This window comes from Panthera pardus, unplaced genomic scaffold (assembly GCF_024362965.1).
Source record: "Panthera pardus isolate Hobbes unplaced genomic scaffold, ASM2436296v1 HiC_scaffold_1, whole genome shotgun sequence".
Lineage (NCBI taxonomy): Eukaryota > Metazoa > Chordata > Mammalia > Carnivora > Felidae > Panthera > Panthera pardus.
Genome location: NW_026526654.1, coordinates 29,379,222 through 29,523,400, shown reverse-complemented (window position 1 = coordinate 29,523,400; position 144,179 = coordinate 29,379,222). Strand labels below are relative to the sequence as shown.

General features: G+C 34.7%; 1 long non-coding RNA gene and 1 other non-coding gene across 3 annotated transcripts; one reads left to right on the top strand and one right to left on the bottom strand.

The window, feature by feature from the left end:
• Positions 1-40,448: 40,448 nt before the first annotated feature.
• LOC109264176 (uncharacterized) lies at positions 40,449-137,924 on the bottom strand. 2 transcript variants are annotated; one of them, XR_002078629.2, is made up of 3 exons: positions 137,690-137,924; positions 97,692-97,886; positions 40,449-40,695 (listed from the first exon to the last, which is right to left on the bottom strand). It is a non-coding gene; the product is annotated as an uncharacterized LOC109264176 (long non-coding RNA). The 2 variants fall into 2 exon arrangements; XR_002078628.2 differs by lacking the exon at positions 40,449-40,695 and adding an exon at positions 90,684-93,803.
• On the top strand, positions 108,665-108,856 carry LOC128776623 (U2 spliceosomal RNA). The gene has a single exon (XR_008421792.1). It is a non-coding gene; the product is annotated as a U2 spliceosomal RNA (small nuclear RNA).
• Positions 137,925-144,179: the final 6,255 nt, after the last annotated feature.

Here is a 144,179-nt window from a genome sequence, read left to right as displayed (position 1 = left end):
GTATATTAGACCAAGAATTACAGTAAATTGGAGTTGTTCAGGATATCTTCTGGAAAAAAAAAGAACAAAACAGTCATCTTGTAAATACTTCTAAAAAAACAGAAAATAAAAAGTTTGTAAATACTGAAGTCCATGCCTTGGGAAACAGAAGCAAGAATTATGAGTTGAATTTTACAGAATAACATATTCTACCAAATTGAGATTTGTAAGTCATTATCTAAGAAGAGATAGAAGAAGTCTTTAGCAGAATGTATATCTACATTCAAAAAGTGAGTTAGAATTGGAATTAAATTGCTAGAAGAGTTAATGATGAAACAAAACAAAACAAAAAAAGAGACAAGAGAATTGCTGTTTAAGAAATTAGCTAATATTCACTTAAATTGCTGAATCTACTATTGGTCATGCTAACTTTACAATAATATAATTTAAAAAGTTTCTTCATAGACTGTCGAAAATCAGTGCCAAATCCCTTATTCATTCTTAAGGAATAATGAAATAAATTTAGCCAAATGGACAGCGGATTGGAGGGAAGGAGGCAGCATATTTCACTTTTTAAGATCATGGGAAACATTATTTATTTCACTGAAAATAGACTGTTCTTATTCGCTTTATTCATCATGGCTGCAGTACTTTGTCTTTTGTATGTGCTGTGCCATATTGAAGTAGTTACAGATGTCAGACAAAATGGGCACTAGGAAATATGTAGCAATGAATGGCTTCTGGACTGCATTGTGCCCTTACTTATCAACAGATGTGGTTAGAAAGCAAATGCTAATTTCTCATTTCAGCTCAGATTAAATAGCCATTAAATATTCTGTAAAACTCTTGGTAAATGGCAGTAAGAAAAACATTCTTTGAACAGTTTTGATTTGTATTCCCTATTGGTCCTGAGAGCTTCACAGACCACTGGCATTCAGCCCTAACAGATGTCCTAGCCCCCAGGGAATTTCATGAGCCTAGTAAACTATTATGCACCTTGTGAAGGTTGAAATACTTTGTATTGCTAACTACTTTCCTTCTGTTTTGATACCTGTCTCAGATCCTTTATGGAACAGAGGACCAAGTAGATGGACTATAAAAAGATAATAATAGATAATAGATAGATAGATGATAGATACATAGATACATAGATACATACCCACCCCCTCCACACAATAAAAACACACACATAAACACATATATTTTACACATAAGTTTGTTCAAAACTACTAAAAATGAATTACATTTGAAACCAATAAGCTTCAAGTTAAAATAAACTTCTTGATTTAAAATAGTATCTTAATTATTCTTGAATCACTTATATCTAGTGTAACACTGGAAAGTAAATGATCAAAAAGCAAAACTAAAACAACAACAAAAATGAAAGTAACTAATTAAGAAAAGAGTTGTAAGTTTCAAGTGATAAGGCAATAGACAAAGAATATTTGATTAGTAAATAAATTAGCTGTAGATATCCTCCAATTTCCATTGAATATCAGGAAGCCTATTCCACTTGAATAATCACAAGAACTCCCTTTACTGTAAAATCCTCAATGGAGAAAGACTGCCATTTGAGGGTGAGGAATAGGAAAGAAGTGTGAGAATTTTGATGAAAAATGAGACAGTTACCTTTGCAAACAGGAGAGACTGACCTAGGAGATATCAGCAATCCTGCTTGGGAGTAGCGAAGAGCAGGATTGTTGTAGGCATCAACTCAGTGAAAATTGGACTTAGGTAAGATGGTAGTAAAGTTTATGTGTGTACAATAGAATGATCCAATGATTTATCATGGAATTTAAGCTAAGAGAACTCATGAAGAGTTGATGTGAAGTGAAAAGTAGCAGGATCAGTGCATTGAAGACGCCACCGAAGTCAAAGGATTGTTAAAGTTGAGGTTAAAAGGAGGGTGTGGTGAATGGGGAGTGAGAAGCTCAAAATTTAAAGTTGTGGAGGAAATGAAGTATTGCTTATGAAGAGGTTGTGACTATGGGAGCCAAAAACTGAGGAGGGACAGATATAAGATTATTCAGAAGAAGTTGAAGAAAATGAGAGACTTAGACATTACATGTTTCACCCTTATGGATCTTGATATCAATAATAAAAAAAAGATTACTGACCTACAGCGAACTACAATCACTCTTGTACTGATGATATATGATTATGTCTTTCATTGAACAAAATTAAAACTGAAAATCAGCTAGGGTTTGTAATTCATCAGAGGTCATGTAATATGTAAACTTAAAGCACATGATTTTGTAAGGAACAGGAATGCAGTTTCTCCAATATTTAAATAATAGTCTCTGTAACATAACACAACCTATGTTTTTAATGGGAAGAATGGTTTTACTTTGAAAAAAAATAACAAAAAATAAAATCTTTGAAACATTAACCTCTGTATTAATAATGCAATAAGCTAATTTTGAAAAATATTGGTAATTGATATTTGAGGTGTATTCTTAAATAATCCCATAGAAACAAATATACTGTTATTTAGAATTCTTTAAACTTATGAATATCTAACCAAATAAACACAGTGAATATATTCAAATCAAAATAACTTACAGAACATAATAGATTTTATATGTGTATACTTTTATAACAATTCAAGGAAATTTAATTTTAAAATTAATATCTTATTCTAATTTTGTTTGTATTTACCCTAACACAAGTGAGTCTTTTAGTGGGGGCCTGAATAGATCCATTAAGCACTTGTGACTCTTGGGGTACCTGCATGGCTCAGTTGGTTAAGCATCCGACTTTGGCTCAGGTCATGATTTCACTGTTCATGAGTTTGAGCCCCATGACAGGCTCTGTGCTGACAGTTCAGAGCATGGAGCCTGCTACAGATTCTGTGTCTCCCTCTCTCTCTGCCCCTCCCCTACTCACACTCTGTCTCTCTCTCTCAAAAATAAACACACACACACACACACACACACACACACACACACACACAACTTGTGACTCTTGATCATGGGGTCATGCGTTCAAGCCCCATGTTGGACCTAGAGCTTAGTTTAAAAAAAATGAGTCATTTAGTAAATATATTGGGCAAAATGAGTCATTATTAGAATATTCATCAGCTGTGTTCACTATAAGCATTTGGAGGAATAAAATATATAGTGATTCGATCAATATGCAATATCAATTTTATTTTCAAAATAAATTTCCACAACTTAAAAAAATCCATAAATCATACAAAGGAAGTAATATATCCATTTAAAATAGATTGCAAGTAGTGCATTAGTGTTGTTTTCTTTGTTTCTTTGTTTTTTAAGTTTTAATAAAGTAAATGGAATGGAAGATTGTGAAGTTATATGGTTGTTATGTAGCTGCCTACAAACTTAATTCTTAATTATGTATATTAAAAGTTTTAGTAATGCTTTATTATATTTAAGCAATTATAACCACATTAAACTAAAATAGCTTGCTAAACAGTCTACGAGACATACATTCTATTTAATAGATAAAATATGCCAGGGTTCAATTTCTGCTTTTGATATTGATGCATTTTTGATCTCATTCTCTCTGAGCTGAAAGTTATTCATTAATAAGATGGTAGATTGACCAAAACCATTTAATATCATTAACACCTTTCAAATTCAACATTGTATGAACAATTTAGATGTAATTGGATTTCTGCTGTGCTTGCAATGTGGTTAAAAAGAGCTTCAAAGAAACATTAATTTTGATCTTTGTTAACAATATCAGCAAATCAGGTTTAAGTAATTGGTCTCTAAACTATAAATTATAAGAGATTAGAAATTAGTGAAGCTTAAAAATGTGAAAAGTTTGAAAAAGTGATTTTTCAGAGAGTCACAGTGGTGAAATGGACAAAGTTATATTCAGGTAAAGAAAACAGTGAACTTGAGGAGTCAACATGGAGAAGTAGGGAGACCTAAAATCCCCTCGTCCCTCAAACACAGCAGTATTTGGGACAGAAGACTTGGAATTCCAGGAATTTGGGCTACAAAGTGACAGAAACATCTCCAGAGGACCACCGGAACAACTTGGAGGGCCATAGGTGCATGATTGTGAATTGGGAGAGATACAATGGGCAGTGAGGCATAAAGGGGAGGGATCCCCTTCTGTTGAGAGGCAGAAGAAAGAGACAGAGAGGCTGTGGAAGTGTAGGAGTGTATTTAGACAAGAGAAAAACCTCCCCAGACCACGGACTGGGGAACAGAAAACACAAAGAAGGAACCAACTTCTAACTTGCAAGCAGCCTTAGGAGTAGCAATCCAGAGACTTGCCCTGGACTGGGGCCTGCCACCTTGTACACAAGCCTGGGGGGGGGGGGGGGGTAGCCAGCCCAGAGCTCAGTAGCATGCTCAGAGGCAGTCAGAGAAATCATCAGTCCCTTCCTTTGAGTGCTATGGCAAGCATGTATAGAGCTGCTCCAAGGATAAAAGACCATGCAGGCACCTGCCAGCCAGAGGCCCTTTGTCGGCTGGGTGAAGTGACACTACCCCTGAACTGGGTCGCACAGAGCAGATTCTTTAAGACATCGGGGTTTGAATTCTATCACTTGGCTGTGCAGGAGACTATGGAGCAGGACAAACAGGCCTACCAGTGCCAGCACTGCACTGGGAGGATGGCCTGAGCAGAGTGGTCTGGGACACCCAGTCCGGAGAGGAGAGACTGGGGTGTAGCCATTTTTCTCCCAATCACCAAAAAGGTGGGGCTTCAGGGAACTGGACAGCAGGCTCAAAGTGGAGGAGGGACCTGACTACACCCAACCACTCCCTTCTGTGCCTGGTAACTGTGTATCTGCCAGAGAGAGGTTGGCACTGACTGAAACAGATGGCCCCTCCTCCAGACCAACACAACCCCTAGTTCCAAGGCACCATCAGATATCGGTGCAGTGTTTTTACATTTTCTGATTTGATTCTTGGTGAATTCTTACCATACACACACACACACACACACACACACACACACACATATATATATATATATATATTTTTTTTTTTCTTTCCTTCCTCTTGTTTCTTCCTTTCTCTATTCTGGTTGTTGGTTTGTTTAAGGAGACATTTTTAATATATTCTTTTTACACCTCTTCTATATCTCCATCTTCTTTATTTTCCTCTCTCTCTCTGAATTAAGCCATATAGTTTCTTGGATTCTCTGCCTGGTCAGTTTTTTTTTCTTTTCTTTTTCCCTGCCCCTGTCATTTCTCTCTTACTATGGTATAAGGCCTCTTCCACAACCACCACCCCCTTTTTGATTTTTTTCTAGGGTTACTTCAATGAACAAATCAAAGCACACCTGGTGGAAGGCCCAAACCACCACTAAGAATAGGGAGATGAAGTAACCAGAGTCACAACAACGGAGAGCACAGCACACACTACAAAAGCACCTCCTGAAGGGCCAGGCCCTGGACAGTGTATGTCCCCTTTTTAGTATAGTAGTGCTTGCAAGTGCAGGATATAAAACATGCTTTTAAAACACATAAAGAACAGGGGTCCCCTGGGTGGCTCAGTTGGCTAAGTGTCCAACTTTGGGTCAGGTCATTATCTCGTAGTCTGTGAGTTCAAGCCCCATATTGGGCATTGGCCTGACAGCTGAGAGCCTGAAGCTGGCTTTGGATTGTGTTCCTCCCTCTATTTTTGCTTCTTCTCTCATGCTCCATCTCTGTCTCTGTCTCTCTCTCAAAAGTAAATAAGCATTAAAAAATAAAAAAATAAATAAATAAAAAACACCTAAAGGACAGAAAACTAGCCAAAATGATGAAATGGAATTCTCCTGAAAAGAAATTCCAGGAAGAAATGACAGCTATAAAATTGCTCCAAATAAATATAAACAATACATCTGATCAAGAATTTAGAATAAAAGTCATAAGATTAATAGACAGACTTGAGAAAAGCAAAGAAGACAGCAGAGAATCTACTGTTGCAGAGATCAAGGACCTGAGAAATAGTTATGACAAATTAAGAAATGCTGTTAATGAGGTGCAAAATATACTGATGCAGTGACAGCAAGGGTGGAGGAAGCAGAGGGGAGAATAAGTGAAATAGAAGATAAAATTATGGAAAATGATGAAGCTGAGAAAAAGAGAGGTAAGAATATATTAGACCATGAGGGGAGAATTAGAGAACTAAGTGATTCAATGAAACATAATAAAATCCACATCACAGGAATACAAGAAAAAGAAGAGAGAGAAAAAGGGTCAGAAGGTTTACTTGAACAAATTATAGCTGAGAATTTCCTAAACTGGGAGAGGAATCAGACATCCAAATCCAGGAAGCACACAGAAATCCCTTCAAATTCAATAAGAATTGGTCTTCATCTTGGCATATCATGGTGAAACTGCCAAAATACAAAGATAATGAGAGAATTCTGAAAGCAGCTAGGGGCAAATGGGACTTAACCTATAAGGGTAGACACATAAAAATAGTAGCAGACCTGTCCACTGAAACTTGGAAGGCCAGAAGGGAGTGGCAGGAAATATTCAATGTGCTAAAAAGGAAAAATATAAAACCAAGAATCTTTTCCAGCAAGGCTGTCATTCAGAATAGAAGGAGAGGTAAAGACTTTCCCAGACAAACAAAAACTGAAGGAGTTTATGACCACTAAACCAGTCCTGCAAGAGATTCTAAGGGGGACTCTGTGCATGGAACGCTACAAAGACTACAAAGGACCAGAGACATCACCAAAAGCATGAAACCTACAATAACACAGTGACACTAAATCCATATATTTTAATAATAACTCTATGTAAATGGACTATGTGCCCCAATCAAAAGACATAGGGTATCAGAATGGATAAAAAACCATGATCCATCTATATGCTGTCTATAAGAGACTTATTTTAGACCTGAGGATACATTCAGATTGAAAGTGAGGGGATGGAGAACCATCTATCATGCTAATGAAAATCAAAAGAAAGCTGAAGTAGCCATACCTATATCAGAAAACTAGATTTTAAATTAAATACTGTAACAAGAGACAAAGAAGGGTATTATATCATATTTATGGGGTCTATCCATCAAGAAGAGCTAAAAATTGTAAATGCCTCCAACTTGAAAGAATCCAAATGTATAAATGACTTAATCACAAACATAAGCAAGTAGGCAGCAAATCAATAAAGAAACAATGGCCTTGAATGATACACTGGACCAGATAGACTTGACAGACATATTCAGAAATTTTCATTCCAAAGCAGCAGAATACACATTCTTCTTCAGTGCACATTCTCCAAGATAGATCACAAGCTGGGTCACAAATGAGCCCTCAATCAATATAAAATAATTGAGTTCATAACATTTATGTTTTCAGATCACAATGCTTTGAAACTTGAAATCAACCACAAGAAAAAATTTGGAAAGCCTTCAAATACATGGAGGTTAAAGAACATCCTACTAAAGAACAAATGGATCGGGGTGCCTGGGTGGCTCAGTCAGTAAAGCATCTGACTTCGGCTCAGGTCATGATCTCACGGTCCGTGAGTTTGAGCCCCACGTCGGGCTCTGTGCTCACAGCTCAGAGCCTGGAGCCTGCTTCAGATTCTGTGTCTCCCTCTCTCTCTGGCCCTCCCCCGTTCATGCTCTGTCTCTCTCTGTCTCAAAAATAAATAAACATTAAAAAAATTAAAAAAAAAAGAACAAATGGATCAATCAGGCAACTAAAGAATAAATTAAAAAAATATATGGAAGCAAGTGAAAATGAAAATGCTATAGTCCAAATCCTTTAGGATGCAGCAAAGGCAGTCATAAGAGGAAAATATATTACAATCCAGGCTTATCCCAGAAATAAGAAAAATCTCAAATACAAAACTTAACCTCACACCTAAAGGAACTAGAAGCAGAATGGCAAAGAAACCCCAAAGCCAGCAGAAAAAGAGAAATAATAAAGGATAAAGCAGCAATAAATAAAATATACAATCCAAAAACACAGGTGGAGCAGATCAATGAATCTAAGAGCTGGTTTTTTGAAAGAATAAATAAAATTGATAAACCCCTAGCCAGACTTCTCAAAAAGGAAAGAGAGAGATGGGGCGCCTGAGTGGCTCTGTCGGTTGAGCGTCCGACTTTGTCTCAGGTCATGATCTCACGATCTGTGAGTTCGAGCCCCGCGTTGGGCTCTGTGCTGACTGCTCAGAGCCTGGAGCCTGCTTCCGATTCTGTGTCTCCCCCTCTCTCTCTGCCCCTCCCCTGCTCATGCTCTGTCTCTCTCTGTCTCAAAAATAAATAAAACATTAAAAAAAAAAAGAAAAGAGAGAAACTAAACAGATCAAATCATGGATGAAAAAATAGAGATCACAACCAACACCACAGAAATACAATTATTAGAGAATAGTATGAATAATTATATGCCAACAAACTGGACAACCTGAAATAAATGGAAAAATTCCTAGACACCCACAAACTTCCAAAACTCAAATGGGAAGAAATAAAAAACTTGAACAGACTCATAACCAGCCAAGAAGTTGAATCATATATCAAAAATATCCCAACAAATAAGAGTCCTGGGCTAGAAGGCTTCACAGGGGAACTCTACAAGACATTGAAAGCAGAGTTAATACCTATTACATTGAAAGCAGAGTTAATACCTATTCTTCCCAAGGTGTTCCAAAAAATAGAAATGGAAGAAATCTCCCAAACTCATTTTATGAAGCTAGCATTACATTGATTCCCAAACAAGACAGGGACCCCACTAAAAAGGAGAATTTTAGACCAATATCCCTTGTGAACACAGATGCAGAAATTCTCAACCTGATCCTAGCAAATCAAATTGAACAGTATATTAAGAGAATTATTCACCATGATCATGTCAGATTCATTCCTGGGATGCAGGGCTGTTTCAATATTTGCAAATCAATCAATGTAATACATCACATTAATAAAGAAAGGAAATGATCCTATCAATAGATGCAGAAAAAGCTTTTAACAAAATGCAGCATCTTTTCTTAATAAAAACCCTGAAGAAAGTCGAGATAGAAGGAATATACTTAAACATTATAAAAGCCATATATGAAAAGCCTACAGCTAATATCATCCTTGATGGGGAAAAACTGAGAGTCTTCCCCCTGAGATCAGGAACACGACAAGGATGTCCACTCTCACTGCTGTTGTTTAACATAGTGTTGGAAGTTCTAGCATCACAAATCAAACAAAAGGAAATCAAAGGCATCAATATTGGCAAAGATGAAGTCAAGCTTTCAATTTTTGTAGATGACATGATGTTATACATGGAAAACCCAATAGACTCCACCAAAATCTGCTAGAACTGATACATGAATTCATCAAAGTCACAGGACACAAAATTAATGTACAGAAATCAGTTGCATTCTTATACACTAATAATGAGGCAACAGAAAGTCAAATAAAGAAACTGATCCCATTCACAATTGCACCAAGAATCGTAAAATACCTGGGAATAAATCTAACCCAAGATGTAAAAGATCTGTATGCTTAAAACCGTAGAAAACTTATGAGAGAAATTGAAGAAGACACAAAGAAATGGAAAAACATCCCATGGTCATGGATTGGAAGAACAAACACTGTTAAAATGTCAATACTACCCAAAGCAATCTACACATTCAATGCATTCCCAATCAAAATTGCACCAGCATTCTTCTCAGAGCCAGAACAAACAATCCTAAAATTTGTGTGGGACCACAGAAGACCTCAAATTGCCAAAGTAGTGTTGAAAAAGAAAACCAAAGCAGAAGGAAAAAGAAAACCAAAGCATCAACCAATAGAATAGAGAACCCAGAATTGGACCCACAAATGTATGGCCAACTAATTTTTGACAAATCTGGGAAGAGTAGCCAGTGGAAAAAGGACGGTCTTTTTAGTAAATGATGCTCAGAGAACTGGACAGCAACATGCAGAAGAATGAAACTGGACAACTTTCTTACATCATACACAAAAATAAACTCAAAATGGATGAAAGACCTAAATGTGAGAGAGGAACACACCAAAACCCTACAGGAGAAAATAGAAAACAACCTCTTGACCTTGCCACAGCAAATTCTTACTTGACAGGTCTCTGAAGGCAAGAGAAATAAAAGCAAAAATGACCTCAACAAGATAAAAAGCTTCTGCACTTCAAAGGAAACAATCAACAAAACTAAAAGGCAACTGACAGAATGGGAGAAGATATTTGTAAATGACAAATCAGATAAAGGGTTAGTATCCAAAATCTATAAAGAACTTACCAAACTCAACACCCAAAAAACAAATAATCCAGTGAAGTAATGGGCAGAAGATATGAATAGACACATTTCCAAAGAAGACATCCAGATGGCCAATAGACACATGAAAAGGTGCTCAAAATCACTCATCATCAGGGAAATACAAATCAAAACCACATTGAGAAACCACCTCATTCATACCAGTCAGAGTGACTAAAATTAACAACTTAGGAAACAACAGATGTTGGTGGGGATGTGGAGAAACGGAAACCCTCTTGCACTGTTGGTGGGAATGCAAACTGTTGCAGCTCTCTGGCAAACAGTGTAGAGGTTTGTCAAAAAAATTAAAAATAGTATCACCTTGCTACTCAGCAATAGCACTACTAGGAATTTATCCAAAGGACACAGGAGTGCTGATTCATAGGGACACATGCACCCCGATGTATATAACAGTGCTTTCAACAGTAGCCAAATTATGGAAAGAGCCAAAATGTCCATCAGCTGATGAATGGATAAAGAACACGTGGTTTATATGTACAATGGAATACTACTTGCCAATGGGAAAGGATGAAATCCTGCCATTTGCAACAACATGGATGAAACTCGAGGGTATTATGCTAAGTGAAATAACTCAGTCAGAGAAAGACAGATATCATTTCTTTTCACTCATATGTGGACCAAGGGGGAAGGGAAGTGGAAAAATAGTTTCAAACAGAGAGGGAGGCAAACCATAAGAGACTGTTAAATACGGAGAACAAACTGAGGGTTGATGGGGGGAATGGGGGAGAGGGGTAAATGGGTGATAGGTATTGAGGAGGGCATTTGTTGGGATGAGCACTGGGTGTTGCATGTAAGTGATGAATAATGAGAATCTACTCCCAAAGCCAAGAGCACACTCTATACACTCTATGGTAGCTAACTTGACAATAAATTATATTTATAAATAAATAAATAAATAGCATCATTTTAACTGAAAAATAAAAAGAAAATAGTGAACTTGATTCATATGGGCTAACTATACAGATTATATAATTAAGGTTACCATATATAAGCTTGATTTTTTTCAACAACAGGATATTTCTAGATATGTAATCTGAACATTAGTGAGACTGAATTTTTTTTATTTCTCTTTTTTTTTAATCAAAGAACACAAAGATACCAGGGAGCACCTACTATATATTTGGGTGTACTATGTATTAACTTATCAAATCACATGTTTGTGACCTTCCCTCCTATTCTAAATATTTCTGTTAATTGTCTTAAAAAGAAAAAAAATTCTTTGTTTCCTTAAATATTTAAAAGGAAAAAAAACATGTTAATGTAATTATTTTTACAGTTTTTATTTAAATTGTACTTAGTTAACACATAGTGTAATATTAGTTTCACATGTAAGGTATAGTGATTCCAGTGTTCATCACAAATGCACTCCTTAATCCCTGTCCCTATATCCTCTGGTAACCATCAGTTTGTTCTGTCTATTAAAGAGTCCATTTGTTGAGTTGCCTCCTTCTCTCTCTTTTTTTTATCCTATGCTCATTTGTTTTGTTTCTCAAATTCCACATATGAGTGAAATCATATGATATTCGTTGTTCTCTGACTGACTTATTTTGCTTAGCATAATACTCTCTAGCTCCATCCATCTTGTTGCAATGGCAAGATTTCATTCTTTTTTATGGCTGAGAAATATTCCTCTGTGTGTGTGTGTGTGTGTGTGTGTGTGTGTGTGTGTGTGTGTGAATGTGTGTTAAACATCTTCACATCATCTTGGAATGCCTGTGTAGCTCATTTAGTTAAGCATTCAACTCTTGACTTCAGCTCAGGTCATGATCCCATAGTTCATGGGATACAGCCTTGCTTGGGATATTCTCTCTCCCTCTCTTTGCCCTTTCCTTGCTTACACGTGCCCTCTCTCTCTCTCTTTCAAAAATAAATAAATAAACATTTAAAAAATCTTCTTTATTCATTCAAGAATCCATGGATACTTAGGCTGTTTCCATAATTTGGCTATGATAGACAATACTGCTATAAACATCAGGGTGTATGTATCCTGTTGAATTAGTATTTTTGTGAATGTAATTACTTTTTAAGAAGAAGCAAATATGACGTTCCAAGAAGCCCAATTAAATAACACCTACAAACACACAGGTTACACACGTACACTCATTTAACTCTGTTTATTTTACTGGTAATCATAACCTAAACTTTAGGTTTATGTTACATTTTAAACAAATTTTAACTTAATGACAATAGTTAAGCAACCATTTTTATTATAGCCAGACTTTTCACAACTAATAAAAATGGTTGCTAGGATAATTTAATAGAATATTAAAAAATTTTTTTTTAATTTATCCCAATAATCATTAAGCCTTGTTAATATTTTTCAGAATATACTGTACAATCAGGATCTATGATATGTCTTAGATCAGATAATGTCACGGCAAGACATTAAAAAGACAATAAAAACCAAAACTTTGAAAGATAATGGCATGAGATAGGAATGAGGAATTCTGCTCCATTATTTATATAATTTAGATCCAACATCGCATTAAGAACATCCATTAGGCACTAAACTTCCACTTTTATTGAATTTTGACAAATTAAATTAAAGGCACATTTCTGAAAGTAATGATAAATTAGAACCTTTATATATTTAAAAAAAATTATGATGCAAATTGACGAATTGCTTAGCCTGATAATTCTTTTACTTCACCCTTCAGGTATTCATAGATTTAGCCATCATGGACCATATTTTAAACAAGTATTATGATAATTTTGTATGGCGCTTTGTCTCTTATCTCCCTTTATCCTTTAGTTTATTTTAGATAAATGATTAAATTATCCATATCTACTTCCTATTTCAAATTGATTATGCTATTACTCAAAATAATATGGTGCTCTCTAAATATAAACTGCAGAAAGAATATTGACAACTGGGCACAGTCTTTTTGAGAATGGTCTTTTTTGAGACTATCTATGGTTTTCATTCTGATAGCGCTCACTGAATGGCGAAGGAATTTATCCTGGTAGGATGTGTGTAAATCAAGAACGGTTTTCCTTTGACACTATCATTTGAGACAAGTAGAATCCTCACAGTGTAAAATGTGTTCTGATTTAAAATGTAGAAGCTTAGTTTAATTAAAATGCATACTATTTATCAAGATTTGAATAAAAATCTAAAAAACAAAACTAAATACACTAACCTAACATCAATTAATGGGATGTCCTATCGTTGCTTGGGACATTAACACTTAAGAATATGCCAAGTGAAGAATAACATGACAAAAACAAAATAAAACAAAGGAACAGCAATAATTTCTGTGTGTATTCATGTTTGCATGATCATATAGAAAAGTAAAGGGAAGAAACACACAAGGAGATTAATCAGTCATGTCAGTGGAAACAGAATGGAAAGTGTATAAATTTTTTCCTTAAGACATCTTTGCTTGTTTCAATAGAACGAAATTTATCTAAAAAGTAACTTTAAAATAAAATAACATTTGTGTCTGTTTTTATAAGTCAAATGTTCAGGTATTATAGTATAAACCATTATTTTAGCTACAGTTTCAACTTTGCAATTTTTATATAATAGAAAATTCATGTCAAAATGACATCAGTGGAATTTTAGGTCATTACTCTCCCTGTTCCTCTTTTTATTATAAAAATATACCTTGCTACTCTATGTATATCATTGTTTTTAGATTGATCTCACTCTTTGTTAAGGATAATATTTATATTCCATTACACGAATATTGTATGCTTTGTATAAACAGTATTCTGTTGTTGAATACTTAGTTTGCTTCCAGATTTTTTGATGTTACCCAAAGTGCTGCAATGGACATCTTCCCACTTACAAATGAACTTTCTTTAGTAATAATATCAGATGGCCCTCCAAAATATTGCTCTAATTATACTCCTATATCTCTTATTTTTACCATACTGCTATAAAACTTTAAAAAGGGTTTGCTTTTGGATGTCATTAATTACTAATAAATGAAGTATGTTTTCTGATGTTTATTTCTAATTTATTTTGCACTGTTTATGAAACTTGTTAATAGTTTGTACTATATTTTTTTAATTTAATTTTTTTTAACGTTTATTTATTTTTGGCACAGAGAGAGACAGAGCATGAATGGGGGAGGGCCACAGAGAGAGGGAGACACAGAATCTAGAACAGGCTCCAGGCTCTGAGCTGTCAGCACAGAGCCCGACGCGGGGCTGGAACCCACATACCACGAGATTGTGACCTGAGCCGAAGTCGGACGTTTAACCGACCGAGCCACCCAGGCGCCCCAAGTTTGTACTATATTTTTAAAAAACTGAGTTGTCAATCTTTCTTATTGATTATTGGTATATTGTAAATTATTCTTTTGTCCGAATTGGTGGCACTTTTTGTTTTAAAATAATTTTCCATTACTATATGTACTAATGTTAATTAAGCATTTCCCTTAAGACTTCTGCATTTTGGTCACATTTTGAAATCATCATTGGCAACTTCTGTTTTCCAGATTTTTGAAGGGACCAAATAACTTCTATAGAACATAGCAAGAGTGAAAATTGTTCTGTTCTCCTTTTCAACAAGTGTCATTTAGACATCAATGTATTCCCATTATAGTCTTAAAACCTGGTTATAAAATGCTTAGGTCATCATTCCAAAGTCCTTCCTACTAACTTAAAGGTGACATTTTAAAAATTTTTTATAGTTTTATTTATTTATTTTGAGAGACAGAGAGAACGAGTGGGGTAGGGGGAGACAGAGAGAGAGAGAGAATTTTCCAAGCAGGCTCAGAACCTGACACAGGGCTCAAACTCACAAACTGTGAGATCATGACCTGAGCCCAGATCAAGAGTCAGACTCTTAAATGACTGAGCCACGCAGGCTCCCCAAAGTGATATATTATTTTTAGATACAGCTGAGTAAACAAAGTAACTTCATCTTTAGTGTCTCTCCATATGGTGTGTGTAACCATATATATATATATAATGTATATATGTATATGTGTATATATATAATATAGATGTATGTATATATAATATATATGTATATATGTGTATATATATAAGGTATACTATTTTTTACACATTATATGTATTTACATGCATACTTCAACTCTAGAGATAATAGACAGCATCCTTTTTTGTTACTGACTGTTTTTCCTTGGAAGCCGAAGTGTTGAATAGATTTCCTATTAGTGAAGTTTGGTCCTTGCATGTTACCCCATCAATTTTGCAAAGACTAGAAACACAACTCTCATAGTTTTTACCCATTTCATCAGAAATACATCTCGCATTTTAGTTTAAAATATCTTACAGACTTTAAATAATATATACGATTCTGACTATATTTGTCTTCTATTAAAATTAACATAGGAAGCATCGGGTATTTACTGAGTTTATTGTAAGTATTTCTGAATAATTATTTGTCTTCCTTCCATAATAATAGAGAAAAAGTGATCTTTGAAAATTTTTATACTAAGTTTGCTTCATATAGATTGAAGTATTAAAATCAACCCAACACACTTTATTTTTAAACCTAATGTTTCCACTTAAATTATGTAAACTATCTTGCTGTGACCTTAAGCAAATCTGTTTTATTTGCTATATATTGGAATAATGAGTTATGCAAACAATGACCTTACATTTAGTTTTTTTTTACTTTCTAATTTACAAGATTCATGATTTCACACCTCCATATCATTGATCATTTTCTCAACTGCATTTTTATGTTCTTTGTGTGTGTGTGTGATTTTAAAAATATGATAAAAGTCACTTTTGTCTGAGCAAGCGAATGATTAAGAATATTATATTTTTTTCATTTAAAAAATCTCATTTGTAATTGTGGCTCATTTATGTATTTTTCTCTAACTTTTCTCTCCCATTTTCTCCAACAGATATTATGTTATATTATGCAATACAATCTGAGTTCAGCAGTATGGTAGCAATCTTTATATTGGGTTGAAATTATTTACTTATGGAGCTCCCTCTTTCATCAGTTAAGACACCAAGTTATTCAAGACTAAAGAACCATAATATATTTCATGAAATGTAATGAATTCTTTAATGGATATAAGATTAGCTCTATTCATTAATTTCTTTTGATTTTAAATAAGAGGAAAGAGTTCTATATTGCTTTAAGAAATAAAATAAGTAAATAAGTAAACTGAAACAGCAATAGCAAAGGCATCAATAAATATAATGGAATAATCTAGGATTAGGTGAGCAATTCTAAGGCCTCACTGATTAATCAAACCTGAGAAGACCCAGAAGTAGGCCTGTTCTGAGGATATCAGATAAATTCACCAAGATTCCTTTCTAAAGCCCAATCATTAAGTGATATAAATCCAAGCTTTGAGTGTCTTGGATTAATATTCTACTTTAATGGAGACGAATAAAAGAACAATGATAAGCATGGTGCAGTATAAATTTCTACTTTTAAATTGTCTATACCTGTGTTTTATCCATATAGTTGAGAAAAAGCTGCTGGAAGCACTTTCTGGTATATTAAGGGTGATTCCCAGAGAAGATGAATTTGGAATTAAATAAGCAGCCAAACCAAGATGTGTTTAACACGTTTAGATTCCAGGGGATTCCAGTGTTTGTTTTGAGGATTACTAAATGTAATACTAATCAGAATATATTGAGACCAGAATCTGTGCCAGATGATGGATTGGATACAATATCCTGTTAAATCCTCAAAGCCACCTTGCAAGGTAAGTAAGATTACAATAATCTCCATTTTATAGGTAATGAATCTAAGGATTAGATTATTTCCTTAACATTGTTCTAATATTTTTCCATGTGCATATTTTCCCCTTGGTTGTCACATTCATATTAAAGAGTTGCACGTTTATTATGATGGATTGGGTTTGGTAATCTTTCAATAATATCATTGTATGGTAAATGATTAACTGACTAAATTTATTAAAAGTAAATACATGAAAGAAATTTTAAAGGCTATGCTTATTCTTTATAATGGAAAAATGTACAACGTTGCTTTGACTTGCTTTGATAATTTTAATGATTAAGTAAGAGAATATGATCTTACATTCAGTATGAATCAGTGTATCATTATTTGTATCTATACCTTTGTAGGGGAGGCAGATTTTTCTCTCTACCCTCCTAGGGTTTTTCATGTGTGCCTGAGAATTAAATGGACATAACACAGATTAACAGGAGAAAAACATACAAATTATGTAAGTTTTACATGACATGGGAGCCCTTATAAGAAATGAAGTTTCAAAAAAATGGTGGAGCCTATAATGCTTCTATAGTAGGTTAAACATAGAGAGGCAATTGGTCTCTTAGAATGGAATTCTCTCTGTCTTTACTTTTTGTCCTTTACAGTGAAAACGTTACTGGGGCACCTGGGTGGTTCAGTGGGTTGAGTGTCTAACTTCAGCTCAGGTCATGATCTTGCGGTTCATGAGTCTGAGCCCCACCTCAGGCTCACTGCTGCTAGTGGGAAGCCTGCTTTGGATCCTCTGTTCCCCTCTCTCTCTGCCCCATCTTCACTTGCACCTCTTTCTCTCTCAAAAAAAGTAAAAACAAAAAACAACGAAACAACCTTTTAAAAATATTACTCTCTTCTGGTACAAGGAGGACATCTTTCACATGGGAATCTCATCTATGGCCTCTAAGGGAAAAAAAAAATAAAAGGGAAGGTCAGAGTTTTGTTTTGTTTTGTTTTGTTTTGTTTTGTTTTGTTTTGTTTTTATGCAACTGCTATTTTTCAAGTGTCTTTAATTCAAAAATAATCTTTATGCCAAAGTGGCATATTTTGGCGTGGGCTATCCTGTCACCCTTCACTTACACCTATGCTTATATCTATATCTATGCTCATGCTTATCCATATATCTGATTTTACATCTGCGTCACTATCCATATATATATTAACCTCTGTAATTGTATCTGTTTATAATTTACTACAAAAAATAAAACTAACTTCTTACTTTTTTCTTGCATCAAAATTTTTTTTAAAAATGGAAGAACTTGAAGAACTCTAAGCTAAGATTATCAGAAAGCAAAAATTCTATAGAAATCTCTGTTGCTTTCATATGTGATAATGTTAGGCATATGTCAGCAATAAGTCTGAGTCCAAAATTGAATATTACCAAAAATATTTTAAATTTTATTTCTTAGTTAGAAAAAAGACTGTGTATGTGTGCATGTGTTCATTTTTGTTTTTTAAACTATGAAATGCAGAATGACATTTTTTTCGAATTTTAAGATTAAGATTAGCTTAAGCTAACCCTTACTAGAATAATAAACGAGTATGAAGTAAAGGATGAACAGCTCACTCTCCAGAAAGTTCTCTTTGCATGTACTATTTGTTTTCTGTATTATTATTTATTTTTTTACTCCTTAAAGTAATAGCATGACTTGAATAGAAAAAAGCCTTTAGGGATATGGTATAAAAAAAAATCCTCGTAAAGACCTATGTTTTAAAGGGCAAATGTATGCCCTGGTCAAAAATTGTGTAGGTTGGCCTCATTGTGAATCTGAGTTAATCAAGGATTCTTCACTGCTGCTAAACTATCCTTTTGTTGATGTTTTGCTGGCACTCCTTATTCCATAAATTCTTATGACCTAAGCTCTAATTTACGTTTAGGCAGTATGTTAACATTGCTGTTATCTGGAGTTGGGTCATACTAGTTCTTTTAGTTTGTGTGCCTATTACTTCTTGCCTATCATATCCTATAGTCCAGATTATGAGCCCTTGTTCACAGTGGTTTTTTTTTTTAAGCAGAAATACTGAAAGCCCTGCATTGTGGGCGTGTCCCTACAGGACAGGCCCATGTACACTAAGAGTCTTACTGCTCTGGAACCAATTTGGCAGGGGGTCGGGGAAGGGTGGATTTATTGCTTGGGGGATTTCTGGAACATAGTATAAATTCCAACCTCAGACCCCTATGATACTCAGTTTAGTAGTTATGAAATCTAAGAATGAATTAACTTTGTACCCATGCATCTGATGAAAGCAGTGAATATTCTTTGTGCCACTGGGCAGATTTTTTTCTCAAATCTAACTTTTCTTTTACGGTGCACCTTTATTTATATAGTGGTCATAGCCCCAAATCCCCACTAATATTTTACCTCCTATTTTTTGTAAGAGAGTATATAAGTATGTACCATATATGTTTCCATATATACACTCCATTTTCTGTAAGAGTCTATATAAGGAGTATACATATTTAAGGTATATAAAGTATATAAATTATAATTGTTTGTTTTAGTAAATACTGGGGTTTAATAAAATTTTACAAGGCACATATAATTATAGCCTTTTTCTATGAATATTGGAATTTTCATCAAAAGAAATGACATAATATCAATACTGTGAATGTATGTAACAATGCATGCATGTATGTATATAGTAAGACTCACTTTAGTCCCGTACCCCAAGGTTTGTGATAGCTCAGAGTTCTTCCAATGATTTCTAGGAGTTCCACGACTTCCTTCATCCTGTGTTTTCTGCTTCCATACTCAGCAACAAAGTCTCGAGTCCAGTGCAAAATCCACTCCTGCATCACTTCCCATAGGCGATCCATTCAAACTAAGCACTTCTTTAAATTAACTTCACTGAATATTTTGTCTTTCCCGGCAAAGCTTCAGATCTCTAAGTGGGCAGGCTACCAGCCATCTTGCAAATCTTACTATCCTACTTCCTCCTTCTTTCTCTCCAAGTTAGAACACAGTCTCATCACCCACCACACTCTTGTCTCCATCCAAGAATTATTTTCATATCTAGGCCTCATACAGGATAAGTTTATGTGTCCAAATGTTTTTCAGGATATTTGACAAACAAACACAGATTTGTAAGACGAATTCTAGTGACAAATATTGATGGGAAACAATTTCTCACTTCTGGCAAGTGTACGTACAGGTATTTTTTTCTGTTGTCTCTTTTTCTTCTTCCTAGGAGCAAAGAAAGGAAAACCCAGTAATATGAAGGTCATTGTGGTTGTTAGGTTTCAATTTAAATCAATAATATATTTCAGTAAGTGGTGTTGTTCTAAGACTAATGCAATCCCCTGCTTCCTCTGATGCCTGATCCATCTCAACCGATGATACTAGCAATGTTTTTTGATAGTGAATATATCTTTGTTGGGAGAATATTATTCTCAGGCACAGTGGTAGACAAATGGAGGAGGCTTTTCCCCATTAGCACATGGACCACAACTCTGAAAACTGTTGCAAATATGCAAATAATCAGGATAGTAACTCCCTCAATCCAAATTTGTGCTGATTCAGTAAAGATTAGCATTTCCTCCGACCGTATTTCTAGATATAAAAGAACAGATGGGAATGTGAGTCACCCTAAACCTTCTAGGGTAATTTTGTGTATGAAGGAGATGTATAACCCATTTCTGGCTTCCCAGTTTTTGATTCTGTTTCAATTTGGGGTGGCACACATTTGTTCCTAAATTTACCATGTTTATTTACAGAGTTATATTCTGCTTTAAAATATATATAATCTTCATTTACCTTGGAGTGATTGCTTAAAAGAGTAATGTTAACAAAATTAATAGAAGCTGCTTCGACCATTGTTTCATAGACATGGCTTTCTTAGGATTGTATTCCTTTTCTAGAGATTAATGTAACTAAACGTTTTTAATCTGAAACAGTAAGAAAATAGGGAAATGGAAATTGTAGTTTATATCACATATATTAATAAATCCAATAGAAAAATATTTCCTAACATGATCCTGCAATTTTTTTAAACAAGCGATTCTGTTATATTTGCATTTTACGTTCTGAGCAAAATGTTACCGCTTGTGTCCAAAGAGTGTCCTTTGAAAGGTGTCATTGTCAAAGAAAATTAATTCATGGCTCACACTATGCACTGTCAGCATCTATTGTTATCTTTTTTCTTCCTCCCTGTCATTCAGATTAATAACATAAGTGGTGCTATATGCTTACAGCTTTCTTCCCCTTGTCATTTGACTCAGAATCTCCTTTGCACAAGTAATTTTTCTTCAGCGAATTTAAATGTACTGCAATATATCTATGTTTGGTTAAAAGTGCTATACAATCATTTCTCTTCCGACTACTCTTATTAAAAATAATTTAATAGACCTCTTCATGTTGTAGGTTTTTATTTCCTAAACACTTCATTGCAAAATAACTTTGGGGTCTTACAACCATTTTTGGTTATAGTTTGGGACTAAAAGTATTTTAACATTGTTTATGACACCTTTTAAAATGAGCTTTTTATTAAAAATATTAAATCACTAACAACATACACAATAGAGCCACTTTTCTTAGTCTCATGGTTATGAAATTCTTGCCAGCTATTTATGGAAATCATCCACACAATGTGAATTCATGCATAAATAGAGTGAAAGTGGTAAATTGTTCTATATTGAAACATAAATGTAATCTAAGATGTTCAATGTTTAAATGTGTAGGTTTTATGCTCAAAAGAAATTAAGTGCTTGTTCCAATGAACAAAGAAAAGACCATAAACCTTGGAATCATCCTTGCTTATAAACCTGGAAGCTAACAAAGCAAGGCAGATAAGTTCTAGAAGATTTATAGGTTAGACTTGCATTTTGAAGATGCTTATACAAATTTTAATGCAAAAAATAAAAACGTCAATAGGCATTTCAAACGCATTATAATTGCTGGAAGATCTGGGTTTGAAGTCAGGTCGCTGCCACTAGGTTTCAGGCTCATGCCATCGGAGCCATTGCTGCAATTGGAAATCATCAAGCAGCTCCTGCAACCACTTAGGGTTCAGGATGCTGCTGGAAACCATTGCTAATTTCATAGCTGCCCTACACCCATAAGGCTTTTCTTACACATTGAAACATAGAGGCTTCCGTTCTACGAATTCGTATCACTCTCCACTGCAGCTTGGGGATGAATAGATTCTGCCTTCGCAATCTGGCACCCGCTTGATTCCTTGGAACAACCTGAATCACATCTCCAAGTTAAATGGAAAGAGAGTCTGGGATTGTAGTTGTTTGCGTCAGTACTTGCAGTATGGCGAGAGTAGGAGGAAGGGGTGGTGACAAATGCTGTGTGTCTGTGACAATAACTAGTATACTAGCCAGTGTTTCACTGACACACAAGATACTGTTAGTTGAGGTGTTGAAAGTGTCCACTTTACAGCCTTATAGGTTGGGTATAGTTGGAGTCATAGGATGTGTTCTTCAGCATTATATTGTCTTATCCTTCCAATTACCCTCCTCACCTTCATGTGAATATTCTTCCCTAGAGAGGGAAATGAAAATTTGGACATCTAAGCTATTTCATCAGGGTCCTAGAGAGAGGGAGCTGAGGTGTTTGATCTTTACAGTTCTGTATTGTGTCCCAGAGCCTGAAGAGCCCTGGTTTCCCAGAGCAGGGAAGAATGCCAGAGTACTTGTTGGTCCCTCATAAATCCTCCTTGGTGACACCTGGGTTAGACAGAGACACATATTGGTACTCACCTTTACTCCTTTGTAAAATCTTCACCTTTGTGTAGGCAGAATCTGTGACTTTCTTTTAACCAATAGAATATGGTAGAAGCGATTAGATGTCATTCCAGTGATTACATAACATTACATATCAAAGGTGATAGGCTATCACTCCCACAATTATGTTATGTTACACACAATTCCATCTTGTTTACTGACTTGCTCAATAATCTTTCTCTCTCCTTCTATTGCTGACTTCGAAACCTCAAGTTTCCATGAATTTTTGAGTTGCAGAAAATGAATCCTACCAATAATCTGTATGAGTTGGAATTGTACCGTTCTCCAGTCAGGCTTTCAGATAAGAACTGAGTTCTGAGTGACACCCTGTGGAAAACCCAGATTGGTGGCCCACAGGTACTGTGGGGTACTATAGGATGTTTTAAGATGCTAAAATTGTGGTGGTTTGTCATATAGCAATGTAAAACTAATTCAGGGGATATGGAGAATTGTAAATATACTAGAAAAAGAGCAATTTCAGAAGAGGAAAGCTTCAGAAAAGCACATCATCTTAACACAGTAAATAAAATACAGTGAGTGGTGTGCCTGGTGGCTCAGTTGGTTGGGCGTCCGACTTCAGCTCAGGTCGTGATCTCACAGTTCGTGAGTTTGAGCCCCACATGAGGCTCTGGGCTGACTGCTCAGAGCCTGGAGCCTGTTTCGGATTCTGTGTCTCCCTCTCTCTCTGACCCTCCCCCATTCATGCTCTGTCTCTCTCTGTCTCAAAAATAAACCTTAAAAATTTTTTAATAAAAAAATAAAAAAATAAATAAAATAAAATACAATGAGTAAAAAAAGTATTATATAATAATTATATAATAATATCTAAGTTATGACATTGTGAATAGCAAACTCTTCACCTTTTCCCCACAATCTCTTCTTAGGGCAAGATAAGGGCCAGAGATTTTGACATTAGTGAAAGGGATGATATCATGGTCTTTGCCCTTAAGGAATGAACATAGAATCATTTGGAAGAGCACAGAGCTAAGTGTGAATATTACCACAAAATGTTAGGCCATTAGCATTGACCCTATAATTGTTTGCTTGTTGTAATTTAAGTTACCTTAATGCTTAGTCGAATGAAGGATTTAATCTGTGCTGATTGAAATTAAGTAAAAAATAATAACAAAATTTTGAAAAATCTATACCATTAAAAGTTACAAGTGCGTCAGAAAACATTTTGGGGGTATTAAAAATAATAGGTATCATGTAATAAAACTATGCTTATTTTAATAGTTCAAATAGTAACAATAAAAATGCTAAAATTATTCCCATTTAAAGGTGAAGAAAGTGAATTTAAGTAAACTGATTTTTCATTTTCTACAATGTATAATTTAATATTTTAAATCTCACTTAGTCTCCAAATTGTGCTTTATAAAATAAATTTTATAACGTAAAGAAATTCCTTAATCACATACACTTGGTCAACACAAGGTTAAACTGTTTCTGTCTGTGTGTTTGGTTGTGATGTTGTCGATAAAGTTGTTGCTGAATTATATATTTGATTGTTTTACCCCCAGCAAGGCTCGGTGAGCCTTGACTATGCTTCAAGAAGGGTGAGCTATGTGAAGATTAAATTTCTCAAACTTATTTGACTAGGCCAGGTTTTGATCACAGAACACCTACTATTACATTAGAGCGAGAGTTCACCAAAAACATTTCTGGCAAATCCTTTGTCTACATAAATGTACAATTAATTCTTTCCAAAATTCCTAGAAAAACTTAAAGATTAAAAAAAAATGTATTAGGAGCACCTGGATGGCTCAGTTAATTGAACATCCAACTCTTGATTTCAGCTCAGGTCATGATCCAAGGGTTGTGGGACTCTGCTTGGAATTCTCTCTTGCTCCCTCTGCCCTCTTCCTCTCTACGCAGCTCAGGCTCTCACTCTCTTTCTCTCTCTCTCTCTAATATATATGTGTATATATGTGTGTGTATATATATATATATATACATATATACATATATATATATATATATATATATATATATATATATCCTATTTGCCTAATTAAATATAGAAACAAGCAAGGCAGTTTTACTACCATGTGCATCAAAGCTATATAAAAACTATACATATTTATTTGGTTACATGTAGTGAAAGCCATTTATTCAACGAAGACAGATATATGTTGCACATGTATGCATGAAGAGTTCGGAATATTGATGATAAGAATATAATGCAAGTTATTTTTCACATTTTCTATACACATATGTGGAAAATTAATATAATATTCCTACAATAATATTCCTCTAGTACAATGGTAAATTTATTTTGAAAAATTTGAGATTAAAAATAGAATAATACAATAAAATATACTATTTCAGTTATTGTGTAAAATATGCCTTGAATGGCATGACTCGGCTCACAGTCTATACAAAAATCTAACATAAAACAAAATAAGTTGCATTACATCTTCACTTGCTTAATAATTTTAAAGCTTTCTGAGTTTTGATATATTTAAGATTTTCCACCCACCTTAAATAAATTAGAATTCATATTGATCTGTGTTACAAATGGCTAACTGAAACTGAATATTATACCATGGTGTTTTTTGGAAAAAAAGGCTAAATATAAAGGAAAAATACACATAATACAAAGGGTATAAAAGAAGCAGAAGAGGAATGGGTAGCCATTATTAATAGTTATGGAAAAATCAGATCAATTTTATAACTGTAATGATGCCCACTCAACCCTAAAATTGAAGTACATATAAAAGCTTTTCAGTTCTATGTATTATTTTTATCTTAGGTTTTATTATATATTGGTCAGTCTGAGTTATTCTGAACAAAAACAACAACAGAAGTTAATCTCTATACAAGCCATTGATAATTTTCATTTAAGTATGTTTATATTGAAGACATTTATCAATGAGAGAAGTTTCCTTTCAGTGGAGCTAAGGGACCATCAGGAAGCTTTGTTTTTTGTTTTTTGGTCTTTTTACTAATCAAATATGTAGTTTTGCATATAATCCAAAGCTCTAGATTAGCATTTCAAGGAGGGAAGGCTATACAGAGTGCATTATGACATTTTATTGCAAAATTATGTCTTAGATATTGACACTGACCATCCCTTAGAAGAGTAAATGTATGGGCTTTTAAAACACAAAGATATTACTGAGAATTTTTGGATTCTGAAAAGTAAAAGATATTTTTTGAGTAAAAAGACCCACCACTGAGTTCCCTTCAGGTTGTCTCTTCCATTTTTTATAAAATATTGGTTCCACTGAGAATATTTCTACAGTTTTCAGAGACTGGTTGTCATTTTATTCAAATTAGATGCAACTCTAATTGCTTGGAGTTAAAACTCAGTTAACAACATAGTGAGCACATTAATGATTCTCTCTTCAGGGAGTTATAAAAATTAACATAATACCAATAACATTAATAATAATAATAATAATAATAATAATTTTAACACATTAATATATATTCCACCATATATAAGAATATCTTTAATAGTGCTGAATTAGTGAATGAATGATTTTCTTATATGAGTTTTCTTTTGAACCATTATTTTAAATTAAGACTATTTTGCATCTAAAGGATATACTGGAGGGCAATTTGAATTCCTAAAACTGATTATTCCTACTGTATCTCTCAGTTACAATCTCTGTGTCTTCTTCTATCCTTTCATTTTTATGGGTTAGGCCCACAGCTAGTAGATTGGCTTGTGGTTTATGAAAGATTGTGATAAAAATATCTGTGTAAACACAATAAACTCTGTATTGGGAATTTGATTAAAACACAATGAAGGAATCTGTTAAATAGTACTGGGATATTACACAAGAGTAGCTGAGCCACATTAATAACAATGTAACAAAATTATAATTAATAAGTAACTTCTAGAAGTTTCCTCTAAAGTGCCCTGAATTCAATTACAGTCTGTATGAATCCCATGTATAACCACAACCACTGCCCTCAAGCTCTAGTGAGAGACTTGTCTTTTTTTTTTTTTTAAGTTTATTTATTTATTTTGACATAAAGAGAGAGAGGCAGAGCACACAAGCAGGGGAGGGGAGAAAAAGGAGAGAGAGGGAGAATCCCAATCAGGTTCCATGCTGTCAGTGCAGAGTCCAAAGTGTGGCTCAAACTCACAAACCGTGAGATCATGACCTGAGCTGAAACCAAGAGCTGGAGGCTTAACTGATTGAGCCCCCCAGGTGCTCTGAGAAACTTATCTATCTTTGGTAATAAACACCTCTTTTCTGTAACTAGTCTGATGCTTACAAAAAAATAAAAATAAAAAATAAAGAAGCAAAACCCATAGTAAAACATTTTTAAATCTCACCATAGCCAATTACTGTGTGAATCTTGTCAGCGATACGTGCTATGTTGTCCTACCCGACTACCAAATTGGGTGATACTAATTTTTAAAGTTCTTGTCTAGTATCTGCTTGAAAAAATAAAATACTTTGAGAATTCATTGAGGAAAGATTTAAGAACTGAACATTGAACATGGAGTTCCATAAGACACATTTATAAGATCAAATTAGTGGAAGTCTAGTGCAGTTTACTTTGAAATGAGTGCTTTGTCAGGCATGTTTATCTGTTATCTTGGAGCACAGCAATTGTGAAACAGTAGGTATTTTGGTCACCGTATTACTGCAAAAGGGAAAACATCCAATTAACATTCCACGGAAATGTGTTTTACTGCTGCCAAGAGCTAACACAAATGTATAATACTGAAAATAATTTTTCAAGATTTTTCTAAGGCATTCTGTCTCTAAAGAGGACAGAAATCACTTTGCCATATATTAATTTGCTAATTTCAGTTTCTCCTGCTACTCGTAGTCATTATGATTTGCTATTCTAGTGAAGCTGATTAGGTTAGGTGGCTCAGAGCCAGCAAGCTCTATGAGCTCTAATTTCTCCTTGTCTCAGTTAGATTCCTTGGAAGTTAAGTAGGGAGACCTGATGTGTGTTCTCGCTAATGGTACTTTCAGAAAATCAACCAATATGTTGCACTGAATTTTTAAATTTAATTCTGCCATTCCTTCTGTCTAATAGTTAAGAATTAGTCTTGTAAAAAATGAAATCCTTGTCTGACAATCAATACAGTGGTGTTTCGGAAAACTGTGAACCAAATCTCATGATACTGCTCATCATGATCCACATATATTATAATTTAGGGAATTTAACAGGCTGTGAACAAACATAAGATGTCCAGCAAAATATATTAATTTTTCATAATGTATTGGGAGAATTATATCAGGTAGCATTTAGAAAAGTACTTATTTAGTACATGTAAAATAAATGTTTATTCTCATTTCATATTAATCAACATGCATCTAGGTTATTACTTATTTTAGCTGAACTCAGTGAAGAAAGATGTTTTATTGGAACAAAAAGGTCATTTTTATCACTGTATAGATATTTACTACTATTCCATGGAAGAAGAGCTTTCCATATAAGCCATCTATTTTTATCTCCTCACTAAATATTGTATAGATAAAAACCGTGATCTCACATGAGATTTGAATTCAGGCAAATTAACATTGCACCCTTCTTTGCTACATAGAAACAGTGACTTTGAACCAGCCTCACATCCAAATTGCACTGAGCCCTGCATCCATATGCAAAGAAAAATTAGTAAATGTTAAGATGATTATTATAAAAATTGCACAAAATGATATGACGCAAACAAGGTACTGTGTACATTGTGTCTCATGGTAAAGGTTCCCAAAGAATTTTCTTTCCCCATATGTACACTTGACTTGTTCTCTTAATTCCTTCAGCATACTTCATCTCCTTTCCTTACTTTACTTTTCTCCATAGCTCTTACCACGTTCTGACATACTAGATAGGCTCATTGTAACTGACTTTATTGTCTGATTCCTCCCAGTAGTACATGAGATCTGTAGGCATATTGTTGTATACCGTGATGCATGCTGTGTCTCTACCACCTAGGGCAGTGCCTAAACATAACGGATATTGAATGGTCATTGAATCAGTGGGTAATATTTCTGAACATCTTTTTTATTTATTTATTTAAAAAAAATTTTTTTTAATGTTTATTTTTGAGACAGAGAGAGACAGAGCATGAACGGGGGAGGGTCAGAGAAAGGGAGACACAGAATCTGAAACAGGCTCCAGGCTCTGAGCTGTCAGCACAGAGCCCGACGCAGGGCTCGAACTCATGGACCGCGAGATCATGACCTGAGCCGAAGTCGGCCACTTAACCAACTGAGCCACCCAGGCGCCCCTGAACATCTTTTTTATTGTTATTAAACAAAAAATTGTTAGATGAATTTCATTTATGTGTTTCCCATTCTCAGTAATCCAAATTGTCTAAATGTATAACCCAAAATGCCAATCCTGTTTTTAGACATAAAACTGTTTTAGACATAAAACTCATATGAGTTATGATTTTTAAAACTCTGTATCTAAATAATAATTACCTAAATCTTATTTGCCTTTATTTGAAATTTGGATAGACTAAAATATACTAACTGCAGTATGCTACAGCAAATATCCATGCATCCTAAATTCATACAAGCCTTTCTTGCAGGCGCTGGAAATATAGTAGGTGCAAAAAAATTTCCTCTCCTTGCATAATTCACATTTTACATGGGAGATGCACAATAGACAAATTAAAATACAAAAAAATTACATAAATACAAAAGAAGATTTCAGGGGGTTAGTAGTGATGGTAAATAAAACAATTAAGGAGATAAACACTGATGAGCCACTTTTTCATGTGGATTGTTCAGGATTGATCTCTCTGAAGAGGTGACAATTGAACTGAAACCAGAGGAAAATGGGAATGTTATCTCTGTGAATAATTAGTGGGAATGCTTCCTGAACAGAGGGATCAGCATTTGTAGAGATTCTAAGGTAAAAACAAAATAGAGCAGTTGAGAACATTAATAAAATTATTTTGATTATAACCAATTGAAGAAAATGAAGTTCAAAAATTGCTAAAGAGATTTTTTGGCATTGTGAACAATTTCAATTTCATTTTGAGTATAGTAGGGAATCAATGAACATTTTAGTTCAAGAAATAAAATCATGTTTATTTGTTAGGAGTGTAGATTTTAGGAGACAAGGATAAAAACAGAAAGATTAGCAGGAAAGTACTGCAGTAGTTTAGGTGACAGATGACTGTATCTTGATTTGAATTTTACGATTGATTTGAGATGGACTTAAAGATAAAGTTGAAAGGAGTTACAAATGAATTGGATGGAAGCATGAGAAAAGAAAGGACATAGTGAGAATCCTCAAGGTTTTTAAGCCAAGCCATTCTGTAAATAGTGTCACAACTGTGGTGGTCAGGGTGGTGGTAGTTGAAATCCAAGAGTTCTTTTTGGACATATTAAATGTGATAAGCTTTTAAAATTTCCAAAGGAGATGTCAAGTATTCAGGTGGCTATCTTATTCTGTGTCCAGGACAGAAATCGGGGCTAAAGGTTAACGTTTTGCGAGTCACCAGTAGAGAGACATTATTAAAGCTGTGGAAGTGGATGATATCACCTAGAAAGTGAGTGTAAATAGAAAAGGCAGAAGATCTAAAGACTGTGCCTTAGGCTATGGCAACATTTATACTTTAGGAAGAAAAGGAGAGACCAGCAAAGGAGACTGAAAAATAAAGGCTAGAGTAATAGCGGCAAAACCAGGGGTGTGTGTTCTATAAACTCAGTGCTGGAAGTGTTTCATGATGTAGGAACTGATCAGATCCACTTTATGAGACTGTTGAGGGATTAAGTTGTATAATGACTAAAAATTAATGTTTGAAATTTTAAAATTTAGGTCAGATTATCAAAGGCAGAAACATTTAATTGGAGTAAGTTAAGGAAGTATTGTGTGTGATTAAGTATATATATTTTAGGCAATGATTATAGACTTTTTTTTTCTGGAAAGACATATAGACATTGGGCAGAAGGCAGATGATGACACACTTTAAGTGAGTTCTTTATTTTATTTCCTTTTAACATAGTATATAATCCAGTATGTTTGTGTGCTAATTGGAGTTGTTGAGCAAATAAAAAATACTGTAATATATAAAAGAGAGAAATAAGGACATGGTCTTTGTCCTTACTGTCTGGAATGGAATAAAAGCCAGTGTACCTTAGAAAGGTTGGTTTTGACTCGAAACACAGGTCATTGTTTTTATAGTTTATATATATATATGTATATATATATATACATATACACACATATGAAAGATCCACATAACATGGATTGAAGTTCAAGTAGCCTTGGGACACCTGGATGGATCAGTCAGTTGACTGTCCAACTTCAGCTCAGGTCATGATCTCACAGCTTGTGAGTTTTAACCCTGCTTCAGGGTCTGTGCAGACAGCTCAGAGTCAGCAGTCTGCTTCAGATTCTGGGTCTCCCTCTCTCTTGTGCTCTGTCTCTCTCACTCTCTCAAAAATAAATAAACATTTGAAGTTCAAGTAGGCTTGCAGATTAGGAAAAAATGGTGATGATGATGGTTATGATGATGATAAGCACTACTGCACTTTTCTTTTCTAAGTGATGTAAAAAGAAAGATAATTCCCTGGGAGTCAAGAAGGGAGAGTTTGATGGTGGTATAAGGGGTCAAAGATACTTTAAATAGTTGAGTAATTGAGTAGTGAGTAGGAGAGTATGATCATTTGGAAAAATAAAACAAAACAATATTACATAGGTAACTTTTCCTAGATTTTTTAGCTATTTGTAGGTGGAAACTGACGTATAATCATGGCTGGAGTCTTAACTAGATAAGCATATGAAAGGTAATGACAAGTGAGTTTTGAATATGTGCTGGAGTGATTATATGATAATGGGCTTTGTAATCTAATGTGGATAAGAAGAATAGAGATAGAAGTAAAGCCATGGAGAATGGAGAGTCAATTGACAGGATATCCATGTAGGGTCAGAGAATGTTTAGGAAGAGCTAATAGTGGCAGAAAGCTGGGGTTGAGAGAAAAAAGTTATTACAATTAATGCAGTAGTTGAAGTTGACAAGGTCTAATCTGTTGCCTGAAGTTCATAGAAGAAATAGATTGTTAAGAGTGAGGAGGTCAAAGGGCGCCTGGGTGGTGCAGTCAGATGCTGGGCATGCTCAGCTCAGGTCATGAGCTCACAGTTTGTGAGTTCGAGCCCAGCATCGGGCTCTGTGCTGACAGCTCAGAGCCTGGAGCCTGGAGCTTGCTTCAAATTCTGTGTATCTCTCTCTCTGTGACCCTCCCCCACTCACACTCTCTCTCTCTCAAAACTAAAGATTAAAAAATAATTAAAAAAAAAAAGAGTGAGGAGGTCAAGGAATTAAAAACCCAGGTCTTGGATAAACTGACCATGTGATTGAGGAAGCTACAAAGAATAGGTGGTAATAGGATATGATGGAATATTCCAGCATCTATTTAGGAAAACTCAATATTTCTGGAGACATCTAATCTAAGTTTCTATACATCATTCTCATTCTCTTACACTCCTTTATTTTCCCTATTTCCTAAATAATCACCATTTATATGACTTAATAATTTCTAAAACATACTTTAAATACATTCATTTATTCAATTTTTACAACTAACTTACTTACAAAAGAGCTAATATATTAATTTTAGAGAAATGAAAATTAAGACTGAGTATTTGACTCTACAGAGGCGAATGTAGTTTTTTTTTAATGACTATTTATTTTTGAGAGGCAGAGAGACAGAGCACGAGTGGGGAAGGGCAGAGAAAGGAGACACAGAATCTGAAACAGGCTCCAGGCTCCAAACTATCAGCACAGAGCCCTATGAGGGGCTCAAACCCATGAGCCATGAAATCATGACCTGAGCCGAGGTCAGTCATTTAACTGGCTGAGTCACCCAGGTGCCCTTAGTTTGTTTGTTTTTAATCTTTGTAGGTTACCTGCTTCTTAATATGCTATTGCTTAGTATTCCCATGTTAAGGTGTTATCTTTTAAAGAATCATGTTATTTTGGATATACTTTTGCGGGATGGTGCTAATTAAATTAATCTAATCAAATCTTCTCCAAACCCTGAACTCAAATTCCTGCTACTTTCTTTTTTTTTTTTTTTCATTTTTAAAATGTTTTTATTTTATTTTTGACAGAGAGAGACAGAGCATGAGCAGGGGAGGGGTAGAGAGAGTGGGGGACACAGAATCTGAAGCAGGCTCCAGGCTCTGACCTATCATCCCAGAGCCCGATGCGGGGCTCAAACTCACAAACCATGACATCACGACCTGAGCCGAAGTCGGGTGCTTAACTGACTGAGCCACCCAGGCGCCCCAAATTCTTGCTACCTTCTTAACACCTCCACTTGCATGTATGCCAAATCTCAAACAGTAGGTGTCCCAAAATGCAAATATTTGCTCACAGGCTTTATTTACCATCTACCCATTTCTTATCCCATTTTAAGAAGTGCATCCTCATTTACTCTTTTGTTTAAGACATAAGTCCAGGAATCATCTTTGATTTCTCCATTTACCTAGCTTTCCACTCAGGGTCTGTTCCAAAAATACCTAAACTTAGATAATCTATCTGCATTGCTACCATCCTAGGCTGGGCCCACATAACATAATTTCTGTATTGTACAACAGCTTGCAACTGGTCTCCCTGGTTTCCACTATAGTCCATTCACCACTCATAAGTCTGAATGAGCTTCTTAAAATGAAAATTGAATTATGTACAGTTAAGATAAAAATTAGACTCTTTGGGGTGTCTGGGTGGCTCGGTTGGTTATGTGTCTAACTCTTGATTTCGACTCAGGTTATGATCTCACGGTTGTGAGACTGAGCCAAGTGATGGGCTCTACATTGGGCATGGAGACTAAAATTCTCTCTCTCCCTTTCCTTCTGCCCTTCCGCTGCCAGCACTTTCAAGAAAAAAAAAAAAAATCAAACTCTTCACCATGGTCTTAACGTCTTACATAATCTGACACCAATTCTATAAACTTTGCTTAGAAAATTGCTCCTCACTCATCAGCCTCCACCTAGATAGGATTTAAATTAGTTGTTCAAACATATCTTTGTACCATTTTAAGACTTCTTACATTTTATTCTCTACCTAAAATTCCTTCTTATTTTATGTTATTTGAATAAAATTTTCTCATCTTTGATGTCTGCTCTTCAATATCATCCTTTTAGAAAAGCTTTTAATACCCTATTTAATGAATTCCTGTAAGTATCGATCTTTATCACAAATATAAAAACACAATAACATAAAGATCTATAAAGAAGAAAGAAAATTTATCTATAGGCCCACTACTCAGATAGATATTATTGATGAATATCACTCTATACACAGTATCTTTTAAGAGGAAAAGCATAGAAAATACACACAGATTTAATAGACATATAATATGCTATATGGACATTTTGTTCACTACTTACATAATTCTACATTTTTCAACCTTCAGAAATAAAAATAAAAATCATAAAAGACAATCTATAGAAATAATAATCCATAAAAGCAAATTTCTATTTCAAGAGACACACAAAGCTTTGGTCTCATCTCTAAATTTCTTTTAAGAATTTTTGTAACTGGGTTGCCTGGGTGGTTCAGTCATTAACTGACTCTTGGTTTCAGCTCAGGTCATGATCTCATGGTTTGTGAGTTGGAGCCCCATATCAGGCTCCTCGCTGACAGCTCAAAGTCTGCTTGGGATTCTCTCTCTTTCCCTCTCTCTCTGCCCCTCCCCCCTCTCTCTTAAAAGAAATAAACAAAATTTTTTAAAAATTTTTGTAATAGTCTATACAATTATGAGTTAAACCAGACAAAGACTCCACTAAAAAAGAGAACTACAGGCCAATATCTCTGATGAACATGGATGCAACAGTTCTTAACAAAATACTAACAGATTAAATCCAACAGTACATTCAAAGAATTATTCACCACAATCAAGTGGAATTTATTCCTGGGCTGCAAATGACATTCAATGTTGACAAATCAGTCAACATGATACACCACATTAATAAAAGAAAGGATAAAAATTATATGATCTTCTAAACCAATGCTGAAAAACATTTGACAAAGCACTACATCCATTCTTAATAAAAACCCTCAACAAATAGGGATAGAGAGAACATACCTCAATATCATGAAGGCCAGATAAGAAACACCATACCTAATATTGTCCTCAATGGTGAAAAAAAACCCATTTCCTTGATGGTCAGGAACAAGACAGGGATGTCCACTCTCAGCACTATGATTTTGCATACTACTGCAAGTCCTAGCTTCAGTCATCAGACAACAAAAAGAAATAAAAGGCATCCAAATCAGCATGGAAGAAGTCAAACTTTCACTAACACGACATGATACTCTATGTGGAAACCCCAAAAGACTCCACAAAAATTGCTAGGACTGATACACAAATTTGGTAAAATCATAGGATACAAAACCAACGTGCAGAAATCTGTTGCGTTTCTATACACACACTCATGTGCACTTTGAAACATTGATTGTAATGAATCCAGTTCTTAAATTTGGGAGCCTTTAAAGTCTTCTTGTAAAATCATCTTTCACACACATATCCCCCACTGTATTATGGGAAATATCATCATGTAATCATCCTGAAGGAAGAGGATAAGGCATACCACTTCCAAGGACTAAACATTGCATACACAGAGAGGTCTCCTATTTAAAATGTCTCTATCAATTGGGGGCACCTCGGTGAATCAGTTGGTTAAGCATCCAGCTTTCTTGATTTCAGCTCGGGTCAAGAGCTCATGGTTCACAGGATTGAGCCAGTGTTGGACTCTGCACTGACAGTGCGGACCCTGCTTGGGATTCTCCTTCTCCTTCTCTCCTTGCCCCTCCCCTGCTTGTGCTCTCTTTCTCTCAAAATAAATAAATAAACACACAGAAAATTAAAATGTCTTTATTAGTTGAAACTAGATATTCTCCCTTCACTGACACCAGTTCTGCTGTTTGGAATGCTACAAAATAAATCTAAACTCCTTCTCTTTTGGGAGAATTTAATTATTTGAAGAGATATCATGCTTCTGTATGTATAAGTCTTCTCTCTTCCTTATTATATATCATCAGGACTTTCAACATTTGCTTATACATCTTGTTTTACAAACTTATCATTGTTCTGACTCCTTTTCTAATAATACAGATTAAAAAGTTAGTTATTACACCTCAAAGTAAATTTGAAATGGTAAAAGATAAAATTATGAGAGTCTTTAGGAATTGTACTATAATTTTGGTTGTTCAAAACACATGACATTTATTTTGGGTTCTTCTATTCCAAAAAGAAAAAAAAATTCCAAACTTCTCCTAAAGGGAGAATTCTGTAATAAACAGAATGATAGATGGGGCGCCTGGGTGGCTCAGTCGGTTAAGCGTCCGACTTCAGCTCAGGTCACGACTCGCAGTCCGTGAGTTCGAGCCCCGCGTCGGGCTTTGGGCTGATGGCTCAGAGCCTGGAGCCTGCTTCTGATTCTGTGTCTCCCTCTCTCTCTGCCCCTTCCCCGTTCATGCTCTGTCTCTCTCTGTCTCAAAAATAAATAAACGTTAAATTTTTTTTTTTTAAATAAACAGAATGATAGAAAAGTCAAAAAGTATACTTATTAGGTGCAAGAAATACCCACCCTCCTGGGTACTTAATGTTTTCTAAAAGTAGGGGCAAAGTATGTATAATTCTAAATAGCAAGGAAATTTGAAATAAGAAACATCTGTGTTCCGGTAACTTAAAAGATTCCAATTGGAGTAATTTACTTAATATATTTCTCAAACTCTCAACATTTTTATGGATAAAATGGAGGTAATAAGAGAACCTAATTGGTAAGATTTTTATATAACACTCAGCTCCCTGTTTTTCACAGAGTATGCGGTAACTATTGAATATTTTTATTATGTTATGTGATGTTATGTTATATTATGTTATGTTATATATTATATTATTGTATATTATATATTATTATATATTATATAATAAATGCACCACACTGGCATTCAGATTCTTTTTATTTAAGTTTATTTATTTATTTTGAGAGAGAAAGAGAGAGAGAGAGTGTGTGTGTGTGTGTGTGTGTGTGAGTGGGAGAGGGGGAGAGAGAGAATCCCAAGTAGGCTTGATGCTGTCAGTGCAGAACCCAACACAGGGCTTGATCCCATGAATAATGAGATCATGACCTGAGGAGAAATCAAGAACCCAATGCTTAACTGACTGAGACACCCAGGTGCCTCTAAATTCTTTTATGGGAACTACAGGTGATAATGTGGGCTTGTACTGAGTTCCAATACTTGTTAGAAACTTTTATTATGAAATAAATATTTATTGATATATTCTGGATGATAGAAATGTGTCAAGCATTGAGATTGCAACAGTGAGCAACATAGACATTACGTTTGTGAAAATTGAGTCTCCCTATCCTAATCATTTCCTTATTCTTAAATATTCAATTTAGATATCATCTATATTTCTAAACTTATTTTAGTGTTTTCAATATTTCTCTTCTTTCTGCATCTCATTCTGTTATTAATTCTTTGTTCTACTTATTCTGTAATACAATTTAGTTATTCTCTTTTCATTATATCTGTTCACATTTCTACAATTCTGTTTGGTTCTTTTCTTGTATTATTTTAATGTTTATTTTTGAGAGAGAGAGGGAGAGAGAGAGAACTAGTGGGTGAGGAACAGAGAGAGACGGAGACACAGAATCTGAAGCAGGCTCCAGGCTCTGAGCCGTGGGCACAGATCCCCATGCAGGGCTCAAATTCACCAGCTGTGAGATCATGACCTGGTCTGAAGTCAGAAGCTTAACTGACTGAGCCACCCAGGTGCCCCTGTTTGGTTCTTTTTGAAATTCATTTGTCCTCTTCTCCTTTTGTCTTACTCTTATCTTATATTTTTTAATTTATTTTTCTATTGAATATTTAAAATGAATTTAATTTAACTTTCTGTTAGATTATTTCATAAACTCTGATTTATGCTCCAAAACAATGGCATGAGTATAACATCTTTTTAATAGTTCAACACCATGACTACAATTGGCAATTGCTATTAAATTTCTCCAGATTCTTGGTATTATAACTATAACCTTAGATTCAGATATTCTTAATCAGTTTGGTTCTGTCCACTATGTATTCTTATGTGCTTTATCATTCCTGGGATCCCTGAAGTTAGACTAGAAAGTGATAAAATTTAACAAGAGTCTGTGTGGTGGTTAATTTTATGTGTCAACTTGACTGGTCACATGGTACCCAGATTCAACATTATTTCTGGGTGTAGTTGTGAGGGTGTTTCTGGATGAGATTTGTATTTGAATGAGTAGACTCAATAGATGGTCCTCTCCAATGTGGGTGGGCATCATCCAATTCATCTAGGTGTTGAATAGAACAAGTGGCCGAGGAAGGAGAACTTTGCCCCTTTTTGCCCACCTGACTCCAGCGTCCATCCTCAAAATGGAATGTACATCATTGGCTCTCCCAGTTCCCAGGCCTTTGAATCAGACTGAATTACACCACCAGATTTATTGGGTGTCCAGCTTGCAGAAAGCAGATAGTGCAGTGAGACTTTTCAGTCTTGTATCATGTGAGTCAATTTCTCATAATAAATTTTGTTCCTCTGCTACGGAATAGAAACACAATTATTTTTTGTGTTTACCTTGTTCTCTGCAACTTTGTTTAAAGTACTTATCAGCTCTAGAATTTTCTTGTGGATTCTTTTCCATTTTCTATATATCAGATCATGCCATGTGTAGAGATTTTAAAGAATTTCTTCCTTTATAATTTGGATATCTTTTATTTCTCTTGCTTATCTAATTGCTCTGGCTAGAACTTCCAGTACAATGTTGAATACTAGCTATGGAAGAGGATATTGTTGTCAAATTATTGATCTTAAGGGAAAAGCTTTCAGTGTTTCACTATTGAGTATCATGCTAGCAATGGGTTTTTTCATAAATACCATTTATCATGTGGAAGTTCTCTTTTTTTCTTAGGCTTCTGAGTGTTTTTACCATGAAATGTTGGATTTTTTTTTTCAAATTACTTCTTCATCAGTTGAGATGATGATTTTTTCCCTTCATTCCATTAATGTGATATATTACATTGTATTAACTTTCTTACATTGAATCACCCCTGTAATCTTGGAATAAATTCCACTTTGCCGTGGTGTATAATAATTTTTGCATCCTATTGGATTTGGTTTGCTAGTGTGTTGTTGAAGTTTTTGACTCTGTATTCACTAGGGAAAAGGTTTATAAAGTTTTCTTCCTAGGTAATGCTGGCTTTACAGAATGACTTAGGAAGAGTTTTTTCCTCTTCTAATGTTTTTGGAAAAGTTTGAGAAGGATTGTGGTTAATTTTTCTTTAAATGTTTAATAGAATTTTACCAGTGAAGCCATATGGTCCTGAACTTTTCTTTGCTGGGAATTAATGGTTAGTGATTCGATCTGTTTAGTTGTTTTAGCCCTGTTGAAATTTTCTATTTCTTCTTAAACCAACATGGGTAATTTGTGTATTTCTCAGATTTTTTTCCATTTTATCTCGTATGTCTAATTTGTCATCATACAGATCTTTAAAGCCTTTCAATAGTGTCTCACAAACCTATCATCAGTTCCATCTTTGTCATTCTGTTTTTCCTGTCTGTGATTCAGTTCAGAAAATTCTTATCAACCTGTCTTTGATTTCACTGATCCTATGTTCAGTGTTCTGCTGAATTCCAATTAAGTCCTAACAATGATTTCTTGGTTTCAAATATTTAATTTTTCAATTATAGAATGTTCTTTTAGTTTTTTTCAGAGATAATTTCTTTGTTTAAATGTATCCTTTTATTCACTCAGACTAATATCATTTATTTGTTTGTTTGTTTATATTTTACTAATTCCAATAATTTGGCTATCTTTTATCCTGCTTGTGTTGTTCTATTTATTTCCGGTATTCTGAATCTCATTTATTTATTTCTTTATATGTTAACCTGTCCATATGAAAGAATCCTGGCACCAAATTTATGTTTTTTTTTTTTCTTTCCACAGAGAAGGCAAGGGTCTTTCACTATTAGAAAAATAGAGTAAGGGCTGAATACTTAGATCCATTTGGAATTGAACTAGGTCAGGGCCGGGATGTATATTTAGTTGACCTAAGTTCACTTGTGATTTTAAATGTCTTGATGACAGAACTGTTGGATAATTGTCTCTTCCTCTTCAGCCCAGTGTCTACAAGCGTCACCTAAGCACTCAACAACATTGTCAGGGTGAAAACATTGGATGGGGAAACCAGTCATGTGTTCTAATCTGGTTACAAGGCCATTGAAACTTCCCTCATTTTATTTTCACCAACCCAGTTCTTTTACAGATGGCAACCCCATCTTCCAAGAGGGCTTAGAATCACACATGCTCATAAACAGGAAAATAGCTACTGCTCTCACTGTGTGCAATGGTCTGGTGCAAATTTCCACATCCTGAACAGAAGCAGAACTCCTTTTACTTTTCTCATATCCATTTTTTTTTTCATATTGTAACATCTCTGACCATGGGATACATCTGAAAACTTTGGCATTGCACAAGTATTGTTAGTTGTCAGCCAGAATATAATTGTATGAGCCATGCATGCGTACAATATAAAAACTTGACCATGGCTTTTCATATTTTTGACATTTCAATTGAATTATGTTATTGTTGTTATACATCTTCTGTATTTAATTGCTTTTCAAATGTCTTTGAAAGGATGACATTATAAATTAGATTGAGATACTAAGTCATTTTAGTTCAGAAAGGCACTAAAACAGAGTAGAGAGCAATAACTTCTATGAGTGAAGCAAATAATCATTGTCAGAATAATAATTACAATTTAATTATTTATTTCAAGGAAACAACCAAGTGCTTAATGAAAACCAAGGACAATGCCTGCAAGCAGATAAAACTTTGTTATATTTTGCTACTGAGGTATGTGCAAAAATATGGATAATTACAAACTGAGCAAAGAAAGTCAAAACAGAAGAATTGACCAAGTCCCACAGAAGAGATGAAAGGTATTTTAAAATAATGAGAGGCTGGTCACATATTGTTCAGTAGCATTATGAAAACATGAATATCAATTTGTCAGAGACTTCCTATGCCTTAAACAAACAGGGTTTAAAATTTAGATATACGTGAACTTACTGAGAGAAAGATGAAAGGTCATTTCAGAAATAAGGAAGGAGCAGCAACCAATTTATAGAATAGGGGTCAGTGTCTTGGAAAAGCATTCTGGAAAAAGAATAGATGGAACAATATTTCAAGAAATGCTATATCATCAGCAGGTTTTCAATTGTGCAAAAAAGGATTGTGCCAACAATCCGTTGATGCTACAAAAGATCATATTGTGTGGGAAAAGATGTTACTGATGACAATAAGTAGGAAGCGACTTAGAAAAGCCAATTTAAAGAGTTGCCATTTAATGTGTATATGCGCAGGAGTTACATGTTAAACAACTGTCTAAATGCATCTAAACCACTCAATAGTATGAAATAAAAATTTTAAATAATAAAAGATAGTGGTAAAGTTTAACTTATATACATTTTATTTCTTGGTGTATAAAATAATGTTAACTCTTCATATTTATAACATCAGAGGATTGATTAAATACTGTATAAATTAACACATTAAATACCTAAAGAAGGTTATTCCAACATCCTTGATAATGTGAAATTATCTACTAAATATATAATATTGTGCATATACATTTCATATTATCTTCTACAGTTAAATTTCCTATTTTCTATTAATGTCCATCTCAACTAACTATATAACTTATATGACCATAAGCTCTGTGAGAGTAGAAACGAAGTGAAAATATTACCATTGTATTGTCACCATATTATCACTACGATTTAGCACTTTTCTGGAACATTGCAGTTTCTTTGTAAATATGTATTTGTTGAATGACTATACATGTTAGAGAGGTTTAAAGAGGATGGAGAGTCACTCATATGGAGGGAAAAGTGAGAATAAAAATACAAATTTAGGGGATAACTGGTTGAGTACTAGAAATTGAGAAGCTGAAGTTCAGAAACTCTAGAAGATGTTGACATGATGATTAAAAGCTAAAATTAGGGAGAATATGTAGAGAATGAGGTCTTAAAACAATATTTAAATTTTTAATTAAGAAAATAAAATTATTTCCTAAAATGTAATGCATATATGATGCATGTATGATTTTAAAACCAGTCTTTCCAAAAAGTGTTACTAGTAAATTAAAATCATTAATCTGTACTCACATGACTATAGAAATTACTTATTTATTATTGCCTCAAAATTCCTGTAAAGTTTCACAGTAGTTTAGAGATTGTGTGATTTCATTGGGTAACCTGACAAGGAGGAAGATCTGTTCTGATTCCTAAAATGGAGGTTCTAATGCTGTTTGAGTCAAACACTTCCCTTTCTTTTTTGATGAATTGCATCAAATTTAATTTCATGCAAAACCATGATGCATTTATGTATCTGAACCGGCTCATATTTCATTTGTTCAATAGGCTTTTAAAATTAATTCAACAAATATTTGTTTAATACTTATATATCGAGCACAGTACCAGGAACTAATGTTAAAATGCAAAATAAGGAAGACAAAGTTTCTTATTTCATGGTCATTTTATATTCTTGGGATAAGTAAGACAACAATAATGCCATAAAAGTCATGATACACTTTATTAATGAAAGTGACCAATATCTGAGAAATATAACTGGTAGGTGAGAATCTACTTTACTTAAAACTTATGCCAGAATAAGTCTCTCAATGACATTTTAAATTTCAGCTGTGATCTAAAGGATAAAATGCAAAAAGCTATAGGTAGAGCCAGGTATGGAGTTATTTCCAGCCTCACACAGGCAAATGTCCCAATATGAGAAAAGCCTAATACGTTCAAAGAACTTAAACAGATCTAGCTAGAGAACAATGAGCCAAAGAGACTATCACAAAATTAGTTGGGTTAGGGAGAAGAAAGATAGCAAAACAGAGAATCAGATGGTAAAGCCATCATAATGGATTAAAAGTTCAGTAGCACTTCAGCTGCTACTTAATAGGAAAAAAGTCTGAGAAGACTAAAATTTCCATCACTGAAGCATATTTAAATAGAGAAAACTGGGGCTCCTGGGTGGCTCAGTCGGTTAAGCGTCCAGCTTCAGCTCAGGTCATGATCTCACGGTCCGTGAGTTCGAGCCTCACATCGGGCTCTGTGCTGACAGCTCAGAGCCTGGAGCCTGCTTCGGATTCTGCATCTCCCTCTCTCTCTGACCCTCCCCCGTTCATGCTCTGCCTCTCTCTGTCTCAAAAATAAATAAACATTAAAAAATTTTTAAAAAACACTTAAAAAATAAAGATAAATAGAGAAAACTGTCTGAATACAACAAATATCTTGTAAGGCAGCCAGATGCCAATGAGAACAGAAGAAGCTCATTGAGCCAAGTGGAATTTTTTGCACACCACTCTTCCTCTTGGGAATCTGCTGATTCTTCTATGGAGAAAAAGACTGATGAGAATCTGGACAAAGGCTTCAGGGAGACAGAAGCCAGAATTGTTTAGGCAATCCAAGGGGAGATAAAAGTTGCAGTTTAAGGTTATCAAACAGCCAGGTCCTTAGTGACCAAGGCACAGGAGCTAACAGAATGCAGAGAAGTAAGCCTGATATTCAGTATCAGGTTTCCCCTTAGAGTTAGCTGATTAAGTTCCAAAGACAAAAAGTTGAGCGAGTTTAGGATAGTTAAGATAGCTAGAACTTTGCTATTGTGAACATAGAAGTGGTAGTTTGATTTCTAAGAATTATCTGCACATTAATTAGTTGATATATCATGTCGCTGTATATTGATTCACACAGCACTCCTCTGCTATATGTTGTAAGGCTCTCCTTAAGTTTAACTTGCCTGACCGCCTCATTTAAGATGACAACCTTTTCCTTCTGTGCTGTATTTTATTTCCAGAAATTAGCATTGTATAATATACTATGCATTTTACATATTTGTGTATTACTTATTTTCATCCTTTAAGAGTTTTTGCTGATTGTATTAGTGCCTGGAAAACTTTGTGTTCTTCCTGGAACCTTAGAATGTGAAATTATTTAGAAATGGAGTCATTACAGATATAACTGGTTAAGTCAAGATTAGGTTACACTGGAGTAGGGTAGATGATTAATTCAATATCCATATAAGAACAGGAGAAAAGGCACAGGTAAAAGGTCATGTGAGGAAGGAGGCAGAGGCTGGAGTTATACTGCCATTAACCAAGGCATGTTAGCGATGGCCAGCGACCACCAGAAGCTGGGAGAGAGGCATGAAGCACAATATTCTTCTGAGACCCCCAAGAAAGAATTAACTCTGCCAGCATCTTGATTTCAGACTTCTATCTTTCAGAACAGTGAAAGAATGTATTTTTATTATTTTAAGCTACTCAAATTGTGGTACTTTATTCCAGTGGGCCTGAGAAACTAATAATACAGTATAAAGTCCTTGAGAGTGAAGATTTTTATCTTTTTTTTTTTTTTCATTGCCGAAACACAACCTTCTAGTTATGGACTGTATTATTATCATTATTACATAGCTTTCACTTCTTGAGATAGTGTCCCAAGAGTTTATTGATACAGTCTTTTAAAATTCACATAACACCTATGAGCTATTTATAGATGAGGAAAATATTTTTTTTGTTTTTTTAAGTCACATAGTTTAATGTTGGTTTATAATTCAAATTAGACTTTATGTTTTTTTTCAAAGTCTTTGTTTTCAAAAAATGCTGAACTATAGTCTTAACATGTCTTTTCTCTTCCTTCCTCCCCATTCCTCTCTCCCTTCCTCCTCCCTTCCTTCCTTCCTTCTTCACTGTCTACTTCCATCTGTCTTTTCTTTTTAACAAAACTAAATAAGAGAAATTTACATTTAAAATTATCAATGAATTACAATCTCTAGCATTGCTGATAAGCTTCAGCACCAATACTGAAATTTTCCTCAATGTTTTCATAGTTAGACAAAAGGCATGCTAAGACCCCCTTTACTCTCGTCAAATGACTTTTACCAATAACATTCTACATAATGAAAGATCCAGAGTTTTAAATTAAGCTCATCACCATCTCAATTATATTTTCTTTTCTTTAAAAAATTTTAAGTTTATTTTTGAGAGACAGAGACAGAGTGTGAGTGGGGGAGGAGCAGAGAAAGAGGGAGACCCAGAATCCTAAGCAGGCTCCAGGCTCTGGACTGTCAGCACAGAGCCCGACATGGGGCTCGAACTCATGAACCTTGAGGTCATGACCTGAGCAAAAGTCAGCCACTTAACTGACTGAGCCACCCAGGCACCCCTCAATTATGTTTTCTAGTAATATATTATTAATTCTTAAAAATTTGTTATTTGAGTAAATGTTAGTGTTTATGTATTAATTATGTGACTATGCCATAGGTTATATTTTGAATTCCTATACATCTTTCCTAGGATCAAAATACACATTTTAAGAAGTGCAGTATTTAATTTTTCACTTTTAATTTCAACACCTTGTCATCTAAAGTATGTAAATGTCTTGTAAGACAAATAGGTATTTTTTCAGAAGTGTTAATGATAAAATCATCATCTGGTTTAAATAGATTACATTTCATTTTATTTAACAACATACAGTGTAATTTTTCAAATTTCTGTTGTGTCGTGGTCAACCAACCAATATTCAAATGTAAACAACCAAATTTATCTTCAAACACACTTAAAATTACAGTACAAGCAATTGACCAAACATTTAAATTGGCCAAGAGTGCATTTAGCAGACTTCTATGTTATCTGGCTAAGCTTGCTCCACCCATTATTAGAAGCAAGTGCTTAGTCATTATGTATGTTTAATTTATTTTTTGGTATTATTTTAGTTGCAGTGAGGCTGCACTATGAAGATAAACTCTGGACATCCTGGCTTATAATGTGCTCTACCTGATTTTTGTATTACCTTTTATGCCTACAGAGATTTGCATTCATTATTATTGTAGAATGCCTACAGATTACCTTTGAATATCTAACAAGTGCTTTTGATACATTATGGGTGTGAGATTTAATAGTCTTGGGAAGCTTAAATTGTATTAAACTTTTATTAACTGAGGATTTTCTCTATATAATTGAATAACTCAAAGCTTGACAGCTAACATGACTTAAAGATTAAATCTTCACATTAAGTTAAAAATAACTTTTATAATTTGAGTTAAGAAAGTAAATAAGTGAAAATAAAATTTCAGTAAACATCATCTATATTTTTTGCTTACAGTTATATTTACTTATATTACTCATGACCTAAAGGAGTCTTCATAAAAATAAGTTTGAAGATTTTTTTCCCCCGGGTACCTGGGTGGCTCAGTTGGTTGGGTGGGCCACTGACTTTGGCTCAGGTTATGATCTCGAGGTTTGTGAGTTCGAGCCCCACATCAGGCTCTGTGCTGACAGCTCAGAGCCTAGAGCTTGCTTCAGATTCTGTGTCTCCCTCTCTCTCTGCCCCTCCTCTGCTCATGCTCTGTCTCTCTTTCTCTCTCTCTCTCTCTCAAAAATAAACATTTAAAATTTTTTTTAAAAAATTAAAGGATTTGTCTTCCTTGAAAATAGTCTTGTATTATAAATTCTGATGCACCATAACATTAAAAATTCATTTTTATTTTATATTAAATCATTTTTTAAATTTTTTTTGTTCATAAGCACATGATATTTGCATACTTCAATGCAAATCATATTACCATATCTTCAAGACTAATTTTTTTGGTATTAGCCTTTAAATAAAGTAATTCAAACATATCGCCTTATTATGTTCATTGACATTACTTCCCTCAATGCATTTTATGTTACTTAAATTCTTATACCGTATGTGCATGAGGCCAGGAAAGCCTTTGCAAAAGCTTAATATGCTTCACTGGCTGATTAATTTCTGAAATTTCATGATAAGTGTAATTTTACTACAAGATATGACTTCTTTATTAATTACTAATTGCCTTTTAGGGATGAGGTGATATAATTTGATACATAGTACAAATCAGGAATTATGAATATCCATGCATATTGTACATATATAAGATGATGAAATCACATTGAAACTACTTCTGTAGTGCTTTTTAATGGATTTAATTTTCTTTACATAAAGATGAAATCTCCCAATTTTTCCTCCTCTTTCTCACTCTCCTCTTAATCTTCATATTTCTCTTTTTTCCTTTTCCTTTGTTTTTAATCTCTTGGCATTTAAAAATTAGCCAGTATTAGCACAGACATTGATGTCAGACAGCCCTGAGTCTTTTCTCCACCAATATTTATCTGTGTAAACTTGGAAAAGTAACTTTATTCCTATAAGATTTGAATTTCTATAAAATAGGAATTAGTATAGATTTTAACCCAAGGTTACTAGGAGGAATATGCTAAAAATATAGGAAGAGTGTATATTATATCCACACACATAGCACTAATGTGTTAATATACATTGAATATATTGCATAATGAAATTAATGTATTATAACATTTACTATGTGTTAACTGGGTTTCAGTGAAACTTATCTGATATTGATGATAGTGCCAATGGGAATAATCACTTTATAGTGATTATTTACTACGAGACAATAATGTGAAATACACGCCACAGTTCAATGTTAATGTTATCCTTTAGAGGCATATATTATGACTATTTTGCGGATGGGGCTCAGAGAGATAAAGTGACCACCTCATGTTATAAAGGTATTAAATAACAAAGCTGACTTTAAGATCTATACTGTATTAAAAATATCATGTTCCACATAGTAAAGGATTTTTAATTATTTAAAATTAAATAGCAATTGGAGGATGAAGAAAAATTATATATATATTCATGGGATATATAACAAGACATTATTGGGCATTGGCCATGTTTTGAGTTCTGAGTGTAGTGGAGAATACAAAGACAGTCAAGTTGTTTATTTCTCTGCTGAGGTGGATTAGCAGAGTGACAAGAGAAGAAACTGGAAAGAGACTCAGTTCCAGTGATGGTATGGGCACCAGACACAGACCAATGAAAATGAGATCCATATACAGGGCATAGTGTTCAAAAACAAGATAGTGACAGTTGAAGCAAGAAAGGGGTATTAGAAGGATGAAACCAAAGATAGGGTTCTTGGGTGGCTCAGTCGGTTAAGCATCCGACTCTTGATTTCAGCTCAGGTCATGATCTCTTGGATCAGACCCCACATCAGGCTCTGTGCTGACAGCACAATAGCCTGCTTAGGATTCTCTCTCTCCCTATTTACCCCTCACCCACTCTTTCCCTCAAAAATAAATAAATAAACATTAAAAAATAAGTGTGTTCCTAGACAGATGAGTCACTTAGTGATTGAAATTTCAGGACCATTTCAAAATCAGATATCCAGAAAGACAACTATGCATTTGCAGTTTAGGAAAGTCTTTTAGACGTTAGCAGGGATTATGCTACATGGTGGAGGACACTCTCAGTCTTCTTGAGGGAGAATAGCTTGAATTTAGGAAGTACTAGAAATAAATACCTGGAACACTTCATCCACATGAAGAAGGGAGCATGAACATGGGCAAATGAGGCCATAAATACGGTGACAGAATCAGAGCAAAAGATGGACATCATGTGAATTGACCAGATAATGAAGCTAGCTAAAGTTCCTTGATTTACCCTTCCCTGAACTAGTGTTGGCCTGAAATCTGAGCCTACCCACACAGCTACTTTTCTTTGTGCTCAGACGATATTAACTAATTAAGGGACACATACTTCATTCATTAGTTTTCCATTCATTTATTCACTGATTTATTTACAAATATGTTTTGAATAACTTCTTCCAGTCAGGCATTGATTTACACACCAGGAGCTTACGAATGAATTAAATGCAATACTTTCTTTTAAGAAGCTTATTATTTAATGAGATATTCAGAGAAGTAAACAAATCATTACAATATACTATGATGTATTTAAATACAAGTTTTCAGGAAAACTAACTTAATCCAATCTTGAGGATGGCAATGTTATTTGGAGAGGATGAGGTCTAACTTGCCTTGAGAGTAAATTATCAGTTTTCTACTTGAAAGGTCTAGAGAAGTCAACCTTTGAAAACATCTATAAATAACAGAATATACTTATCTAGGAATGCCAAGATGTTCAGTAAGACTAGACAATGGTCTGCTAATGATCAGAGTATGGGTATTGGCAAAGTACAATGATCAAGAACCAAAAAAAGGCCTATTTACCATACAAGTTTTCAATCTATCTGAAAGCAAGGGGAAGTATATAAGATTTGGGTCTTAGAAAGGTTGCCATTACTGATGTGTGAAAGATAAACTGAAGAGGGATAGGATTGAGGAAGCAGAGCAAACAGTATATAGTTACAATCTAAAATGGTGTTTAGAGGCGATGACACTAAATGAGATAGTGAGATAAGTGATTGACAGATGGATGATTGATAGACAAACAGACACAGAGGAATGAGGCCTGTCTGTACAGAGGAATGAGGCCTTATTCCTCTGTGCTGAGAAAAATAAGGTCCCATTTCCTTCCATAACCAAGATATAAATACTTGAGCCTCAGACAGCCTACTTGTCAAAAATAATTTCACCAACACCTTTTACCCAGCAATTTGTGAGAGTTTTCAAAGATTTAGCCTCATATGTTTTCAGAAAAAAACCTTTCAGGTTATTATCAGGCTTTCTCGTCTTCCACAAACTTGATGTTTTTGTTGTTAGCCAACAACCTAATTTCAGCAACCTTCTCTGTAACTACGACTTTCGTCTGCCTGAAACCAGAGGAGAGGATGCCCTCTTCTGTACTTCTCAGTACAATAGGAAGTCTCTCCTAATTCTCCTAAGCACAAACTGATAACTGCATGTACATTTTAATGAGTATTTTCTTACAGTCCAATAATAATGAGGCACAGTGCAACAAGGACCAGTAGTCCAAGGTCAGCGTGCATAAGAATCGTTAAACAAACATGGAGAGCTCGTTAAAACATACATGCCCAGACCCATTCCCAGCAATTTTGATTCAGTGGGGCTAGAGTAAACTCCAACATATTACATTGCTAGTAAGCTTCCAGGTAATGATGATAATTTTAGTCCACAATTCTTACTCTGTATAACAAAGGTCTATAGAACTTCCCAAACTAAAGCATAACCTCATGTCTCTTAAAAGATCTTGTCCTCTTATTTGCATCTGCCTTTAAATTGCTGACCCCTCTTCTAAATGTAACTGACCCTCTCTATTTTGGAAAGTCCTTGGAGGGGTGGGGGGGTGGGAAGAGCAACCCCTTGTCTTGAGAATTTTCCTCCCATTCCATGCAAAGAATATATCCTCAATTCCTCACATATAGCCTAAGATTATTATTTAATAAAGAAAAACACTAACAGAATACTTAATTTCCTTTAGGAAAACTTCTTCTAAAAGGTACAGTCTGTTGTCATCAGTACAATTTGTATTCCATTTATTTAAGTATTTGTTAATACTTGTGTGGGACTTACTATGTACTTCTAAACACCATAAAAAGATGAATTAATTTAATATTTGTAAATTTATTAGAAGGCATACAATGCTATTAGCCCTCTGTACAAATATCAAAACTGAAATACAGAGTTTAAGTAAATTTCTCATCCTCACACAACTAATTACAAAGAATGTGATCTAGTTATAGACTCCATCCTCCTGGCTACTATTTTGTGTTCTCTCTCCATTTTGCTCTACAGTCACTCAAAATCTGTATTATTTTATCTTTTCATGTCTACCTTGTTTGTACCAGAATGTAACTGTAAAGTTTGTGCAGAAGGCAGGATGGCAATGGCACTGGGAACAGGGATCAAAATGTTAGAACAAGAGAGATAAGGCCACAAGTGCAACTTGCATCTTTACTGTGTTTCTGGCATTATAAATGTTGATCTTTTCTTTGAAAGGGATCATTGTGACATAGGGGATAGAAAGGAAGGCTGATCTCAGCTTCAGTCAAATGGACACATGTAAGGTCAGAGAATGAATTATAAACCATCGCTAGAAAAAAATAAAGAATACCTTGGGGTCTGGGTTGGAATCAAAATGGGAAGAAATAGCAGCACAGAACCGAATAAACAGGAAGGAATTTTGATAGAGATTACATGAATTTGTACATTGCTTTAGGTTAAAATGGACATTTTAACAATATTAATTTGTCCAATCCACAAGAATGGAATATTTTTCCATTTATTTGTGTCTTTTCCAATTTCTTAAACTCTTGTAGTTTTCAATATAAAGGTCTTTCACATCCTTGGCTGAATTTATTCCTAGATATTTTATTCCTTTTGATGCAATTTTAAATGGGACTGGTTTCTTAATTTCTCTTTCTGATAGTTCATTTATCAGTGTATAAAAGCACAACATATTTTTGGGTATATTTTTATATTCTGCAGCTTTACTGGAGTCATCGATTAGTTCTAACAGTTTTTTGGTGGAGTCTTTAGAGATTTCGATATATGTTACCTGCAGATAGTGGCAATTTTACTTCTTTCTTTCTAATTTGGATGTTTTTTATTTCTTTTTCTTGCCTAATTTATTGGTCTAGGACTCCAATGCTATGTTAAATAAAGGTGGTCAGAATGGACATCCTTGTCTTGTTCCTGACCTTAGAGGGAAAGATTTTGGTTTTTCACCATTGAGTATATGTTAGCTGTGTGATTGTCATATATAGCTTTTATTGTGCTGAGGTATAAATTTCTTGATTTTTTTTTTTTTAGTTTTACTTTCTAACAGTGTATCTCTACACTGATAATTCAGGGTTTTTTTTCTTATTTTGTAAATTTTACTTAAATAGTTGCTCTTGGTTAATACTTCCATGGAATATACTATTTCTAATTTTTACTTACAATCTGAGTGTATATTTGGAAATGTATTTCCAGTCTCAAGATGTCTTTTCATAGAGTTTTTACAGCATGTTTTTAAAGTACTGGTATACAAGCATCCATCACTATTTGAATGCATTAACTAATTAGTTTAGATAAGTGGTGAGAGCTAAGATGGCAAATATGATCTGAAAGAAATATCTTACAAGTTCATCTGACTTTTGTATTATTTAATCCCAAGATTGAATAGCCAGACTTTGAATACCAAGGATTCGGATGATGAAAAATCCATTTTAGTTTTAGTTTACTGTCTCACTAAGTGATTTCTTCTTGCTTTAACAGTTTGATATTTCTATCTCCTTGGCACTTTTTTTTTGGATTAAATATTTTTTGTTGCTGTAGAGCTCATTATGGTATTAGTGCTAAATTTTTTTGTTATTCGTCATTATCAGGTTGAGAGATTTTCCTTCTACCTACGTGGTGTTGTTTTTTCTAACTATGAATGGGTTTTGATGTTTGTCAAATACCTTTTTTGTCTCTTTAAGAAAGGGATATCATATATTTTTTTCTCTTTTATTTACTAAGTAACAAATTACACTGAATAATTTTCAAATGTTAAAACACCCTTTGCAACTCAGATAAATCCAACTTGCAAAGTTGCATTATATTTTGTACATCTAGCTGGGATTAATATGTTATATATTGCCACTTTTGTGCAGCTTAAAGTCAGGGTTATGTTGGCCTAATAAAATAAACTTAGAGTTGCTCTTTCAACCTTTATTTTTCTTAAAAAAATGTATTTATTATTTCTTTCTTCAGTGTTTTATAAAATCCATAAGTGAAGTGATGTCAAAATGGAGTTGGACAATTTGTTTGTAATGTTTAATTCAATTTCTTCAATCACTGTAGTGGTGTTCAGATTTTCTAATTTTTCATGGTGTTAACTTTGTCTTTTCTTCTTCCTTCCTTCAGTCTAGCTAAAAGTTTGTCAGTTTAATTTTTTTAATGTTTATTTATTATTGAGAGACAGAGAGAGACAGAGCATGAGCAGGGAAGGGGCAGAGAGAGAGAGAGGGGGAGACACAGAATCCGAAGCAGGCTCCAGGCTCTGAGCTGTGAGCACAGAGCCCGACACAGGGCTCGGCTCACAAACCGAGAGATCATGACCTGAGCTGAAGTCGGATGCTTTCCCGACTGAGCCACCCAGGTGCCCCTAAAAGTTTGTCAGTTTAATTGTACTTTTCAAAAACTAACTTTTCATTGCCCGTATGTATATGTGTTTTAAATTCCTTTTATTCATTTGTCTTCCAGTTTATTAATTTCTGCTCCTATAATTATTGCCTACTTTCTGCTGAATTTTGGTTAAAATGCTCATCTTTCTCTAGTTTCTTCAGGAAATCTTGGTCATCATTTTACCTTTTTTCTTTTCTAATAAAAGTATTTATAGCTATAAATTTATTTCAAGCATTTCCTCAGCTGTATCCTACAAATTTTGACAGGTTTTGCTATTATTTTCTGCTTAAAATGTTTTCTTATTTTATTTGAAATTTCCTCTTTAATCCATAGATAATTTAGAATTTTGTGGTTTAGTTTCCAATTATTTGAAAATTTTGTGGACACCACTTGATTATAGGTTTCTAATGCAATTCCAGTGTGGTCAGGGTATACACTCTTTATACTTTCAAACTAGTAAGATGCATTGGGCTTCATTGTTTTATGAACCCATCATGTGGTCTATGTAGTGCACTTGAAGCTTAGCACAATGCACTTGAAAACTATGTGAATTTTGTTATTGTTGAGTGTGACATTTCACAAATGTCAAATGGACCAAGTTGGATGATTGTACTATTTATGTCTTCAATATCTTACTAATTTTATGTCTATTTCTTCTATTACCTTCTGAGAGTAGAGTAGCGATATCTCCAACTGTAATTGTGAGTTTATCTAGTGTCCTTCATTTCTGTCTGTTTTTGCCTATATATTTTGAGTTACATCCACAGTCATGTCCATATCATTTTGTTAATTACTGCAATTGTTTTATGATATACTTTTAATGATTGTTCTAGAGCAATAGATTATTGGCCTTTCAAAGATGTCCATGCCCTAATCCCTAAAAACGTTGAATGTATTAATTTTCATGGCAAAAGGAATTTTGGTGATGTGATCAAGGCTAAAGATCTAGATATGAGGAAATTAGCCTGGATTATACAGGTGGGCACAGTTTAATCACCTGAGTCCTGACTACTGAGAAACTTCTCCAGCTGGTCAAAGAGCTGAAAAAAAGGAAGAGAGTTAGATTATGTGGATGAGAAGGACTCAACTTGCCTTTGGGCTTTGAGAAAGGCCAAGGAGGGCATAAGCCAAGGAAGGCAGTGACCTCTAAAAACTGGAAAAGACCCTCAGATGACAGCAAGAACATGGGCACTTCTTTTCTACAACCACAAATAACTATAGTCTGCCAACAACCTGAATAGGCAGAAATTAATTCTCCCTTAGAACTCCAGAAAAGAATGGAGTCTTGCTGACACCTTAATTTTAGTCCAATGATACCTGTCCCAGACTTCTGGATCACAGGTATGTAAGATAATAAATATGTGTTGTTTTATAGTTTGTGATTTGTTATGGGGGCAACAGAAAATGAAACATCTTAAATTCATAATGTACATTTGTATCTTATTACAGTACACCTTCAAATGATATTACAGCACTTGATATATAACAAGACCCTTCCTTTGTGCTTTTTCCATGATTTGTCCTATTTTTGTCATATATTCTACTTCAGCGTGTTTTAAACCTAGGACACATTTTAATATTTCATTTTTGTTCAATCCATTTTCTCACTCTTACTTTTCATATTTTCCAATGTCTTTTTTAAGTTCACTGTTCTTTTGTATTTCACGATTTATCTAATATGTTCTTAAGCCCTTGCAGTGAGTTTATAGTTTTAAGCATTTTTTTCTTTTATTCTAGAACTCTTGCTTGATTCTTTTAAAATATAAATATATTTCCACTTTTCTTTAATACTTTCTTTCCTTTTTTGCCTTTATCTTATTGAACAAATATAATAGATGTTAGAATAGTAAAAATCCTGGCCATTTCATTACATTGTCTTTATCACTTGTTAGTTTTCCTTTCAACTCATTTTATTCCTTGTTTATTGTCATACGTTTTACATATTTGCATTAGCAAAGATTAATGATGGAATGCTGGAGTTGTGAACATTATGCTATTGAATGTTTGAATTTTATTGCCTTCTTAATAGTTTGGTTTTGTTCCAGCAGGTAGCAAAAGCCCTGTGGACCATATTTTGTAGCATATTTTACAACTGTGTTCATGCATGTGTTGAGCATCCTTTAAGCCTAGATTAGTACTTCCCCTAAAGCATAGCCTTTCTTTAGATTTTACTGAATGCCCAGCTTGTTCAATAATGTCTCTCATTGCTATGTATTGGATAGTATCCCCCCCAAAATTCATGTCCCCCTTGAATTCCAGAAGGTGACCTTATCTGGAAATAGTCTTTAAAGATATAATTAATTAAGAATCGCAAGATTAAATCCTGGATGAGGGTGGGCTTTAAATCCAATGACTGGCATCAGAAAAGGAGAAGATACGGAGAAGAATGCCATGGTGAAGACAGAGTCATAAAAACAGAGACAGAGGCAAATTGCAATGATATAGCTACAAACCAAGTCATGTCAACGATTTCCCTGAGCCACTTACAGATAGAGAAAATGAAGGATCCTTTCTCAGAGTCATATTTACATATTTCTACATATTTGCATTGTGGATAGCAGATGATATAGCTTGACTTTGGACTTCTGGCCTCCACAACTGTGAGAAAATAATTTTCTGATGTTTAAAGCCACCAAGTTGGTGGTATTTATTATGGCATCCCTAGGAAATTAATACAATCTTCTAGCTCAATAAGGCATATCACGCTGATGATATTTGGGTCACAGATGAACCTCTGAGCTGACCATTCCTGAATTTCTAGCCCAAAACTTGTGAGCAAAATAGAATACTTGTTTTAAGCCCTACCTAACTTATACCTTATAGATTGGCTCTGTTAATAATAAACCTTCTAGGAATATTTAAAGGTGTCATATTATCATAGATTTTTAGGGGACCATAGGTAGAGAAGAGCTTTGTTTGAATTGATTTGTATGTTTGGCTTTTTTCTAATAGAGCTCATTATAAGTCATTGATATATAGGGAGCTTCTAATATTTTAAAGGCAATGCATAAGAAAATTGGACTGAACATGACAAAGGTTGTTTGAAATCAAAAGAGCCTTTGTACTCACAACCTGATACAGATAAGGTGCAGACTGAAATATTATGTATCTGGGGGAAAAGAAAAAAGAGTTGTTCTTACTAAAGGAGGACTTAGAGAATGAAAGAAAGACCAGAGGAAACAGCCAAAAGCTGTGGCAAATCATTTCTACGGAGGTGAATGGAGTTCAAATGAGGGAATTGACAATGTAGCATATGCTGGACTGGAACTGAGAACTTTTATGAATCTGTAAACTCTTGAGGATTTCTTTTTTTTCCCCTTATTTTTGAGTAGGATCATCAGTACTCTCAAACCCAAGTTGACATTTCCATTTCAAAATAAACATTCTCACACTTTTTCTGAGCTTTTAAAATTTTATGTTTGCAATTTGTTTTTATCATTTAAAAATTTTACTTTCAAAAAAGACTCCTCAAGGCATCTGGGTGGCTTAGTCGGTTAAGCGTCCAGCTCTTGATTTCAGCTCAGGTCATGGTCTCTTGGTTCAGGTGTCTGAGCCTCGTGTCGGGCTCTGTGCTGACAGCATGGAAACTGCTTGGGATTCTCTCTCTCTTTGTCTCCCTTTCCCTCTCTCTCTCTCTCTCTCTCTCTGTCTCTGCTCCTACCCTTCTCATGTTCTTTCTCCCTCCAAAATAAATAAATAGATGTGAAAAAAAAAGAAAACCAAGAATTCTGTCTTAATTACTTTAATGTGTGTATTTGTTTCTATTATATAAGCATAAATATTTTTAAAACCTCTAATATCATTCCTGATTCTAGAAATAAAGTACCTTGGTGAAATTCAGTATTTTTCTGCAGTTGTTTTTGTGTGGAGAAAATATCCTGGTTTAAAAAAAAGCAAAAAAAAAAAAAAACTACTGTATTCTAAAGTTACTTGAAAAAAATATTTTCTATATGGTTACATTTTCAGTTTGATTTAGAATTAAGTATATTGACTTCTGTGTACAGTTACAGGATTTGCTTTTGTTATTGATTAATGTTTAATAAGTTATTTGCATGGCTCAAAATCAAAGCTATGTTAAAAAAATCTTACTTCCATTCCTATTTTCTCCATTCAGTTTCCATTCAAAACCACTAGGGAATCATTTTGATTAGTCTCTGGTTTGGTTGTCCGTATTGTGATTACCTAAGATGAAAATAAAATTTGATTATTTAAAATATTTAAATATTTTTAATAATTTAAAATATTTCAAATATTATCCTCAATTATTTATTTTAAAATTAATATTGTAGGGGCACCTGGCTGGCTCAGTCAGTGGAGCACACTGTTGTTGATCTTGGAGTCGTGAATTCAAGCCCCACCTTGGGTGTAGAGCTTACTTAAAAAAATAGTTAAAAAAATAAAAGGAATACAATTAATGTTATAGTATTAATATAACATATTAATATTACACAATTAATATTACACATTTAATATTTAAAATTAATATTTTATTTTGCGTGCATGTGTTTGTGTACACATTAATATGTATGTGTACCTGCACGTGTTATTTAACAAAACTAGAACATCCATATCTACATAACTATATACCTAGATATATATCTTGTTTTCTAAAGAGGATTAATAGGTGATAAATTAAGCAAATATTTTGCCATGGCTTGTCATGAGCTAACACTGTAAAAATCCTATTTTTGTGACTGCATATTGTGATGATTACAGCCATTACTACTTTCATATCTAAACCTGTAAGATAACAACTAGTCTGAAGTTTTCGTTTTTAAAGATCTGCCTCTAGAAAAACATATTGTTTGAAAACCATGTCATTAAGGATTTCCACAGAAAATAAAAAAACACTTCAAATATTTAAGGACAATAATTTTTCATCAATTGATTGATAATGCCCCTGAATAGATGTGTGTGTGTGTGTGTGTGTGTGTGTGTGTATAGTTACATATATATATAACATATATATATATATACTGTATTAAAAACAAAACTGAAAAAAAGTAAATATTTTACTCACTTAAAAACAAAAATAGGGGCACCTTGGTGATTCAGTTGGTTAGGCGCCTGACACTTGGTTTTGGCTCATGTCATGATCTCACAGTTCATGAGATTGAGCCCGGTGTAGGTCTCTGAGCTGACAGCGTGGAGCCTGCTTGGGATTCTCTTTCTTCTTCTTTCTGCTCCTCCCTCCCTATGCTCTATCTCTCTCAAAATAAATAAACTTTAAAAATAAACCCATTATATGTCAACATAAAAACATATTTTTAAATAAATGACTGCATTTTTTCAAAACCAAAAAAAGGAATTAATGAGAAGAGTGACATCGCTCCACATTTTGCAGATCTTTTTAACGTCTGACAAATAGAAAGCAGCTTGATAAAAAGGAGGAGTATTATAATAATTTTCAGGTAATTGTTAATAGTTTTGTTACCACACCAAAAGGTGGCAGAAGGTAGGTTCGTAAGGCTTAGCTGTCATGTAGAATCTGAGAATATAACAGTGAACATTTTCTATTCTTACACATTAAAATCCATTGGACTAATTTGAACTCTGAAAAGCCTTTGCCCATATGTACTTTTGTATCTTCATGCAATGGTCATTTGGAATGTACTGGTTCACAGAATTACGGAGATGCTCTGAAATTTGACACGTATAATTATTTAATACAAAAATACTGCCAGTCTCATTAGATGTTTCTTAAGTATTATGAATCTGTCAAAGTTATAGTGGCAGATACAAGCTTTATAGAATTATATTGCTCCTCAAAGGTTGGATTTTACAATCGGCAGCAAATACTGTCAGTTTTCTTGAAGTGGATGGCTTACTTTGTTCATTTTTAAGATACTGCCTAACACCCAAATCTGATAGCTCTATTTGTCACTCATTCTTTCAAATAAAACTGGTGTTTTATGGGGAAAAAAGCAGCTACTTGAGCTTGTAATTCAATCACAAAAATGCTTTTCCTGAAAACAATCATTGCAATTTTATAAGTACTTATCTTTAGTCACACAGAATATTTCTGTAAAGTATTTCAGAATCAAGATATAAGAAAGTTAGTAATTTCACTGCTTCATCAGGGAATTAAATGAAACTCGATCCCCTCACTCTCCCACTAGTGAGTTCAAGATAGTGCAGAATGTATACTGCAAATCTAGTGTAGAAAGACTGCCTTTACTAATGTCAAGATGTAAGCAGTTTTATCCCTGATTTCATGACAATTTTATAAAAATCAACATAGTGAAAAAGACAAATATTGTCTTACTGTTAGTATGAAAATGATCTTGACCTTTTAAAACCCCTGAAAGTGCCTCAAGGAGATCCAGGGATGCATAAACTATATTATGATCCCATGATTTCACTGATTATATTTCTGTGTGTGTATGTGTATGTATGTGTGTGTGCATGTGTGTATTTGAAATCCATTTTTCATAGGTAGCACACTTTCTTATTTCAAACAAAGATTGCCTTACTTGATTTATATGTGGCTTAGTCTCACAAAGTTGTCATTTTTAATTTAATCACTCTCATCTTAAGCTGGCAATGATTTGTATAGATCAGTTAATTTGTCCTTCCCAAAATATTTCTAATCTGTAAAAATTCAACTGCCTATGACCAATTTGAAAGTGTTACTTATTAGTATTCCACTAGCAGAAATTGCTGTTTTCTAAAATAATTTAGAATTCACAGAAGCAAGGTGAATTGCAAATTTTCAAGGTTTCTGCCTGAAAAAAAATTAAATTATTGACTGACTTTACTGTATTAAGTTCATAACTCTCTTCTCAAAGTCATTGGTTTATCTTTCGTTCTATTACGTTATTGCTGTATGTGTTCACATGAAGTGTATCAGTGGAGAATATTTTTAAACTATTTTAAACAAAATGCTTATGAGAATTAAATCCTTGGGTATATATTTCTCTAACATTAGTCTGTGAAGATGTGTTATTGATTTTTGTGTTGTTTCTTATTAGTATTATGGTTTTAAAAAGCACATGGTTCAATTGAATAAATACATGAGAAGACAGTTCAGGAGAGTCTTATTCTGTTGCCCTGTCCATGTGGATCACAAGTTGTTTCTGCATGAAATATTTATCTCCTATTTTCACCTAAGTAAGCACAAATTTGGAATGCTAATCCTAAATTTTGAAAGCTGATGGAAAACATGGAGGGATTTTTATTACGTGATTGTTTTTCACATTATTATTTATTTAATAATTTTTTGGTTAATGAGTCATTCAGTTAATTTTAAAAGCTCCTCGTGAAAATTTATGGTCTAGGATTTTAGAATTTAAAAATTGGTCTCTGGAAGAGATTTATAATATACTTTCTGCTTTTTTACTTTAACAGTCATATGTTTCAATAAATACCATTCATAATGTTAAGATTTGGTATAGCTTGAAAAAAAAAGTGTTCCCTAAGACTTTGTTCATAAATTTGTAAATTTGCACCCTATAGTCCGTGAAAGTATTCAAAATAAACTCAATTTTATGATTAATTTTACTTTTGTACTCAGTTTGTATTTAATGCTGATAATAATGATTTATGTTTATTTTAGATATTAACCCCTTATCTGATACATAATTTGAAAATACTCTCTCCCCTTCTGTAGGTTGCCTTGTTAGTCTGTGACTGCTGCTTTCTCTGTGCAGAGCACTTTACTTTGGTATAGTTCTACTGGTCTATTCTTGCTCTTGTTGCCTATGCTGTAAGTGTTATAATCCAGAAAATCATTACCGAGACCAAATGTCAAGGAACTTTTTCCTCTGTTTTCTTCCAAGAGTTTTAACGTTTCAGTTCTTATATTTAAGTATTTAAGTATTTGACCCATTTTGTTTTGTTTTGTGAGTGGTTTAAGATAGGAGACTATTTTCTTTCTTCTGTATGTGGTCATCCTGTTTTCCCAACATCATTTATTGAAGAGGCTATACTTTTGCCTTTAAGTATTCTTGCCTCCTTTGTATTATATTAGTTGACTGTATATGCATGAATTTACTTCTGGGCTCTCTATTCTATTTCATTGATCTTTATGTCTGTTTTTATGCCAGTAGCATGATATTTTGATGACTATAGTTTTGTAGTATAGTTTGAAATTAGGAAGTGTGATGCCTTCAGCCTTGTTCTTTCTCAAAATTTCTTTGGCTATTCAAGGTATTTTATAGTTCCATATGATTTTCTGTATTGTCTTTCCTATTTCTGTTAAATCTGCTATTGGAATTTCAGTAAGGATTGCATTGAATCTATAGATCACTTTGGGTAATATCAGCATTGTAACAATATTAATTCTTCTAACCTGTCACATGAGATATCTTTCCATTTATTTGTGTCTTCTTTGATTTCTTTTGTACAATGTTTTATTGCTTTCAGAGTAGATATTTCACCTCCTTGGTTAAATTTATTTTATTGTTTGGGTGCTATTGTAAAAAGATTGTCGCTTTTTGGATAGTTTGTTGTTAGTTGTTAAGGTAAAGAAATGCAATTGCTTTTTGGACAGTGATTTTTACATTCTGAAACTTGACTGAATTCGTTTATTAGTCCTAACATTTTACTGGTGGAGTTTTTAGGGTTTTCTTTATACAAGATCATGCTATCTACAGAGACAATTTTACTTCTTCCTTTCTGATTTGGATGCATTTTATTTCTTTCTTTTTTTTTTTTTTTTTTTTTGCTTGGCTAGGACTTTCAGTACTGTGTTGTTTAAGACTAGTAAGAGAATTTCTTATTCTTAATTTTAGAGGAAATTCTTTCAGTGTTTCAGCATCAAGTATCATGTTCACTGTGGGTTTACTTTACATGGCCTATGTTATGTTGAGATATGTTTCTTCTATACCCAGTTTATTTGGAGCTTTTTTTCAAGAAAGAGTGTTCAATCTATTTCTGCATCTATTGAGAGGATCATATGATTTTTATTCTTCATGTCAACATTTTGCAAATGTGTATTAGTAATTTGAAAGATTATTCACATTTACTGTTGAAACATTTTATCTTTTTAATGTTTGTTTATTTTGAGAAAGAGAGAGAGAGATTGAGAGAGAGAGAGAGAGAGAGAGAGAGAGAGAAAGGTAGAGCATGAGGGAGAGAGTAAATCCCAAGAAGGTTCCATGCTGTCAGCGTGGAGCCTGATGCAGGGCTCAGTCCCATCAATCATGAGATCGTGATCTGAGCCCAGACCAACAGTCGGATGCTTAACCAACTGAGCCATGCAGGCTCCCCAGTAGATTTATTTTTAATAAGGAAGGAATCCTGAAAAATCCTCAAAGGGGATCCTGCATATTTACTGCTAATGGATGTTCACTTACAGTAAGAGAAATGTTAATACTTTATTTTCTAAAATATCGAAGAAAAGAGTTGTCAGAAATTAACAAAATATTCATAATACAGCACACTGAAGAATTTTATTATGAACCAAAGTATCAAATATGAAAAAAGTCAATAAATGAAATTCAAAATATTATATACACTTTGAAGTTATTGCATTTTATTATTAATTACTTTGCTATAGAATAGCACATTACAATATGCACACAGGACAAATGTTTTGAACACAGCAAAAGATACTGACTGAAATAAAGAATAATGCATTACCACAGAATATATAGATCATTTTGAATGGATCATAAATTGTCAGTCAAATAAATCAAAGCTGCAAACATTTTCTTGGTTTGAAACAGAACTATTCAGCATCCTCAAATGTATTAACCAGAGTTGGCAAAGTGTTTTAATATACCTCTATCATTTATGCAATAGTTATTGTTAAGTAAAAGTCATTATATTATGTTCAACATCACAATTTTAAGCTCTGGGATATCTGGGTGGCTCAGTTGTTTGCACGTCTATCTCTTGGTTTCAGCTCAGGTCATGTTATCATGGTCATGAGATTGAGTCCCGTGTCAGGTCCCATGCTGGGCATGGAGCCTGCTTGGGATTCTCTCTCTCCCTCTCTCTCTGTCCCTTTCCTGCTTGCACACACAGGCACTCTCTCTCTCTCTCTCTTTCTCTCTCTCTCAAAATAAATAAATAAACTTAAAAAAAAGAATTTGAAGGTCTGGTATGATTTAGCATATAAAAATAAATTTAATAAATATAACCATGATTTTATTATTCTGTATTACTTTAGTGATATTAAGACCATTAATGCTCATTCTTCCACTTAGGTAATGAGTATATCAAAAAATCATTAAAACTGCCAGCTTTCAAATGACAAAAGAGGTGAAAACATCTTTGAAAAAGACAGATTCTACTAATACAATGTAAAATGAATTGAAAATTTGAACATGAGATGAAATGTGAAATGTTCATTCTTTTTGTTTAACTTACAGAGTTAAATATAACATGTACATGAGATTTTTAGAAGGATCAGAACTGCATAAATGTTAAAATGTATTCCCTCTTGCTTCTCCTGACAAAGCTCGTTACTGCCATGTTGAGAAAATTTATTTTTGAAAATAATTTTCTTCAAAGGTGAATCCACAGACGGATCTTTTCTAGACTTTAAGAAAAGATAAGGAAGTAAATGGGGAAGAAAAAAAAAGACATTCCAAGAGAGGCATATGAAAGTCGAAATGCTTTATAAAAGTTAGGTTTCAGGATCTAGTGTAGGCAAGTTTTATAGGTCTCAGGGGACATTTCTTCAGCCAAAAATGTAGTGGCCTTACACTTTAAGGCTCTAAACTGAGAAGAAAGAGAGTTAATAAAACTTACATTCTTTTTTCACAGATCTTGAGACATTCAATAAGTGTGTACATGTGCGTGTGTGTGTGTGTATGTGTATGTTTCAAGACTTCTTAAAAGTCACACATAAGAAATCAAGCAAAATGGGAGGAAAATAGAGATCAAGGTAGAACAAAATTAGTGTTTGAGTAAACTTACAATGTTGCCTTTTTCTACTATTAGCATAGTACTATTAGCATAGCTTGAAGTAACAAACATTTTAGGAAGTTTATTCATTAACAAGAACAACAACAAAGACCAATGCAGAATGACCAATTGGGTCACTGCTGTAAATTTGAATTAAAGGCAAGCTATAGATATTGCTCATCACAGTTCTCCATGTGAGCACTAAGGATAGAGATAGAGTGAATTCTGAGCAAATTAAAGGCACTCTGGGGAAATGATAAAGGAGAAATGGACATAGGTCATATTCTCTTAAAACTTTTTATTAAAGCAAGGGACTTTTGCAAGAAAAATCTATATTTGAGAGAAAGTAAAAAAATACTCGTCCTTGAACTTAATATTTCAACAATGAAATTGGAAGAAGAAAAAGTTTTAGCTTGGCCACCGAAAAAAATCCATAAAATTCTGCTTCAGAGATACAGCATTAAACAGCAATTTTGAATTTAAGAATCAGTGTACATGAATTCTCACATGACTTAAACAGCTTAGACAATTGCATCTATAAACTCCTCTTTGTCTACAGAGAAATCATCTTTGCATTGAATTAAATAAATTGGAGATGATTTAATATGTTTTTGGCAAAATTTTGAAAGATTTGAAGACTAAAGAAAAACTCATTTACCTGAATATTTCTAGTGACTTGAATGTATTGAACCAATAGAAATTATTACTTTATTATTACTATATATTATATATTATACACACACACATATATATATACTATATACTATATATATTATTATTGTTATTTACTATATTCTAGGCCCTAGAAATGGAAATAACAAAAACACTTCTCTTGGAGCCTTACCGTCAGAAGCAGCGTAGCACAGTGGAATTACCATGATCTTTTTTTTTTTTAATGTTTATATACTTACCTTGAGAGAGAGAAAGATGTGCGTGCATGTGCATGCACAAGTCAGGGAGAGGCAAAAAGAGAAGGAGACAGAGGATCTGGAGTGGGCTCCACACTGACAGCAGAGAACCCAATGTGGGGCTCAAACCCACGAACCGTGAGATCATTACCTGAGCTGAAGTCAGATGCTTAACTGACTAAACTGCCCAGTTGCCCCAAATTACAATGGTCTTTGAAACCAAAAGAACCTGAATTCAAATATCTTTTCTAAGTTAAATAGATATGAAACCATCAGTTCACCTAAAGTCACTGGGACTTAGTTTGCCTTTTGGTAAATTGGGGACAATAATATGTATCTTTCAAAGTGGTATAGGGATTATATAGAAAACTCTCTTGTGCACAGTTACTGCAACAATGCTATTTCATCAAACTACAGTTGGCTTTTACTAGATTGTGAATATCTTGAAATAAGAACCATCTGATCTTTTATTATCCCTGTGTCTAAAACATTGTTAGAGTATGGAAATGTTTTGAACTTAATCAAGCACTCTATGCATTTGTTGAATTCAATTATTCACTATAGCTTGGTTTTGCATATTACTGGAATACAAAAACGAAGTAAAGAAACCCAAAACAAACTCCAAATGCCATGAAATCTTGGCAATACAGCAAACACGACAAATGACTTACATAAGTGTATGCTGGTTATCTTTCCATGTTTAACTACAAAGACACAGAAATGGACTGGGGTAACAATATTACCAATAACTCTATCCACCTCTAGTCCCTGATTCCCTAAGGGGCAAGCCTGTTACCCAATTAATTAAATTTACAATTAAATAATTATTTGTCTCTTAGAGGAGGGTGGATTGGAGATGATGGACTATCACTTTTAGAAATGTATTATTTTCCAGTCTGGATGCAGAGATAATTATGGATAAATTGTATTCCTTGCCCTGACATTAGTCTCTGTTCTCCGAGAGCCTAATTGAAGTGGCTCTCATATCTTATCTGTGCGTCAGGGAAACTTTAAAAAGTTGCTTTTCTTTCCTTCAGATCAATTAAATAAAAATTTCTAGAATATTAGGATGCTGATATCAAAAGTTTCACAAATCACTCCAGTGGACAACCAGGTTTGAGAATTACTGGACTGACAAAGTCTTCTTTTTCAGTTGTCTCCATTTCTTTAGATGAGCTCAAGATTATCTGGAGAGGTGATATAGTAACAGTTGCTGTCATAACTAAGCTCAATATTATTGATCTTAGTTACCACCGGTAATATAACACTAAATCTTTACTGCCAGTTGAGTCTCATGGTTTGCCTGCCCAACCTTGGTATTCTTGGCATTGTGCTGAATAATGTACTGGTCGCTATGTATGTGTTATGACTTTCATTGACATTGGTGACCTGAAAGTAATGGGTACACTAGATTTCCCAGGAAGACATATGTGTGCCAGGGGCTTTCCCACAATGGTGAAATTTTTAGGAATCAACTGATTTGGAACATTCCAGGATAATTCCCTAAGGGTAAAGGAAGAGTTTTTGTATCTCATACTTCCTACCACTAAGGATGCCCAACAGTCTAAGGGTAACTCTGGATTTTAGAGGCAGCATGACAGCACTGAAAATAGTTCTGAAATCTGTTCATCAGTTGAGGTCACAAAAGTAGAATTTGTAGCATATGTAGGTTAGGGCGAAGAGATTTTTCCACTTTTTCTAGATAGTCCAATATATACAATTATTGAAGATGCTTCTGGTGGATAAAAATGCTTTGTGGAATTTCTAGTAAGTCCTTACAGAAGACATATGTGTAGATCCCAGTGACTCTGGAACAATGCTATGTCATCTGCAGCAGAGAACTACACTCGATGAGAAAAATAGTTTCATAGTGTCATAGGATACCAAGTGACTATATCCAGTCATTAATGATATAAAAAGTTATCTAACCATGAATCATAAAGTCCAGTCAGGTCAATTTAGTATCATCCTGAGCTGGTCCAAAACACATGAATAAATTGCCTGAAGAAATGGCCTAGACTCCCACATCACCCATCTGTGTGACACTGGCAGTTTTTTCTCAGTCAAGTTCTATGGTCCCACAGGTGATTTTCTATGATAACAAGGAGGAGGAAAGAAATTGAGCATGTCTTATAAGCAGATTGCTGTAATTCATTAGCATTAGCTGAAACTACACAGTTGCCACAATATAGCCACATTGTGAGCTAGACCTAAAGAGATGTGGTAAAGGGGAATCTTCTCAGTGGGTAGAGCTGCAGGTGGTGTAAAGTGCTTTTCCATTTGTATAAGTGAGATCTGGCCTGACCTGGGGATATTCACTGACTCCTCTGCACGAAAAAATGGATTGGCTGTAGTTCAAGAGTCTGAAAGGAACAAGACTAGAAAATTCAATGTCAAGGGGTCTGGGGAAGTTTCATGTGGGAATTAGGAAAAGTATATAAAGTTTTTGTGTGTCACATTAATGCTTTCCAGAAATTATCCACTGCAGAGGATGGTCTCGTCAATGCAGTGCACATATTAACTCCTTCTAGCAAATCAACCATCCTCCCTCTTTAACAACGATAGTGCTAGTACACAGGGCTTGTGAAGAAAGTGGCCATGATAGAGACGAGGCTCTTTATAAACTCAAAAGCATCCATTTCTTCCCATTAAACCTCATTTAGCTAAAATAACTGCTCTAAGATTTCTACTTGTCAGCAGCAGAAACCAACACTGAGACCTCATTCTGTCACTATTCCTCATGTAAAACTGCTAGGAACCCATAATGGGTTTACTACACCAGATTTCTTCCATGTTGGTGGGAGAAGTAATTTTCCTTAACAAAATCAATATATGCTATTGACATGGGTTTGGCTTCCTTATGCACTAGGTGTCCACCTACACCAGTACTTGTAGAATGCCTAATGAATTGACTTAGTTTCCCATACAAGTTGGCATCAAACAAAGGGACCCATTTTATAGCAAAGAAGGACTAATATCAATGAGTGTCTGATTACAAGTTCACTCTAATATGTTCTAACACCCCAGCACCGAGCGGTGACCAATATAAGGTTTGTGTTTGGGAGGATTCAGAGTCTGGAAATCAAGGGGTATGGCTGACTCATCACCATTCCCAGTGCAAAGCTTGTGCATACACTTTGTGTTTCTCATCTCCACAACTTGAGGTCTTATGGTGAAGACAACCTGGTTCCTCTTTGGTAAACTGTCCTTCCAGGGGAAATCATGAAAATTTCATTGAACTAGAAGAGACAAATGCAACCTCGCCATTTTGAATTCTTTTAGCCAGAAGACTAGTATGCAAAGAAAGGCATTATGGTACAGGCTGGAGAAAATAACTTTAAATACAGTCAGTGTTTAAGTTTACTGATAAATAGTAGGAGCAAGGAGGAATATTTCCAGAACCTAAACAATGCTCTCAGGTATGTTTTTGTACTTATTATTTATGCCTCGCAGTAAGGATGAAGAAGCAACGGCAGTGAGCAAAGGCAGATGGAGTTCTGGGTCATCCCAACCGAGAGATTGGCTGAGATGGGGTGATGACTAATATTTAAGTTCTTGTCCTAGCAATGATTATATATTAGTTTACTCATCCTTTTCAGTCTTTCAAGAGAATATAACTGGCCTTGATGTTGAAGGATTGCACTTGTACCAACCCTCTTAGGAAAGAAATGAGGACCTCTTGTTCTCATACAACATTCATATATTCTAAAAGGATGTGAGTGAATACAAGCCCAAGGACAAGCTATGATTCACTCAGGATATGCAACATCTTGGGTCTTGAATGCTTGCTGTCCTACATTGCCTAAATGCCATTACCCAGGGCTCACACAGCTTCAGCATCTTAAGAGCCAACTACTAATCAAGGATCCATGCATTCTGCCATCTGATGTGGGGAGGACTCTCTGCCTTTTCATTTACTGGGCAATAATTTTGGAAGAGCAGGCTACCCAGAGACATGCAAGACATGCAAGACATCCATATCCATGGATTGGGCCTTAACAAAAGTTTTTAGGGATCTGTGGGTTAAATTCTTCCCTTGTCTTCCATTTAGATAGACAGTTCTAAGATCTAGTCAGCTCATTTGGCCTCTGAAAAAATGTGGTCTGAAACCAAGAAATCAGTCATTTATTACAAAAATAAGAGAAAACAAAACAAAAAAACCAAACAGAAAACAAAAAAACCCACCGTTTTTCTCACGTGTTTCTTACTTCTCTTTTGCCCTTTTTTACTCCAGGAGATCATGTGCCTCCACAAAGTTTAAACTTGCAAGTTTTTCCTCAGATTCTATTTTCTAGAGAACCTGACCTAAAACACCAATCATGTACTTTCTCAAAAAATGGATATTTATGAATAAATTATAATCCAAATAATAACATAGAACAAAGAAGTAATTAAAATGTATCTTGTCATTACTTATTGTATTTAATTGGTCTAAAGCAGCTAATATACCTGTATTTAATCCAAAAAAATTTAGGAAATCAGTCCTCTATAATTAAGATATTTTGTTTTTCCTCCTCTTTTAGAATCTATATGCATTTTAGGATCTCATTCTCTCTCTCTCTCTCTTTCAAAATAAGACCACATCCCCTCTTCATGCATTAATCACTAGGAGAAAAAAATGGGAGCCCCAAAACACTGAATTGCTGTGTTAGCATCACCTCTCCTTTGTACCCTTAAGATGCACAACCCTGTCACTACTGAGCCTATTAGTAGTAACTTCTTGATAAGTGGCCACAATAAAGCTGGTTTCTCATTGCTGAGACTCTAATTATCATGTGGTCATTCACATCTCCTTCTCTTAACGTATTTTCCAACTGTAATCAACTTTGAAACCTTTCACTGTGCTTTCTTTTGAGAAGAAGAGCTGGTAAATAGTGAATTTCCTTACAACCTGAATATATTCTCTGAAAATTTCCTTTGTTTTCTTGTTTTAACTGAAATGTAGCTTTTCCCAGGACACTGCTTCCCCATTGTCTTCCCAGTGTTGGATGTTGTTACATTCACCCTCATATACATGTGTTGCCGGATAAACTGGGGAGACCACAAGCCCAGAGGCCTCGACCCAGCTCATGCTAAAGATGTTGCTGAAGATTCTTGTCTCCTTATGAGAAAACTCAAGGACAAACAACACAGAAGAAAAATGATACAAATTGGAAAGTTTATTAAAGAGAAAGTACACCCTCAAGATATGAGAGATAGCCAGAGAAAGAGCACACACACACGTGAGTTTAGGGGTTTGGGTTTCTATCTCCTACTGACAATTGTTAACAAGGGGGTGGAATATTCATTACTTTGGAACAGGATTTCTTGGAAGCAAGGTTTCAGGCCTTTTCTTCCTAATTTTTGGTCAGAGGTTTCCTGTCATGGCTGTGGCTATCTTGGGCGTGTCTGGTTTGATCTGGCTTTTTGTGAGATGCTGCCAGAAGGCCTCTGACTTTCCCAATAGCTGACCTTGACTTCTGCTTTGCTGGCCTCCAGGTATCCTGTTAGAACCTAACAAACTACCTGCTTTAATGCTTGGAATGGGGTTGGTGTCTTCTTTAATCTTCACTGCCATTTCCAGACAATTCTTTTTCTCTCCTCTATAAAAACTTCAGGTTTGAATTTTATGACATTAAAATATTTTAAGTGAAGTAACTATTATTCTTAGAGCCACTCCTTTTTATTCCCTCAAGCCTGTAGCCTCTGATTTATAGTCACTCTCTCAATTGCTAAGCCTATAACATCATTTGTGATTTCACTTTCTATCTAGATTCCAGAATAAGCAGGCTTTTCGGTTCTGTGAACACCCAGATGGTAATAGTCTCATCCCCTCTCTCACTTCATCCATTTACCTCTTCAGGCATACCCGAGACTTGTCATTATTTATAAATGAAACTTTATGATTCTGATTTCCAGCATCTCACCCTCTAAGGCAGTGTTCTAGCCTATCCAGAAGTAAATAAAAACAAAGAAAGATATAAAGTTTAGAGGTAAAAACAAAAACAAAACCCAAAATTAATGTTGATCCTGATGGGGTTCTTGAGCAAATGGCTAAGAAAGAATTCTTGAGATGTTTTTGGTGAAAAAGGTGATTTCATTAAAGCATGAGGACAGGACCTGTGGGCAGAAAAAGCTGCACTGGGATTGGGAAGAGGGACTGATTATATACTTTTAAGTTAGTGGGAGTTAGAGATAGCGTTAAGTCTCTAAGGAATTGAAAGCAAGGCTTTCAGGACCTTGAGAGGTTAGATACTGTTAACACAGGGTTACTCTTAGACCCATAAATCAAAAACATGAAGGAAGTAAGGCAGCCATCAGTTGTTTGAGGAAGGTCACACTCTGCATGTTTCAGGTGTCTATCGGTGTGCTGCAAGTTGTAAGAAGATTTAATTTATGTTACATTTCTCTTGCCTTTGTTTCCCTCATCGTTTTTCCCCCGGAACTACTTTGACCCTTAAATCTTTAAAGCTGTTGAAGGCAGAAGGTCTCATCTTCTTCTTCTTCTTCTTTTTTTTTTTTTTAATGTTTATTTATTTTTGAAGGAGAGAGACACAGAGCGTGAGTGGGGGAGGGGCAGAGAGAGAGGTAGACACAGAATCTGAATCAGGCTCCAGGCTCTGGGCTGTCAGCACAGAGCCCGATGTGGGTCTGGAACTCACCAACCGCAAGATCATGACCTGAGCCAAAGTCAGATGCCTAACCGACTGAGCCGCCCAGGTGCCCCTTGAATGTCTCATCTTCTATAGCTTCTTCCTGCTGAACTGGAGCATAAAGATGTCCCTACCAATGGGTCAAGGTTGGTAGGCTACAAATGGGTGCCTGGCATATGGACGAAACTGCCACACCATGCCTTGAAAGCCATTCTGTAGAAGGCCATGCTGTACAAAGCCGTGCCTTAGTTTACTTTGTTTTGAGGAGCATGTCATGAAGGCTATACCTTAGTTTCCTTGAAGGGTGTGCCATTTTTTTTCAATCCTATGGAAAACACTAGAAAAGTTTTACAAGTGGTAATTACCCAATTTTGTAATTTAAGCAGTTAGTAGAGGGCATTGAGAGAAAACAGTAAAGATGGAAATCCATCCCATCATGATCTAAGCAACATTTCAACACATACAGTCTTTACAGCCAACTTCCCTAGGAAACAGTCCCTGTTTGGGGTTTAATTTAATCAGGTACTGGTTTCAGCCGGCTCCCAGGGGTGGTCCCATTGCCAGAAGCAGCTAGACCAGAGATGTGGAGGGGATCACATTAGACCAATGAGAAGGAAACTTCACACGGGAGTCTTAAGATTGACAGCCATGCCAGTCACTTATGTGGCTGTGTCCTGCCCTAGACATATTAGTTGGTATAAGAACAGGAATAAAGAGGGCATCAAGTTTCTGGGTCTTATTACCATTCTGGCTGGGTACTAACTTCCAGCCAAAAGGCAGGCTTTCTCCTCCCCACAGAGTAGCCACAGGCTAGAGGAATGCAGCCTGACCAATCAACAAGAAAGTGTGCCGATAAGATCATACCTCTTGAAAAACCCGTGAAATGAGAGTAAAGGAAGAAAAGAGAACGTACTCACCAAGTTTGCACCAAGGTTCAGAGTCTAGATGAAAAGACTCAAAGGACCACATAAAGGGGCCAAACTGATGCGGTTCTTGAGCAAACAGCTAAGAAAGAATTCATGAGACATCTTTGGTGCAAATAGGTGGTTTTCTTAAAGCACGTGCACAGGACCTGTGGGCAGAAAGAGTTGCACTGGGGTTGTGAGGAGTGACTGATTATATGCTTTTAAGTTAGTGGGAGCTAGGGATAGCATAAGTCTCTAAGGAATTTGAAAGCAAGGCTTTCAGGACCTTGAAGGACTAGCTACTGTTGAGATAAGGTTAATTTTGGTCTTTAATAAATCAAAAACATTAAGGAGGTAAGGCAGCCATGTGTTGCTTGAGGAAGGTCACACTCTGCATGTTTCAGGTGTCTATCAGTAGGCTGTGAGCTGTAAGGAGGTTTAATTTATGCTACATTTATTTCTCTTGCTTTTATTTCCCTCATCAATCCCAGTTGATGTCATTTTGTTCACAGAAAATCCAAAATAAAATCTACTACCAAATTACTAGAATTAATAAGAAATTTAGGTGATTGGATATGTGATCTTAAAAATAATCAATTTATTTTCTTGGCATTGGTAAGACTAATTAGAAAATACAGTAAAAATAATGCATATTTATAGTAACATAAACATAAATATTTAAAAAGAAATTTGTAACATTTATGAAGGAAGTTTATGAAGAAAATGTAGTTTTATGGAAAGACATTTTGTCTCTATGAATTGGGAGGCAATAAGGTAAAGTTGTTAATTTCTCCCACATTTATCGAAGTAACTTGCTTTAAGTTGTACATCTCATAAAAGTTGTCCATATTGTATCTACTTAAATTGGATCCCAAATTTAGTCAAAAGGCCAGAATTCCAATAAAATAATGAAAACAGTGGTTTTGAAAAAACAAGTGGTAGACTATCAGGAGACCTGGAGTTAGCACCAGGATTGTGATCATGAGAATTTTATCAGTGGTGAAAAAATACAACCCCTTGAGAAGAACAGTACATCTACTACATTTCTATTAGTTTCAGCTGATTTTTTTTTTTTATTACTCAAACAAACTAACAACTCAAGTTATCCAACAAGTAAATACTTTATTTACTTTTAATTTAGTGGCCATAGGAAAATAAACTTTCATTTCATAAAAAAAAATGAAATGCAATACCATGATTTCTTCAGGAAAACTAGTAACATCCATGCAAATTATCCTTTTAATATAAAGGAATTCAGTCTTCATAGTTACAAAGCATAAATGATTAGTTTACTAATATTATAATGTCTTCCTTTACACTTTTTTAAAAAATAATCAGTTCAGGTTGGTAAGAAATTACGTGCATTTTTGTCATGTTTTATTTACACTGCTATGGAATATACATGCAGGGAAAATAAAATATTAAGTGATACTGGTTTCAATTTAACATAGTATAACTCTTGTAGATGGATGATGTAGCCATTATTTAAATAGGTAGAATAAATGAATATTTCCATTCCTAAAAATGGGGTCAAGCTCCATATATAATGTATAATTTTTAATATTGCAAATGACCAAGTCATTCCTTGGCCAGTTTCTATTCTCCATCAATATTATGATGTAGCATCCTAATAAATCATTACTTAGACACTGCTCTGAAGATATCCTATACTAATGCGTCATCAGAACTACTGTGATAAAAGCAGCCCTTGTGGTGGCACATTGGTCTGACTCATACACACCCATTTAGAACATACTTGCGAAAATTAGAAAGGTTTTTTAAAGAACCCAAATCAGCAACGTGCATAGATGATAAGGAATACTTCATGTGCAACTGCTGTACAATTATTCATGCAAACAATAGCTGAGTAGAGAGATGACTGTATAAGGGCCATTGAAGAAAAGTTCTCTATAGTGTGTTTTCTGAATGAGTCACATTTAATTTTTTTTCATTTTAAATATTACCAGGAAAAAAAGAATAGAAAAATTTTCACTCAGAATATTTCCTAAGGCCTCAAAGTTTCTAGCACCTAGGAAGTCTATTAGATATAAGATAGTTGACTGATTCATAGATTTTGTTTCTTCTACAATATTTAAACAAGTTAGTAGATCATTTGTCAGTAGCCGAATCATGATTCAAATAGTGGTCAATCTAAATCCAAAGCCAATACTTGAAATGATTACTCCCTAAAATCTGTCAACAGCGTCATGTAAAGAAACATAAATTGCTTCTGTTTTGTGCTTCCCAATGGAATTCTTTATTAGTGCAATCTCTGGAGGACATTATTAAATCAACTATCTCAGCTTATTAGAATCTCAACTACTTGCTTAATGAACTTGGAATATAATAAATATCTTTGATTTTTTTAAAAAAAAAATTTAAACATTTATTCATTTTTGACAGAGAGAGAGAGAGAGAGAGAGAGAGAGAGAGAGAGCATGAGCAGGGGAGGGGTAGAGAGAGAGGGAGACAGAATCCGAAGCAGGCTGCAGGCATCGAGCTGTCAGCACAGGGCCGGATGCGGGTCTTGAACTCACGGACTGCGAGGTCATGACCTGAGCGGAAGTTGGATGCTCAACTGACTGAGCCACCTAGGCGCCCCATTATCTTTGATTTTTAAGTAGGCTTCTTGAGTGGTAAGAATTAGGGGAATATTCACATGTTATCCTTTCTGCTTAGATGTCCCATCTCTTTAGAGATACTGCTAGCAAGATTAAAGGGTAATAAATTTAGGAAATTTGTCAGTTTTCTGAGAGGTTGATGCTAACCAACCTCATAGTAGATCTATTCCCTCCATTATTCTGGTAAGTGCTTGCTTTTTGGTTGATGAAAGATTGTCTAAATCCTTCCTTCCTTTACTTAAAATGTTTTTGAAACATTTTCTATATGCCACTAAACATTTTCTATATGCCATTTTCTATATTTCAGTATATGAAAAGCTGAGAATAGCAGAATGGAATGAACTTGGTTCTTTGCTTAAGGGTCTCACAGTCTATAGGAAGGAACAGATAAATAATTCCAGAAAAGTCAGAAACTATAAAATGAACACTTAAGCATTAATTAATACAAAGACTTTTGCTTTCCAAAGGTTAAATTCAGATTTTTTTGTAAATAAAATTATCATATTTTTCTTATTTCAATATCAGACATTAAGTTTACTGTTTCAAGCTGGGTATTTTTTTTCTACTGTAAGAAAAATCTAACTTTTACATTTTTGATAACTTGGTCCTAAATTTCTACAAAGATATTAAAACATTATTGTATTTTTTACTATTACTATAGGATGTAGTATATTCACCCATAGGAGTATAGAAACTACCTCCATAGGATAAGGAAACAGACAAAGACTGGTTACCTTTTTTCAGTTTACTTGTTCTTCTGCTTAAGCTGGTCCCTATTCTGTGCTTGGAAATAACTAATCCAAATGTTTAAACTATGTTTTTGCTGCAGTTATTTTTGTTACTCTTTATCTTTAGACTTAGTTCCCTATTCCACTCATGTCCTTTGTAGTCCCTTCCACACACAGCAGACAAAAATGCTAAAGTGTTAAGTGAAATTGTATGAGGGTCCATGGCTCACTATCCTCCACCATTTCCTGTATTGCTCAGGTTAAAGCAAATACTCTATAGTGGCCTCAAGACTCCACGTGACCTCCTATATCTCTAACCTCATCTCCTATGATGCATTCTCTTGCCTTCAACATTCCAAGAATACTCCCCACTTCTTCTTCTTTCATTATTCAAAGTAAACGTTTTTCTCAGTGCCTATGCCCTTGCCATTCCTTTGACCAGGGAGAGGATATGAAAGAAACTTGGTAGGAGTTTTCCATAATCAAGTACTACCAATTACATATTGTGAAACAAAAAACACTTTTCTAAACTAGCAATTAAAAAATAAATAAAGTTTCATAAACTATACTAGGGAAAAGACAATTATTTTTCTGTCTTTTAAGAAAATTCTATAAAATTTTTAATCAGAATAAAACATATGCAACAAGTGTTTTATTGGTTCAACATACAAACAGTAGAGAGTCAAAAAATGTACAGAATAAGTATTATAGAAATGCATCAGGCAATTAATTATAAATATTATAAATATAAATTATATCTACATGCAAATCTATTCATAACATTTAAATTCATAAATATAGTATGCTACTTTTCTGGATTTTGACATGTCTGTTATTTCCAGCTTACTTAAATTTATAACTGGCTGTGATTTATTTTCTCTATCTAAAAATTTGTTTACTTTGTGACTAATTTTGTGTTATTTTTCTTGGAAAGAATTTCTATAATTGCCTGAACTTCAAATCCCATGACCCTGAGACCTACCCTGCTTTTAGCCCACACAGAGGCAGTAACAATCCTTTCAATTCCTTTTTAATTAAGGTTCCTGAACAGCCTAAGTAAAAAATGACCCTCTCTCACTTGTGTGCTTTCTATCTCACCCCTCATTTTCTTTTTCTGTTACTTTTATATTTGAAAATCCTATAAATCCAATCTATGGCATATTATTGGAATTGAAGCTGAAAAATACTTTCATAAACTGTGTAAAACTAACTTAGAGATAAAAGGCAAGAAAGAAGCCCCAGATATTCTAGCCATATTTGTTTTCGAGAAAAAATGAACATGATGTAAACATATCATCTGTTTCTTCCCTTAAACCTTACTGTCCATATTGTGCTATATTTGGCATAGTAGTCACATGTATGGTTAAGATTTTAGAGACAACACATTTATCTTTTTCTTCTTTGTAATACTGACTTTCCTAATAATTGCCAATCATGTCTTCATATTTCGCCAATTACTTTCAGAGGGCACAGAGTTCTAGTCAAAAGACATTTTTTTTTTTTCAGTGAAACAATGTGTATACTATTTGGCCCTTGGTTAAGAGGCACTTGTATGGTCACATTAATCAAGCCCAATTACTTCATAAAAGTTTCCATGCTAAACCTCCCGAAGAGAGAGAGCTAAAGGAAACAGGAATTCATTCAGTGTCAATATATTAAATGTTTGCTTTTAATTAAATGTTGTGTCATTTAGCATTTGTGGAATGAAAAATGCCATGGCAAGTATAAATCAATAAAAATAAATAATTTTTTTATTCTCTCACAGAATGCTCACTGATAAATTAAATAAATATGAACTAGAAATAAAAGCTTAAAAACACATTTTGCCATTTAGAGTAAAACCAATCCATCTGGCCAATGAGAAAAAAGTTTTTTTTTATATTATTTATTACAGTTTTCTAACAAATTGCTGCTTTTAGAATTTGACTCAGTGATCATAAGAAATTAAAATGTTGCCATGATATCATATTATACTGATGCTTTGCTATTCCCTCAACTCTTATTTGAATAAAACAATAGTTCAGCTATAACAACGTGCCTAGCTATGATTTAAGTTTAAAATTCATGTTGAGAATTTTATGCTAATATCTACTTTTTAATTGGTTTGCACTATTTTTCTTACTTCTTATACTGTATACAATGTTGAACTTTACCCAAGCTATTGACTTTGGAAAACACCTATGGTTAGAGAATCCCCCTCCCACCACCCTTTTGTGTTCCAGAAAATGACTCACTACAAAGAACCACCCACATTCATAAGACTTGGATAAAACTTTACCTGTGACAAGGCCAGACATGGTCCCTCTAAATTCCCATTTGTCACCTTATAAATTATTAGATGAACTGTTTTGCCACTAGTTATCAGTCAGAACTAAAACCAAAGTTAAGGATCTTCTTCTTCCCCTGGGATCCCTGAACTTTGGTCCGCCCTCAAACTGACTCACCACAGAGCCTTTCCATAAGGGCCACTCTGGAGCAAGTGCCTCAGCATCAAACATTTTTTCATATAATTTCCAATTATACAACAGTTTCCTTTTACCCCTCAACCCCTAGTTCTTTCTAGCCTTGTTTACTCTCTATAAAAGAAAAACCCTTTTGCCCAACTCTTGTGAAACTAACAGATCATATTTCAGAGTGTTCTCATTGTTCTTTTTCAAATGAAGTCCCTCCTCATCCAAGTCTGCATGTATTATTAATTTAACTTTATATAACATATTTACTTTAGAATTCTGTGAAGGGTATGTGACGTCAAACTTAAAAGAAAAACAGCTAGTTATTTATTCAGGAATAGGAGGGAAATCGCGATTTGAGACATGCAAGATATGGCCAAACCATAGGCAAGCCCAGAGATCAAAGGAGTGAAATACTACCTTATCAAGAATGAAGTTGTGAAGAACTGCTTTGAATGAAAATCCATTGGAAGAAAAGGAGAGTTCAGGGTAGTGAGAGTTTCTTATTGGCTGACTTGCGGTATTTCTTATTGGCTGTGCTTGTTGCTAGGCAAGGAGAAATTCTTCCTGCGGTTGGAGTACTGAAGCCTATTTCTCCCTGTTGGGAATGTGGCATGCCCCTCTTGTCTGGGTCTGCAATTGAGGGGAAGTGGTAGTGTGTAAGAGCTTTTCCTCTGGCCTCCCAAATCCATTTCAAGCGAGGTTTCCTTTATTCAGTTTTACAGTGGGGACTAAAAATCCTTGTACAATCTTTAAATCTCTTAAATTTCTTGAAAATGAAAAGTTAAAGAAACCAAAGTACCTTTTTCAGTGTACACATTATAGACCTCTTGGAACTCATTTTATGAAACTGATAAGTTGATAATTGCTGAGGGAGAAAATACAAAGAAGTCAGTTTAAAACATGGCTCTTGCTATTTATTCAGCGTCTGTGTAAAGACATTGATGAGCGGAATGGTTGAAGCAGGCTTCTTGGAGAATCTCACCTTAGTTCTGGACACATTTGTAGTACAGGTTCTCTTTTCTCTTTTGTATATTTGTACATACAGAAAGAGCACTCAAAAATCATGACCAAATGATTGAGCCCTTATATCCCATCCTGAGCTAAGAAAAGGGTAAGGCTCTGCACTTCGAATGGGAGAAATACAATTCAGGAAGGAAAGAGGAGAAGTTTAGTAAACAAAGTTTGTCCTGCCATGCCGATAAGTTTCTTGGGTGGAAAAGTGATATCTGATACTAACTCTAGTCCTGGTACAAGCTCCCTTTCTAATGTAAATTTCCCTTAGAGAAAACAGTAACTTCTATTCTGTTTTCAGAACTTCTGTGTCTGTAGTTTCTCAAAATAATCAGCTCAAAATAATCCCATGCCAAATAGCCAAGTTTTGGGGAGGCATATTCTACTACCTTTCATTAGTTTCTTACAAAATTAAACACACTCTCCCATCTTACCATATGATGCAGCAATCATGCTCTTCGGTATTTACCTCAAAGAGCTGAAAATTGTGTCCAAACAGGAACCTGCACACAGAAGTTTATAGGAACGTTTTTAATAACTGTCAAAGCTTGAAGCAGCTAAGGTGTCCTTCAGGAGGAGAATGGATAAACTGTGGAATATTCGGACATTAGAATATTATGCAGCACTAAAAAGAAATGAACTAAAACCCCATGAAAACACATGGCGGAAACTTAAATAGGTACAAGCAATGAAAGAAGCCAATCTGAAAGGCCACATAGGGTATGAGTCCAACTGCCATAGTTCCACCTCATCTGCAGTTTCCCTGTCCGAAGTTTCAGTCCAGGAGCCAAACCTTCCTGATGTATAGGTGGAAAGTTAGTAGTAGCCAAATGCTGGGTCTCAATGCCTACGTCACTCATCTCACTTCATCTCGTTACATAGGCATTGATCATCTCACATCATCATCAGAAAAAGCATGAGTACAACACAATAAGATATTACGAAAGAGAGAGAAAGGGAGAGACCACATGCACTGCACATGTTATTTTAATAATTATTCTCTTTTATTATTAGTTATTGTTCTTAATCTCTTGAAGTGCTTAATTTACAAGTTAAACTTGATCATAGATGTGTATGTGGAGAAAAAACAGTATATAGAGGGTTCTGTACTATCTGTGGTTTCAGGAATCCACTGGGAGTCTTGGAACATACCCCCAAGATAAGGGGAGACTACTGTAAATAAAATTTTGGAAAAGGCAAAACTATAGAGACGGTAAAAGATCAACGGTTGTCAGGGGTACATAAGGAGATAGGATTGAATAGGCAGAGCTCAGGGGATTTTTAGGGCAGTGAAAGTGTTGTGTATGAATCTATAATGATGGGTACTTGTCATTACACATTTGTCCAAACCCATAGGATGTACAACACCAAGAGTGAGGCTGTAGGTAAACTATGGACTTTGGATATTAATAATGTGTCAGTGTGGGTTTGTCAATTGTAACAAATGTACCATTGTATGTGTAGTGTTGATTGTAGGAGAGGCTGTGCATGTGTGAGGGCAGGGTATATATGGGAAAATCTCTGTACTTCCCAGTTTTGTTGTGAACTTAAAACTACTGTAAATTTAAGTCTTTAAATATGAAAAAAATCAATTATTTTTAAAGCAATAGAAATAGCAAAAAGTTCCAACCACTGCTATGATTATAGAATTTGTATTCTATGTATTTCTTAGCTACAATTTGTTTTGAAATATAGGTGATTTTGTTATTGTTGCTGTTCAGAGCACACATGGTAGATGCTAGGGAGATTTTCTTTAACACAAACCAGATAAAAATGTTCATTATGAAAAAAATTTAAAGGAGTTGTTCAAATTTGAAAAGCTTTCAAATGTCACACACAGTTTACATGAAATCATGAAAGGTGATTTATATTTTGCTATTGTTACATCACTAGTCACTTTATTTTCTTAAGAAAACAGGATGATCATAAAAGCAAAAGATCTACAGGCTGTGACTGGCAGACAAGAGGCAAGTTGACAATGAAAATTTGAAGTGGAAAGCAAACGGAATGCCTGAGGCTAGGTCCCAATAATACCCGAAGTGAGAAATTTCAGAAAACGTTATTTAATATAAGCATGCCAGGGTTGAGAGCCTCTAGAGGTATGCTTTTATGTCAGGCTTGAGGTACTTCCCCAGGGAATTCCCTAGAAAATTTAACAGTATTTTAAAGCTTAAACTGGTAGTCATTTAACTCAAATGCCCCTAAGCCCCTAAGGGAAAGGGAAATTTTAGGAATCAACTTGTGCGTAGTGAAAGGAGACTCAGGAATTAAAACGTTGAAAGTTATTCAAGACAATCTAGCCCTGATCATTGCTCAATACATACTTCTAATTAAATGTCAACAGTGGCATTCCAAAACATCTTTGTGGGATATCAAAGCATATAGGGACAAGGCAAGAGGTTGTCTGGCCAGTGAAGGGTAGTAGAATATGCCACTCCAAATGCCATCTCTGTAGGCCTGCAGCACATGCTAAAATGAACCACTTTGTCACGTTGATTATTTTGAGCTGTAGGCAACTGAAAAACAGCAAATGCAGGGAGAGGCTTTCTCTGAACTCCCCTTGTCTGCCTAAAGACACATCCTCCAAAAGGAACTCAAATGTCATAAATCCCCTCTGCAGGAGATTCATCAACCAGAGAAAACTGACTTTTATCACAGGAGAGGAGACTAGATGTCTGCACCACACCCTGACGTACTGTCCCAATCTATTCTACCTCCCATCTATTCTAAGGGCCTATTCATCTTCTCTGAAAATCATTCACTCTTCCCTAAGAAGCCTACATCCTTCTCCCTTTGCCTCTTAAGATAGTATTTAAGCCTGAATTCTAAGCCACCTTGGGGAGTTACTCATTTTCTTCTGCATAATTCCCATGTACACATGAGGTTCCATGTTAACAAACTTTTGTTTTGTGGTTTTGGTTTTGTTTTCTCTTGTTAAGCTGTCTTTTATTACAGGAGTCTCAGCTAAGAACTCAGAAAAGTAGAGAAAAATTATTTCTCCTTCCCTACACCATCAATCATATTTAAAATCTAAAATTCTAAAAGTTTATTCACCATTTAAAACCAAATGTATAAGAAGGTAGAGAATATGAGAAAAGAGAAACACATATACCAGAGAGTAATTTTTTTAACCATACAAACACAATATTAAGTACCGTTGAAAAGAAGAATTGTAGTGAGCCATTTTTGTATTTCTAAGAGCTGCAAGCTGAATAAAAGTAATGTGAAACTATTAAATGAGATGACCTGACCTGCTAAAAGCAATTTAAATCTCACTAAAGGAAACATTCAGCACTTTTCACATGTAGATAGAAATAGTTGTCTTCCAAAGGGTCAGTTATGTTACAAAGACTAAAACATATGGGGGAATATCAGAAAATTGCCCTTTGGATACTTAATGGAGAACATTATAAATGACCTTGTGCCTAGCGAACTGAGTCTGAAAAGATTCAATCAGCTGGCACTGGTGAGCATAATACAATTTTTTAAAACTTTAATACCTAGTTATTTTCAGCCAGAAGGCAATTATTTTTTTCCTGGTAGAGTAGGCATTTTGTGGATCCTGTTTTAATTTGTGACTCCAGAATATATCAGTTTTTTGAATTCCAAATTTGACCAAAACCTGTCATGAATAAATACATTGATATACTTACCCTGAATATATCATAGCTTATACATAGAAATATATATGATGCAAAATTATTTTGTTTTGTGTCAAGTAATATATGATAGTCTATAATTCAAATTATGAGAAAGTAGTGTTCATTAAAAATTTATTCTAAGGGAAAGGTTAAATAATGGGTTGTAGTTGTAAAATACATAATAATATAGCTACTCAGGACAAGAATCAGAAGGAAAAAAAAAGAGCAAGAGAAATGAAAACATTTCTTGACAAATACCTATTTCATAGTGGATCTGCAAAGCTAATTGTGAAAGCTTTCTTCATCTACATGAAAACAGCAAATATCAAATACTGGGTTTCTCTATTTTACATGTCCTCATATTTTATGTATGGCAAAGTATGCAATGTGAAATACATTTACCCCCTCTGAGACATGTCTAGCTCTTTCAAGTACAAATATGCATCCTAGATTATGTTTCTAAAAGTGTTTACTGTTTTGAACTGATTCATGTGATATCTTAAAACAAATGTCACTTTATTCAGGATACCAGACTATAACCTCTTAAGGGCAAAGTATTTTGTACATATCCAGGAGATGTGGGACACAGGAGGCATTCAATATTTATTGGTTGAATGTAAACAGTATATTAATTAATTTTAAAATATGTAAAGATTGTCTTATAATATTAATGTTTCTATTTTTACTCTGAGAGTTTATCTGAGAAGATATATCATCATGTAATAACAGAAAAAATGAATTAGGATAGTTTCACTCCTGATAATTATTACCTAGGGGACATTGGGCAAGTCACATAGCCATTTGAATTTTAGTTTCCTCATTTCTAAAATGTAGTTTGTATTTATTTTTTTTAATTCTATTCTGTCTTCCCTGGGTTCTTATGGGTATATGTGTAAAGTTACCTTTTAACCAAAAGCTCCAATATTTTTTGGAGAAAATACTCAATTTGAAGATCTTTGAAATTAAAGCTTAAAGTACAAAATTTTTGAAAATCTTCATTTTTTATTGCACAGAATAATTACATCTATGTGTTATGTAAAATTTCTTTTTACCAACTATGTTGCCTGGTATAATTCTGAATGTAGTTATTTATTAAAAATATGCTTGCTTGGCATGTCTTCGAATGTTTGCCTGAGATTCAAAAGGCTGTTTTAAAACTAATTAATTTTATATACTTTCCCACATTTTGCCTCATCATGACTGATGTATTTGATAGCAGTTCCACAGTTTGAAGAAATAATGCCAGATAAAATTCTAGTGTTATTATTCTGCCAGGTTATTTAGTACATCATGTACAAAATCTAACATTTTAGTTCCTGAAGTAACTTATGTAACCTTACACCCATAAACTTTTTTTACAAGCATAAGTACATAGAGACAAGTACATATTCATTCTCTTAGTTCTGCCTTTAAGTGACTGTATTCTTCACACAGCCCTGTGATTTTCTTTTATGAACTGCTATCCTGTTTGATTCTTAAAGACTTTCATACACAATAAACTTATTTGTTCCAAAATTTAAGCATGCTTTTGTAGGAGTTCAATGGAAGGGAAGATAAATGTCTGTGTTGCAAGAACAAACTTATCCATATCTCAATGAAACCTTAAAACTCATCAATCTGAACAAAAACATCTTCCCCTCCCTCTATTAATGGTGAAGCTCTTGGAGGCTTGGAGGGGGTTTAATTATTGCACGGCTGACTAAAACAGTACATTTGACTAGTAATTATTCATATAATTATATTTGTTGAGTATCTTCTGTAAGCCAGACACAGGGCTAGCTGACAGGAGTAGATTGATAAATGAAAGAAACCTGATCCCTACCTCAAATGGTAACCCATAGTTTCCTGTAAAAGACAAATAGTATGCAAAGAATTAAACAACTAGCTGTAACTGTAGTAAATTCTATAAAGGACAATATTACATGCTTAGAAAATGTGTATTAGGACCATATGGCCTAGTCCTAATAGCAGGGAAAGTTTTCGTGGAAAAGTGGCATGTAAATTAAGATTTGGATTGATTCTTATTTTGTGATGGAGATTATTACAGATGCTTCTTTTAAAATGATATGTCATTTTCTTCCTCGGTTTTAATTTTTCTTTTATCCAAATTTAGTTATAAATAAACAATTTAAAAATATTATTATTTAGGTAAACCTTTAAGGATGCTATAATACTTTACAAAAGCATTAAAACCTCCATTCTCAGGAGCCGACAAAACAAAGAAATTTAAAAAAAGAGGCAGATAAACTGCACCAGATTTGGTGTATCATTACAGTGATGGACTTGGGAAATATCCTATTCCTGATTGTGAATCTAGACCGTTAACCAATACAATGATTCAATGATAATAATCAGCAGAAAGACCATAGATATTTAATAATTGACTCATTTAAATGTGTGCACCATTGGGGCGCCTGGATGGCTCAGTTAGTCAAGCGCCAGACTCTTGATTTCCACTCAGGTCATGATCTCATGGTATGCAAGTTCGAGCCCTGCGTGGGGCTCTGTGCTAATGCCACCCTGCTTGGGATTCTCTCTCTCTCTCTCTCTCTCTCTCTCTCTGTCTCTCAAAAATAAATGAATAAACATTAAAAACTGTGTGCACCATTAACTTTACATAACATTTAAGATTAATTTTTCCTCTTTATCCTCAAACTTAATTCTAGTTCCTGAAACGTGTGCATCGTATCTGTTTATGTAAATTTTATTTTACATAAATAAAATAATAACATACATAATAAAATAAAAACAATTTTACAAACATCTGTTTATGTTTGTAAATTGTTCTTTGCAGAAAACATACATTTTCTACCATTTTAAGTGGATTATATAGTTGTACTGTCTTTGGATTTGTTCGTGAATGGTTTATTATGTGTTTGACAGTTTATATCCTTAGGACTATATGTTGACTTCATGTATTTAACATGAAAATCAAAATATTAATTATTTTATTTATCTAATTAATTATTTCATCACATGGATTTATTATATTCATTAAGAATTTGAACTCACTAAGTATGAATTAATTGGAGTTAACATTTGGATAATTTGCGAATCAAATTGTTTTATTTCACATGCTTTTTATTTAAGAATTTTAATTTTACATTGAAAGCGCTGGTGAAAAGCTTAACTTTTAAAATTAATTGATTTGCTATTATTTTAGAATAATCCAACAGAAATCATTTTTTTAATTTTGAAAGCCTTCACATAATTAATAGCTTTAGCTAATGGGCACGAATGACTAAAAATGGTTTTTCAAGTAAGTGCAGCAGTTAGGTGAGAAGACAGGAATAGCTTGAAGCACATTTGCATCTGGACGGAGAAAAAAATTGATTCATATTCTCTGCACTTGTTCTAATTCCTCATTTTCTCCTCCTCCTATATGAGGTTGATTAAATTATGCCCTAGTGACAAATAGTCTCTTTAAGCCGTCATTCATTTAATGGGATAAAATAGTCCTAATAAGGGATATGGGTCATTTGTCATCTTCTCCAAACTCCCATCTGTGTGAGGGGCTGTCCCATAGGATCTGCATGCTTGTGAGTCCTTGTGATGAAGGGAAAGTGCAGGGTGGGAGAGGATGCTGGTGGATTACTCTTAGGTGGCTGACGGCATTATTAGAGAATATCAACGAATATGGTCAGGCTCTGTCTCAACCCTAAGACAGAGGAAGTCTCTGATCAAACAATCCATATGTTTGGGGGCTCTGCTTTCAGACCAATGGACTGGGAGCACTGCTTTAGGAGTCAAAGCCATTTGCATGGATTTGAGATATGATTTTTAGTGAGTGGAGAAGGGTGGATTCAGTGCTTAGTTAGAAACATACTTAAGACAATAAATAGGAAAAAAAGGAACACAAAGAATTAGATAAAATGAGAGGAGATTCTAAAATCAATGGCAAATTTTGATGACCTATTATGTTCTCTGAATCAAGTCCAAGAGATTTTTTTTTTTTAATTTTTTTTTCAACGTTTTTTATTTATTTTTGGGACAGAGAGAGACAGAGCATGAATGGGGGAGGGGCAGAGAGAGAGGGAGACACAGAATCGGAAACAGGCTCCAGGCTCCGAGCCATCAGCCCAGAGCCTGACGCGGGGCTCGAACTCACAGACCGTGAGATCGTGACCTGGCTGAAGTCGGACGCTTAACCGACTGCGCCACCCAGGCGCCCCAAGTCCAAGAGATTTTTAACTCAAATTAATTTTCATTGGATGTATACCATATACAAATAACTAATAAGCATACATCTATAAAACAAACAAACACAAAGCATGAACTCTCCTGGAGTTTATGATCTGCAGAAGAAAGCATACTTACAGAATAATCATTAGGCCAGAGTAAGAGCTATAGAGATTTACGCAGAGGCCATAAGCTTCATGATTATAGGAAATATGTCTCTTTGGTCATCAGTGTATCTCCAGGACCTGGCACTCTTTGGATTTACAGTGATATTCACTGAGTTAAAATGAAGATATTTGGGACACATTGTGATACCAAACTTTATACCATGCTAAGGAGTAATAGTAGGGCTGGGGATGGATATAAGAGATGGTACTTTTTCATCTTTTGAATATACAGTCAATTCAAAGGTGGCTTCTGAAGGCTTGACTGACACTGCCAAGCCCCCGTTAATGTCTGTTGTGCAGGATACTGCATTCGTGTTGACACATGCCTTCTTCCTGTCGTGTGGTGTCACTAGAGTAATCCCTGATGTTATTCATAGCCTTGAGCTGACTTCTTTCATTTGTGGGTTCGTAAGACCACTCCTTTACCATATTTGGCTACACACTTTAATATAGCTCATAAAAATTCTAATTTATCTATCAATTTTATACCAATTTTTATAACAATTTTACTAACAACCTCATTTTTGTTAAGTCCAATTGCTCAAGCAAATGTTCTTGAGCAGGAGCTGAGAGAAAAGCGAAGTGATAGAATCAGAGCCTTGCAGAACAATACGATCTGAAATCAGATGTTCCTTTGCATCCTCTTTGGTCTTGGGTCCTTCCATTTGTGTTGTTTTATTTATTTATTTATGTATTCATTCATTCATTCATTCATCCATTCATTTTACTTTTCCAGGACAAAAATTATTTATCTTGTCACCATGGGTGGGCGATAGATGGTCCATGAACACTTTGAAAGATACATAGAGATTAATATGAATATTTTATGAGGAAGAGTAGACAAGGATATTATAACTTTCTCAGGATTTCTGTGATTCGAAATTTAAGAAGTAAAAGGAATGAAGGAAGAAGTAAAGGAAGAAAAGGAAGAAGGGAAGGGAGGAGTGGTCCAGAAAACAAAACAGCCACAGAATATAAGAAAGCCTATACAGGATAAAGTAAACATTTTAAAATATGATGTGATCAGTTATAGCAAATATCTCCAAGTTTTAGCTAAATCTCAAGTAAGAAGGTTATTTGTGAAATTTAAAGCAATTTCACCAAAGGTGAGAGGAATGTTATTGAAAGGAATTTAAAAATGTAAGTTATTATATCACTTTAAAATATCCCTTCAGTCACTTTTTATTATTAAGAAATAGTTTAGTTATGATCAGGTAATTCCCATTTTTTTGTATAGGAAAACAGCATTTTAGAAGAGTTTAAAAACTTATTCAGGATGTGTATGAAAATGTAAAGCCAGAAACAGAACTCTAGTCATGTGACCAGCAATTTCTTACTCATATCACTACAACTCTCATCCTGTTATTACAGTTAAATTTGGTTTATTCACATTTTTCTTTGGTTTAATTCACTTTACTTAAATTCACAGTAACTTTCACTATTGGGAATGTGTGCCAAAAAACAGTCCACTTTTTTGGCTGTACCGATATGAACAGACTGCTTCTTTGATAAAACAGAACAAATCAAAAGAAAAAAAAAAAAGCACGACTTGATCAATGTACACTTGGGAGAAGTTCACAGTGCACAAATATAACTTTAAACCAGGTATTCAAACTTGTACAAATGAAACCTCAGTAGCATTCACTCCATTGAAGATAAAAATCAATAAAATATGTTTAATCTGGAAGAACTGTGCCTCTTTGATTGTGTTACTTCAAAAGGTGTTGAAATTATGCAGAAGCAACAGTTTCATACATTTTTAAATATTTTCAGAAGTTATGCTCTGGGATTATCTGTTCTTCTTCAGGTTTTTTGAATCATTATCCAAAATGTTTAGTAGTTTTCATCTTTCATCCTCCTGCCATGACAGTTACTTTATGACATAGTTAGACACCTGCTCCAGGCATGGCTTTCCTCATGAGTAAGCTGACACCTAAGAATTATTTTAAAGGTAACAGGTAGGCCATCTTTGTTTAAAAAAATATCTTCATTCCTTGTGACAAATACTTGGATTCCATTAAATCATTTACTCAAATTAAACATTGCTAGAAATGAAAACTGATGGGCACATTTACAAATCATTTGTCCACTAGCATGAAAGAGTACACGTATTTTTCCCTGAAAATGTATCTTTTATAAGAATTAGGAGGCCTGGCATATGTGGAGAATGGGGTTGGAAGTTATTTCAAGGTTTAGTGTGTTTTTGAAAGCTATGAGGTATCAATCAGCCACACACACAGACACAAACACACATACACGCAAAGTCCACAAGACATTACGTGGAACAGGAAATAAAATGAAAATGAAAACAGAATATGAACCGATGTTTTGATAATCTTATTATCATTTTATTAAAATTTTTCTAGTCTCCCCAAACTCCAAGAATTCGTTTCTTAAGAGCAATAAGCAATATCAACTCTATGGAAATAAGCAGGAAGTCAAGCATAAAACAGACTTTGGATACACCCAATTTGTCAGCATTAATCCATTTTTATATAACTTTGTCAATTTAACTCATACACAAGATTTTTCAGAAGCTATAGAGTTTGCAATCCACGTTACCCTCACATTCTTCAGGACAGTACTGCAACACTGGTGTCATACCCCATTCTTTTTCTACTTCAGGGTTATCTTTATTTGGGTGTAATACCAGGCAGGAATGCTTTAATCACAAGTCACAGAAGAACTGAGTAACAGAAACTCATGATTTCCTCATGTAGGGAAGGAAAAACAGTTTTCCCTCACTCTTTTTAATTCTTAGCTGTGAAACCTATAATAAAACCAGATTAACAAGAGAAAAGCAAACAGAAGATTGTTAACATGTACACCTAATGTATACACAGTCAATATCCAGAAAAGAACAGGTGTAACTCTCTGAAGTGACTTACATTTAAGTTTAAATATCATCTTAATAAGGACAGGGGGGTGGGAGATGTACATAGACCTCTTGGGGGAGAGTAAATGATTTTTAAGAGACACAAATCACCCTCAGAAAGCAGATGGGAGATATGATGGCTTGTGACAAAGTCTGTCTAAGTGTGGTGTCCATTTCTGGTATCCTAGAAGCTGACTATGATGAGAGTCAATCTTCCCTGGTTGATGAAACTCTTGAGGAGGGGATTTATGACAACTTAGTTTCTTTTGGAGGATCTGTTTTTAGGCAGATAAGGGGTATTCAGAGAAAGCCATTTGCTCCATTTTTTTAAAGTGCCTACAGCTCAAAATAATCAGTACACCCAAGCAGCACATTCTGGGGGTGGGAGGCACATTTTCCTACCCTTCACTCACACAAAATTTTCAGGCAGTTGTTTGTAGTTTGGATGCAGCAGCCTTGCGAAGTAGTTAAGGTACCAGATATCCCGTATGTGTTTATTCTGAAATCCTCAGAGACTTGAAATTTGTTCTATTATTTCACGATCACATGAACATTGTAATTATCCTCTGTTATTGCATCCTTAAATCGTGTTCAAAGAGAAGAAAAAAAGTGGACTGCAGAAATTAGTTATCCTCATGATATGCCTGCTATCAGAAAGCAATAACTTCCTACAAACCACTCTCTATGCCCTGCAGATTTCCCTTTATGCTGTATTTGCCAGAACTTGGTCACGTGGCCACCCCTGGCTATAAGGGAAAGTGGATACATGAATATCTGGTAGAGGAGAATGGGCTTACTATAATTGCTCAAGATTCATCAAGATATATCCCTGTGGTGAGGGAATTAGTGACCTTAAATGAAACGGCTTTAGTTGGCAAGGAAGGGGAGAGAGAGCAGCTTAATGTTTACCACAAATGAATATAATTCTTTAGAGGAAACTGATGGTTTTCCATTCTAAATATTTGTGATATATTACTCTGTTCTCTTGAAACAAATATAAAATATGAATAAATACATTGTCTCACTAAAATTTCAATGGTAAATAAAGCTGACCTAGTATTGAGGCTGTGGCAGGAGTGTTCTGCCATATCACTCCATCGCATTCCTTCATGGAGTTTTATTTCTTTGAGATGAGGAGACATCTGGATATATGCATTTCAACCAAGAAAGGAGAATGGTATTTATTTGCACCTACAATTTGTCAGCCAGTAAGATAGTAACTTGAACATATGTTTCACATTTAATTCTCAAAATAATAAGTTAGACATTTATGAGCATACACATTTTGCATAGCAATAAATTGAGATTCAGAAATGTTAAGTAATGCATCCTTATGTAATGTTTTATGAGTAAAAACATCAACAGACCTTAGAAGAGTTTCAATACATGAGTTCTTCTCACATCATTTGGAACACTTTCATATCACTGTACCAGATTTCACATTAATAGAGATTGTTTTCAGATCACACGTTTAATGATATCTGCTAAATGAATTAAGGTACGATTGGATATTGGTGCATAAACAAATATGAGCAAATAAGAAGATACGCTCCTTTGTTTGTTCATATGATAAATGACTTTTGAGCATGTAGTCGACTGTTTTAAACACTCAAAATACTAAAAGCAATAAAAATATATTTGATAAAATCCCTTTTCCAAAAGGCCTTCAGGTTAGAGAGGTAGACAAAGGGCACTGCCATTTTTCATAAATATTATGGAAGGTATGTTCTCATGGTAGCATCAAAACAATGAGAGTACCTTCTAAGCCTGCCATGTGCTTCTTGGTTATTTACATATCTGAACAGAGACAGCTCTGTGTGTGGCAAGGATGGGGTGGGATGTGGAGTTGCAGGTGGGAGAGGGCACTATAGTGGTATGTCCTGGCCATGGCAAGAATACTTGAAAACAGAAAGAGGCTGGAGATTGCATGGTCTAGAGACCAAGAAACATTAGGATTTAAGTACTGCTCAAATATAACTAGTACAAATGGGGATATGAGTATGGACAGGCATAGACGATCTAATACACTGTGTAGAGATTTTGGACTTTTATTTTTCAAGGTTATGTGAAATCACAGGAGTGAGCTCTATTATACTTGTTTATTAGCTAGATTATTCCTGGTGTTTAGTAGAAAATGGATATGTGGTTAATAAGAATATAGGCAAGGAGACCAGTTGCAGAAAAGTAGATAAAGGCTGTTGAAAATGACATGTGTGGGAGCGCCTGGGTGGCTAAGTGGGTTGAGCATCTGACTTCGGCTCAAGTCATGATCTCACGACCTGTGAGTTCAAGCCCTGTGTTGGGCTCTGTGCTGAGAGCTCAGAGACTGGAGCCTGCTTTGGATTCTGTGTCCTTCTCTTGCTCTGCTTCTCCCCTGCTCATGTTCTCTCTCTCTGTCTCTCTCTCTCAAGAATAAATAAACATTAAATATTTAAAAATAAAGAAAATGAAATATGGGGGTGGATTCAGAGAGGGTAAAATGTCTAGATATAGGAGACTATCTCCACAACTCTATTATGCTTATATTTATTACTATTTTAAAATATGTGTTATATGTGAGTTTATAACTCTACACTCTAGCACTGTTGTTGTTCTTGCATTAGCCCTAGCTCAGAGTTCCTGCTCAGGATCCTATGTGTGACTGAAATATAAGCAGTCACATCTTCATTAAGTTCTGAAAAATTCTCAGCCTTTAACTCTTGTAATGTTGTATTTCCCTCATTCTGTTAGTCTGAAATTCCTGCTCCACAAATTTTTGACAGAGATATTATGAGGCTTTCTAATCCTGCAGTAGATTTTCATAAGTATACTGTGATAAGCATTGAAATACCAAAATTATTTTTTAATTGTCAAGCGGGTAACTCTTGAAGAGGTGTATATTTTGATAATTTCTATTCTTCCCCTTTATGATAATATTAGGTCCCATATAATTTGGAGAGAGGTCTAGAAGAGTTAGCGTTCTAACTTTTATTAGGAATTGGATTAACACAATTTCAGCGCTTTGTAACATGTAAACAATGGGCCCTACCATTATTTGAGCTTCTGCATAAAGGATATAGATCACGAAAATCTGACCAGCTTCATGTCTACTTGCCTGGGGAAATAGTTTACATATATCAGAGTTGTGTTATTAGTGTGGTCATCCATTTTATTCTACTTGGGTCTAAGACCAAGTGCTAGTTCTGAACTAGTGCTGAATGTGTGGGTTCTTTTATAATCACATATGCAAATTTATAGAAGTAATTCACAACATTTCAAGTTTACAAATATCATGTAATCAAGATACATACAGATTTCTCTACTCGGAGTGAATAATATCAATCCACACAATTATTATAATGAAATGTGGTTTAAATAGTATCCTCCAGAAAAGAGTTTCCAAGTGCTATTACTTGATATCCACCAGCACCACTACTCAACACCAATACTATGTGCTTCACCAAGCCATGTGGTTTTAGGGTTAGAACATTCACCCGACATGATTTTATTTTTGTGAGTGCCAGACCCCTTTGCCTCTTCCTGAGATTTCTGTAATTTTCTGCAACCATAGGAAGCTTGGTATGGTTTTCTTTTTAGCTCTAATATGTTTGCATATAATCTTTTGGTTTTCTGGGTCACTTATATTTTTCCCAGCTCTCTGGGCCTAAGAGCTAGCAAGAAGCAACCCCACTCCCCAACCTCCCCACACCCATACACACATGTATTTTCCTTGAAAGCCTATAGAGCCAGGGGCATAGTTTCCAACCACTGAATTAAGTCCTCTGTAATAGCCACTATTCTCTAGTAGTACCTGACAGAAAGTCGATGCAAACTAGCTCAAGTTCAAAATGAGATTTATTGGTCCACATATCCAGGAAGGGCAAAGGTGATACTGAGGTTGAATGGAACTGGAAAACTGAATGTCTTCAAGATTCTCTCTGCATTAGTCTTTTATGATTTCCTTCCTAGGTTATTTTAGCTGTATTTTAGAGCAGTCAAGGCTATCTGCATTAGGATATGTTGCTGGTAGTTCTGAATTCACACTAACAATTTCATGGCCTGCCAGGAAAAACCTTTCCCACTAGTTGTACTCACTAAACCTCGGAGAATGAATCAGGTATTCTAGTTTGGATCCTGTTTATCTCCTGAATTCGAGAAATGGTTGGCATTTTTTTAACAGAATAAGAATGGACGACACGTGAGACAAACCACACAAACACACAAGTGCACACACATGTGTGCTTACATGAGTTCAAGAAATCTCCAGCTCCATACTTCCAGAAATTATCAGAGCTTCTGTGTCATCACCTTATGTTCTCTGGTTTGGTTTTCAATTTTCATTTACCTTTTGCATGCTGTAATACAAGTATTATAAAGGCTGTCTGTGGTGTGGGAACTTGTTTTAATAAAACATACCTTTCAGGAATACTGCTCTTAATATTAATGCTTCCTCAAACAATCCTTCCCTTTTATCCTATCATCTGTTACAGTGTCCACGTAAATACAAAAGAGACTTCACTTTTGCCTACTCTCTTATTACTGACATTCCTACATACAAGGGTGCCAAATATAGCTGTGCAAGTTGGAAATGCCACATTTCTAGGGGGTGCTATTTACCTAGAGTATGAAGTAACTGGTTTCTCCATGAGTTCAAATATAATCAAATATTTATCCATTGTTATTGAAAATTGTTTAGTACAAGAATATAATCAACTCCAAATGTTGGGTATTTAAGCTTTCTATTGAACATTCTTAGCCTTTGATACTCATGATCTCAAAGTAAGTTAAAAAGTTATTTCACTTATTGCCCAGTATTGGGTCTCTCATTCTTATAATATGCCCAAGGTTAAGGTCTTACACTTGAGTTCTTGGGTCATACCTGTTAACAGATACAAACCTTGTAGGAATTAATATTAAAAGTATGAAGGCTAAAAAAATTCTTCCCAATCTTTCTTTATTTTCATAAGGGATAAAGGAACAACCAGTATCATCAGGAAATTCTACTAAGGCTGTGTTCACTTTTCTGTATTTCTGAACATTCAGTGAAACCCTGGGGATTTAAACATGAGTAGTGTTTTTGCTTTGTTTTATCAGCAACCTCAATATTTTCCAATGGCACTATAAAGCTAATAAGTAACTCAAAGAATACTCTGGAATATTTGTTTTCTCTGTTGTTATCATTTTCCTACTTAATAATGTAGCTTTTGGTAATTAGAACGTGGTGAAGATATGCACCATATAATTATTCAAAAAAGTTCTAGATTTGTACCTCAAATATACCTGTATAAAGTTTTCTGATCCAAAGATTAGATAGTTCCTTTATGTTTAAGAATTAGCCTCTTCAGGGCGCCTGGGTGGCTCAGTCGGTTGAGCGCCTGACTTCGGCTCAGGTCATGATCTCACGGTCCGTGAGTTCGAGCCCCGCATCAGGCTCTGTGCTGACAGCTCAGAGCCTGGAGCCTGCTTCAGATTCTGTGTCTCCCTCTCTCTCTGACCCTCCCCGTTCATGCTCTGTCTCTCTCTGTCTCAAAAATAAACATTAAAAAAAATTAAAAAAAAAAGAATTAGCCTCTTCAAAAAGGTCAGATATTGGCAAATGTCAGCAGGTATATCAAAGGTGTTCAACATCACGACTCATCAGGGAAATGCAAATTGAAACCACAATGGGCTATCACCTCCTACCTGTTAGGATGGTTATAATCAGAAAGATAATAGATAACAAATGCTGGCAAGGATGAAGAAAAAGAAGAATTCTTATACACTGTTAATAGGAATGTCAATTGGTACCACCACTCTGGAAAGCACTATGGAAGTTCTTCAAGAAAGTAGAATAGAATTGCTATGTGATCCTGCAATGTCACTTCGTTCGGGTATTACATCTAAAGGAAACAAAATGTCTTGAAGAGACATCTCTTATGTTGAAGTGATATCTCTACTCCCCTGTTCCTACTCAATTGTTCATAACAGGTATGGTATAACCTAAGGATCTGTTTATGAATATACCAATGAAGGAAAAAAATATATATATATACACACATACATATGTAATGAAATGTTATTCAGCCTTAAAAAAGAAGACTATCTTGCCATTTGTGACAACATGGATTAACCTGGTGGGCATTATGCTAGGTGAAATAAACCAGACAGGGGAGATAAATACTGCATGGTATTGCTCATGTGTAAAGTCTTAAAAAAAAAATACAAGGGAAATAGATGAAGTGTTGGACATGTTAATTAACTCTCTGGAGAAAATCCTTTTATAGTGTACGGATACATGAAATCATCATGTTGTAAACTTTAAATATGTTATAATTTTATTTGTCAAATATATCTCAAGAAAGCTGAAATAAAGAAACTGAAAAGCAAAAAACAATGCATAGCAGGTAAGTTTGGAGAATTTTATATCTAAAATATCTTCATTTTACCTTAATATTTGATCAATGATTTAGCTTCTGGGTATTCTGAGGGTAGGTCAAAGGAGACTAAGCATGTCTGGCCACCTATTTGTGTTAAAAAGGGGTTTTCCTTGTTCATATGGAAACAGAAAATGATGGAGACCTCTGGGACTCTTAACTTACAGCGTTAGAGTGCTTGCAAGGAGGACTTTTAGAACCTTTGGGTCTGGAACATTGACATGATCTTTGTTATTCTTAATCTATCATTTCTATGTTTTAGTTTCCTCTCTTTAATGATTTAGAAAAATATTATTTCTCTCCTACAGTTGGGTTGATTATGAAGTAGGATCATATTTGGCACAAACATAGCATAATTGGAGGTTGGAGGGATATTGGTTAAGAACTTGGGTGGAGGAATCAAGATTTCTGGATCTGAAACTCAGTGCATCATGTGCTTGGTTGTTATGAAGTTTGAAAAGTTACATAACGTCTCTAAACCTCAATTATTCACCTGGAAAATGAGGATAACAGTAACTTCCTCATAGTATGGTTGCAAGGTTTGCATATGAAATAGAATTGTTTATAAAATATTCAGCATACTGCTGAATATTGTATTACCCACTATTACCATTTATAAAAGCAGTCTAGTCAAATATTGAGGAGATTGACATAATCACTCAAATATGTGAAGTTTTTGGAGTTCTCACATTCTATTTGCTAATATTTTAAGTCCCATGGCCATAACCTAGCTAGGTAACATCCAAGATTTTTTTTTTTAATGGTGACATTAATTGAAACACTGCTGTGAACATTCTTGTCAGTATTTGATGTGGAATAATATCAAACGGAGAGACCATTTCAAATGTTTGAACCAAATATACCACCAGAGAGCTACATTAGACATATATTGCAAGCAAACTGTAGCATTTCATGACTAGCATCATGGAAAAACTATGAAACTGGTTTTTAACTACCCGTCATTATATAGCTCTTTTTCGAGGAAATTGAAGACTGACAACCTTGTTTCCATCTGGAAACATCTAACATCTGTGCTTGTAAACATCAAAACACAGCTGTTGTAGCTCTGAGTAACCACTCCAATTTATTTATTTTTGACTTAAAAAAATCTTCAGTTTTCATCAAACATCACAGTTGTTAAGCCATGTTCTTACAGCGGGAGGAAAAACAATTACGAGAAATCACTATATCAAACATTTTAAGAACAATACTCTTTCTTCTATTTCATTTAAAAGAGATACAATCTCCCATCAATTAAAAAATGTATTTTCTGTGGGTGTGCCTTTTTTTGGAAACCACAGTATTTAAAGCCACCAGGAGGTCAGAGATCCCAAGTGCATTTTATAGTTAAAATATTATAAAACGTTTTCAGTGGGGCCAAATTGGGCAACTCGAAGTCAGGTGGTGACAAGACCAAGAGCAAAAGAATCTTATTCTAGTGTTTTTGCATATAATACATAGGTATGCCACATTAACTTTAATAAGGTAACTTTTTACTAAAAAATAAGTGCATTTTGGTATAATACTGAGTTTTAGTTGTATATGATTCTAAAAATGATTTCATATGAATAATATGTTAAAGTTAATTTTCCTACATTATACGTGTGGATAGTATTAATAACACTAAAACTTGAATTGTTTTTACAATTGTTAATCATAGTTCTAATTCTGTTTCAGCTACATTAGCTCCCTAACTGCTCGCTCACCATCTGCAGCCAGTGAGATGGGGAAAAATGTCCTTCAGCTATAGTCCTTCCAGGATGCCCACTGGGTTCGATTTCCCACTCTCCCATCAAAGCCATCGAAGGTGTGAGGTTTCTGATATCTTACCTTATGCATTGCCTCTACATTTAAGTCCAGGCTCTTCGGATGGATTCCTTGTTTGGACTTCCTATCCATTTTGCTTCAGTCAAGCATAGAGTCATCTCAAGCCGCGGGCGCCACAGTCTGCAGGCAGGCACCACCACATCCAGGGCTCAGCTTAAATTCCTGCTTCCAGGCTCTAGGCTGCATACTAGCATTTGTCTGGAAGGGTGAAAGGGGTAGAATTTTCTTAACTTGAAGAACTTGGGATCTTTTCGTTGTTTCCCTATTTAGGATACAGTTGAATAGTGACACCAGTCCAGAAAATATGGGTTTTGTTCACCAGAATTATTGATTTAGAAGTATGCAGAAATTATTTCCAAATTTTGCGGTATGGTTTAAGCCTCTGTCCTAACCTTTGAGGCTCATAAGAAACCAAGTTTAAAGCCAGAAAGTTTCGTCCTATGGTGCAAGAGTGCCTCCAAGCGGCAGAAAATTAAGGTGCGTTGGGTAGCCCTGAAGATTAAATGCCATGCTAAGGTCACCTGAGTGCCACTAGCATCTATCTAGGCATTAGTTATTCCTGACACAACTAATATCAGAGAAATTTATATGTGATGTAATAGTATTTACCCTTATCTCAGATTTTTAACTGTAATTTTTTTTGGCATAATAATAATATGGTAAGAATAATATGCTCTGTATAGCTAGTCTCAATCTTCATCTGTAAGATTTGGACAATAGCTATTAACTCGTAACAATATTGTAAGAAATTAAATGAATTAAAATGCATATACAAGTGTCTAGTGTATATAATATGAAATTTATAATATATATCATATTATATGTGTCATAAAATATGTTGCATACATTAAATTGTATGATATATAGTATATATCCCATGTGTAAATATATAATATGTTATACACAATATATAGTAAAGATATGTGGTATTTGTAGTAGGGAATATAATATGTAACATACAATTGATACTATCATGAATTGCAAAATGTGCTTTTTCCTCCTTTCTGGCTGGAGATTGTGCTACAAAAAGCTTTGCCTTTTCTTTGAGAGATGTCCAATGGAGCTGTCCATCAGCAGAGATAGATTCAGTGACCCAATAAATTATGGAGCTTTTTTGAAATCTTAACATGGAAACAAAGTGGCATTAAGGTGAGTTTCCTGTATAGCTAAAGATCCCAGGTAGAAGCCCAATGTTATGCAATGGCAAAGATCCAGAGCCCTTCCTCTCTGGATCAACATTCCGGCAGACTAAAGGGAATTTTCTCAAATCTCCTGGAGACATGTGGCACCCCTGTTTCTCAGCTGTGGCCATGGATGAATGAAAATTTCTGAGGCTACTTATCTTTATCTACTACCCAGTGGCGGCAATAAAGCAGGAGACAGCTGGACTGAGTCATTATGCTATTTGTGCTGATTCAAGGTTGTCACTAACACATGGCTAACCAGTTTGTGAAAGCCCAACTCACATTTCCAGGTGATACACTTGCTTTTATCTTATATAAAATTCCAGTTCTCAGTTCTAAAATCAGTATCTGTGACCAAGTAAAACAGTTATTCTGTTATTTATGGAAAATTGAATTGCTGTTTTGGATTGAGACTATACTAACTCTCTGGGCCTCAGTTGACTTCATAGACGTTCTTTCTTTCCCGTACCCCACTTTCTCTAGATTAATACTTTTCTGATGTGGTAGATATTGATGGTAGACAAGCTATTTTGTGAATTTGGGAAGAGGAGAATCACATCATGAGGATATGATTATCTAATTCTGTAGACTAATACTCTGTCACACTAGAGCTTAGCCTGTGTAGAGTCCTAATTTGGCTCACTGTTCTGAAATCCCAATAGATTAAAATATTCCTATTCTTTATATTTTTAAGAGCTTTATATTAAAAGCCATTTGATTTTATTGGCCTATGTGGGTAGTTTAATTTCAATAGAAACTCTGAGGTTAAAAGGAAGACATGGATTTTTGTCTTAGGACGTTTAGAAGTTACCACCAAAGCTCTGTTTAATAAAAGAGGATTAAAAATTTATGGGAGTAATAAAAATAAAATTATAAAGCCTATCCTTCATTTTAATTATGTATTTCACTTGAAAAATATGTTTGTTTCACTGGAATAAGTTGCTCTCATTAATTCAATTTCAAATATTGAAAATTTATTATTGATATGCCTTTTTCTACTAAAGCTGATTCAATAATTTTAAAAAACAGAAAATGAAAGAGAAGGTTCCCCTTGTCAAAAAAAAAAATATTTGCCTTACAAAGAATTCACCTTGGAATTCACTATAATAAAGGATCTAGCCTTTAATTTAATATTCTTTGTAGTAATTTAATAAATATGTACTATAGTTTCCCATTTTGTACACCGAAGAGCAGTGATGCGTGAAATTGAAACAGATGTTGGATATTAAATAACAATCCATGATATACTTTACAAGGAAGGGAAAGAAATAATATTTATTGAATGCTTACATGGCACTACATAAATAGCAGTGCCATTTAAAGCTCACAACAACCCTATAAAGAACATGTTATTATCTGAGACTTTCGGTGAAAGAAACTAAAATCCAAGGAATGCAACTTAGTCCAAGGTCAGTCAAGAAATTTTAGATGGTTGAAGACTCCCTATCATCTGTCCACTACACCCTTCTATTTTATATCAGAAGGGAACATTCTTTTCTAAGATAGTAGCACAAAGGATAATAATAAGGAATAGTTTAGGTATGTAGTGACAACAATGTTGCCACTAGGTGCTTCTGTTGGTGGCATGTTGGGGAAAATTTGGTTGTAATGAAGACAGGTTCCCAAATTTCAAGTTATTAATTTGGATGCTACTTCCATAAGAGTAATGAGAAAAATTTGACCTTGGAATTCAATTTTTGAATTTACTAACTCGTCAAACCAATGCCTTCTAGCCTAATAGTTAAGAGATTAAATACTTGAGCCAGTCTGCCCCAGTTTAAATCCTAATTCTACCAGGTACTGCCTGTATAATTCACTTAAAGATGTGTGGAGATTATAAGGATAGAAGTTATTATTCATAAAAATGTAAAACCTCTGTTTGCTACATGGTAAGGATATACATGTTATCTACAATTAATATTTTCATATTTTATGCTTAGAGAAAACACCTTCTGATGTTGATTCTTAGGTGCAAGGTGTTTAATATAATCATAGTTCTACAAAATAGCGAATTTGATTTTAGCCTTGACTTCAAGAAAGAAAAGGCTAATCTGCAAAATATCTACCATGAAAGAGAGAACACAATAAAGTAGATAGCACAGTACAGCAGAAATCATAGAGCCAATAAAAATAGTAAATGTGTAAGAAGGAAGCTGTAGGAATAAGCAAGTAATAAATAAGCTTTAGGATACATATTAAAGACATTAAGAGTAATTCATATAGAATAGCTGATTTGGAGAGAAGTAGTTCTATTAAGAATACCAAAAATAAACTTTGACCATTAACAGGTGAAAAAGTCTGAGAGTTTAGGAATTTAGGAGGAAAGCAAAATTTCACAAATGTAGATGTGGAAAAAGATAAGAAACAAGGAGAAGGTGATTAGCAAAATTACAATAATGAAAAAGACAGTGCCATCCAGATGATTGTATTTTGAGCCATAGTACCAACTGGCGGGTGAAATGTTATTCATGAAAAAATATTAAAAAGATGTTTGAAACTTAACAGAACTGTACAATGACATGTATTTATATTTTGTGCTCAAATTAAATTTTGGTAAAATTTATAGTCAAGAAGTCAATTATATCAGAACTCGTGAAGGTTTTGAGATCTTATCCTACTTGCAAACTAACATGATACTTATGAAACTCTGGGATCAGAGAGGAAAAAAGTACAGAATAGCTAGGAGATATGCATATATGCACTGGTTACCTTGTCCACCATGTCTATGGAGTGATTTGATGGACCCCAGTGCAGGCCCCCCACTTTCCTGTGAGTTTTGGAATAGCTGAGAAACTCAGGGTCAAAAGTCCACCGGTTTTAAGCAAGCAGCCTACCCCAGAGCAAGCAGGAAATAAGTGAGTCTACTTTCCTCTGGAGAGTAAGCAGCTCTCACTGTAGTTGTCTTGACCTACTAGATGACTATGTAACCAGGCACAGAACTGTTCAGTATCAGAGGACAGAGAAACCTGGCCATCTGGCACACTCCTCAAGGCTGTGCAGGGCCCATGGTAGACTGCCTCTCCAAGCAAATCATGTTCAGTACTTACTTTCATTACCTTGTTGAAATAGGGAGTTAAAGACCCCTCAAAGAGTTGTCAAAAGCGATGCATCAGCATTGATCGAACCTACAGTTAAGAATTTCATTCACTGCAGGGATAATAGGAAGAAAACCACCAACTCCCCAAATTTGATTTAACGGACTCTTATTTTTCCTTTGGTGAACTACCTATTACACAGAGAAGAATCCTGAGCTTTAGCATAATTCAATAGTCAAACTGATTATGCAAAATCAAACAGTGACCCTAATCATATTTTAATGATTTATTCTTGTCCTCATTTTACTACATATGTTCTAATATTGAGGCAGAGGCTGGATCTGTATTCATATTCTATAAAGAAGTAAAGCCTTTATAAACATGCAAACTTAATTTTCATAACCCAAAGGAATGTGAACATTTCCCATTGTCTTCGTCCTTTCCATTCTTTGTGATTTCTTAAAAATACACATTACCAACTTTCAGTACACATCCTTGCTTCATCCCTTATAATTGAAATGTGTACTACTTAATCATATTGAATATCACATCTGTGAGCTCAGCCATAGTACAAATAGTGTGGCAGTTATTTATGTGAAGATAATACATTCAGTAAGAATCACTCACTCTGGTCATAGAAATTTACTTATTTTGTTTATAAAGATTACAAATGCAAATGTATATATTTAAATAAGCACATATATCACTATAGGATAATTTTAAAGCTTAAAGAACATAATTCATAAATAAAATATCTGATTTCGAGAAAACACTTATGAGTTCATTGTGAATTATGACTCCAAGGGAGGTTGAAGATACAAATTTTTGTGAAATTACATAAATAATGCCATGTCATAAATTGCATTGCTATATTGGTATAGTTTTCATAAATTGTAAATATCATTGTCATTTCCAATGAAAAACAGTGAAACAATAAAATAATACAGCAACTCAAAACATTTTAAGTGTGAGTTCTAGTTCAATTTTTGTTAATGGATGTATATTATAGTATGTCATAATTATTGAGAATTTACTATTGCTTACACAGGTAGATAGATTCGTGAGAAATCTGGAGATTCAAAATCCATATTTTCTATGTGCTTAAATACGTCTTTTTTTTTTAACATTTATTTATTTATTTTTTTGAGACAGAGAGAGACAGAGCATGAACGGGGGAAGGTCAGAGAGAGAGGGAAATACAGAATCTGAAACAGGCTCCAGGCTCTGAGCAGTCAGCACAGAGCCCGACGCGGGGCTTGAACTCACATACTGTGAGATCGTGACCTGAGCCGAAGTCGGACGCTCAACCGACTGAGTCACCCAGGCGCCCCTTAAATATGTCTTAAAATACATATTATACAAGGTAAAATATATATTTACTATATACTTACATGAATGGTAATAATATAGTCTATTAATATTTATGGCAATATTAAAAGTAATAGTGTAAACTATTGATGGATATTAATAATATCAATAAGTTATTTTAATTATTTAGAATAATAAACTATAAAATACTTTATATTATATTTTATGTTAATATAAAATGTAAACCTCAAGTTTATATTAATATCAATAGGAATTATAACATTTAAATTCTGTGCGTTTTTTCCCTAGTTTTAGGCTCCCCCCCTTCCCCATCTAGAAACAATCATTTACTCAGAAGTATACTTAGAGCAAAAGCTTGTACCACAGAGGTGTTTCACCGGTGTTGATAGGGGACTACTCAGTAGTCATGATATAACACATTGTTGACTTAAAAGAAGTCACCTTAAAGATTAAGGATGTTTCGGGGTGTCCTTAACATTTCCTGATTGATTGGCTTGCATTCTTAATCATAAGATAGCAACTTTTCCATAATATTTAAGAAATGTTTCCCTGTTATAATTGCCAAAATGTAAAAATGGTAAGTGTTGATTATACTATTCCACTTTACAAATGGATTTATATTATGTAACTGGGTATACTAATATGAATTATTTTACTAACATATTCACTTATGGTATAATTATATGACTGTAATATTATCAATGCAATATATATTAGTAAATGAAATATTACCTGTTTATATTAAGATTAATTATTTTATTCATATTATATCCAGGATTTATTTATTTATTATTTCTTTCCAGGATCTATTTAAACTGCATTACAGTATACTATTAAATTATAATAGCTTATTATATTAGGAATAAAACTTATTAAACAACAAGTAGCTTTGATTATTCAACATGCCAAATAATTGTGGAGAAAATCAGTATTCATATTGAACTTAAAAAAAACTTACATTGCTAGAATTGCACATCATGTAATATTCTTAGGATAATATGTTGCAAGTTTGGAAGTTAAGAAAAACTATAGTATAGCACATCATGTTATTTAGTAAGATTTATTTTTGATGAAATTGCATTAGGAGAACAGTGATTCTTTTATGAAAATTGTAATGATTTCTAATGTAATATATTCTATCTGAAAATCAAATTATTGCTGTATAAAACAGAGAAAACAATCCTAGTCTTTTTAAATGAAAAGTATTGACATAATATATTGGAATGATTTATTTCATTTCATGGAAATTAAAATACAGCACATTTAAAATAAAAATGACTACTTACAGAAGTACATAATAATGTTAGCCTCAAGAAACCATGTACCAGGGCCCTAAACACATACCAGGCCTCTGTGCAGTCTTCTTAATATGCCTATGGATTAGAAAAACTATATATGATTACTTTCCCTACAGACAAAGAAAATAAAGAAAAAAATAAAAAGAAAAGATTGAAACACAATTGGGTATTATTTCAAAATGGCATTGAAACCAAATATGCTAATGAAACAACAGAAATAGATGTCACTGGGCATAAATTTGCACCAGTTACTTAAGCCGTTATGATTGTTCCTATTTTTCTATCATGTGGCAGTCTATAAATATGCATAAAGAAAATATTGTTACATCCCAATTAAAAAATAACGCATTATTGGGGCACCTGGGTGGCTCAGTCAGTTGAGCGCCTGACTTCGGCTCAGGTCATGATCTCGCGGTCTGTGAGTTCCAGCCCCGCGTGGGACTCTGTGCTGACTGCTCAGAGCCTGGAGTCTATTTCAGATTCTATGTCTCCCTGTCTCTCTGCCCCTCCCCCGCTCATGCTCCGTGTCTCTCTGTAAAAAATGAATAAACATTAAAAAAAAAATAATGCCTTATATATGTTAGCTAGTCTGGTAGAGGAAGTTAGTTTTTGAGTATTCATAGTTTCCTTCTATTTACTACATATGCATTCCTGATTTCCAAATAATTTTAGCACTGTGAAGTATATTAAATACTATACATGTATTGTACTGAATTTTGTATTTTAATGATTTTCAAGGTACGTATCTCAAAACTCATTTCAAAATTGATTTCCTACTCTGGATACTTCCTAAAAGTTTCACTTTTTTGGAGATCTTTTGCACACGAGCAGTTTCAACTGTCACCTCTATGTAAAATATTTCTCATCAGTGTATTCTGTCTTTATCTTTATTACAGGCCTACTCCTGCATTTCTAACTGCCAAGATTTCTTACACCTCAAATTTAACATGAATTCATAAAATGACAATCATCCTTATTATCTTATAAAATATGTTCTCCAGGAAAGTTGATCAAAGATGTCATTTTTAAGCTGAACTGTGAAGACCAAGAAGTGTACAGCAAAGTGGAGAAGAGACGAAAAGACATTTAAAAACTGAGAAAAATACAATTACAAAGAGAAATGAGATAAAACAGGTATTAAAAATAAATGACATATTTAAAAACAGGTTTGGGATTTTGAGTAATTGAGACTTTCATGATTTCCCAGTCCTTTGAGAAAATTTCCTGTGGGAAATTCAGTGCCCTTCCCCGGATACCTGAGGATATTTGGAGCTTAAAAGAATGTGACCATTTCTGGCTCTCAATTTTCTCCATTCTCCACTTAATTGTACTTACTGTGTATTTCCACAGCTTCTCTGTCTCCTTGTTCTCGACTCAGATACAGGACAAGGATCCTTTCTATTAATGTTTCCCCACATCATTCACTCAGGCATATATGTAGCAAGACATGCACCAAAGAAGGTGATATTGGAAAAATAAGAAACTCTTAAAATGTAATAGTTTTACAGAAAACTCTGATCTTTGGAGTGAATTGGAAACTCTGCAACTAAAACTTTGTCTCTTGCCATATTTTATATCAGGCTTCATTTTATTCATTTTTTATCTCGCCATGCTTTCTCACTGTACCTCCTTCTGTCTCCTTTCTCCTCTCTCTGTTCTTCCTCCTCCCCTCCGTCCTCCAGTCCTTGGTGATCTTAACATGTCCATAACACATAAATGGTAACCATTTGTGTATGATTGTGGAACTACCCTTTATTTCACTGTGTTCTTAAAAACTTTATTGGAGTCTTACCTTCCTTAAGAGTCATTTGAAAGCTCTGCAACTGAGAAATTTTCCCTAGCCATACTTTTCTTCAGGGTCAAGTTCTCTATCATGCTCTCCCTCATGCTTTCCTATAGCGTACTAAAATAGAGATTGAAATTGCATACAGTTTATATCTAAAATAAACTGCAGTGAAAGCTATTTAAATAACTGTGTGTGTGTGTGTGTGTGTGTGTGTGTGTGCGCGCGCGCACGCGTGCGTGCAAAAAGAAAAAAAAAGTTACCCTCACTTTTAAAGTTCTAATCTTAATGTATTGGCCCATAAATTTGAATCAGGATCATCCAATGTCATCAGGACTCTTCCAAAGAAAATATTTGCTAGTTCTTAATTGAAAGTTAGGGAGGCAATGAATAGACAGCTTAGAGAAGAGCTGGGCCAAATTAAAGAAAGAAAGAAAAAAGACTAGCAGATGAAAATTACTACTCAACAGACAAATTTTTAAAAAACCAAGTAAACATGCAATATAGTTTCATATTCTTCAGAATATCAAAAATTATAATTATTAATTTAACATGATTTTCTGGCATCTATGTGAGAATAAGTTACCTTTGTATGTATTGGTATTTTTGGATGGGTTGCAGCTTTTCAGAAAGAAGTTTTTTATATTTCTTTAATATTTAATGAAATTAACTTAATAACATCACTGTGTTAATAATATATAATATCACATTATTATGTGATATATATATATATAATTATTATGTGATTATGTATAATCTCCTGTAACTTGACTATCTCATACATGTGAAGTATCCCATAGAGAGATTCCTGATATTCAGGGATCCATAGAGAAAGATATATGTCTTAGCACTCTTTAAAGTATCTAACAACTGAAAAATCTCTCACTGCTACTATCTAGCTTGAGAATCCAGTAATAGAAATTCTAGAGATTATTATCTTCTCTCACTCTCTCATTTTGAAGCTCAAGAAATGAAGATGAGATATTAAAGTCACACAGCTGGTAATTTGCTCAGTCATCTGGAATAGAAATCCATTGACACACAGTTTCATTTTTACTGACAAGGAATTTATGTACTGACATAAAATTCTATTTTCAAAAGTAATCTCTGAAGGTCAATGAGACATATACACTAAGGATTCTTATCAGCATCTAGGAGAGGAGAAGATGTGGGGTGGGGGGACAGCGCTTCCTCAGTGTGAGAGAAAGTACTTCCTTTCCATGCCACGTTAGTAAGATGCACAGATCATGCATGCTTTCAGAAAATAGCTGAATAAAAATATTTTATAATAAATATTTTATTATGAAAATAATATAGTCTTAATTAGGAACTTTGAGAAATACAACAACGTGAATATATTTTAAATATCATGAATCATACTTGGTTAGGGATAACTTCATAGATAACTACTGTTAAAATGCTTTAATGTATGTGTGTAATTGTTTTACTTAAAAATGGGCTCAGGGCTCCTGGGTGGCTCAGTCTGTTGAACATCCAACTCTTGATTTCAGCTCAGGTTATGGTGCCAGGGTTGTAGGATCAAGCCCCACATCTGGCTCTGTGCTGAGGGCAGAGCCTGCCTGGGATTCTCTCTCCCTCTCCATTTGCCCCTCTACCCTGTTTGCTCTCTCTCTCTCTCAAATAAAAAATACTTTAAAAAAATGGACTCATGTGCTATCTACCAAGTTTTTCAATAAGTTCTGATCATTTCTTCATACTATTAAATACTTTTAATATTTTATGTGAATAGTTACATAGTATCTTATTGAGTAGCTGAGTTTATTTATTTATTAAATAAATCATCCATATTTGAAATTTAAATATTTTCCAATTGAAGTAATTCCCAAGAATACATTGCATCTATCTATTACGTCTTCAATATATATCCATAGAAATAGAATTTAAGATGGGAAATCCGGGAGTTTTGTAAGTTTCTTTTGTTCAATTTTTGTTAGTTTAATTTTAGTTTTCAAAAATACAAATTTTACAAATTTGTTTTTCAACAACTTTGTTTTTTATATTTTTTGTTTCAAGTTTTTATTTAAATTCTAGTTATTAACATATAGTAGTAATATTAGTTTCAGGAGTAGAAATTAATGATTTTCTAGCAACTTTATAAATATCTGTTTATCCTGAAAATACACGAATCCTACTTATTATTAAATAAAAATGTGTCAGCAATTTGATAAATGAACTGTGATAAATCATTATTTTTTCCTATCTGCTGAGATTTAACACTTTAAAGTAATGTATCTATCTGTATCTGGTCTGTGCTTCTTGCAATTTTATTTTTGGTAACAATTTTATGCTTTCCATATTTCACTCCTATTTTTAAAGTTTAACATTAATCACTTCTTGGCCTTTTGGCTAAGATCAAGTGTAAAGTTTAACATTAGTGTTAGTTTTTTCTTTCTTTTTTTTAAGTTTATTTATTTATAAATAGAGAGAGAAACCATGTGAGTGGGGGAGGGGCAGAAAGAGAGAGAGAATCCCAAGCAGGCTCTGTGCTGTCAGTTCAGAGTCCGTCACGGGGCTCAATCTCACAAACCAGGAGATTATGACTTGAGCCAAAATCATCAACATCCAGGAACTCAACTGACTGAGCCACCCAGGCACCCCAATGAAATAATCTTCTTAAAAGATATCATTATGGAAGAGTTCTATCAATAAGATAGTACAATCATATTTTGAAATTACCTATAATTTAAATTAAACAAAAAATTCAAAGTGAGATGAGCTCATGTCTGTAACAAGGTGAGACAGAAATAAAGCATTAAATAAAAACAAGATTTAAAATACCTGGATCCTACCCTATGACCCAGCAATAGCACTGCTAGGAATTTATCCAAGGGATACAGGAGTACTGATGCATAGGGACACCTGTACCCCAATGTTTATAGCAGCACTCTCAACAATAGCCAAATTATGGAAAGAGCCTAAATGTCCATCAACTGATGAATGGATAAAGAAATTGTGGTTTATATACACAATGGAATACTACGTGGCAATGAGAAAGAATGAAATATGGCCTTTTGTAGCAACGTGGATGGAACTGGAGAGTGTGATGCTAAGTGAAATAAGCCATACAGAGAAAGACAGATACCATATGGTTTCACTCTTACGTGGATCCTGAGAAACTTAACAGAAACCCATGGGGGAGGGGAAGGAAGAAAAAAAAAAAGAGGTTAGAGTGGGAGAGAGCCAAAGCATAAGAGACTCTTAAAAACTGAGAACAAACTGAGGGTTGATGGGGGTGGGAGGGAGGATAGGGTGGGCGATGCGTATTGAGGAGGGCACCTTTTGGGATGAGCACTGGGTGTTGTATGGAAACCAATTTGACAGTAAATTTCATATATTAAAAAAAAATAAATAAAAATAAATAAAATAAAATACCTGGATCATCAATAAATTTACACCAGGATAGTAGAATTATGGATTATGTATTTATATTTTCCACTTTCCAGAAATGTATTTAAAGTCTAAATTAATAAATAAAACATTCAAACTAAATCAATTTTTCAACTCACACTAAATTAAAAATTCCTTTAAAATACTGGGAGTTAGATATCAAATTCAAAACTTCCTTCAGTATTGATTTCACTCATGTGGAAACATCTAAGTAAGTGAGGCCAGGGTAAGAAATTTTATCTATCTATCATCTATCATCTATCTATCTATCATCTATCATCTATCACCTATCTATCTATCTTTGGCTTCTAAAAAACTGAGATTTATTTCTCACAGTTCTGGAGGACTGACATCTGAAATTAGGATCCCAGCATGGTCAGATTCTGATGAGGGCCCTCTTGAATATGCACACTGATGACTTCTCATTGCATCCTCACACGCTAGAGAGAGGGCTAACTTGTTCTCTGGTGGAGGCAGCTGCCTCTTCTCTTTCTTCTTACACTCTCCTCCTCCTCCTCCTCCTCCTCCTCCTCCTCTTCCTCCTCCTCCTCCTCCCCCTCCCCCTCCCACTCCCCTCCCCTTCCTTCTCCCCCTTCCTCTTCTTCCTCCTCCTCTTCTTCTTCTTCCCCAGCTTTACTGAGATACAATTGACCCAACATATTATATAAGTTTAAGGTGTACAGCTATTGATTTGATGTATTTATATGTAGCAAACTTATTACCGCTAGCATTAGAAACCAAATCCATCCCATTACATAGTTAACAGTTGTGTGTGTGTGTGTGTGTGTGTGTGTGTGTGTGTGTGTGTTAAGAGCAATAATGTCTCCTCTCCCCAACATTCAAGTGTATGGTACAATATTATTAGTTATAATTACCATGCTGTACATTAGATCCCCAAACTTGCTAATCTTATACTGCGAGCTTGTATACTCTAAGATCTAGCTTCTTTCCCATTTTTCATGGCTCCATTCCCATTTTCATGGCACTATTCCCATTTTTCATGGCTCCACCCTCATGATCTGATTATTACTCAATTGGTCCACTTCTGAAAACCATGGTAATAGGATTAGGGTTTCTTTCAACATATATATTTCAGAAGGCACAATCAGTTCGTTGCAAACTTTGAGGTACAGATTTTACCCCACATGTCTAGAAATGTATTTTTGGATCTGTAGGATTCGTTGTAGATATGTGGCTTAGGTTTTGCTATATATTATTTGCTCCTTAGAACATCTGGTGAGGAAATTAGGGCAGATGAAATCTCATGCAATATCAGTTTCTCTTTCTCTCCCTCTATCTCTCAGACATTGAGAATAAAATGCTTTGTCCAATATCACACAAGTGGAATATTGAAAAGCCAGAATTGTAACCCAAGATTCCTAAGATTCTTGATTTTAAGTTAAATGTTATTTCTAATATACTGTATTGATTTCTTGTGATTTTAAAAATCTCTATTAGAGGGGCTCCTGGTTGGCGCAGTCGGATAAGCGTCCGACTTCAGCTCAGGTCATGATCTCAAGGTTCATGGATTTGAGCCCCGCATCCGGCTCTGTGCTGACAGCTCGGAGCCTGGAGCCTCCTTCGGATTCTGGGCCTCCTTCTCTCTCTGCCCCTCCCCTGCTCACGCTCTGTCTCTCTCAAAAATAAATAAACATTAAAATTTTTTTTAAATACAAAATCTCAATTAGAAAAATATTATCCAAATATGTATCCTGATGTTGCACTAAAACGATATCATTTTTATATCTCATCATTTTTAAAATATCTTACCTAAGAAATTTGTAAGAGTTTTCTTCTTTGACTTCAAGATTTCTCCACATAATATTATTCTTCGTATTATTCTTTTTTTTCAATTTATTTGAGCTATAATTGACATATAATACTATATTTCTTTCAGGTGTACAACATAATGTTTGATATTTGTATATATTACAAAATGATTACCACAATAAGTCTAGTTAACACCTGTCATCATATATAATTAGACAAAGTTTTTCTCTTTTGATGTGATCTTTTAAAATCCACTCTCCCCATAATTTTCAAACATGCAATATGGTATTATTAACTATAGTCACTGTGTTGTATATTACATAGCCAGGACTTTATTTTATAACATTGCATACCCAAGGATATTTACTTTTTAGCTTCAATTCTGTACTTTTCGACCCTCTTCATTTTGCCCATTCCCACCCCCTGCCTTTGGCAACCACCAATCTGTTCTTTGTATCTATGAGCTAAGATTTTTGTTTTGTTTTGTTTTTAGATTCTGTGTGTGAGACCCTATGGTATTTGTCTCTGTTGACTTATTTCACTTACTGTTGTGCTATCAAGGTTTATTCATATTGTCACAAATGGCAAGACTTCTTTCATTTTAATGGATGAATAATATGCCACTGTGTGTATGTATGTCACAATTTCTTTATCCATTCATCCATCAATGGACACTTAGATTATTGTTTATCTTGGCTATTGTAAGTAATGTTGCATGAACATCGAAGTGCATATATCTCTCCAAGTTAAAGTTTTCTTTCTTTATTTCTTTTCTTTCTTTCAAGTTAAAGTTTTCTTTCTCTTCTTTCTTTCTTTCTTTCTTTCTTTCTTTCTCTTCTTTCTTCTTTCTTTCTTTTTCTTTCTTTTGAGGCATAAATACCCAGAAGAAGAATTGCTGGATCATATGATAGTTCTATTTAAGATATTTTACAGAACTTCCATGATGTTTTCTACAGTGGATGCACCAATTCTCATTCTCACAAAGAGTACACAAGGGTTGGTTTTTTTCCACATTCTCACCAGCACTTGTTATTTCTTATACTTTTGGTAATAGCATACTAATGTGTGAGGCGATACCTCAGTGTGCTTTGGATTTTCATTTCACTGATGATTAGTGATGTTGAACATCTTTTCATTGGACTGATAGCTATCTGTATGCCTTCTTTGGAGAAATGTTAATTCAGATTTTTTTGTCCATTTTAAAATCAGATTATTTGTTTTCTTGCTGTTGAATTGTATGAGCTTTATATATTTTGGACATTAATCCTTTATAAAGATTTGATTTACAAATATTTTCCCCTATTTGGTAGGTTGCCTTTTCATTTTTTTGATGGTTTGCTTTCATATATAGAAGATTTTTAGTTGGATGTTTTTGTTTATTTTTGTTTTTGTTGTTGTGGAAACAATTTTTAAGAAATAAAAATCTGAATGTTGAAATTGAATTAATACTTTTTGGATATGTTAGGGGGAGATTATTCCTGGCTCAACTTTATAAATTTATAATATAAATTTATAAAAATAAATTTATAAACTTTATAATTGGGTTTGAGTTAAAATTGTCTGATGTCCTTCTCTCCCATTCTCTCTCACACATAGCACACACACACACACACACACACACACACACACACACTTTTTCCCCCTTATAATTTCATGAAATCTTCTAACTTTTCTATTCATTGTGGTTACCTATTTGCCTCATAGTGGGTCTGGGATCTAGCCTTCTTCTGAGATATTTCCATCTAGTTTTTATATTTCAACTCTAGCTCAAAATGAACTTCCCTCCAGGAATCATGATCCCCAGTGTAATGCATTCCATACACGCTTCACAAATATAAGCCATTAATACCTACAGAAACCTGCGCCATTGAACCTTGCATGATTTTATGATAACATGATAAATATTTTTTTGAGCTGGGTTGAGTATATACACATAACAGAGTGAAAAACAGTCAGTTGATGAGTGAAAGATGGAGACTGTGGACTGCATGTCCAAGGCTGCTTTAATGAATCAAATATCAACAGATTATATAATAACAACATATTTGGAAAATTATAAACAAAACATGTAGAAGTTAGAAAAAATGTTTAATATTTGTTAAAAATATTTTTCAAAATCAGTAAAGAGGTGAAATTAGGTTGAAATATGCTAAACATTTTATTACAGAAAAGGTGAAAGTAATATGATTGCAAATAATTATTTATGTATACCTGTGAATGATCAGTGATCCCTTAAATATGTCTATATTTAGATTATAGAGTCAAATGGGCTACATTGCAAAACATTATTATTTAGTTAGTTATTTTTGTTAATCATACTCAGAATAAATATTGTAACACAACCCAAAGGAATATATCACAATTAAATTGTATAAGCGTACTGTGTTCTGATTCAAAAGGAATAGTAAAAATGTCCTTTATGTAAAGAACTTTCAATCTATAATATCAGTAGTATAGAAGAACAGGAGACAGATGCATATAACTAGATTACTACAACAGGTAGAGAAAAATACGTAGGTATTCTAAGAGAATATAGAGAAGAGAATTTAACCCATCTTCGGTATTAAACTCTTTGACAAGTGGCTGTCTGTAGATGCTAGAGTATAAATTTGATTTACATAAATCCATTTTCAAGGAGTTTGTTCATTTTGGACCATCAAGGTCATTGAGTTGAACAAGATGTTAACTCGGTAGGTTACAGGCCATATATAACAGTGATCTATTTCCACATAACTGTGTCAAGTGAGGACACAACTGTGAATGGTATTAGTTGCAGTTAATACAGTACTATGAAATGTGAGAACTGCCTACACTGTATAATAGATTATAATTCTATATTTTTATTATATAAAATTTTATTATAGTTAGAAATTTCCCCATGGTTTGTTAGAATCAATATATATTATGTGTATGAGTGGGTGTTTACTTTTATGGACTCAAGGACCACATTGTCCAAAAATAACTCTCTGGAATTACTTTCTTAAGAAAATTATCATTATGCTCTCTAGCTTGCTATTATTCTGAAGAACATTATGCAGAAAATTGTCCTATCCATTTCATGGATATTATGAATAATTGGAATCTAACCAACAATAACAATGATTTCCATAGAAATTTTGTGTAATAGACTGGTAAGAACTAAATTGACCCACTTTCAGCTTATGTCATGTGTGGCCAATGCCTTCCAGTGTTCTGTATTAGCAAATTTTAATAAGGCCAAATGTGATGCTCTGTTGCAATATTCAACTAACTGATAGGGCATTTTAAACACAGCCTAGCTTAATAATATTTAGCCCAGCAGCCAGTATTCTACAAGTGCTGTGCCAGAGAACTTTCTAATCCAGGATGCTTCCACCAGATGGTATTCATCCTACCATATGTTTCAATGCCTAGATAAGCATAATGGTACAATGCCTGCTACTTAATTCAATAGTGAAATTGTGTGAATTAATACATGCTGAGGGTAAATGATAGAAGTAAAGTAATAAATATGGGAAGAGGGTAATAAAATCAGCTGACAAATAATGCCAGTAATTTTTTCTACTCTATGCTTCTCTATTTAGGGGAAACAAGATTGAAAATAGAAATTAGGATTAGTGGATAACATTTTGTGCTTTGTTAACTTCTATAACATTATACATGTCTTTAAGTACTCAGCAACTAAATTTTTCGATGTATAAAATTAAGACAGATATAAATTATGACTAATTTAAAATATTACTAATGCCTTAAATCTTCCAAAGTTTCTGAGTTTCCTTAGCCAAGGCCTTCCAGTGTCTGACATGGCCACTTCTTCTCTATAACAAAATTAACCCTGAGTTTCGATCATTTTTTCTAAAAATTTTACAGCTAGTAAAGTACATTTTTTCCATCACTAATACACTGGCTATTGCAAGGAACTCATAATATTCTAGTTAGAGATAATTACTCAATAAAACTTTTATAACAGAGTGAAATAATTTTATTATGAAAGAAAGATTTTACTATACAAAATAGTTGCAAGTTAGTAAAACACATATCTGGTTTAATATCTCATAATAATCTCATATGTGCCTGCTCTTGTTTATTCTCAAACAGCAGAAGGTACTCATACAAAATAATATTTATTTTCCATAGAGGATAATGCGTTTGAATTTTTCAAGCCACTTTCTTTCAAAAGTCCTTTTTTCAGCCAATGTCATGTCTTTGCATGTAAGTTAACCTTGAATCATAAATATATTCACTCAAGGGTGCCTGTGTGGCTCAGTCATTTGAACACCTGACTCTTGATTTCCATTTAGGTCATGACCCCAGGGTTATGGGATCAGGCCCCACGTGGGGCTCCACGCTGAGTGTGGGGCCTGCTTGGGATTCTCTTTCCCTTTTTCTTTGCCCCTCCTCCATTCGCACTTTTTCTCTCAAATATAAATACATTTATTAATTCACTGAAAAATGACATCAGCAAAATGGTAGAGTAGGAGATCCCATCCTTCGTTTCCTCACAGAAAGCAGCAATTACACAGCTATCCACAAGTGAAAATAGCTTTGTGGGAGCACAGGAGATGAGTTAAGAAGGTACAGCAACATGGTGTAGTGAAAAAATGGAGAATCACCACACAGAAAGGGTAGGAAGAACAGTTTCACTTGACCTGCATCACCCCACCCCACAGGCCAGCACAGCTCACTGGCAAGAGGAACTCCCAAACCCAGAAGTGCCCCCCATGGGGAGGAGAGCCAGACAGGTGAGCATCCAGCTTCCTAGTGTGGGCCTGCAATCTGCACTCCACGGTGGCTCTATGAGTGCCCCTGCACAAAAATCCACTGTCACAGTGGGCTCACCTGCTCACTGAATAGTGCAGCCACTGCTGCAGTGAGCATGCCTGCATGCTGGACCCGGGGGTAAGAGGAACACCTTTGGTCATGGTTTTCCCCCATAGTGGAGAAAGAGAACAAAAGGACCCTAACAGTCCACCACTGAGAATCCCAATAGCCCTCACTGCCACTGTGGACACCCACAGCTTTGGCTGCTGATGACCTGCACCATTTTGCCAATGCTGAACTCAGCTGATTGATCCACATGGAGACTAGGCCACTGTCCCTCCCCAGAGCTGGAACCACTGCACCTTACCCAGCTTCCACCCTTCCACCCACACATAGCGGAAGGTTTTTGTAATCATTCTACAAAGTCTGGAAGAGGTAACTTATTTCTCAAATGCATAGACACCAATTCAAGGCTATAAAAACATGAAAATCAGGAAAACATGACGCCACCAATGAAACACAATTTTCTAAAGAAATGGAGATCTCCAAGTTCCCCAACAAAGAATTTTTAAAAATCATCTTAGGGACCCCCAGGTGGCTTAGTCGATTGAGCATCCAACTCTTGATTTCCACTTAGGTCATGATCCTGGGTTCATGGAATTGAGCCCATGTCAGGCTCTGGACTAAGCGTGGAGCCTGCTTAAGATTCTCTCTCTCTCTCTCTCTCTCTCTCTCTCTCTCTCTCTCTCTCCCTCTTCTCTCTCCCCCCGCCTGCATTTTTTCTCTCTAAAAAATTAAATTAAAAATCAAATTAAAGAAGGTCAATGAAAAAGACAATTATTTCAAAGAAGCTCAATGAGCAAGAAAAACAAAGCTGGAAGTGTCACATTCCTTACTTCAAAATATACGACATAGCTACAGTAATCATGAGAGTATACTGTGGGTATAAAAACAGGAATATAAAGCCCAGAAATAAATCCATGTATTTATGGACAAGTGATGTTTGACAAGAGCACCAGGTACACACGACTGGGGAAAGGATAGCTTCTTCAATAATTGGTGCTGGGAAAGCTGGATATCACATGCCAAAGGATGAATTACACTCTTATGTCATGCCACATACAAAACTCACCTCAAAACAGATTAAAGACCTAAACATAACATATAACACTATAACATTTTTACAAGAAAGCATAAGGAAAAAGCCTCCTGATATTGGTCTGGGCAATGATTTTTTGGGTATGACACCAATAGTATAGCTAACAAAAGCAAAAATTGATAAATTGGATTGGATCAAGTTTCTGTAAAGCAAATGAGTAATCAGCAGAGTGAAAAAGCAACCTACAGAATGGGAGAAAACATATTCAAGCCATATGTCTGATAAGAGATTAGTAGCCAAAATATATATGGAACTCATACAACTCAGTAGCAAAAGAAACAAATCACCTGATTAAAAAATGGACAAAGGACCTGATATGGATGGAGCTATGCTAAATGAAATAAGTCAGACAAAGAAAGAAAAATACCAATGATTTCACTCATATGTGGAATTTAAGATACAATACAGACAACAAAGGGGAAAAAAAAGAGAGAGAATGAGAGAGAGAGAGAGAGAGAAAACAAGAAACAGGCTTAACTATAGAGAACAAATTAATGGTTACCAGAGGGGAGTGGAGGGGGTAAGGGTGAAATAGGTGATGGGGATTAAGGGGTGAACTTGTCCTGATGAGCGTCTGGTGTTGTATAGAAGCTTGAATCACTGTATCGTATACCTGAAACTAATATCACACTGTATGTTAACTAACTGGTGTTGGAATAAAAACTAAAAAAAAAAAAAAAAAAAGATAAAAAGATATAAAAAAAGACAACAGGAAAAAGTAAAAAGCCTCCTCAATTATGAGGAAATGCAAATCCAAATCACAATGAGATATCACTTCACACAAGTTGGGATGGCCATTATGAGAAAGACAAGGGGTAACAAATGTTGCTGAAGATATAGAGAAAAAGAAATCACTTGTATATGGTTGGTAGAAATGTAAATTGGTATAACCATTATAGAAAACCATATGAAGATTCATCAAAATATTTAAATAGAATTATCATATGATAACCATCCATTTCTGGGTATATATCCAAAGGAGAATATGTAATCAGTATCTTGAATAGATACCTGCACTCCCATGTTCACTTCAGCATTAATAACAGCCAAGATATGGAAACAATCTAAATGTCTGTCATGGATGAATGGATAAAGAAAATGTAATACACACACACCCAGAAATATTATTCAACCTTAAGAAAGGAAAACCTGCTATTGGCAACAAAATGGATGTACCTGGAGGATATCGTCCCAAGTGAAGTAAGTCAGACACAGAAAGATAAATACTGCATGATATGACTTGTATGTGGAATCTAAAAATGTCAAAATCAGAGAAACAGTGAGTAGAATATTGTTTACCATGGGCTAGGGAAAGAGGGATATAGGCTGATGTTGGTCAATACGAAGTTTCAATTAAGCAAGATAAAAAATTGTGGAGGTCTAATGTACAATAGTTTGACTATATCAAATCATCAAATTGTGCACTTTAAATATATATAATTTTTAATTGTCAGCTATACCTCAATAAAGTTGGAAAAATAAAATAAAAATAAACATATTGGCGAATTATAAGTGAAGATATATTATCATTATAATTAATTATTATTATATATTTTGCCAACATATAATTTATGAGATTCTGAGACTATTCCGTAACACAGATCACTATTTTATGTAGGTAGATACTATGCTTATCATTTCATGATTTTGTAAAATCATATTTTCAGAAATATTCAGTCCATACTGCATCCTTTCATTTTATTTCATTCATCTTTCATTAAAGAAACAACAAACTTATGATTAACATGTAAATCAGAAACAAAATCAGCACACTTTTAGGGTGACTTTTATAAAAATATTAAATGTACTTTTCAGCAAGAGAGTTTGTCATAGTGAACGTGATACTCTTTCAACTATGGTAGTTATTTGCAAGCTGTGAAACATTAATATCAAATATTCAAAGGAGACTTTTCACAGCTGCCAAGTTAATCTCTTCTAAACCTAAATTCTGTTCATATAACCATGTAATCTGCTCAATAACCATGATTTGCTCCCCTGTTGCTTACCAAATTAATTAAAACTGAGACATTTTGGTATTTAAGACTGGAGACCATATGCCCTCAATCTGCCCTTCTCGTATTCTCTATCATAGTTCCTCTAAATTGTAGTATATATTTTAGCTAATGTAGGGTACTTATCAACTATAGTCCATGATCTCTGGGCTTGCCTACATTTGAGTGTCTTTGGGTTGTTCTCTCTTTGCATTGGAAGTTCTCTTGCCATCATAAACCGCCAATAGAAATCCCTCAAAAAATATCTTAAATGTTAGATCCAGAAAATCTCTGTTATCCTACACATGCAATGTAACTTTCTCTCAAGGAGACTTTTGATAATTGCTGTTTTGCTATGGCATGGGCTGGCATAAATTTACACTGTATTTCATTCTATGGCTTTCATTCTCTGTACTCCAACACACTATTCTATTGGATGCCTAATTAATTATAACTAAATAAATCCATCTGAACTTTCAACTACAACTTTCTACTCTAGGTCAATTCTATGTGTCCAACCTAGCTGACTCTTCATGACTGGCTGCATGTGTCAGTGAGATAGTGCATCCATCATTCTCTCTCTCTCTTGAGATTGTAGATAAATATTTAACTCTGAAGTTCCCCTTCATTAGCTGGATGTCTTCCTCCTTTTTCTAGTTCTTGTATCTGATATCTCCCATAGAATCCAGGATTTCCTCTTTGATTTACAACTCAAAGGACACTGATATATCATTGCTTAGAATCTCATGGCCTGATACAATCTCATGACTCAAACTTGCTGTATACATATGTAAACCTGCATTGGATGAACGTATTTTATTATCTCTTGGTGGATTTGTTCAACTGATGAATTTTCCTTTAAAAAAGGATTATCTTCCAATTCTGACCAGTTTTACATCTCTTTTAGTACTTCATTTAATTCCTTCTAGAGAATTCATGTATCTCAGTATCCACCATGCCTAGAGTTTCACCAAACACAACAGCGGATTTCACCTGAGAGGCCGTTTATTTGTCCTTCACTTTAGTGGGAACATCAATGTAAAAGATATTTTATAAGGACATAGCACCCTGGAACAAGCTCATATTAAGCTGACATTCCTTGGGATGACACAAGCACTACATCTCTTTGGAAATTGGTTGTATTAGAATCCACATCTGTGTTGCTATAGGATTGCTCTAACTTCTCCTTACTTTAGTGAGTGAACAAACTGTGTAATGCTGAAAAAGTCATGTAGACAGTGTTACAATCTCCTTGCCACTGCCACTAAAATGATTTTCACCAACCCCTTTCGCTGACCTACTTGGCTAGCTCCTACTGGATTTTCAGGATTTGGTTAATTATCATCTCCTCTAAGAGTTCTCCTTGACAATTTCATTTTAAGAATCTGCCTACACATTTTCATCATGGTAATCTATATTATTTATTCATCAGATTCATCACATCCTGAAATTAATTGTTCATATATTTATTCACATGTAAGTATTCAAAGATTATTACTTAAATAAATAGAAAAACTGACCATTATGCTATCATTGTAAATACTGTTCTGTAACAGGTTGTTAATTCTGTCTAGGAAAGAGAAATACTGGGGAAATCCTTGGAAAGATGGTAGTCATTGAAATTTGGCCCCAAAATGGGTAAAATTTGTTCCATATGGATAATATTTTTAAATGCTATTTGTACTGGAACTGACTTTATATGTAAGGGCTGTGATATAGTGCTCTTTTGACATTTTATATGATTTATTAATCACTTTTAAAGAATTTTTTAATGTTTATTTACTTTTGAGAGAGAGAGAGAACATGCACTAGCAGGGAAGGGGCAGAGAGAGGGAGAGATAGAGAGAGAGATGATCGAAGCAAGCTCTGTGCTGACAGCAGCAAGCCCGGTGTGGGGCTTGAATTCACGAATCATGAGATCATGACCTTAGCCAAAGTAGGTCGCTTAAGCACCTGAGCCACCCAGGCACTCCTCAAGAAATATTTTTTATAAATGCTTTTATAAATGTTCCTTTTGAATTCTTAGTAAGTTTGCAAATATGAAATCTATTTTGGGTTCTTTAATCTTATCATAACAGAGTGATCCAATATCACTACAAATTTACATTTTTAATTTTAAACCTGTCCAGTTATTTTTATGATTTTTGTATTCTATGTATCCTTTAAACATTTTATCACATTTTAAATATTTAACATTAGCAGAATAAAGAGTAAATAGATTCAAACTAAAGTTAAATTTCTGAACTCGTTCTCATATTCAGAAGCAGTAATTCTCTCATCATTTCATGTCTGCTTCTATTTTTATTGGTCTGTTTTTTTATCTCTAGCTTTGATGATCACTAGAAGTCTTTGCCACACTTTTGTCCTACTTTGTAACTGCTTTAGACAAACTGCAGCTCTAATAAAATAATCTGTTTTCTTCTCTTCCTCCCTCTTGCTTCCACCATGTTCAGCTCCTCCACTGTCTAAGATTAGAGGTCAATGTCATTTCTAAATCTAAGATCACCCATTCTATTTCACATAGCAGGGCTTCTTTCACTTTGTCTGTAGCCATTACTTTTCTCAATATCCAGTTAAAGAAACAGAAATATAATGCCCATGCTTTTATCACATTTTTATATATTTTGAAACCATCACTCAGTTCCTGGCAAATTCTTATCGTAGCCTTTGACTTGCTGTCAGTGTTTTTCCTCACTGTGGTCAGATTTTTAAAAATTAATTTTGGTCAGTATCAATTTTGACAAAGATCTTTCAAATGGAAGTGTTTTGTTTTTTTTTTTCTTAAGGTAACATATAGGGATGCCCATGCGGGATGATGAATAATAAGTTATTTTTTGCAACATGCACACACACACATACACACACATTCATTCACTATTTTAGTTTTCTTTATATATATTCCATGATTACAACCAAGAGGGAATGTAAAAAATTAGAGCCTGCTTGAAATTCTCTCTCTCTCTCCCTCTGCTCCTCAATCCAGCTCACACTGTCTCAGAAAAAATTAAAAGAAGAAAACAATCAATTAAAGTACAAATGTATGTCTCATATTTATCATCTTATACAAATAGACAGATGCCGCGGAGCAAATGAGAAGTTACCAATTTATCAAAGTTAACAGAATCATAATGTGAATCCCATGATAGAGTCAATTGAGATGTTCCATTGATTACACACACACACACACACACACACACACACACAAACACACACAGATAGAGAGAGAGAGAGAGAGAAACCTAGTTTTATTAAAATGACATATTTATTTGGATAAGAAAGTATTGAACATGTTCAGTCAAAATATCAGGTACATAGTGGTTTGTTATTTACACTTTTATTTCTAATGAGCTTCTATTAGTATTATATTCTTAGTATTTTTTGTATTATATGTTGAAATGATTAACAGTGTAGTTAGTGATTATGTTTTTATTCATAGAAAAAGTCAATATTTTCATGAATGTTTCTAGTTAATGTGGAAGAAAATCATGAAGTGATCAAAATCTAACTCTTGTTTGGAAAACAAAATTTTAATTTAAAAAATTTAATTAGTGGCTTGAGTATGTAATTTTACCTCTTTTTCCTTTGATAGACACATATACCAAAGACTTATATTAAGGAGAGTTGGGTAAAGGCAGGGAAGAAGCTTTCAGAAGGGGTATGGTATTTACTCTTGCACAAGGTACACACAGAAGCCTTTTCAATAAATTTTTACTTGATAGAGTCCTGATGAATGGGGAAGGTTATTCTAGGTAGAGGGAAGAGCAAATAAAAAATGCTGAGGAGGAATTTCCTTAGTGTTTTCTAAGAAGGAGAAACAGACAGTATCCCTGGAAATGAATGAGAACAACCAAGATTTCTGGACTGGGCAGCTAGAAGGATTTAGTTGCCATTCACTCGACTGAAAGAAGAATGTAGATGAAGCAAGTTTGGGAGTGGAGGTGAGCATGGTAGGGATATGGGCATGTTAAGTTTGAGATACGAGATCGATACTAAAATGAAATTTCAAGCAGAGAGTTATATATGTTTGGAGTTCAGAAGGTTAGTCAGACTTGAAGATATAAATTTGCAAGTTGTTACAGAAACTGGACAAAATCATAAAAGGAGGGCCTATAGAATGAAAACAGGTGAAGGCTAAAGCCTGTGCATTTGGGAACTCCCCTAAAAAAGAGTAAGTAGAGGAACCAGCAAAGAGATTGAAAAAAAGGGACATCAAGGCCAAAGGGACAAAGACAGTATGCAGTCAAAGAGGAGAGAGCCATCCATTCTCTTGAATAGTGCTGATACATTGTCAGTAATTGGAATGAGCAATGGGAAAGTAAGTTGAGGTTCAAGTCAGACTGGTGCAGTTCTGAGAGGAACTGAAAAGTGTTTATAGGCGATTCTTGCTGATTTTTTACTGGCAAAGAAATGGGCCAAGTAGCTTGTGAGACAAATGGAATAAATAAAGCTTGCATCTGTGTTTCAAAAGGAAGAAATGAGGAGCACCTGGGTAGCTCAATCAGTTGCACACCTGACTCCTGATTTTGGCTCAGGTCATGATCCCAGAGTCAAGGGATCCAGCATTGGGGGTCCATTCTCAGCACGGATCTTGCTTAGGATTCTCTCTCTTTCTCCCTTTGTCCCACTTCCCTGCTCTCTCTCTCTCTCTCTCTCTGTCTGTCTAAATAAAATTAAGAAAGAAAAGAAGAAATTATATTGTGTTGGCATTGACAAGGATATTTCAGGAGCTAGGGATCAGGAGATATTCTAGAAGGGAAAGAGTGAACAATGGAGTGGTGTCCTTGAGTAGACAAGAAAAGATAGGACCTTGGTCACTGCATGGGTAGAGATTGTTCATTTATGGCTATAGGGAGAGAAAGGCATGCGGGTACAGTTGCTGATAGGAAAGTACCATGCGCTATATTAAGAAATGAGAGCAAGACCTTGAGCCTTAGGGCACTAGAAAGCATCCTTCTCTGACATGGGTATCATTGGCATGTGTGATGTCGGAGTCAAGAGGAGATGGAGTTTTTAAAAATCTTTGTGACTCTTTGCGTAATTTTCTGACACCCCCCTCCAGTGTGATTTTAACTTTATAGTTAGGGATTCTTGTTACCAATTATTTTCTTCCTTACAATGCTAATTAATTAATTCAGACACAACACAAAATATTTAATCTAATGTTACATACTTCTGTGTTTTTCTTACTAACATAGCTAATGTTTATTTGGGACTAAAATATGCTAGACATAGTTGTAAGCACTTTACATATTATTATGTATTATATTATTTTTTGAAAACTGATGTGTATTTATTAGCATTCATTTTAGGTTAGGGAATGTAGTGCCTGAGCTTATTTTCTTTTTCCATTTTGTGTTCTGTCTTTGTATACTGGGATTTGGAGAATTGGAAATCAAAGTCTTAGTAGTCCCTATGTCAATATTTCTCTCCTACCACTCTATATCAAGCAAAATGTCTACCACCTTTCCTCAAATTTTTCAAATCCTACAAAGATTAGGGGGGAAACGAAAAAGGTTTTGGTTTGTTTGGGTCAGAAGAAGATAGTAATTTCCCATTCAAATAAATTGTTAAATACCAGAAATATCTAAGCCATCACTTTGATTTTAACTGAATGCCATCACTCTGAATCTTATCTTGCCATATGGCTTCTTGTGGATTAAAAAACATAAAAAAAACTTTACCTCTTATTATTTTTAATGTACGTTTCTTCTTGCCTCTTTAATTTCATTCTATTTTATTTTTAAAGATAGTGGTATGCCAAATTTAATAAAAACTGGATTTATAACCAATTTTATAAGAATGTGATTGGATTTAAACAATAATTAGATGAAATATCCCAGTAAGTAATCGTGAACTAATAAGAGAATAACAGTAGAATAGAAATCTTTATATGGCATTCTATTGAGTCCTCTGGCCTTTTAGAAATAGCATAGTTCACAGAAATACATTTATATTTCATATTAAATTCAATGTTTATGCAATTGCAAAAGTAAATAATTTTGTTTGTATAGTATATTGGAATCAACATACAAAACAGGTAATGATAAATATATTGTTTTAATTTGAGTGTGGTTATTTAAAATTCTATCCATAAAATATTTATTATAATATTCATAATGTTATTAATGAGAAAATTCTGGACTTACTTTGATTTTTTTTAACCTGGAGAAGGTGAACACTTGGCAGATAAAATGTAGGTTGATTGTTTTTAATTCTTTTTTTTATTTTTTATGTAACATAAGACAAATAGTAAGACTACTTGGATGACTGATTAGAAATAGATATTATTTCTGTATAATTCTCATTTCTAGAAGTTCAGTTTGGCTAGCATAATCCTGACAAAGACAATAGAAACTGATAAACACTTAAAACACCTGAAATATCTTGCTTCCATAGAGAAATCCCCCAACAAATAGTCATTTAATAAAACTCTCTGATTAGCTACATGGATTGTGTTCCAGTCTGGAGTTTGGGGACAAAAGATTGATTAAGAAGTATATACGGAATTAGTTCAAAATAAAAGGGTAGGGGTTGTATAAAAACTAATTAGTTTCTAAATCTGGTTAGGGTTAACAGTGATTTATCTTTTACATCCTAACAGAGAACAAAGGAATAAGGGAATTAGAGAAGAGAAACCTGAACCTAAAGCAAAAGAGGAAAGAAAACAATAGCAAAATACACCAATGATGAAATTCAAGACTGCTTTTACATCTATTTGAGTGTGTGCGTGCATGCGTGAATGTGTGTGTGTGTGTGTATGTGCGTGTGTGTTAGGGGGAGTGGTGCATCCACTATGAAATGTACCTTAGATCATTCAGAAATCAATGCTGGCCAGTAGGTATTGGAAATGGGTACTTCAATGATGTATGTGTATCTATGTGTCTGGGTTTTGGGAAGGGTATCTGCAATGAAAGGCATTCTATAAGGAGCTGAGAACACAATGCAATGCTAGTGGGATTTGAGAGGGGACTGCTCTGATGCTCAATGAATCATGCAAGGGAAGTGGAGGGAACAAAGAGGAGGCGATGAAAGTTTCTGGATATGAATCATGTGAAGTTTTATTATGGTGACAGTTATTTGTATACGTGGAAAACGCAAAACTTTACTTTCTTGTTATAAACACAACTTGAACTTCAGGCCTCCAATACAAGTACCTGATGTTTTGTAGTTCTGGAAAGCAATGTATATCGTTAGTCTCTATAAATAACTATAATTATTAAATTAAAGTGCCTTTGCATACTACATAAAGAAAAGGACGAGGGTGATTTTTTGATCTATGCATTATTTCACCCTAAAGAGGCTGCAATGTGGAGTGGGTGAGAGGTGGGATCTCTAACCAGGCTGCTGCAATTCTACTCCCAGCTGTGAAACTTACTGGTCATGCTACCAGACACACAGCCCTTAGTCTTCTTTTTCTTCTAAGACTTGATCAGTAAAATGGGTACATAAACAATATCAATTTCACAGAGACGGTGTTAAATTTTAATATACAAATACTTGTAAAGTGCATAAAAAGTTCCTGACATTAAAGAATCCAATAAATGTCCAATCTCATAAATGCTGGTGAATGGAAATGTGACTTTAATGTGAAAGATAGAAAAGGACATTTATAAAGTGTCTGTGCCATAATTTAAGCTAAAGATTGGGGAAATTTGCTACTTACGACAATCTTTCAAGTGTCAAAACACGACAAGATTTTTCATTTAAATACCATTTCCATTTTCTGTGCAAAGTGTCATGGTTTTTAATGTAATGGTGTGGAAAATTTTACCTGGCACAAAAATTGCCAATGGGGATTGTTTATCCCTAAATAAAATTTGTTTTAGATGGTGAGCATGATGCAGGTTAGGTTATCTAAAGCAAAGTAGAATAACCTCAAGAGCTTTCAGGAAGATGGTGGCATAGGAGGACGCTTGGCTCACTGCGTCCTGCTGATCACTTAGATTCCACCCACACCTGCCTAAATAACCCGGAAAAACACCAGAAGACTAGCAGAATGGGTCCTCCTGAGCCAAGTGTAGACAAGAGGCCCACGGAAGAGGGTAGGAAGGGTGGAGAGGCTGTGCATGATACATTCACTGGCGGGAGGGAGTCAGGGCGGAGGGGCAGCCTGCCAGCAAAGCAGAGCCCCCAAGTCTGGCTGGCAAAAGCAGAGGGGCCGAACAGAGTGTGTTCAGACAGCAAGCGGGACTTGACATCTGGAAGGTTATAAGGTAACAGCTCTGCTCTGACAGCGGGAAGGCTGGAGGAAAATGGGAGGGAGAGTTGTTGAGCCCCGGACGACAGAGCACAGCTTGGCGGGGAACAGAGGCGCTCACAAGCGCCATCTCCCTCACCCATCCCCCAGCCAAAATCCCAAAGGGAACCAGTTCCTGCCAGGGAACTTGCTTGCACCATGCAAACACCCAGCACTGTGCTTCTGAGGATCCATCCCTCTGATGGCAGGTCTGACTCCCTCCCACTGCCTCAGGGCCCCTCCCAAAGCAGACCTCCAAAGGAAAAGTGAGCTAGGCCTGCCCCTCCCGGCCCTGCACCTTGCCAATCCACCCCAGCTAATATGCCAGATCCCCAGCACCACAAGCCTGGAAGTGTGCAAGTAGCCCAGACCAGCCACACCACCCCACAGTGAATCCGCCCCTAGGAGAAGGGAAGAGAAGGTACACAAGAGTCTGACTGTGGCCCCGCCCACCAAGCAAGTTATTCAAGACAGCACAGGGGAAATGCCCCACAGTTCCACACCACTCCAGGGACTATCCAAAATGACAAAAAGGAAGAATTCCCCTCAAAAGAATCTCCAGGAAATAATGACAGCTAACGAACTGATCAAAAATGATTTAAACAATATAACAGAAAATGAATTTAGAATGATAGTCATAAAATTAATCGTTGGGCTTGAAAACAGTATAAAGGACAGCAGACAATTTATTGCTACAGAGATCAAGGGACTAAGGAATAGTCAGGAGGAGCTAAAAAATGCTATCCATGAGCTACAAAATAAAATGGAGACAACCACAGCTTGGATTGAAGAGGCAGAGGAGAGAATAGGTGAACTGGAAGATAAAATTGTGGAAAAAGAGGAAGCTGAGAAAAAGAGAGACTAAAAAAAAAATCCAGGAGTATGAAGGGAAAATTAGAGAACTAAGTGATGCACTAAAAAGAAATAATCTATGCATAATTGGTATTCAAAGGAGGAAGAGAGAGGGAAAGGTGCTGAAGGGGTACTTGAAGAAATAATAGCTGAGAATTTCCCTGATCTGGGGAAGGAAAAAGGCATTGAAAGCCAAGAGGCACAGAGAACTCCGTTCAGACTTAACTTGAATCGATCTGCACGACATATCATAGTGAAACTGGCAAAATACAAGGATAAAGAGAAAATTCTGAAAGCAGCTAGGGATAAACGTGCTCTAACATATACAGGGAGACTGATAAGACTCGTGATGGATCTCTCTACTGAAACTTGGCAGGCCAGAAAGGAATGGCAGGAGATCTTCAATGTGATGAACAGAAAAAATATGCAGCCGAGAATCCTTTATCCAGCAAGTCTGTCATTTAGAATAGAAGGAGAGATAAAGGTCTTCCCAAAAAAACAAAAATGAAGGAATTCATCACCACTAAACCAGCCCTACAAGAGAGCCTAAGGGGGATCCTGTGAGACAAAGTACCAGAGACATCGCTACAAGCATGAAACCAACAGACATAACAATGACTCTAAACTCACATCTTTCTATAATAACGCTGAATGTAAATTGACTTATATCAGACAAACTAGACTTTAAATTAAAGGCTGTAACAAGAGATGAAGAAGGGCATTATATAATAATTACAGGGTCTATCCATCAGGAAGAGCTAACAATTATAAAAGTCTATGCACCGAATACGGAAGCCCCCAAATATATAAAACAATTACTCACAAACATAAGCAACCTTATTGATAAGAATGTGGTAATTGCAGGGGAATTTAACACTCCCCTTACAGAAATGGATAGATCATCTAGACACACAGTCAATAAAGAAACAAGGGCCCTGAATGATACATTGGATCAGATGGACTTGACAGATACATTTAGAACTCTGCATCCCAAAGCAACAGAATATACTTTCTTCTCGAGTGCACATGGAACATTCTCCAAGATAGATCACATACTGGGTCACAAAACAGCCCTTCATAAGTATACAAGAATTGAGATCATACCATGCATACTTTCAGACCACAATGCTATGAAGCTTGAAATCAACCACAAGATAAAGTCTGGAAAACCTCCAAAAGCATGGAGGTTAAAGAACACCCTACTAAAGAATGAATGGGCCAACCAGGCAATTAGAGAAGAAATTAAAAAAAATATGGAAACAAACAAAAATGAAAATACAACAATCCAAACGCTTTGGGATGCAGCAAAGGCAGTCCTGAGAGGAAAATACATTGCAATCCAGGCCTATCTCAAGAAACAAGAAAAATCCCAAATACAAAATCTAACAGCACACCTAAAGGAAATAGAAGCAAAACAGCAAAGACACCCTAAACCCAACAGCAGAAGATAAATAATAAAGATTAGAGCAGAAATAAACAATATAGAATCTAAAAAAACTATAGAGCAGATCAACGAAACCAAGAGTTGATTTTTTGAAAAAAATAAACAAAATTGACAAACCTCTAGCCAGGCTTCTCAAAAAGAAAAGGGAGATGACCCAAATAGATAAAATCATGAATGAAAATGGAATTATTACAACCAATCCCTCAGACATACAAGCAATTATCAGGGAATACTATGAAAAACTATATGCCAACAAACTGGACAACCTGGAAGAAATGAACAAATTCCTAAACACCCACACACTTCCAAAACTCAATCAGGAAGAAATAGAAAGCTTGAACAGACCCATAACCAGCAAGGAAATTGAATCAGTTATCAAAAATCTCCCAACAAATAAGAATCCAGGACCAGATGGTTTCCCAGGGGAGTTCTACAGACATTTAAAGCAGAGACAATACCTATCCTTCTCAAGCTATACCAAAAAATAAAAAGGGAAGGAAAACTTCCAGACTCATTCTATGAAGCCAGTATTACTTTGATTCCTAAACCAGACAGAGACCCAGGAAAAAAAGAGAACTACAGGCCAATATCCCTGGTGAATATGGATGCAAAAATTCTCAATAAGATACTAGCAAATCAAATTCAACAGCATATAAAAAGAATTATTCACCATGATCAAGTGGGATTCACTCCTGGGATGCAGGTCTGGATCAACATTTGCAAACCAATCAATGTGATACATCACATTAATAAAAGAAAAGATAAGAACCATATAATCCTGCCAATTGATGCAGAAAAAGCATTTGACAAAACTCAGCATCCTTTCTTAATAAAAACCCTCAAGAAAGTCGGAATAGAAGGAACATACTTAAACATCATAAAAGCCATTTATGAAAAGCCCACAGCTAACATCATTCTCAATGGGGAAAAACTGACAGCTTTTTCCCTGAGATCAGGAACACGACAGGGATGTCCACTCTCACCGCTGTTGTTTAACATAGTGTTGGAAGTTCTAGCATCAGCAATCAGACAACAAAAGGAAATCAAAGGCATCAAAATTGGCAAAGATGAAGTCAAGCTTTCACTTTTTGCAGATGACATGATACTATACATGGAAAATCCAACAGACTCCACCAAAACTCTGCTAGAACTGATACATGAATTCAGCAAAGTTGCAGGATACAAAAATCAATGTACAGAAATCAGTTGCATTCTTATACACTAACAATGAAGCAACAGAAAGACAAATAAAGGAACTGATCCCATTCACAATTGCACCAAGAAGCATAAAATACCTAGGAATAAATCTAACCAAAGATGTATAAGATCTGTATGCTGAAAACTATAGAAAGCTTATGAAGCAAATTGAAGAAGATATAAAGAAATGGAAAAACATTCCATGCTCATGGGTTGGAAGAATAAATGTTGTCAAAATGTCAATACTACCCAAAGCTATCTACACATTCAATGCAATCCCAATCAAAATTGCACCAGCATTCTTTTCGAAGCTAGAACAAGCAATCCTAAAATTCATATGGAACCACAAAAGGCCCCGAATAGCCAAAGTAATTTTGAAGAAGACCAAAGCAGGAGGCATCACAATCCCAGACTTTAGCCTCTACTACAAAGCTGTCATCATCAAGACAGCATGGTATTGGCACAAAAACAGACACATAGACCAATGAAATAGAATAGAAACCCCAGAACTAGACTCACAAAAGTATGGCCGACTAATCTTTGACAAAGCAGGAAAGAATATCCAATGGAAAAAAGACAGTCTCTGTAACAAGTGGTGCTGGGAGAACTCACAGCAACATGTAGAAGGTTGAAACTAGACCACTTTCTCACACCATTCACAAAAATAAACTCAAAATGGATAAAGGACCTGAATGTGAAGCAGGAAACCATCAAAACCCTAAAGGAGAAAACAGGAAAAGACCTCTCTGACCTCAGCCACAGCAATTTCTTACTTGACACATCCCAAAAGGCAAAGGAATTAAAAGCAAAAATGAACTATTGGGACCTCATCAAGATAAAAATCTTCTGCACTGCAAAGGAAACAATCAACAAAACTAAAAGGCAACCAACGGAATGGGAAAAGATATTTGCAAATGACATCGGACAAAGGGCTAGTATCCAAAATCTATAAAGAGCTCACCAAACTCCATACCCGAAAAACAAATAATCCAGTGAAGAAATGGTCAGAAGACATGAATAGACACTTCTCTAAAGAAGACATCCGGATGGCCAACAGGCACATGAAAAGATGCTCAACGTCGCTTCTCATCAGGGAAATACAAATCAAAATCACACTCAGATATCACCTCACGCCAGTCAGAGTGGCCAAAATGAACAAATCAGGAGACTATAGATGCTGGAGAGGATGTGGAGAAACGGGAACCCTCTTGCACTGTTGGTGGGAATGCAAATTGGTGCAGCCCCTCTGGAAAACAGTGTGGAGTTTCCTCAGAAAATTAAAAATAGACCTACCCTTGACCCAGCAATAGCACTGCTAGGAATTTACCCAAGGGATACAGGAGTACTGATGCATAGGGACACTTGTACCCCAATGTTTATAGCAGCACTCTCAACAATAGCCAAATTATGGAAAGAGCCTAAATGTCATCAATGTGGATCCTGAAAAACTTAACAGAAACCCATGGGGGAGGGGAAGGAAAAAAAAAAGAGGTTAGAGTGGAAGAGAGCCAAAACATAAGAGACTGTTAAAAACTGAGAAGAAACTGAGGGTTGATGGGGGGTGGGAGGGAGGGGAGGGTGGGTGATGGGTATTGAGGAGGGCATCTTTTGGGATGAGCACTGGGTGTTGTATGGAAACCAATTTGACAATAAACTTCATATATTGAAAAAAAAATTTATGTATTAGGATTTCATATAGAACTTGTGATTTCAGTTTTTATTATTTTAGCATTATGGTGAGCTTTAATAATAAATATTTAAAATTGCTTAATAATTATTTCATAAAAGGTAAAAGTGGAATATAATAGTAAAACAAAAGATATAATGTATTTTTTAGGAATAGTAAGTTGCTTCTCCGTGGCAAGATGAGAAAACTGGCCCAGAAGAAGAAATAAACTATATGTCAGGTTATTTATATTTATTATATTCTGGTTACCATTGGTATTAAAGTAAATATAAGATAAAAAGCAATTAACATTAGAAGTCAGAATGAGATTTATATATTTCAAGTATATTGAGACAATAAAGGTGAAAAATGTGGTCCCTGTAATATAAATAAAAGAAGGGGCTGAAGGGACCAATTTCCAGACTCTTGGTAGAACTATAAACTGCGATGTGTTTACTAACATATATTAATTTTTTTTTTAGATAAAAGAGTGTGTGGAGTGGACAGAGGGAGGGGAAGAGAGAGAATGCCACGCAGGATCCTCACAAATGGACACGGAGACCAATGTGAGGCTCAATCCGACCAACTGTGAGATCATGACCTGAGATGAAACCAAGCCGGAGGCCTAACTAATTGAGCCACTGAGGCTCCCCAACATACTTTAAAAGTTTTAGGAGGCTTTCCACTTTTCTATTAAAAAATTATAGTTTTAGGAATTTATTTTTAAGCATACTATTGAAGCATGATTTCTTAAAGGTATAATTTTTCTACTTTTATCTGTAATAGTGATCATTTAAAAAACAAAGACCTGGGGCGTCCGGGTGGCTCAGTCAGTTTAGCGTCCAGCTTTGGCTCAGGTAATGATCTCACAGTTCATGAGTTCCAGTCCCACATTGTCAGTTCTCAGCACAGAGCCCACTTCAGATGCTCTGTCCCCCTCTCTTCTTGCCCCTCCCCACTTTGTGTTCTCTCTCACTCTGAAAAATAAACATTAAAAAATAAAGAAATAAAAATAAAAAACAAAGACCTAATATATTATAAAATACTAATACAATGAACTAATATAACACTTTTACAAATTAAGTAGTAAAGAATCTCTCAAATTTCTAATGCAATATATTAAGTAAAAAAATCTTCAGATTCTAAAAGATTATTACAGAATAGTCTATTCTTTCACAGTAATGAAAAAATAACTTAAGAGAGATACTCTTTTATTTAGGCTTACTAGGAGGTTAATCTTTTTTGTACTTTCTAAATTTCTAGGGAACATATAATATCTTTATGTTTAAAATACATTGCCATCAAAAAGTAAATTATATACCAAACATTTACGTTGATCTCAAATCAATAAAACCATCAAATCAAAAGCAAGCTCAGAAAGCCTTTGAGAAAATAGATTTTCCCATTACAAGTCAACATTTAGAAATCATAAAGACTATACTACAAAGAAAATTTTAACATACACACAAGTTAACTGGAAAAACTTGTTATATATATGCAAGGAAATGTCATTTATTTTTTTATATGAGGAAAAAATTTAATTTACCAAAAACCTACCAACAATATCTCCTGTCTTCTGGTAGAGATGGGCAAGAACAGGAGTACATAGTTAACAGAAGTAGTAGAGGGGCACCTGGGTGTCTCAGTTGATAGAGCATCCAACTTTGGCTTAGGTCATGATCTCATTGTTTGTGAGTTCAAGCCCCACATCGGGCTCTGTGCTGTCATCAGAGAGCCTGCTTCAGATCCTTTATCCACCCCCCTCTCATTCTCAAAAATAAGTAAGCATTAAAAAAATAAAAAAAATACAAGTACTAGAAACTATAAGGTACTGTATTTACCTTAAATCTATTTTCAATATTCAAAAGAGAATTTGAAATTAAGATAATGAAATAAAAATTTTTAATGCCATTTAAATATTTCAAAATAATTTTGACATTTTCATATTTATATAAACATTAAATATAATTTGAATTTATTAATAGTGTATGTGTATCAGAGAATTAAAAAATATAGAAAATATAGTAACTTACTTCTCTTTTTATATTTCGATGTTGTTTAAGTTAGCTACAATAGTATACTTTATAATCAGAAAACTAGGGTAATAAAAGAATATATATAATATTAAACAACATATTTATTCATTTTGAAAGAGTTATTCAAGAAAATTTCACATATTCTGGTTATTCCTGAGTCTAATTCTAGCCTAGGAATAACTGATACCTATATTTTGCTTTTGACAGACTAATTGTAAAATACCACAATACACACTAGCGGTTTTCACTTTGTGTCTTGTAAAATTGTGGTGTATCTCCTTTTTTCTGTTCTTTTTGATTTTTTTTATTATTGAGACATTAAAACATCACATTTTCATTTATGACATTAATATATATTAAAACTACATTGTATTTAATTACTTTTTGAGTTATTAACTCCTGCCGTATGGTATTTCTCAACTCTGGCTGCTATAATAAAATGCGGCATAATGGATGGGTTAAACGGGAATTTATTTCTCACAGTTCTGCAGACTTCCAGGAAGTCCAAGACCAAAGTGCTAGCCAATTTGCCTCCTCCCTTGAGGGACTTATTCCTGACTTGTAGACAGCTGCCTTCTTGCTGCAGCTTTACGTGTTAGGAAGAGAACACACTGTGTCCCCTCTTTCTCCCTTTATCAGGACACTGCTTCCATCATGGGGGCCTCGCCCTACTTTCAAGCACCATCACCTTGTGGGCTTTAATATACGAATGTGGGGGGGAGGGGACACAAACATTCAGACATGACACATGTAATCATTTCCCATAAGCCTTTATATAATCTAGGCTTTTGCATACTGCTAGTTACTTTACTTGCTTTCAGTGATTAGAATTCATTTACACAAATTTATTTATGAATTTGCTAAATATTTGACCTACAACTACAAGGTATCTTAACCTAATTGTGCTTTTTGAAATGATCTCAACTGATGAGAAAAAAAAAAAATATGGGGAACTCTTCAAAGACAAATAGTTATCTTTGTAATTTCATTTATTGTCTCATAAATAAAACACAAAGAGTTATCTTTGTAATTTCATTTACTGTCTCATAAATAAAACAGTAAACTATTCAATGGGATGTTGTGTCATCCTGGTGGAAAATCCTATTGTACGAGACATTGAGTCTCTATTAGAAATACAGAAAGTAGGAAACGGTATGCACATCTATTTACTGAATTTTCTCTTTTGAGGACAGGAATATAACTGGAAGGATAAAAAACACAGGGGCTATGCTTAGATTCATGCCAAGTGGCACAGCTTGAATCTCCCGAAAATAACCCTTGAATTAAAAATGAATTAATAAATATTAGTTATAATAATACACCAGATTCCAAGGCATTTAAAAGAAATTTTTTAATGTTTATTTATTTTTGAGAGACACAGAGACAGAATGCGAGTGGGTTGGGGCAGAGAGAGAGGGAAGCACAGAATCCGAAGCAGGCTCTGAGCTGTCAGCACAGAGCCTGACGCAGGGTTCGAACTCACGAGCTGAGTTGAAGCTAGATGCTCAACTGACTGAGCCACCCAGGTGCCCCTGGATTCTGAGGCATTTAAGAGCGAGGATTTACAAATGGAATACTATTCAGCTATAAAATGGAAGGAAATCCTGCCATTTGCTAGAACATGGATGGATCTTGAGGGTATTATGCTAAGTGAAATAAATCAGAAAGATAAATACTGAATACTCTCACTAATATGTAGAATTTAAAAATAAGCAAAACAAACAAACAAAGAAACTGAAAATAAAAATTAAAAAAAAAGAGCAGGGATTCTTAATCTGGACACTGATGACACAAGGTCAGTAGCTAGCACTGAATATTTCTTTGTATTACTTTCTAAATACCTTCAAACTGGGAATTCCAGCAAAATTATCAAAACCAATCTTATCATTTAAGAATTAGAGATGCACTTTAATTAAAGGGGAAAAACGGAAGAAGGGTGAAAGTTAACAAGCAATTGATAGTTATTATAAGAACTATTTTGTTGGTAAGCAATTAAATAAAAAAGAATTGAACTAGAATTGTTAGTCCACTTTAATTCCCCCATCCACTTAAATAAATATGTATCATAGATAAAGAAATACAAATTCAGAAAATGTGCAAGACATTCCCCACAACTGAAATCTAACTGAACAATATGACTGTAGCAATAGGTGTCTGATACCTGTTCCCTTACTTTTACAATAACAACAATAACAGCACCAATAATATTAGGCAACATTGGGCGTTTATTATGGGCCAGGCACTATTCTGTGCCTTTTATATGTATTAATTCATTGACTCATTCTCAAAATAACCCAGGATTTTTTTTATCGGTTCCATATTTCATTCTGTTCTTATACAAATATGTTTTGCACTGTAATTACTTTTTATTCCATTTCTGTCAAGGGATAAAATAAGTACATCACAATTCACAAAGAGCAAATGTCTCCAATTACTAAATAATGAGGTAATTATGAAAAATATTTTGCTTTTCTTAACCACTTCAAGATACTAGAATATTGGTTAGTCTCTCCTGACTTTGCATTTATCTGCTTCTCTGGAACAGTTCCTAGTCCTTTAGCAGAATTGAAATGCTATTACAAATTAAAATGTTACATAACATCTAAACCGGGCCTTTATCCGTAAGCTAGGTTTTAGAATTAAAAGAAAAAAATAAGCTAGAGCCCTCAAAGTTTTTCCAAAAGAAAAATACCAATCACATCATTATCTTTTTAGGGAACAAACTTCTCTTCATTTTTATAACTACCACATCCTTTTTCCCCACACAGTACTTTTTGGTTAATGATTGTGGTTCCATTTGATATCATTAGAAAATTCATAGATCTTTTTCAATCAATAAATTTCAATATATAAAAATATAAAAAGTTACCTACCATGTGTTTTAAGGTAGTTGGCTGCAAAATTAAATGTCCGTTGAGATCAGCACGTGAGGAATAAATGAGAAGCATCAGAAGCGCCCATGCAAATATCGTACTGAGGGAGCGGTGTCCTAGTTTCCGCAGATCCTTGCTCCTTAGAACATTCTGCAGAGGCAGGGTGGAACCCACTCAAAATCTGGTTTGTATGTCATAAAATGATGCTGCAGACACACACAGAAAGGAATAGAAAAGTTTATTACTAGCATAATAAGAGTTTTGGGGGAGAGCAGAGTAAGCCTCCTGAGTGAGTCTGAAATGGTTTGTGAGAGTCTGAAAGGAGACTGGCTTGGGGTTTTTATCATAGTGAGGGTGTGGGCTGGACACCACATTTCTAGTTGTGGGCACAGGTGTCCCAGTTGTTTCTGGGATTTGAACCTCACACCAGGTGAGGGAGCACATAGACGTTGTTCCCAGCCTGTGCAAAAGTAGGCCAGGAAGTGAAGAGAGAGTGAAGCCTGAAAATATATAGCACCCAAATATTAAAAACTGAAGTCAGACTGGATTACATTTGTTATGTCAGTATTTTCTCCAAGTACTGTCACATTTGTTATTAACACAGGAAATCTATCAGTCTTTATATATTTGCTTTAATAAAATAGGAAAACTATATAGATGAATCCAACCCATAAGCACCCTTGTTTCAAACTACTACTTGCCAGTTTGTCATCTGTGTACTAATGGTACATTGAGAGTTCTTTATGTCAGTAGATATTTTAAAGGAGATATCCTCAAATAAAGGAATTTAGTCTGCAAAAAGGAAGATTCTGACGATACAGTAGAGGTTTTAAATGGTGGAGAATGACAGGTCAAATTAAATTGGTGATGAGAAAGGAAATAAATGTCATCAACAAAGGGAGAAAGTAGAATGCTAGCGTTTAAAATGTCCATGTTAGTAAAAAGCAAAACAGATCAGAAAATTTAAATATAAATCATGAAAAAACTTTACAATAAAAACTATCCAGTTTCATGGAGGAGGAGCTGGACATCTTAAAGAGATACATTTTCCTGGGGGCTGATGAGAATGTGAAATAGGTAAAACATAAAACAGGAGCAGAAGAAGGGATTTGCCTTCATTATATGCACACATACATATCTATTCTTTTATGTGTGTATATTATTTCTAAAGTACCTTTATTATCTTTGTCTATTTTTAATAATCATATTGATTCATTTTTATAGTTCTCATAGCATATATTAAACGTATCTTTCTTCTTATTATTTACAGAATGCTATATTTTCCTGAAGTTCATTATTATTTTCTGTGTTTTTTGCTTAAAATTCTGCTTTAAATCCCTATTATCTACTTGCTTATCATTGATTTTCTGAATCGCCTTTCCTTACAGGTATCAACTACTCATACTTAATTGTCAGTAAGTGCTAACCTTATTACCTCTATTGTTTGTTTTATTAAACTGTCTGTCAGCCACATTATGCAAACATGTTTGAAACAGATTGCGTGCTGTTCTGTTGTGTTTTCAACAGATGTCTATTTAATTGGAATTTCTCATAGTTGGACTGATTGTGTTAGCTTTCTAGAAATATAGAAACACCACAGCACATACCTTTTCTGTTGGAAGGAAGCCATATTTGTTTGTTTTGTTTTGTTTTTTTAGTTCAACATTGACTGCTCCCAATTGTACACATTTATTTAATAATCTATACATATGTCTCCTTTTACTAAATGTAAAACACTTCATTGGTTGTTGTCTTTAACAACTATGTAGGTGAAAAGTAGCCCCGTCCTGAAGGAGAGTCATGGAAATACCAAAATGCAAAGGAAGGCAACACTCAAATTAACTATATGATAACACAGCAAAAAGGGACCAAAACTAAAATGTATTGGTTTCTAATAGCCACTGATGTATGGAAAGGGAAAGCAAACAATTGAGCTCATCTCCTATATGGTAAACTTGGGTTTAGATGTAGAAACCATGTTTATCAAATTTGTAAATGATACAGCTTTCTCACATAGATGTCACAAACCAGAAATCAGTATTATTTGCTGACCTATTATAATGGTATAAACAAAATTCAAGGAAATCCATTAAATTTATATTTAATATAAATGAAAAAATAGAATTTATAATTTTAGCAGATTATATTATATGTCTATTCCCAGTTCAGACCTCTCATTTGAACTCCAAGTTTGCAATTTTAATTGCCTCCTCATTCCAACGTGGACATCACCCTTCTGTTCAAAATCTTACAGGAGTTTTCCTTTTTACTCTAATTGAAAGCATAATGTATTACAGTAGCCTACAAGTTCTGTGCCATTAGGCCTCTATTATCCTGTTGAACTCTTTTCTTACCACTCTCCATAGCACAAACCATGGCTCTTCATATATATTAAACATATACTTGTGTTTGTGTGTGTTTTGATTGCAAAATAATAGCAACTTTCCATTCAACCCTGTATCCATGCTTTTTGCAATGTGACCTTGCAGCTTCTCTCTTTAAAAAGTAAAACCTGTTTATCCATGCCTTGTATCTGGACTGTTCCTGTGGTTTTCTTTAGCTTCATAAAATATGTATGGAGTGATGGTGTGCAATTTATGGGGCTATGCCATAAGTGCCTTGCCCACTTCTGTTATCTCTCATGCGTACCTGCCTCCCTTATGGGAAGAAATTAATCTGGGCTGATGGAAAATAAGAGACCATTTGGAGAAGAACCTGTTTGTCCCAGCCAGGGACCTTCTAGACCAGGCTATAGTCAGCCAAGCCCCAAATGTGTGGAACACAAAAACAAAAACCCCAGACTAATTTAACAGAGTTGCTTACTTGATCCACAGCCAGATGAAGATACATGGGGCAGTCCAGCCAAAATTGGAAAAACTACCCAGATGATGCATAGACTCAGGAGCAATATAAATGCTTATTGTTAAAAGGTTCATGACAAGTTTTTGTTCGGTTTGGTTGGTCTGTTTATTTGACTTGATTGTTTTTATCACTACTATTTCCCAGCATATAAAATAATGTCTGACTCATTTTAAGTGCTCAATAAATTATTATCTATGTTTTGGATTCTTTTTTAAAGCTAACTAGAATATTTTTCCAATTGAATATGTGGCTTCTAAATGGTATTTAGTATCCATACTGAAGCATGTTTTGTTTTGTTCTGTTTTTTTTCTGGATATATATTGAGTTTACAGACTTCACTTACTATCAGGAAAAATAATGCTTTGTATAAATTATAGAAACTTTAATAGACATCAGAATGGTCAGAAGTAAAATTTCATAATGTGAATATAGGATACAGAATCCCCATTGCTTGCTGAATTGAATGTAGACTGATGCAGATATCCTGGAGGTAGGAATGGTGGTAATAAATAAAATTAAATATAGTTGTTATATACCCCAGCATTACTTCTAGATAAATATCCAAAATAAAATCTTACACCAGTCCCTAAAAGAAAATTTATTGGAATATTCACTATTGTTCTATTTGTGGGTTAAGTGGTTGTATAGGCAATGGAGAGACTCATCAGTACTGGAATAAATGAGTAGCCTTTGGTAGAGATGCACTCTTGAATAAATGGCATTTAGAAGCAACACACAAGATGAGCAGTCATAAATAAGAGTAGAGCTTAAAATCATGGTTCCTAAAAAAAAAAAATAGAAAGAGAATAGAGTCTATGTAACATTATCATTTTATTTTTATATTAAAATTTAAAACTATAAAATAAAATTATACCTTCTGTAAGAACACACACAAGTGAAAGGATTCTCATCAAATACATCAGAATGGTTTATTGTGCTGCAAGTAGGGAATGGAAGGAGTGAATGGAAATAAAATGGGATGAATGAATAGATCAATAAAATAAGTGAGGGGTTGTGCAGACCAACCAGTGCTGGTATTAGGCCATATATAGACTATGACTAATTCTCTATATCTGTAGTTTAAAAATATATGAAATAATAATAATAATAATAATAAGTCTAAATGGGAAGATAAACTCAGTCAATTTACACATTATAGATCTATTTTTTGAGAAGAAATAACAAAGAATAATTGATATCTGTTTCTACAATATTTGTTGAGATCTGAGGGAGAAGAAGTTTAAGACTCCACATTTTGGAAGAACAATTCATTCTGTTATTTTTTGGCTTTGTAACTTTAAATTGCTGTATATTATTAACCTTTGTAATTTATCTCAAGTGTGTAAGTGATTTTGAACAATTAATTGATTAAAGATTTAATGGGAAATCTTTATTACTAATTCAGGGACTTAGGACTCAAGCACCTTCAAGTATTTTAGAATCTCTTGACTACCAATATTTGATATTTAATTTCAGACAATTGCTCTTTGTCTGCCAAATATAATATACAATACTTTTTTCCTGGATTGATTTATTTTCTTCTGATTATACTTATTGGATTTAATCTAAATTAAATGATATTTTCTATTTAAAAATACTATAATTTAAAATGTTCAATTAATTCCATTTGCACTTTCTGTCTTCATCATGCTATTTTTTTTTCCATGCTTATCACCATATTTTCAATATCCAGGTCATTTTGTCTGATCATTTTGTTAGTCTACTCAAGTGCTGTCAAAATAGTTGTTTCTCTACTGTATTTTGAAACAGTTTTTGCTTTCACTCTGAGGTCATTGGATGTTCTTTTGAATTCTTTCTATTCTTTTTCCTTAATTGATCCCCTACTCTCAACTACCTTTAGGTATAAAAGGGTTTAAGATTCAGTCCTGGGTCTTTACTCATTATTTTCAACACCTCCATGTAGATTTTGCATAGAAATTTCTTTTTTTTTATTTTGAGAGAAAGAAATATATAGACAGAGAGCAGAGGAGGGGCAGAGAAGGAGGCAGACAGAGGGAAAATCACAAGCAGACTTCACACTGTCAGCACAGAGCCTGATGTGAGGCTCAAACGCATAAACCATGAGATCATGACCTAAGCAGAAACCAAGAGTCAGATGCTTAATTGGTTGAGCCGCTCAGGTGCCCCTGCATAGACATTTCAAGCATAAGTTCAAATGCATATTTGATTACCACCTCTACCACCCATATCTGTTAGTAGCCTTCTGTATCTTAGATAATTTATCAGTATTTACCAAGTTCCATAATCAAGTGATCTTGATTATTTTCCTTCTCCTGCAACTTTCACATAAACAGATCTTAACATTTCTAGCTCCAAATTATTTCTCAAATGCATTTGCTTACTTCATCTTTACTACTAACATATCCCAGGTCACTACTGTCTTTAGCATCAAGTATAATACTTTTCTCATTTGTCACATAACCTCTTCTGTCTCCAAACCTCCAATTCATCACACTTAATATAAATAACTTCTCCCTTAAAACCATTAATGACTTTCCCATTGCTCCTCATCAACAGTATTAAGGAACTGCATGATCTAGGCCCTTTTTTTTTCCTTCAACCTAATCTAACCCCTTTTTTTCCCTGTGTTATTATTATCCAGCCATACTGATATATTTTTTCTTCCAATACTACTAATTTACAATCTGTCTACATATTTGTCCATCTTGGCCATCTTGTATAAATGGAATCATGTAATATGGGCTTTTTGTGTTAATTTATTTTCATTCAGAATGTTTCGAAGTTTATCAATGTGGTATGTATCAACATTTCATTCCTTTTTATGCACACATAATATTTAAATTCTTTTTTTAAGTTGATTATTTATTCAGAGAGAGAGACAGGGAAAGAGAAGAGGGTAGGGCCAGAGAGAGAAAGAGAATCCCAAGCAGGCTCCACACTGTAAGTGCTAAACCTGGTGCCGGGCTCAAACTCACAAACCACGAGATCATGACCTGAGCCGAAATCAAGAGTTGGACGCTTAACCAACCGACTGAGCCACCCAGGTGCCCAGTACACACATAATATTTAATTATTTTGAGCCAATGTTCCATTTCAAATAAATTACTAACATGCTTATATTTGCATAAAAATAGCATCCAATGTTTCCTTATCACAAGTCATGGGAAAAACCTAGATCTATCTAAAGGAAGGTGGAAAGGAACCACTTCCCTGATGGTGTATTAAGGACCTCAGGAAATCTGATCTCCCATAAAAGGAACATGAATCCTGGGAAAATTGTCAAAATAAAGTTTTTTTTTTTAACTCTGGAAATTAATGAAAGGCTTAAAAAACCTGAGAAGTTATTTAAGAAATATATCTGATTGTCAGTATGAATGGCAACTTTCTGGGATTTTAACTTGTCCTGTTCCCATTACTTCTTCCCAGCTTTTTGGGAGCTTTGAAAACCAACAGTTAGCTTTACAGCGAGGTAACTGTGAAAGCCAACACAATATCCACTGAAGAAATCAGAATGGGTGTGTACGTCCCCCAAAACACTCTCCCTAGATAGTTACTCTCTGAATAATGAAGCATAATTTAGGGCTATGAAACTATTTTGTATGATACTATAATGGTGAGTACACAGCAGTATGCATTTGTCAAAATG